This window comes from Salminus brasiliensis, chromosome 19 (genome assembly GCF_030463535.1).
Source record: "Salminus brasiliensis chromosome 19, fSalBra1.hap2, whole genome shotgun sequence".
Taxonomy (NCBI): Eukaryota; Metazoa; Chordata; class Actinopteri; order Characiformes; family Bryconidae; genus Salminus; species Salminus brasiliensis.
Genome location: NC_132896.1, coordinates 24,811,978 through 24,956,156, shown reverse-complemented (window position 1 = coordinate 24,956,156; position 144,179 = coordinate 24,811,978). Strand labels below are relative to the sequence as shown.

Below are 144,179 nucleotides of genomic sequence, written 5' to 3'. Positions count from 1 at the left end.
CATGGTGCCCATCTGGCACTAACACTCATGCCATGCCCAAAATCAGTATTGAGTCATTGGGATTGTTCCCCTTTCTAATGGCTGGAACATTACCTAAGCTGCTCATCCACATCTGTATAATTTTATGCACTACACTACTGTCATATGATTGGCTGATTAGATAATTGCATGAATGATGTAGATGTAGTCTAATAAGACTATATGGGGCATACTTTCTACACACCACCACACAAAATAGTATTTAAATGTTGTGCATCAGCATTAGCAGTGCATTCATTAGCATACAAGTGTGTAGTACAGAATGCAGCCTATGTTTTAGACATGTCCTTCAACATTGAACAAACCCTGTTACATGAACACATACACCTCTATGACATATTGGGAACAATACCCAATATCCCATAAGTCACAAGTTCAGTTGTATGGAGTTGTAATATGCATTGACAAGGTCACTTTGAAAGTGCCCTGTTATGTGTTATAGACTGCATGTAAATTCTTCATTTAAAAATGTTAACTGTAAGTAGGTCATTATTATGTGCTTGAAGTCTTAGTGCCATTAGTATGGATGGTATATAGAAAACTGGAATCTTATTTTTGAAGTGGTATTTATCTAAAGTAGAGTTTAGATCAGGCCCAAAAAATCCAGCCTGACCCTACCTGACGTTCTGTCCGAGTCATTATGAGACATTAAATTGAGCCTGATTTAAGACCTTTTTTTATTATTACTATTAAAACTGACATTTTTAACTACAAATACGAGTTGATTGAATGACCAAAATCTGTACAGGAAGATGTTAATGAACAATGCCACATGGAAGAAGCAGAGGCCTATTACATAAGAAAACTGTTTATTAAGAATAGAACTCCAAATGATTAAACTCAAACAATGCGAACAATGATCCACAGGCTTCCTCTACTCTAATATAATTAAACAATGTATAAGAATATAAAATACTTTCTGAACAAACAAACATTTTTATTATAAGGCTAATATAGCTTGCAATGTGCAAAAATGCAAAAAAAGACAGCAAGGCTATGCATTGCATCATTAAACTGCAATAGGCCAACAACAATAACATAATTTACATGTAAAATAAACCTATATAACATCTGATATTCTTTAAATAATAAAGGCCTATAATAGCATACCATATCTATAGCTATAAAACATTAATTTTGCATTTAGGTTACAACATAAGACAAAAAAATTAATTATGAATGAGGCAACGTTTAGCAGGCTACACACAGAGCTGCATGTGGAGTGGAGGAGCTGCTGTAATTACAGTGTAATTTATTACTTTGGTATATTGTTATTATCACTCCATAGCTTTTTATATAAAAAATGCATTAAAAAGTGTAGGCCTACATCACAGACCCTGCAGGGCCTGAGGAAAGTTGTGGGAAATCTCGGCCCGACCCGGCCCGAGTTTGGGTTGGGCATCTGGTCGGGCTCAGGCAAAATATCTAAACTCTAATCTGAAGAATCTTTTTTCCAGGGAGGAGCTATAGCACCATTTTGCACCCAGGTACCACTACAACTGAGACTAATTTTGCTCTCTTGGACTTGTAGCCTTAGATAGATGTGCCTTTGCTGGAGATGGAACTCACAACCTCCCAAACACAGGGCCATAATTGTTATTGTTGTACCACTTTGAAAGAATAAGTGTGTAAAGGTACAATTAACAACTCCTCCGAGAATATGTGGATTATATGAATGGTTTTTTTTCCGGTTCTTCTCACTCACACATCTCCTTTACAGAAATGGCACCAACAATAGTGGTTCTTTTCCTCACATAAAGAACAATTTTTAACATCTTAATTTTTTGAGTGTACATGAGTGAAATGCTGGCTTTTATCATGTCATTGGTTCCCTCTGTTGGCAGGCACAATTAAAGTAAGCCAAGCCCAATTTTTGTCTTCCTCAGGGAAAAAAGAAATAAAGGAAAGACAAAACAGAAGAACATGGGAAAACAGTGTTGAATCAGTCCATAAAACATTAGAGAACAAGCAAGTTTCTCGCTTCTTTCCAAGGCAGCTCTGAACACAAGCTACACCGTCCCGACTGCTAACTACTGAGCATTTGCTGGCCCTGTATTTACCTTATTTTCCATTAAACAATGGGGAGGGGCATCCTTGTTTATTTTGGGTAGCAGACCTGTTGATACACATTACAACCACAGAGATAATAATAAACATACGACACTGTGTCACAATAATTGGAAGAAGAGGAGAATTTCGCTTGAATTACCACCTTCCGAAGAAGAGGCCCTGCGTCTGTGCTTAAAGACTCTGAATTTAAAGCACTCACTCAAATGTCCACACATCTGCTCTTACCGTTTTTTTTTCTTCCCAGAGGATTGGCTCAGTTATGAAGCTCCGGTAAAGCAGTGTGTCAGGTGCGTTTGAGGCTCATAGGTTAGCTTTTAGGTTTATGTGTTACTTGACAGCTGCGCATTTCACAGAGACACCTTATCTTTGGATAAGTTGGGTGTCCCACAACATTCCAATCTTTATGTGTTGTGCTGGAAAGCCAGTTAGCTCTGCTCCAAATAGCTCTTAATAGGGTTCAATACGCTAAAATTGCTTGAAAACAAAAACAAGTTAGTAATACATTGATATCTTGTGAAATGTCTTATAATGTCAAAATTTTCAATGTAAAAAAAAATTTGATATATGATATTTACCCTGGACATTTAGTTGGCTAAGTCTGTGGTATGGTTGATATTTTGAATCATCCTGCTCAGGAACAGCAGATTGGCTAAATCACTAATTTAGATCATGGTATATCAAAGTAAAGGCTAAAATCTGATCTTATGCGCTGAATTGTTCCCTAATGAGTCAGAATCGAATATTTAAATCGATATTTAAACCCCTACTTAACATCCTATTCAGGCGTAAAATCAGGCCTAAGCTGAGTCGCTGCCCCCTGCTTTGCGCTCCAGCCTGGAGCCTCGTTATTATGTTGTACAGGAAGGGAGGGGGGATTATTTATAGGCGTCTGGGCACTGTGCCAGATGTGCACCTTATTGCGTGGCTCTACGGCAAGGCTACACCTCAGTCACTTAATCCCTGCTCGGGATCTCCACTCATGCTGTTTGGAGGCAGTCAGAGGGCACAATGCTCTTAGCTTTGAGAGGAAAGTAGAGGGGAGGGGGAGACACTGAAGAGGGACCTTTTTCTAATTAAAGGTGAGCTGAAGGGGAAGGGGGATGAAAGTGATATGCTCCGAGATGGGACAATCGAGGTGACCTGAGATTTGTCAGTCGCTTCTCTACGTCTTCTCACTCAGTCTGCTATCAAAGCACTCAGCTTCACGTTCTCATTCTCTCCATCCTTTATCTGCCTCTTATTACCAGGCATGGCTGCAGAGGTCGATGCAGATGAAGTGACGTGTCTGTTTAACCAAGCATCAAACGAATGTCCCTCTCTCTCTTCTTTCCATTTTACTAACCCTCGTCACCCCCACTCTCCCTTTATTGCCCCATCTCTCTGTTATGTCTCTGTCTCTCCAGACCCCCTTTTCAGACCATTTTCCCACTTCTTTATCCTTAAGTTTCTCTTTCCTGTCTCTCCATTCCCCATCTCCCTCTTCCCCTTTCTTTCCTGTCTCACCATCCCTCTCTCTCTCGTCCCCGCTCTCTCCTTATCTCTTGTTATGCCTCTGTTTCCTTCTCTATTCCTCTATTCCTTGTATTCTGTCCATCTCCCTCTTTTACTCTCCTTATGTCTCTTTTTATATCCACCCCCTTTGTTGCCCTCTCTCTCTATTGCACTGCCTCCCCTTCTCCCTCCCCTTCTGTCTCTCCCTTGCTCTTTTTATCACTTCCCCTCCTCCTCTCTGTCTCACTGCCTTCTCTCTTGCTCTTCCTCTATCTTTCCCCCATGTCTCTTTTTCTCTCTATACCCCCACTCTGTCCCTCTCCCCCTTTTTCTCTGTATATCTCTTGATCTTCTCTCTCCACTCCACCTCCCCACCGCCCCCCTCCCCACCATTCTCAAAGAAGCAGACTCATCGCACAGCGTCTAGCCAAGAAGCTGAGCTTAATACAATTTTGTCTCCTAAAACCGCTGAGCTGTAATTACACTACAACCATTAGCAGTGTGATTAAAACCATCCCTGACAATGCAGAGGCAGGAAAGAAACAGGGTGTGCCAAAAGAAGTGGGCCTGCAGAGTTGATGGAGAATACAGTCTGGGGATCTTTTCTACTTTGCGCTACTGCAGCAGAGCAGGAAGTCACCTTCGCCATCTGCCCATTCCGGGGTCTAATCCTTACTCTAATTATCAATAAGCTCTGGAGGGCTCTGTCCTTAGTGGCCCAACCCAAGCAGATTTACAAAGCTGAGCAGCTGCCTGCTGGTCAGCTGCTCCAGCAGGGCTAATGGTCCAGAGTTGTAACCACCTACTTGAGATCATGGGGTCAAGAAAGCTGCATTTTGTATGTTTAGCTTTATTCAGTATTTTAAGTCATTCTTTTATGTAAATATTAAGTATGGGACTATGTAAATATAAGATAAGATAAGATAGTCCTTTATTAGTCCCGCAGTGGGGAAATTCACAGTGTAGCAGCAGAAAGGGATATTAAGTTGGGACTGGAAATGCTAGACCCTAGTTCTGGTTTTAGAGTGTAACTTATAGTGAAACTTATAGTGAACTCAGAGCGAAACACACTAATTTTCCTTTTATGTTAAAAAAAAGAGCTCTGCTATTATTGGCTGGTTTATGTGACTATGACACCTCACAGGAGCCATGTAGCAAAGCATCACTTGAATTATTGTAATTGTAATTTTTTGTATTGTAATTACCTGCAAGGCTCACTGGTTGTATCATTGTCCTCTCAGTGCCCCTAGATGCAGTTTACACCTTTAGCTTGTTGAAGAAATTGTAAACTAATAAAAAGTATAAGATCTTTGAGGAAGGTGCTTCAGTTTGAAACCCATGTTGGCTTTTAGCCTAGCACCCCTCACTTAACCAAGTTTGGCTTTTTTGAGCTTACAGGGGAAAAAACAATGAAGAGACTGTAGCCAGGTTGGCTTTCTGAAGCTTACTGAAAAATGAATCAGCCAGCTTTTCCTTCTGACTTGTGTTTAGCTCCAGTTGGGTAGTCAGCTGAAGTATTCCAGTTGGTTTTCGAGGGAGCGTATGATAGAAAGAAGAGTTGGTAAAAGCTGGTCAGCTGACATTAGCTTTTAGTCTATCTTGCTTTCCTGGCTTTGGCTTTGTTTCATGCCAAGATTGAGCTCTCTGACTATAGACACTGGCACAGGAAAAGCCGTGATTATGAGGCCTTGTGCGCATACCGACCCAATATTCTCATAACTAGCAGAGTCTGGTGAGAATGTGCTGCTCTCCAGTATCAACAATATCATATTCTCCTGAAGTGGTTGTTGTGTTATCACAGCGTCACTTTTACTAAGTCACTTATAACAAGTCAAGGCCAACTAAGCCAAGGCAAAAGCAGTTTTCTATTCTTGGGTCCTTTTAAAACCCTCCCCCTCTGCGTTTTGTACATTATTTGGACATTTGTCTATATATCTGTCCTACACCATATATTAAGAATGTCATTTCTTTCTACTGTGAAGTTAACGCTTCAGTGATACTAAGCAATACTATTCAGGAGAACACAGTTGTTTATTTATGAAGCTTATCACAGCTTGGTTTCACTCTCCTTCTCCTTCTCTGGCACTGTTGCTTTCTTTCTCTCTTACCCACACACACACACACATATGCATACTCACACACACACACCGGACACAAGATGAAGAGTGGCATGTGTGTAATTCCTTGGGAATCGGTCACGCTACGGGCAGCTGCCACAACACTGCACAGCACCTTAAATAAGGGACCTGGGGAGAAAACACAAAGTGAATCAAAGAAGTATTGGCACAGTGGGTCTAATTACCAACTCCATGGTTTGTGAATACAGAGGGGAGAACACAGACAGGCTCCATCCAGATGGAGCCAAAAATATATAAATAAATAAATAAAGAATTAAAAATACTACAAAGTTACTGTATCCCCCATCTGCTCTCTCTCTCTCTCTCTCTCTCTCTCTCGCTCTCTCTCGCTCTCTCTCTCTCTTTATTTAAGAAGTAGTAAACACAGCCTCTGTAGCTAATCAAATGTGAAAATTTCTAGCAAATCCTAAAGCACAGTTATTGTATATATTACAAATTAGCATACATTGAAAGTCATCACTGAGGAATCTGCAACATTTGGGCACTTTCAGTCAGAATTTTGGCAGAGATCATAGCTTGCAAACATTTTTTTATGTAGCTAAAAGTCTTTTGGTTCCTTTTGTTGATTTTTTCCATATTCATATTCATAGTTTTTCCATATTCTTGGGTTATTTTGTATGCAGAGGTCCAAAATGTTCTACAGTATTTAGGTCAGGAGGCCGTGAGGTTTATTGATGGTTTGACATTTCCATCTAGGATTTGCTGTTTTGTTGTGGAATTAATTTTTCCCACACAACATCATTTGCTAATGCAGAGCTAAGACCCTAGGAGCCTTTGCATCACTTGGAGCACCCAAAAGGCCACATAGATGATTTAGAATTTTTTATAAGATAATGAAGACAACAAAGGCTATTCCATCAGGGTGGAACTGTCAGAAGTACTTCTTGAGCACAAGTCTCAGACATTTTTGATGATGGTTACGGGAGGAATAGTTCACAGCACAGCTGGTTGTCTGGCAGTATTTCCCTGCCTTTTGCACCATCCATTCGTCATTATGCCCAGTCCCAGCTGGGGAAAACATCCTAATAATATGATGCTGGTATCCTTCTCACATAGTGTTTTGAATTTTGTCCAGAAAGCTCAATTTCGACCATTCCATGCAGGCCAGTTCAAGACATATTTCTAGATATTGCACTTTCACCGCAGTCTTTGTCACTGAACTCCTGAGCTCCCTCAAAGTGATTGTTGGCTTCTTCGTGGCTTTTCCCACAGTTTTGAGAGACATTTAAGCGGTTCTTTCACAGTTACAAACTAAAGAACCTCAAAAGTTCCTCAAGGATCCTATCATTTTAACAGTGTGGGTAAAATGATGAAGCACCTCCTTCCTCAATTGATTCGATTGAGATATCCAAACATTTGGACATTATGTTGTAGCCTTATCTTCTATTTTGCATGTTAGCAACTTTGTATTGAATTAGATTTTTGGTCCAAAATGTATTTGTTTTTAAATATAACAGATAGACAGATAGATAACAGATAGATATTTAAAAGATAGACTTAATAGCTAAACAATAGTCTCTATCTAACTCATTTACTTTTTGTCTGCAAAAAAAAAGACAGATTACCCCTTAAATACATGTGTGCACCGCAGTACAAAATTATTATGAAGTACAGTATTAGTATGTATATATATATTCAAAGCAATCTCAAGTCATTTGGAGAAAATGTGAAGGGACATAAAAAAAGAACTGCAAGTCTTCATAATGGTAAAGCGTAACCATAGAGACAATAGGCATAGTTTTTACTTTGAAAAGCTTCCCACATCCCACTCAAGGTTACCTCACAAGGCTCTTAGCCAGCAAGAGCCGAACTGAAGATCTTCTCACATGGCTCTCCAGGCATTCATTTACGCAACTGAGCACGCAGGGGTGTCTGCACTTCCAGACAGGTCCTTGAACGATTGCTGTGGCTAAGAATGAGGCGGTTGTCTTTATTTATTCCTAAGTGGATGCAAGAACAATGCAAAAAAAAAAAAGTGTATGGCCACATGAAATAAAAGCAAGCAGTCAACATTACAGCTAGTTTAAATTCCATGATTCACATGTATGCAGAGATTAGCTTTTGTATTATTTCACAGTAGTGTAACTACAGAGGGAGAAATTACACTGGTGCTCATAACAATCTGGGCTCCTAAAAAGTGCATCCCATAAATAAACAGAACTGGATAACATATGGAGGAAAGCAGGCCTGGTCATGGCTGAATACTGAGTACTGTCCTAAATGTGCTTAGTTTTACAGTGAGTCCAAGAAGTATTTGATCCCTTGCTGATTTTCTTCGTTGGCCCACTAATAAAGACATGATCATTCTATACTTTTAATGGTAGATGTATTCTTACATGGAGAGACAGAATATTAAAAAGAAAATCCAGAAAATAAATCTAAGGAATATATATTAATTGATTTGTATTTCATGGAGTGAAATAAGTATTTGATCCCTTAGTATTCATTAGCAGTTCTGGCTTTTACAGACCAGTTAGACACTCCCAATCAACTTGTTACCTGACCTGAAGCCACCTGTTCTCACTAATCACTTGTGTGAAAAACACCTGTCCACAGAATCAGACAGATCACACAGATTTCAAGTCTCCAACATGGGTAAAACCAAAGAGCTGTCACAGGACCTCAGAGTCAGAATTGTTGACCTTCACAAAGCTGGAATGGGCTACAAAAAGATTAGTAAGGTGTTGGATGTGAAAGTAACAACTATTGGTGCAATTATCAGAAAGTTTAAAGAGTATAACATGACAATCAACAGACCTCGGCCCGGTGCTCCAAAGAAGATTTCGCCTCGTGGGGTGGCAATGATGCTGAGAACAGTCAGAAATCGTCCTGCAACCACTCGGCAGGAGTTAGCAAATGACCTGAAGGCAGCTGGGACCACAGTTTGCAAGGAAACAATTGGCAACACTTTGCGCAACAATGGATTCACATCCTGCAGTGCCCGAAAGGTACCCCTGCTGAAGAGAGCACATGTGGAGGCGCGCCTCAAGTATGCCAATGATCATTTGAAAGATGAACCAAGTTATTGGGAGAAGGTTTTGTGGTCAGACGAGACCAAAATTGAACTTTTTGGCCTCAACTCCACCCGCCATGTGTGGAGGAAGAAAAATGCTGCCTATGACCCCAAGAACACTGTGCCCACCGTCAAGCATGGAGGTGGAAGCATAATGTTTTGGGGGTGTTTCTCTGCCAAGGGTACAGGGCTACTTCACCGCATCACTGGGAAGATGGATGGAGCCATGTACCGCACAATCCTGAGGGACAACCTCCTCCCCTCTGCCAGGGATCTGAAAATGGGCCGTGGTTGGGTCTTCCAACATGATAACGACCCTAAACATACAGCAAAGGCAACAAAGGATTGGCTCAAGAAAAATCACATTAAGGTCATGGAGTGGCCCAGCCAGTCGCCAGACCTCAATCCGATCGAAAATCTATGGAGGGAGCTGAAGGTCAGAGTTGCCAAGCGACAGCCCACCAACCTTCATGATTTAGAGAGGATCTGCAAAGAAGAGTGGGCCAAAATTCCCCCTGGTGTGTGTGCTAAACTTGTGGTTAACTACAACAAACGTCTCACCGCTGTGCTTGCAAACAAAGGCTTTGCCACTAAGTATTGAGTGTGTTTGGCAAGAGGGATCAAATACTTATTTTCCTCATTGAAATACAAATTAATTAAAATATATTCTTTAAAATTATATTCTGGATTTTTGTCTTGATATTCTGTCTCTCCATGTTAGAATATATCTACCATTAAAAGTGCAGAAGGATAGTGTCTTTATTAGTGGGCAAACAAAGAAAATCAGCAAGGGATCAAATACTTCTTGGACTCACTGTATATTGAAATACATAAAAATGAAAACCTGCTATTTCATGAAAGAAGCATAGGTGTTACACTTTTTGTTGATTGCACAAGTACATGTCCACTATTGTCTATGCATGCTTTAGCAGAGTTTAATAACACTAAGATTAATAGCTGATCAGCACAGTGATTTATCAGTCTACTCATGCTTTAGCAGAGCTCAGTAACACTGAGATAAATAACTGATCAGCACAGTGATTTATCAGTCTACTCAGGCTTTAGCAGAGCTCAGTAACACTGAGATAAATAACCGATCAGCAAAGTGATTTATCAGTCTACTCATGCTTTAGTAGAGCTCTGTAACACTGAGATAAATAACTGATCAGCACAGTGATTTATCAGTCTACTCATGCTTTAGCAGAGCTCAGTAACACTGAGATAAATAACTGATCAGCACAGTGATTTATCAGTCTACTCAGGCTTTAGTAGAGTTCAGTAACACAGATAAATAACTGATCAGCACAGTGATTTATCAGTCTACTCAGGCTTTAGCAGAGCTCAGTAACACTGAGATAAATAACTAATCAACACAGTGATTTATCATTCTACTCGTGCCTAGGTAGAGCTCAGTAACACAGATTAATAATTGATCAGCTCAGTGATTTATCAGTCTACTCATGCCAAGGTAGAGCTCAGTAACACTGAGATAAATAACTGATCAGCACAGTGATTTATCAGTCTACTCAGGCTTTAGTAGAGTTCAGTAACACAGATAAATAACTGATCAGCACAGTGATTTATCAGTCTACTCATGCTTTAGTAGAGCTCTGTAACACTGAGATAAATAACTGATCAGCACAGTGATTTATCAGTCTACTCAGGCTTTAGTAGAGCTCTGTAACACTGAGATAAATAACTGATCAGCACAGTGATTTATCAGTCTACTCATGCTTTAGCAGAGCTCAACAACAGCAACCAATCAACCAACCTGCTAAACAAACTTGCCTAGGTTTAGTTAAGAATCACCAGTTAAAGTCTTATCTTGCGTTTAATGCGGCCTCATAGCAGTAAACACAAACCTGAGCACATCTGCACTCATTTTTCAGTGCAGAACTTTTCAGTGTTATAAGCCATGCTGATTTTGCACGCCAACTTTTAAATGGGCTACAGTAATGATAATGCAAAAAGTTTGCCAACAGAAAGATCTGAATGGCACATTTAGTTTAATTGTATTGAGAATTTAAAACTAAGGGAAATGCAGCGGAAAGCAGCTGCTCACTCACTCAGCTAGTAATGGGCATTCCAGGCTCTTTTCAGTGAATCAACTCAGCTCACCAACAAAATACTCTTCATTATTCAAGCTTCTAATTAAGACACACAAAATGCGTGCTATTTAAAAACTGCTGTCCTCTAGAACAGTCTGTTTTAACATTCTGGCATTAACATCCAGGAATCCCCATATTTATTCATTTAAGTATTTCTCCTAGTAACGATACTTTTTCTTGCTGTTAGTATCTGACCATTTTCTAAGTTCAGCATTTTCTATGATGTCATAACAAATATAACATTTTTAGTAAACTAACCTTTGCTGAAATGTGAACACACTGAAGAGCCTCTCTAGCTAGGTGCTAGTAAAGGTGCTCTGACAATGCAGAGGAGTTAATATATTCTGAGTCAAATATTTTAGGAATGCTCAGAACTGAGCGAAATATAGCGTTTGTAAAAAGTGCATATAACTGTGACAAGGCTGACACTGTCTTATTTAAATTTCCTGTTTTACCATTAATGTTGTATTATATGTATTTTTATTTCTGTAAGGCAGCCAGAATGTACCTGCTGCACCATTACAGGTGGGATAGAAATTTAAATACTAAGCTGGAGAATAAGAAAGCCAACTTCAGCTTTTTAGCTGAAGTAAGGGCTTCCAGTATTTGCACTACACTATCACAAACTGTACAAACTGTATGTTTGTGTAAAAATAGACTGCGGTTGAGGTACCTTTTCATCCAATGCCCTTCTCCTTTGCCTCTCGATTTATGTGATCCTGCTATCGCCAACGCAAAAAAAATACAATGATGAGAAAAAAATTATGATTTGTGCTTATGTTTCATTCACATTACACATTCGAGAAAACTTCCACAGTTAAACCAGACAATCCCCCATTATATAAATTGTTTTGTTGACCTATTAAGGATAGCCAGGGAAACTAGATCAACGGTCCGCAAACAGAGAAATTTTGGGAGGAGAGCCTCTCCAGGATTTAATGTGGCTCCATAAACCCTAGATAAAGTCTTTATCTAGTTTAAGGTTCTTCATAGACTTCTTTATTCAAAAATCAGACTAAGCAAAATCTACAGCTCTGGCTCCCCATTTGTGAAAAAAGCTTTAAGAGCTGATGGCTTATTAGGGCACATAATTTTTGGTATTATTCTTTGCCGCAAAACTTCTGGTCAGGTGTATTTGAATGGTTTTCTTAACTGTTAAAATTCAGATTACAAATTCATTTGCCACCCTCTCATATGCTCACACAACGAGCCTTAATGGCTGGCATGTCCTTACATAATAGAAGTATACTTTAAGTTATTTTTAGTATTGAGTAAACAAGTAAAGATCAAATGTACATAAAGTATACTTTATGTAGTAAATTAACTAAATAAAATCCATGCATCCAATCCATCCATGCTATTACTATATTTATGTTGTAAGTGTTCTATGTCACTGTATGTAACTGCAGAACCCTGTCTAATTGTAGAGCATTGTATTTACAATTACCAAGCACACATCAGAAAGAAACACCAGTCACCAGTCCACTTCTTTCATTCTATCAGTCAAACCTGGGAATCATAATATATGCAGTCAGGCAGACAGCTGGAGATCATAGCTCTGTAACAGCACTCATGTTGAATGCTAAGCTAGAACTCACACTAGGTTATGAAAAAATGCTCTATGCTTTTTATGAGTTCTAGAAACATTTTGCCATGCTGGTAATGTTAACATTACATTTGGGGAATTCTACCAAAATATAATTTGATGCAAACTGACACTAGATCTTGGACAATTAGATGGCAGTAAGAAATTTGTGATTTGGGATATTTGTTTAATGTGTAAAAAATTCAGTGGGTCTAGTGATTTGTTTAGAGGTAATTAATGTACATATTTTTTTTAAGGCAAGTAGTCACTTAGGCCTCAGGCTATGCATTTCTAGTGTCCAAAATGTGAGATGTAGTGGCCAGGGGCACCAGTCAATAGAGAAATTTTACCCTATTATGAGAGATGAAGAATATTACATTATGCGTAAAAGGCTCTTTAATTGCACTATGGCTCACATGATCATAGTTATGCCAAAGGTGTCAATTAGGCAACATGTCCTCAGTGGTATCCTGATCCTTCTGTGAAATTTCAATCATTCATTGCTGAATGATCAGTTGGATCATTTATGTTGAAAGTGTAGCCACTAAAAGTTCTTTGATGAATCTGACGGCCATACACTCAGACAGATTTGTAAATAATGGCGGGGTTCTGGTGTCACATTAGTATTGGTAATAGCAGTAATCATTGTGCTGAAAAAAAAAATGCAACAGATGGGCTGCCTGGGTTAAAAAAATGCAAAAGATGCTTGAGGACGCTTTCATATTTTAGCAGAATGACAGGAAAATTGAAGAGTATTTTTCTTTTTACTCCATAAGCCTCAACAGAGCAATGTGCCCCCCCCCCACCTTCTCCTTTCAGTAGATAATTCCACTGGCACTCAAACTCCCCCCCTCCACACACCCACGTCTAAAGCCTGTGAAAACCCACACACTGCCATTATAAGGTTTGGAGAAAACGAGGGCTTGATAACTCGGCCTCACATTCAGTAGAAAAAGGATGCAGGCCTATATTTACAATGCAATTCAGTGGCTTTGGAGACTGAATTGCACATAAACACAACCAGCACACTCATGTTTTTGTCTAACTCACTTTCTTCAAAAGCTTATTTATATATATATATATATATATATATATATATATATGTGTGTGTGTGTGTGTGTGTGTGTGTGTATAAATATATATACTCTATGTACATTTCAAATATACTCCTGAAAAGAATGTGTGCACAGTGTGATCCCCGCACCTACACTCTCACTTACATACACAAACCTATACTCATTTATGCATGGATGAAGGCCAGCCCTGGAATATTGTATTCTACTCTTGCGTGAGACAAGCCATTTTTTTCCTGCACTGGTGTCATTCTCTGAGCAGGTTCCAGAAGAGATGAGTATCCAGTCAAGTAGGCTAGGAGAGCTGTTAGCATGCATGTGTTTGTGTGTGTGTGTGTGTGCTTGTGCATCGTGGAGCCAGATGAACACTTGCCATTGCTTGAATAGAAACAAATCCTAAGTGCTTCTTTTAAGCTGGGGGCTATATTCCTCCACTGTACAGTAAAATGGAGTGAACAAGGGACATATGCTTGACTTAAAGCGCATGAAAGATTTGGATGGATGAAAAATACCTAAAGTGTTACTGTACTGATTTTTTTAATCAAGTAAATAAAGCATAGAAACTGTCTCCTCATTCTATGCTCAACATCATCCATATTAGGACTTCTGTATGACAGAAATGAAAGGGACTGAGATGTGCCGCAATCACCCCCCTCTGGTAAACAAAAATGTTGTAATGCCAACACAATTTGTTTGTACCTCAAGAAAGCCACTGGATGCTCTGAATTACAGGATTTGGTAAAAAGTCGGAATACAAAATGTGCTACATGCAATCTAACACCAAACTGACATCACAAGACTGGCAACCTCAACAACAACAAAAAAACACTAACCAGCAAGCTTTGCTAGATGTGGTACTTAAAGCAGCATTATGTAAAAACTGACATTTTTTACTTCCAAGCTCAGTTAGGAAGTGTAATTCACTTCTACATCACTGCCAAAAATGCAAATTGCATTCTGAACGCCCTCTAATGAACAGTAATAAATGTGCATTTACTGACCATGTCAACCAACTAGGTACAGTAATATTACAAGATTTTACACAAATTAAACTTAGATTACGCACCATTAAGCAGTTCAGTCTTGTGCTCTACCAAAGTTGCATAGTGCAGAAGGAATGTTCTGGGCCTGTTGTGGCAATGACAGGGAGGAAGGCTATTCTCCCTATTACAAATTTACCCAATTTTACTCCCCAATTATTCAACCCACTCAATACTGTTCTCCCCATCACATGTAATGTTCCCGACACTAGGAGAGTGAGGACATATTTAACAGCAGATTCAACAGCATTGAACAACCAATGCACTCAGAGGAATGTGCTGAGTACCCAGCTTTAATGCATCAGCTAGCAGAGGGAGAGAGCCATCTACCCACCCGAGGAGAGCAAGGTCAATTGTGCTCTCTCTGGCTTCAGCTGCTGATGGCAGGCACCATGATCCAGGATTTGAATCAGCAATCCTCCAGTCGCGATGGCAGCACCTTAGTTTGCTTGACCACTCAGAGCCTTGAAGCTATTATTTTTTGGTAATTGTGATACCGTACCTAGTGTGTAATAGTGGAAATTTAGTAGTTGACTCATGTTTGTGTGCCGTCATTTCAAAGAATAGAAGTGTTAGCATTAGCATGGATGAAGCATAATTTGTATTTTGACTCCTGAACGACCTTGTAAATCAGAGCATCCAGTGGCATTCAAAAGGGAAATGTACAAAACACATTGGGTTTGGAACATTTTGCTCACCACAAAGTAATATGGCCGCAATTCTCAATCCAATTCATTTCTGTCACACATAAATTCCACTCTTGGAGTTTCTAATATGGTCAAGTCACAAACTACAACTACAACCTACTTTTGTGGTTGTAAAATATAACCCAGCAGAATATACACATCTTCATTACAATTAAAACACACACATTATAGGACATAGGATTATTAAGTCTATCCCCAGTAGAGTAGAGTATAGTTCAAAGTGGATGCTTTGGGGTAGCTGGACTATCTACATTACAGGGCGATGCATAGACAACATGCAATAAAAACACTGTGCAAGATAAACAATGGAGATCTGGCCCATCCTATAAAGCCTAGCCTATCCTGTGACCTCTGAGAAGGAGGCTCAGTTAACATAGCATAATATGACCAGGGCACAGTTTCTCCTCAATGGCAGTCTCACAAACTCTTCCCTACCAATTCTTGATTACCATACAACTCCAAACATCTCCCTCTCCACTGGTCTTTCTTCCTTTGTTTTTTTGTGAGGTAGACTGCCAATCCTCTTATCCCAGCCCAACTATGCTCACCTCAGTCCCAGTGGCAAGCTCACTCCGAGAAGCCAGGCTGATCCCAAAGCTGCTCTTGAAGCTCATTCTTTCTTTCCCTGCCAGCAGTAGCAATGACAACACTTTGATAAATAGAACAAAAAAGAGGAGAATGCGATCAGATATTCTGTGTGAAGTCTCCCTGACCACCTAGAATCCTTGTTCAAACGAAACTGTGGCCCGCCGGGAACAACTCCAGCCTTTGCGGTGCTGCGTGCCTTTTTCCTCCACGTATTTCTCACTTTTGTTGTTTTGGTTTCTCACACAGTCATTCCTTTATTTGTCCAGTTTACAAGTGTAAGAAAAGACTACATCGTTTACATGATGCAATCAATGACCAATTCAGTGTTGAGACTCATTCAGCTGCCTGTTTAGATAGAGGTAGTAGCTACATTGGTACTCAATTATTGGTAAAGAGTACATTTGTGTGGTACTGTACCACAAAAACATTGGGAAGTATGTGCACATAATATACACCTATCAACCATAACATTAGCACTGACAGGTCACACGAAAAACATTATCTTCAGATTATCTTTATCTACTGTGGCAAGAGCCAAACTGTGATGGCTTGACGACTGGGTCAGAGCATCTCCAAAACATCAGACAGGTCTTGTGGGGTTTTTCTGGTATGCAGTGGTCAGTTCCTACCAAAATTGGTTCAAGAAAGGACAATCAGTGACCCAGCGACAGGGTCATGGGCATCCAAGGCTCATGGAGGTCCTACCTCACAACCTACAGGACTTGAAGGATCTGCTGCTAACATCTTTGTGACACCTTCAGAGGCCTTGAGAAGTTCATGTGTAGAATAGTCAGAGCTGTTGTGACGGTACAGAGGGTATTAGTGTTATGGTTAATTGGTGTATATACATAATAAATATATTTTCTTTGACTGTCAAGCAAGTATATTAACCTGCGTGAATTGAATTTATAGCAGTGTGTTGTTAACTGTGATTAATCACATTTTTGGAATGTATTTAAGACTTTACATAACTAACATGATTTCCATAGGATAAATAGTTTAAATCACCCATTTCCAATAAGAGCAATGGTGGATGCATATTTCCACCAATGCCTGTATATCTCATATATATCATATATACAGTCAAGAGTTCCAATAAAGGGGAACTGGAGCATTCTACTTTGTATTGGTCTTGTTAGTTTCCTTCTTTGTCCATAGGTCTCTTACAAACACTTTTCGCAAAAGGTGCTGTGTTACTTTCAAAGCCATTTCAAAGCCATTTGAAAGCAGGTGCGGAAATGCCAGGGCCTTCTGTAATTTTTGCTAATTTGTATTCAGCAGAATGGTGACTGTACTTAAACTGGTCCAATCATTTTTGTTTGCTAGTTTGGACCATGCCTTTAGCTTCAGATGATTTGGAAGTTTTGGGATTGAGTTCGGGTGGCTTCTGCTTGTGGAAGGAAGCAAGTCCCCCTCTCTAATATGTGGAACCATAGATAGATGGCAGGGTCAAAAGGGAAGAGATGGTGTGGTGACAAAACTGGCGAGACGGATTCCAAGGTGACAAATATGTCTTCTGGAAGGCTTTTTAAAGACCTTCTGGAAGTTCCACCTAGGCCAATTACCAATGCGAGTCATAATATAATATTGACTAATGATTCTGTCATATTTTGTAAAACAGTGACAGCATTTCTGTGCCAGGACACTGTATGTACACATTATTCATCAAAAGTTATGGAATGTATTCTAATCATTTTAAAAACATTTGATCCAAAGGTTGTGGGGACCATATTATATGTTTTCGAAACAGAGGACACTGGGGACACATGGGTATGGGTAACCACAACCACAGATTCTATCACAGCATTATACAAAGCATTGGCAACAGGAATTCCATCTGCTCTTCTGGGGATGGTTTTAAAAAGATAAATAGAAAACATGCATTAACAAAGTTATTTTAAAAAAGATTATTAACACCAGTATTTACACATACACATAGTTTAAGAAGTCAAACTGAAATGGCTACATTCAATGATGTGTGGGAGGTGAGTTATTGCTTGAGAGAGAGAAAATCTGATTTTGCATTTGTTCTGAGAAGCTGAGGCAAGGTGGCATGCTGGGAGAAGATACTCTGGAGTCTGATAGCAGAAAGTATGTTGACAGAATTAACCTTTGGCTAAAGGTGCTCCTAATTATTCATGAAAGGGGTGGATTGACACTTTCAAAATATTTAGCTTACTTTGGTATTGGTTTTTAATGGTTTGCTACCATTAAGTAGTAAATAACAGTCAATTTAATTTGTGCATCTTTTCTTTGTCTGTTCACAGGAGGCAAAGCCACATCCCCCTCAAACATATGCGATGAACCTGAAGTTGTAGATGAGCCAGATGAACAGCCTGTTCAGGACCAATGCAAGGACAGCATCGATGCTGACCCAGACTTGCAAGACGTGCCTCCGCTGGATCCTGTACCCCCTCTTTCACCTCAGGACAGCCCTGACCTGCCCCTCCCTCCACCTCCGCCTCCAGTTTACGAACTGTGCACGCCGCCTCCCAACCCTCGTCCCTTCCTCCCTATCAACCCCCCTCTGAGTCCCCCTCCAGTACCTACTACCATCAGCCCTGCAAGGCCCACTACCCTGGCCTTGAAAACCCTGCCTCGTCCCATTGCCAACAAGGAGAACGGTGGGCCACTGGGTCGAGACCCCGAGGAAGAAGAGAGGAAAATGTTGGAGGAGGAGTTGAAGAAATGCATAGAGGACTTCCGTAAGATCCGTATCCCTAAGCTCTTCCCTGACCGCAAGAGGCACTGGCAGAATGACCTCCTAAAGAAGTACAATGCCTGACTTTCATGCCTTAGAGGCAACCAGACTAGGCAACCAGGCAGTAATACCGCAGAGACATCTTGCAGTGCAGAACATTCTCAAATGCTGTAGGACATTGACTTAGCAAAGGCAGAAACCAATCTCTTGTCATCACAGACAGAGCTTGTATATTTGGGCTGGAGAAGCTTAACATCATATTCTTCATATTCTTTTCTGGTGATGCCTTATACCGGTTATAAAAACTATGAAACTGGGATCAGAATCACTTGGAAAACACCAAAACTAGTGGACACAATCAAGAGAGCTGGTTGTTTTAGTTGGTTGTCTGCTGTGTCTGGTTTGTGAGGCAGGCTTCGTTGATACCTTGCATTTTCAAATCCTTGATGGTCCTGATTTCTTTTTTAAATCATGATGGTAGTTAACGACCTTCATTTCTTTCTTTCACAAGGGGGTTTGGGTATTGGGGTGGGAGGGGTTGGGAGGGATGACTGACATTGTGCTGATTGTGCTCTTTTCTGTCTGGCATTTGCTGATTGCAAATCATAGCCGACAGCTGAGTAGATGGTAGTATTGCTGCAGTGAAGCTAAATAAAGCAAATATATTTAAAGTGCTATTAAATGTCTTCATGTATATAGAACTGATTAAATTTGCAACATGAACATTATGCAGATTGTAGTCATTATGCGTCACTGTTCCACACCTAAACGTCGTTTATTAAAAATCCATGATCCGCTGATTACAAGATGGTGCTGTCAAAGAAGAATGAACTGAAAATAACACAGCATTTACAGAAGTGCTTAAAAGTGTGTGAACCCTTTAGAATATTCTATGTTTCTGCATAAAGTTGATCTAAAACTTCATCAGCTTGTCACATAAGTCCTGAAAGCAGACAATGTGAACCAAATTTAAACAAATAAGACAAAACAAATATGAGACTTGGTAATTTATTTATTGAGGGAAATGATCCAATATTACATTCTGTGAGTGGCTCCTTCAGGATTAGCAGATTATTGAAATTAGAGTCTGTTATTTTTTAATCAGTGGGGTAAAAATCAGGTGTGGGTGCCCTGTTTATTCAGGAACAGGACCTGTTCTAAGTCTGATCTTCACAGCACATGAGATTTCAGAGGACCACAGAAGAATAATTGTTGATACTCATGAGGCTGGAAAGAGATCTCCAAAGAGTTTAGAACCCACCAATTTACAGTCAGACAGATTTTGAGCAAATGGAGAAACTGGATCATCTATGAAACATGGTGGTAGTATCATGATTTGTGCCTGTTTTGCTGCGCTTGGGCCAGGCTTGCTGCCATTGATGGAACAATGAATTCTGAGTTATACCAGCAAAAAAAGTGAAAATGTCAGGACATCTGTCTGTGAGCTGAAGGGTTTACAAACTTTCTATCACCACTGTACATGACGTTAGAACAACATTTCAGAATGCAGTGGACTGTCAGTTCTCTTGCAGCATGAACGCCTGCAGGGGTTGGTTCAATCAACATTGATTTTTGTATCATTATCCACAACAGAGTAATTGATGCAAACTCATTTCCCAGAGACAGGTGGAGGAGTCTGTAATTGGCCAGGCCGTGTTTGTCCCTTCTTTACTGTACTTTTTAAAATAGTGCTAAGCTTTTTTTTTCTCTACTGTCTTTATATTCTTTAGCACTCACGATTTCAATTAGGAAAAAATCCCTGCCCTTGCAACCCGTTTTCCATTTTAATTATGGAAGCGCCATATGCTGTTTGAACTGCAAACCCTGCAGGCACAAGCTCCCCCTTTAAAATGCTTGTAGTTCCGTGTGATTTACACAGAAATCTACTTTTCTTTTGCAAACTCAGGAAAGACGGGAGTCTATAAGAAAGGTGCAAAGTTGCAACACCATGTATTGAGAAACAACAGACTCTTCCTCACTGTTGGAGAAGCAAACTTGAGGTTAAGAGCCACCGGCAAACTTCAAGCTCAGTGCAGGAGGACCACTCCCAGGAGAAGGCTGTTCAGTACTAAAAAGATCTCCTTTTGAGGCTGACAGAGAGGCACTTTCTGATTCCCTTCCAAGCGCCTCGGAGAATGAACATTCTTATGGTCAAACCATTGCAAGATTCACTTCCCTGCTACAATACTGCAACTCATCAGTAACTATTGCCTCATCAGCTCGTTTCTTCCATGATGGGCATCAAGCCCTGATTTGTATTAGTATGCTGGCGGGTCTCCCAGTGCAAAGTCGGGTCGTTAGAGAAAAGTACCATCAATCAGCGGCCCGCTGCAAAAGGCGAGAACCGCAATGGGCAAGTTTCACACTCTTAATCAATAATGCAAAGACAAATACTGTGTGGACTGACCGTATGTTTGTGCACTCACACATACACCCCCTAGGTCTCCTTCCGTACGACCAGTGTGCACAAGCAATGATAATCATCTCATTGATTTTATCTAGTTGTTTCTGAATGTTTCATTAGCAGGCTACTCAGAATGGTATTGCTTTCTTAAACTGTAGCATGGAACACAGATTGCTAGCACAGTCCTCATCGATGCCTGGTCGCTCCACATGTTTATTTAACTCACTTCAACAACTCAACAGACACTGTCCCAAAGCAGCTTTAGAGAAATTCCAGCCCAGACCCTTAATGAGCAAGCTGAGGGAGACAGTGTCAGGAGAAATTCCCTAAGGGCATGTGGAAGAAGCTATGATAGGAACCAGGATTTTGAAAAGGAGGAGCTGTCCTCCTCTAGACAACATCAGATTGTGGAATAAGGATGCATTTCACGTACCTTTCACCTGGTCCAGGCTGACAGAAAGCTGGAGTAGAAGAAAAATGTGGACTGGCAAGGGATCACTGTTAGGTCCATTTCCCTGGCTCGATTCTTCAAACGCCAATGTTAACAAAGTCATCTGACGGACAGTGACTGCTGAGTCAGACTCTTTTGAACTGACTATATAGAATTCACTTTGTTTTTTGCTGACACTGGGCATCAAAACCCCTTCAGTGTTCCCTTCAGAGGTCTGCAAACTATTTACATCTAATTGTTCTGCAGCATGTCATCCTGCAATTCACCAGCAAAGTCAGTTCCTGGATTGTGTCTTAGATCTTAGAGAATTCATTTGTACCTCAGAAGCTGCCCAGTTTGCAAGAACTTTTCCAGATTTCAAAAGTTCTGTAGCCCCCGTACTGGCATATTCCCTGTCATTAAGAATCAAACGAGACCCCTCTGGGTCTTAACCTTGCTTCATGTCACTCTGAGACCAATTATAATTTTCACTGCTCATAATGTGAGATGACTGCAATCATGATTTGTTACAAATGGATACAAGTTAAGGCTGAGCTTTTGAGCATTGAGAATGATGTCTCTCTGTCAGACGATGATGTAATGGTAATCCTTACTTTCAAATCATCACAATTATTCAGTTGTTCTGGGATAGTAATTCCTAGATATGATGAGAACACCCAATCTAGTTGAGAGGACTGGTAAGGGCAGAATTAATGTCTTTGTAAGTGAAGAGTGAAAACCTACTGTTTACATTATTCTTTGGTAAAGGGAATTCTGCATGGACTGGTGGCTGTACAAAAAAGCATGGGTTCCTACAACTGGCCACTTGTGATACATAAGGAAATAGAGAGAGAGAGAGAGAAAGAGAGGAGGAAAGAGAAAGAGCGTTGTGATTCAGTATGAGGTAGAAGACTCTCGCTTTCACAGCATTACCAGTTCCATTTGCATCATTAAAACCTGCTCTCTAATCCAGTGCTGCTAGTTTAATCTCCTATTTTTGCTCTCTCGCTTTTTCCCTCTCTCTCTCACTCTCTCTCTCTCTCTCTTTCCTCATCAATCAGTCCCTTCCAACGGGACCAAACATTCTCTCACACACACATACACAATCTCCACTGAATAAGCCATTATTTAGCAATCTCATAAAAGAAATATGAAGCACATTTTATATCTGCAGCACCGCTACAAAGACACAGCATCGATTCTGGTTTTGTAGTAGATGGTAAATCTTTTAAAGCAGGGAAGCAGGTCATTTATTCAGCATGAAGGGACACTCTGGCCAAAATCATACACATTTAACATCACTTCATTTAAACATACTGAATCACATTTAATAGCAGTACCACAATAGTCTCTTTACTGAGATTGTATAGTAAAAAAAAAAATCAAATCTGATGATGTATCAGGAACATCTGAAAATCTACAACTGCTTTTGGTGGTGAATTTTTGGGGATAGGCTGTTTGAAATGTGAGGAGGGGACAACAGGTTAACAAGTTAGCATGGTAGCAACCTAGGCCCTGTACACAACTGGTATTAACATGCATTTCAGGTCATCCAATAACAAATGATTGCTAAAACTCATAGCCGTTCACACCTGCCATTTGAAATGTGCCTCCTGTGACTCTGCTTGCGTTGGATTTCACATGTTATTTTAGCTGGAGGAGGGGGAAGCCGCACATTAACGGTATCGCTCTCCCTCTGCACTCTCTTGCACACCAGCAACGGGATCCATGCTTTATCTGTTCACATTACAGGCATAATGTAGTCATATGCGCGTGACCAGCTTTGTGTCCTCAAAATGCATTGTATCCCGTTCACCCCTGTACTTTGTACCGACCACTTATGATCGGATGTTAATGCCAGATGTAAACGGGGCCCTAGATATCTAGATTCCTTATGCCGGTTCCCCTCCTTTTCTCTGGCAGGAATGTCTCTGGTGTCCAAACATGAATCTCCTTTGGATTTGTCAGTGATACTGCTAGGAGTCGTCTGGTTGAATGTTCTGCACATTTCAGTATAAACATGAATCCTGTAAAACCACCGAAGCTGATAGACACAGTACAGTGCTAGATAATAATGCTGGATAACATTAACTATGTTACAAAAATAGCATATTAAGAGCTTGTTTTAGCCCAGAATGCAACTTTAAATTTATATATAACAGAGGTGTCATTTGACTGTTGTACTCCTAATGTAATTTTTAGGAGTAATGTAAAAAATGTAATGTAAAATATTATAGCGTTATTTTAGCATCAGTCTGCAGCCTCACAGAATGAACATTTGCTTGAAAGCACTAAAGAAAAGTGTCTTGCGGTAATCCTTCCGTGTTTCATTCTGTGAATCTTTTTTTTTTTTTTTTGCTTCATGAATAGCAATGAGTCCCCTACTGACTTACAGTCTTCAGCAGGCAATGCCATCTGCTGCCAGTGCTACAGCCTGGGTTGTAGAGCATGACTTTAATGGGCTTTAATCTTCAGAACAGCAGCCAACACCAAATGGCTTTAGCCCTGGCATCGGACACTCGAGTGAGACTGCACACTGGGAGGGCATGAAGGTCATTGAGGCCTGACGGAAAGTCAACATTTCATCTTTGCAGGGAGATGTACAAATGTGGCCGTGCATTTACATTTTAAACAAAATTTCTTGTCTGTACCAGCCATGCCAGGCTCAGAGATATTAATGGGAAATTCATCCGGGGTTGTTTTTTAAAATCACCCATGTTGGATGCTGTAGAAAGAAAAACTGATTTGTGTGAATTTCCAAAACTTTATTTTATTGACTGATTGTCAATAAAAGTATGAAAATGTAAGTGGGACGTGTTAGATGTTTAGCCAAGGTTCAACCAGGTCTGGGAGAGTTACCATGGTAACAGCCCCCAGTGATGGCAAAAACTCATTTGCTGCTGGTTTAGAAACCATTAGAACCATTTAATGCAAGCCATAGTATAAGGCTCAAGCACAGTTGTTGAGCTGCACTGGTTGAATATGCTTGGTGCTGCAGGCAGATACTGGCCAAACTTTTATCTTTTAACCTGCCAAACTTTTATCGATTAGCGGTGCATGGTGAACTTCCAAATGGTAATGCTTCCACTGGTGGCCATGATGGCATATGAAGTAGAAAATCCACTGACTATCTCCTTTCTACCCTGACGATTTCTCACTTAGCCCCGCCATATATATATGTTATTTGTGACTGTGTGCAAGAAGAAGGAATTACATGACTTAAAGCAGCAGTATATGCAAATTGATATTTCTTGCTCCTGGGCTCCCCTTACAGTCGTGAAGTGTAATCCATGCTATAAGCCACCACTAAAGGGCACTAATTTCTGGACAAGCTGAGATGTGTAATAAGCATTGCAGGGGAAAATGTCATAAGGCCTTCATTTAAGCACTAAGAACAGTTAATGGTGTGTTTGGTGCAATAGGCTTTATTATATGGAATAGATGGTATAGATTATCAACAGATGCTGACCCTGATGTTGTTGCTGCTCAGTTTCTCCTGGATCATCAGTAAGAGTGCCCATCACCCTTTATAAGCCAAGCCTTCTCTTTAAGCGTTCACCATTCATTCTCATTTCATTTGATCATATGTGGGTGTCTTCCGGTGTGAGAGACAGAGAGCGAGGGAGTCTTATGTAAATTACGCTGAAAGTATCATAAAAAAATACCCTGATAATCCCACCAAATTAGTCGAAAACATTTACTTTGAGACTAGCTGAGAAGAAAGCCTCCGCAGGCAACATCAAGAAACCTTTTAGACAGAAATTGGCCATTAATCTTACTGCCACAGGGATCCCTAGTTAATGACTACTTTAAACAGAGCCAAATCTCACTCCTTCGTCCCTTGTTACCTGCTGCCTCCATCAATAACACAACAAAGAAGTGCCCACACACACCCACGCACACACCCTTCCTGTGCTGGTGTGTAAACTTCTCCCTTTCATGCGAAAACAGAAGGATTCAGTGCCTGCACATAAATAAAGTGGATTGCACGCTTCTCAGTTGGGTATGTGTTGGGGTTATACATCACCTCCTACAAGTGGTAACACAAAAAGACCAGGCCATGAGGAGCAGCCTGCTGCACTCAGCCATGCAAGACGTGCTTTATGTTAAGATTAAGAGGTGGATAAAAAAAAGAATACATCAAGGGCAAGTAAACAGGAAAACCAACACTGCAACAAGAAACAGCAGGAATGCAAAAGGTATACATGTATTCACACAGACAGCCTAATAAGGCCACGTTCACAAGACACTTATGAACTGTATTTATACGCACGTTGCTGGTGTGTTGTGGGTGTTCTTGTGGGCGAAGATTGATGTGAGTGGGAAGTTCATTCAAACATGAAAGCTTGGGAGTGAAACAGCTGGTTGAACAGCCAGTTAAGAACTGATTGTAAAACAGCGGGTTGCAGCTCTTTTCAGTGACAAACCAGTCGGGGTCCTTCCATACCATAGCTCTGGATGTGAGTTTAGAGCAGCAACTAGTCCATTTTGTATAACCTCTTCCCGCAGTCCTCCTTGTGGCGGCTGCCGTAATGGATATTGACTGGTTGAATACATTTTTATTATTGGTTTAAAACTGTCCCCATAGGAGTTATGGCGCGTGCATGTCTACACTGTGCATAGTAAAGCAGATCATCAAGTACAATCAGTGCTTTCTGTGTGCTATTCTTTCTTTATTGCCGTATTAAAAATGCATGAGGCTTTTATTCTTGTTGGATACACTATGTTTTGTTCCCGCGGGACCATGCAAGCTCAATTAGAGTAGAGTTTGAATCGATAAGTGCTTTTTATTGTTTGTTTTCTTTTCAATATAAGAAATAATGAAATGTGAGTGATATGTGACTTATATGTATTGTCTTGCTCTAAGTAAAAGATTATGACACTGAAATATATGACAATGACAAAAATAAATCTATGGATATGGATATAATCTCTAAATATTAAGATGAGAGTCTATGACCCTATTTCAGGGCTGTTTTTAACATGCCTTTGCAAACCTCGACTTATCACTCCCCCTGCTAAGCATGATAATTGTAAATCAGTTAGCCTTGCAAACTTTACAATGCAAAGCGTTATTCTATGAGAACATAATGTTCTGATGACATGAATATGTGCCTCATCTGGCCTTAAGCTTTGGTTTACATATATAGTGTAATGCTTTATGTTGTTGTAGCCTTTAGCTTGCTAAATAATGTAAAAAAAAAAGGCTTACGGCTTGTGGGCTGGCTGTATGGACATTTTGGGGGTGTAAACAGAATAAGTCAAGACTGTTCCGTACCAGTTTTTACGTAATGGTTATATTCACAGTATGTCACAAAATGTAATCTCATGTAGGCAGTTAAATTGCAAATCTGTATCAGTGTTTGCTTGTGCCATGGTTTCTCCTGCCATATCAAAGCAGAACACAGGAGCAACATGTTAAGACAAACTGGATACTTGGCTGAAATGCAAAGATTCACAGTGTCCTTACCTTCATGCTCGCTCTCTCATGCGCACATACACAAACGCACACACACACACACACACGCATATACGCACACTCCTTGTCCCTGACAGTGTTGCATCCTTTATGATATATGAGTTGGTGCAGCATCTGCTGGCATCCAGCATTGCTTGAGAGTCAGCAATGGGTTTGCAGCCAAATTCCAGAGTCATTTATAACCTCCTGCAGATCAGCCTCCTGGATCTTGTAAGTCATATCAGGTGATAACTATCGCTAAGAATGACATTAAGTTGTACATTTAAACCTATGACAGTATAGCCAAGTAAGATGTCCTTTTATGTGGTCTCTACTTACTTACTTACTAACTCCAAATTCACTGAGAAGCAAAACACACATTACAATATCTAGCAGCAGCTGGCATCCCGAACACAGCAGCAGTGAAGGACCTCAGAAGAAGCTTTACTGGATGGTATTCCGGATTGAGCGAGGACACTCATTTAGAAAGTATGCTCAATGTGACAATGTGCAGTGATAATGTGCATCCCAGTTCCTTGCCTCTAAGGAAGTAAAATTATCTGGACACCCTAAAGTCAATATTTAAGCAACATGATGCAACATTGTAAACCTAAAATAACAGCTTTAGAGTCGTTGTGATGCTTCACCACCTCTCTTTCAACGCTACTCCAAACTTGACACACTGCTAACTGCAGTGAACAATGTAAGAACTGCATAACGCTGCTTAATCAAAAATATATTTGTTTGAAAGCCTGTCATTGTGCACATGTGCACAATGTGCTCAGTGCACATTCTTTCACTTTTAATGGCTGTCTCAGTATCTTTCAGCTTGTCCAAAAATGCTTGTACACAGTGTGTCATTTAGAGGTGGCTTAAAATGTGAATTAGAGACTGTAGTGGGAGTCCAGGAGCCAGAATACCAATAGCAATCTTCACATAATGCTGCTTTAATGTTACTGGCAATAAAACTGGCATGATCCTATGAATATCCAGTGATTACTGAATTGTCCCTAGGAATAGTTTTGATCAGAAAGAAAAATACAATGATCCGTTAATACATTTGGTTGACAAACAGGTAACAGATCTTTTTCTCTACTACCAGGCCTGTCTCCAAACTGACATAGCTAACATGATAGGCTTTGCTGTTTTTTGCTACTGTGTGCAAGGTTGTGATTGTAAAGAGCATCAAAGATCTACCAATAAGATGTGCATGAAGGCTGAATGAGAGACACCATCCAACAGCTGTGTGCATAAAAATGCATCTCATTCTGATTTAGTACAGTGCATTTAGATTTTAAAATAAGGAACAATTCTATTGGCTATTATCTGAAACTGGTGGCAACCCTCAACATTTGTGTGTGTATGTTTGGCAATAAGCCTAATTTGGTGATATTCTTAAGGTGGCAGCTAAAAAAGAAAGGTGGACATTAGCGGCTACTTTACAATAAATCAAAGTGTAAGTCAAAGAATTTTTTTTTTGCTAATATGTAGAGTCAGTTAACAATAATAGTAATAATAATACTCAACAAAAATAGAAAATCTCACTATTCATATGGCTGCATCAATGTGTTATGTTGTCAGGTGACAGAAACAACCCGACCGTGTAGAAGCTCAGATAGAAGAGAGGCAGGTGGAGGTTATAGGTGAAGTCAAATAATGACTACATTTTCTATAGACTAAAAGCGTCAGAAATGTCTAAATGTCAATCCTTGAATAGCGTTGTTCTATCATGAAGTGCAAAAAGCTAACTGTGATGCTGTTGTTTAACATAATTAAGATTGTATAATTATTGTCTCAGGAACATACTAACAAAAACTCGCTTAATTAGAGTATTGGCTACCAAATCTATTAATAAAGGCTTTGGATGACATGCAACTGCAGTCTATCTATCATATCTATCATAAATGCAGAAAGCTTTAGTTTCCAGGGGACCGCCTGTAGACTACTTTTATGTCCTCATATCAAACCTACAGCCTTGGCACAGGGGTCCGATTGTGCATACACAGCTTGTATAATCTCCATAAAAAAATAATTGCTCATCCCCCAAGTGGTGCTCTGTGGAAGCATTGGCCCTATTTGGGAGACTGTAATTTCAATCCCCAGTGATGCCAACACGTCTGTGGCTTGTCTACAGATGCCAAAGCGTCCAAGAAAGTATAATTGGCCTTTCTGAATGGGTAGGTTGTCCCTCCGTCTCTTTGTTCTAGCCAGACATCTGTTAGCTAATGCAACACTTGTAATTAGCAGTTAAGATTCTCCTCCCAGTGTGTTGAGCTGTCCAGGAAGAGTATGAAAAGATGCAGTGGCCGGCTTGACATTTCTCCAAGGAAGCATGTGCTAGCCTTTACCTCTCCCAGCTTGGTAGTGTCAGTTGATAGGGGAAGACCTAGCTAATAGGTCGAATTTGAGTAAATTGGGTAATAAAAATTACATTGCCAATTAAATGAAAATAATAGACAGCACATGAGCCTAATGTCACCATACACAAATCCACACAATTTCACACAATTGTGTGTAAAGCCCCCATCACTGGGTTGTGGGGCAGAGTAATTGCATTTTATGATGTGATGGAGCACCAGTGAATAACTTGACCTCACTAATGCTCTTGTAGCAAAGTATAATAAAAATCCTCACAGCAGTGTTTCAACATGTTCATGTTAAGCTTTCCCAGAAGAATAGTCGCTGGTACTGTAGGGAATACACTCTCTATTAATACCACTGATTTTGAAAGAAACACAGGATAAGCAGGCATCTACAAACCGTTGGACATAATTCACACCTATCATAATTAAGCACCCTTTACCACCATTGCACAGCAGTACAATAAAATTTCACCATTCATGGCAGTGAACACACACTCACAATAGTGATATGGGCAGTGAAAACATTAACCTTCCAGTCCCAAGTCTGCTACCCTAAATTTTGGGCCACAGTTGTTCAATATGATGACTAATCAAGCAGTTTCACTCCTTAGAGAACAGTAGCTTTCATGTGCAACAACAATTAGGTACATAGTAAAGTCAATAGAAAATGTATTGATGGTGCATGGTACTACACAGGAGATCAGAAAGAATTTACCAGCATGCTGGGTGGCACACAAGTAGCACTTTCAGCACCAAGGACAGTGGTGAAATGCATATTTCTGCCCTACCAGAGGACATGGTAATAAAAGGCAACTGAAGCGTGAAATACACTCACAAGTACTTTATTAGGAACAACCCAGTATGCTAATCCTGTGTATGGCTTCCCTTTGCTCTCAAAACAGCCTCAATTCTGTTTGGCATAGATTCCACAAGATGTTAAAAATATTCCTTTGAGATTCTGGTCAATGTTGCCATCATTGAGTAATGATTTCCTGCAGATTGTCTGAATTTCTTGTTCTACCACACCTCAAAGATCTACTGTGTTCTACTGTATTCAGATCTGGTGACTGGGAAGTGCAGTGAAGAACACTAAACCCATTGTCAAGTTCATTTTTGACATGGTGCATTATCATTCTAACAAAATTAACCATTAGAAGGTTAAATAGTGGTTAAGAAGGATTGCACATTGTCGAAGCTGATAGTGATCTGACAGTATGCCAAGACAACATTCTTCACTCTATTGCACCATTTTTACCAGATTGACTGGATTGGATTGGACTTGGATTGACTCAAGGCAGGATGGGTCCATGGATTCATGCTGTTGGTGCTAAATATTTCAGTTCTTACTCATACTATGTGTGTATCGGGGAATATAGGGATTTAGCAGACCAGGCTATGTTTTCAGTCTTAAACTGTCCATTTGTGCTGAGTCTATGTCCACTGAAGACACAGCTTTCTGTTCTTGGCTGACAGAAGTGGAACCCAACGTGGCCTTCTGCTGTTGTTGCCCATCAACCTCAAGGTTTGCAGTGTTGTAAATTCTGAGAGGCTTTTCTGCTCACCACAGTTGTGAAGAGTGGTTATCTGAGTTACTTAAACCTTTCTCTCGGCTCCAACCTGTCTACCCATTCTCTGTTGACCTCTGTCATTCTGCCCACAGAACTGCCACTCACTGAATGTCTTTTCTTTATTACACAATCCTGAATAACAGAGAATGTTCTGTTGTGCTGAAAATCGCAGGAAATCAGAAGTTCTAGAAATACTCAAATCAACTCTTCTATCTAGCACTAACAATCATGCCACACTCAACCTCTCATTTCTCCCATTCTGATGGATGATGTGAAGACTCCCTGAAGCTGCTGAATCAGCAGGATTGACTGAGCACAAATGGCTGATAAGATAATGGCCTAATCTAAATATAAATCATGATTGAAAAATCACGTTATTAAAAGCAGATTAAAATGCAGAAATGGCTGTGTTTGGCATCAGCATTAAGGTTTAAATGACTTTAGATGTTTATATACTTTTTTCTTTGCCATTTACCTTCTTTTGTTTAATGCAGATGGCGGAACTACTGGAAAGACCTGTTCCTCCTTCTTCTTGAAGGATGTTTTGTACTGATTTTTACCTGCCTGCCCATGCATCTTCCAAACTCATAAATAAATTCATACCCCCGGCTCTTGACTTCCATTGCTTTGTCAGCATGTTTGTTTTGCCCTAAATGGCAGAATTCTTCACAGGCTATTACTTTCTTGTGGTGCTGGAAGAGCTGCACTTTAGTGATTTAGTGAGTTAGTGATTATATAGTGTTAAGTGAAGAAAAATGCCACTGAGCCCAAGAAACTGAACAGCTTGGGCCTGCAAAACTCATTTTTACAATTGAACAAGCTTAATATGTAAAGTCAATATCTTCAGTAGCCTTCTGGTGGAGGCATTCTCTCATTACATACAAGGAAAGTAAGAACTATAGAAAAAGAGAATTTAGTGCTTACCATAGTATAAAGTATGGCTAGTCTCATATATAATATCATCTGGCTATGTATCTTTGCCTGGGGCAACATCTGACATGACAGACCACACTATCCTACTAAACAGACTAGAAAATATTATAAGGCTCAAAAGAGTAGCCCTCTTTTGGTCTACATCCTAGTTAACTGAGTTTGAAGTGTAAGTACATAACAAAGTAAAACCTGGTGTCCCACTAGGTTCCATTCTAGACTGTCTACTATTCACATTACATACTTACTTGCGTACGTTCATTAAGCCCTAAAACTAAAAACAGTTATATTATAGTTTATTTACAGTTTATTAAAGTAATATAATAAACATTACTGTAATGAGATTTTATTCTAAGAAAATGATGAATGAATTACAGTGTAGTTCTAATTGTGAGCTGGAAGAAGAGTTCAACAGAACAGTTGTCTTATGGCTGTCTAATTGCAATAAGTTTCCAATTGGTGGGGTACAATATATAGTAGGTCACAGCCTGACTGTTGAAGAGCTCTCCATCCTAGAATGAGTTGTTAAAAGCCTTGTCAGTGGTACTTTCAAATACTGGCGTTATCTATATGGATACAAGAGCTGCAGGCAGATTGTGAATAGAGTGCGAGTTCTGCAGTGTCAGGCTGAGTCACTGTGAAGTGTTGGCTCGGCGCAGTGTGCTGAGGGGGCTCCAGGAACTCGGTTGGCTCATACATCATATTTGCTTCTATACATCACCTCGCCAGCCCCCGTGCGCCTTCAGGGACACTCCTGAATTACAGATCCACTGCAGCAAGCGTTCGTACTCTCATCTGCCACTCCATAACAACTACTGTCACAATTGGATCCGGCAGAAAATCTTAGTGTGAAAAGTGCAAAGTGCTTGGAATGCTGAACTTCAGTGAAAGCTCAGTCATGCTATATCAGAGCAATGTTACGGGCTGAGGGCAGAACAGTTCATTCATTGTGAGCAAAATGCAACAAATCACTAAACAATTAGGAGCTTCACTAAGACGAATGCACATGGAAAATAGCAGTATTGAACCATTACTATTAGAACTAGGCCATCAGTTCAGCCTGTAAAGAGGAAAAGACTCTACAATAATGCTAATTTCTCAATTAGATTTATAATTGAATATTGTCATATCATTAAGCTATATCTGGTAGCCTAGATCCTAGATTAAACATGGCATTTAATCTAAATGTGGTACAAAATACAGTATATACAGAATACATTTACTCTGTCTGTTGCTGTTGTAATTTTACCATGACACAGAGCTGTTTGTGCCACTGTTTATCATTTCCATAACTTTTAAATAAAGTTTTCAATTATGTTAGTTTTAACAAGTTTCCTACTAGGAAGTACCACATAACGTTTACAAGTTGAGTACACTTAAATGTTTAATGTAGCACAAATTAACCAAATTATGATGTCAGCAGCATATATATGTTATTGATGGCTGAGGAAGTAAAATCAATATAAGCATACACAATTAATCCACATTTTAATCCACATTAAATTCAACCATTGAATTTTCCATGTATTGTTTACCCCCACATTAACCACATAAACATGCATGTCAGAATGAGTTCCTTTTAGAAGAAAACAACTGCCTGACTGCCGCTTAAACTTTTTAATTTTAAATATCTAAAAATTATTTATATACTAAACATATGTCACAGAACAGCCATTTACCAATGTCCTATTTAATATACACATGTGGACAAAATTGTTGGTTCCCCTTCAGTTTTTGAAAGAAAAACCCACAATGGTCACAGAAATAACTTGAATCTGACAAAAGTAATAATAAATAAAAATGCTATGGGAATTAACCAATGAAAGTGATTGCTTTTCAACCATGCTTCAACAGAATTATTTAAAAAAATAAACTCATAAAACAGGCCTGGACAGAAATGATGGTACCCCTAACTTAATATTTTGTTGCACAACCTTTTGAGGCAATCACTGCAATCAAACGATTCCTGTAACTGTCAATGAGACTTCTGCCCCTCTCAGCAGGTATTTTGGCCCACTCCTCATGAGCAAACTGCTCCAGTTGTCTCAGGTTTGTAGGGTGCCCATGACCTGCGGCTAAGACCAAGCTTTCTGACACTGGGCAGCACTTTTCTCTCTAGAATCCCTTGATAGTCTTGAGATTTCATTGTACCCTGCACAGATTCAAGACATCCTGTACCAGATGCAGCAAAGCAGCCCCAGAACATAACAGAGCCTCCTCCATGTTTCACAGTAGGGACAGTGTTCTTTTCTTGTTATGCTTCATTTTTCTGTCTGTGAACATAGAGCTGATGTGCCTTGGCAAAAAGCTCAGTTTTTGTCTCATCTGTCCATAGGGCATTCTCCCAGAAGCTTTGGGGCTTGTCAACATGTCGTTTGGCAAATTCCCATCTCACTTTTTTATGATTTGTTTTCAACAATGGTGTCCTCCTTGGTCGTCTCCCATGGACCCGTCCACTTTGGCTCAAACAACAATGGATGGTGCGATCTGACACTGATGTTCCTTGAGCTTGAAGTTCACCTTTAATCTCTTTAGAAGTTTTTCTGGGCTCTTTTGTTACCATTCGTATTATCCGTCTCTTTTATTTGTCATCAATATCAAATATTAATTCAGTTTAATTGTACTTAAATGCTCTAAAAACAGCGAGCTGCAGCCCGCTCAGAACTGCAAGGACATGTCAGATCGCAGAATGATTGACAGAGACTTGGAAAATGGAAATGTAAACAACCTCCCTGGCAGTAATGGTGCTGGTGTTGTAAAGGACAAATAAAGCATGTCTAAAATTCTAGCTAACTATGCAGACAAGATCAGATCATGAAGCTGGGGGTATTTTTGTATATTATAGTATATATTTTTTAATTTGAATCTGATATAAAAAGCATTAAAATATAATATAATATAGTTTGCCATGAAGCTGAATTGACACCTTTTGACAGCACTGCAGTTACATTCTTCCTCCTGCCACCACCCCACCTTCCTCCTGGAATGGAAAATTGCAGTAAGAAGCTGTAGAATAAAGCTGCAGTAAAGGTGCAGCCATGTGTTTGTTTACATAAATTACTACCTTCTGAATTTAAAGGCAGAAATGTTGTAATGAGATTTAATGAGACAGTTACATTAGCGAATAACAAGGGAAAGACATCACAGGAGGATGTTAAATATGGAGCTCATTTAAACTAGCACACAGAGTTTAAACAAGCAAGTGTTTGGCTTGTGTTTTATGGACACCCTGTGTGCTGGGGAAGCAGGTTACATACACTCGTGAAATTATCTAGTTGGATCAAGGAACATAAACATATTGCTAACTCTGATTGGTTCCTGGGGCAATCTGATATCAATGGGCCAAATTTAGTTCAGCCACAACTTGAACATTTAAGCTATGGAGCACTATCATGTGTGACAACAAAAGACTCCTAAACTGTCTTTGGTACACACACACACACACACACACACACATTTAAAAACAATTATATCTGCCAAGCATTATTTCTGAAGGGTTATAATTACATCATTATACCACAATTATCACAACACTTCACGACATCTCGAACAAACGTCTCTCAAACAGCAGCAGATTGAATCTAGTGGCTGGAAAATAACACATGCTTGATAGCATTTGTCAAACTAATGAAATGTCATTAAGCTATTTCACATGCTGACTACAATCCAAGGTTATTAGTTCCCACAATATTTGAAGGGATGAGTAAAGACCAAATTGCAGATGCTGACTGAAATTCACCCTGAGGTGAACAGATAAAGCTAGCCTGAAAGAAGAGATGTTAGAGGTCTGGCTGGGTCTTCCCAGTGCACGGATATTAGCTCCTTGTCAAAGTAGAGTCCAAGATTGTTTCCTAATGAGCTGATTATTCACCATTAGGTCTCTGGCAAACAAACGATTGAGCCGAGTGTGGAATTTGCATTAGATAATACTGTCTTCTTAATGGTAATGTATTTGAACGGCCCCTCACCTCAGCCCTGCGTCTTATTTAACATGCACAGTGGCCTCTCTCTGATATCCAAATACAGCAGAAAATAAATCCCAAGCTGTCTTGCTATCAAAGAGAAGGGAATGTGAAGAGCAAGGTTCTGGCTTAAGTATGGTCCTGTGCTGTCCTGATTTAGAACATTTGGTCTATTTTGATTGATCTGGCTTTGGAGAAGTTCAGAACAGGCTTGTTAGACACTTACATACTAATGAGTCAGTGGTTTTTGGAAATGCTTGCACAGACGTGCCTGAGAAGCCAATGAACAGAAAATATAAGTTTTACCTGTGACCTTCTGAGTTGCTGAATCACAGATTGTCTAAAAACATGAACTGGCAAAGTTAATTTAATTATGCAACACATTTTCATTCAATCAAAAAGACTGGAGTCAGCATATACGGACTTTCCACCTTGTACATTCCAATTTATTTAATGCCAACATAGTGGTTGAGTTGTTGAGAGTAATAGATTCTCGGTACAGGGTAATTGTGGATGTTGCAGCAGCTGATTTGTAGTAGGAAAGTGACCTTTCGGCACCATTTTGCAATTCAGTTATGATCCAGAAATGGTGCTTATGAAAAGCTTTAACAGCTCGCCTGCAGTTGAAACCTGCAAAATTATAATATGATCTAACACGTTTCTCCCTAAACTTTCAAGACACAACTTAGTAGACATTTCTGTTAAGCAGACTGAGGCCCCATTCGTAACAGGCCAGTCCACAGTAGGCTAACTGCAGTAGAGCAAGTGTAGTCTGCACTGCTGCTGAGGTGTGAATTACAATGATTTATAACCCAGCTGCCTGTGATCGGAAAGTAAACAGAAACATTCAGACCTCAGCAGAATCAATCAGCACACCAGGAGCCCGCTCTTCCATCACCTCACTGAGAGGCTGCCTCAGCGCTAAATGCTAAACACCTAGTCTACTGCTGAGGGGAAATTGATTCTCAAATTGAGCTGTAAGGAAATGTCATTATTTTAATATTCCCCACTAAGTCACAGCTCTGACCATGCAGCCTGTGTGGACATTCATCATTTAAACACCAAGTATACAATAATGAAATGCTATATTAAATTTATACAACACCTCTTTACTGTAAAACCGCTCAGAAGGCTAACCCTATTCATATACCATACTTTTCTGTCCATAGGTCAATCAATCATCCATTTCATTTTCATCACTTCCGTTTCAAAGTTCTGTCAGGACTGTAATTACCATGACCGTAAATCCTGTGAACTCTTGATCTGGTCTTGGAGGTCAAATATCCTGCCTTATGTGCTATAGTAGGATATTGGCCTTGACACTCAATGATTTGCTTAAGGTCTCAATGAAGATTAAATCCCTGATATTTTTTAAATAAATCACAATATGTTATTGCATTTTCATTTTGATTATTTCTTCTAAAGTTACAGATTTATATAAATAAACAAAACCATTACCTAGATAGTAATTCACCCTTAAAGCAGTTTTGCTGTATTCATCTTATGTTTGGGTAGTCTGCGAATGGTCAGACTATAATTGGTTAGCCTACAACTGGTTAATAGTGATTGGATAGCCTACATTTGGATATGCCAGGTGCACATTACATGACTTTCAGAGTTGTCAGAGTCGCTGTACATTTCACACTACACAACTTGTTGCCTTGTAATCAGGAATCTGTTTGTGGTTGTGATTTGCACACTTCACGACTGATCAACCTTAGAAGATCTTTCACCAAGAATAACTTTTGATGAGTGCGCCTGCTGTCTAAAAACACGTTTTGTCATGAATGGTTTAATTTTAGTTTCGGTTTAGGTGTAGTTTTAGGTAATATGATTTGACTGGAGGCTTTGTAACATTCTCTGGCTTCTACTGTAATCACTGGCTTTTAACAGTAATCAATGGCTTATGTCATGAATCTTTCCTCTGTATGATTTGAGTGCCTCTGTTCGATCTCATCTGTAAACTTGTAGTAGGCCCACTTGTAATGTACCTCCACTGTCTGTGGCTTATAGCCAATGCTTAGGGTCTCCTATGCAGAAAGTAATAATATTGCATGTACTATAGTGACCATGTTTGCAAAGTGTTGCTACTGTGTCAGAGATGTACATGCTAGGAGGGAGCGCCAATAACCCCAGCAAGTGATTGCACATATTTGTTGACTGTGGATTTACTGCAGGTTTTAATTGGAATGCGCACACATTCTGACACAGAATCACATGCAAATGAAATGTGATTGAATGCAATCAGTCAGCGGTGAATAGAGTTAGACGGAGCTTCATTTTCGTAAGTGCTTTATCTCCCTCCCTCATTTTGTCAAACAATGCAGCAAAGTGAGTTTGCCGAAGGCTGCGGCGGGAAAGAGAATGGAGGGGGGAGGTTGGGTGCAGGAAAAGGGAGAGATAGATGAGCTGGGAAAGAAGGTCTTCTGCTCCACTGAACTGTACTGGTACACATCTGTCCCTGCCATTGGGACCACCTCATGCAACATATTGGTTCATAGAAATTTAAGAGAACAACCAGGCTGGGGGAAAAACACCATTATTCTCACTTCAGCTCTCAATAGTTGTACAGAACTGAACTTGAAAGGTTCGCTTCACGGTCAGGGTTTCCAAAGTTCACAAAACTTGAAATGAACAATGACTGTCAGACTGAAATCTAAGACCACTTTTGGAACCTGTGTGTGGTTAACTGTTTGGTCTGCCTTCCAAACTGTTTGGTCTGGCTTTAAAAATTACGCAGCTGTACACACTTAGTAAACATGAAGAACGTTTAGGCTTTATCTACAGCCTCCTGCTGCCAAGGTCTTGCAGAAAATAAACCCTTGTGCTTCTGAGGAAAGTATAAAGTGAGGTCAATTTTGTTCTGAGAGAGGTTATCTGCTCTCAGGGCACTGCGTTTAAGAAACAGACAAGGGTCAGGATTAGACCATTACTTTAAAAAAGCAAGCTCTTCGGTATTCCCTAAAACCCCTGTGAACTTTCTCCCTCCTGACACAAAAACACAGCATTTTCTTTAGTGGTCAGAAAAGCAAAGCCATACATCAGATTATGTGACACACTTGACTGATTACATAATTTAGACATGGATCAAACCACTGTATGTGCAATTACAGTGACGGTATGAAAATGGACATTGAGCAAAGCTCTTTCTCCAATGGAGAATGCATGCAACAATCAGCTATAACAGTAAAACCACCTGCCTAATATTGAGTAGATCCCCCTCACGACTCCAGATCATCTCCATCTCATCAAGGTATGGACTCCACAAGACCTCCGAGGGTGCCCTGTGGTATTTGCCACCAAGACGTTAGCGGCAGATTCTTTCAATCCTGTAAGTTGAAAGGTTGGTTCACTGGTGGGTGTTCCTTGGACATTCTTTGGTAGGTACTAACTACTGCATACTAGGAATACCTTAAAAGGCATGCCAACTTCAAGAGCTGACTGTTCACTTATTCCCTCATATGTATCTCCCATCCTTTGACAGATGCTATTGTAACAGGATAATCAGTGGTATTCACTTCAGCTGTAAATGGCTTTAATCTTATGGCTGAAACCCGATTAAATTAAATGACCTCATATTTAAATAATATGAAATAATTAATTGAATGAATTTGATTTCTTGATTTATAGTTTCAAGTCATTTTGGTAAATCTATGTAAAACACTTGCAATACAAACATTTTACCACATGCATCAACTAAATCCTGCATTAAAACTGTGATGAAATTCAACATTAAAAAAAGGACATTACTATTTTAATTATATTTTCTATACATATTTGTATACAAAGTTTAAAACAACTTTTTAGAAAGAATAAAGGTATAGAAACATAAGGGGTGTCCAGGAACTCTCTATGAAAGAGCACTGTTATTTCTGTGTACTTGTAATTGTACTAATTGTAAAAATACAATGTGCAATACCCCCCCCCCCCCATGTGTGCAATTTGCAATTATCTGTAAATAATGTGTAAATAATATTGTTATTGCTTTTTTTTTTTACTTCTATTATTTATATTGTGTATATAGTGGTCATTTATCTACATTTTTGAGTGTCTTGCTATTCCTTTTCTGCTGTGATACTGAGAATTTCCTCACTGTGGGACTAATAAAGGATTTTTTTCTTAATCTTACATCTTATCTTAATGCCAGTTTAAGAAATGTTTTTTTTCTGCTCCTGGGCTCCCCCTAGGGTTGAGAAGTGTACTTTGTGTTTTGAGCCTCGCCTAAAAGCCCCGCTTTACACATGTATTTATGGACAAGCTGAGAGATATGAAAAGTGACTGAAAGAAAGTGAAAGAATCATGTGGACTGACTACAGGGTTTTTTTACTCCAGGGTTTTGCACAAATGTGACTTGGGTTATGCAGTGTTATGAGCGTTATTCTGACCACTTTACAAGTTACAAAGTACACTTAGCAGTGTGCCAAGCCTGTAGCAGGAAGAAGAGAGACGCTATTTTCCCTATTACAGGTCAGTGGAGTATCACAATGATTCTGAAGCTGTACTTTAAAGTAAAAAGGTTACATAATATTGCCTTAACCAGGCAAAGAACCATGCTTTGTGCATGCTTTGGGTTTTCATGCTTCTATATGGCATTACCCTTTTAGAAGTGCTTCCACTATCACAAATTGTGTATCAATAGATGGCCTACAGTCTGTAACTGTACACCAGCAAGGTGAACCTACACAGTAGGTGCTTTTAGGAAAAATGTGTATACAAGAAACAAATGTGTCACCTGCATGCATATTAGATTGCCTGAGCTTTGAAAAGAAAGGTCTGACATGATGTAAATGAATAATAAATGCAAATAATAGCAGTACTTTTGTAAATTGTAACCTCCCAGCCACTTCTCCGTCATGACATGAATAACACAAACAAGGGAGCCATAAATGTGATTGAGCTGGCGCTTAGGTGATGTGCCTGTCTGCCTAAAAGCTCCTGTTCTAGCCAGGGATTATAGCTCCATTCTCTGCAAGCAGAGTGACATTTACTGCTGCAAAGCTGTGGGAGGAAGCCAAGCTTTTTACTTGAGCAAATGCAGTATTAACTAGCATTCAGGTCATTGGAAAAGCCTGCATCTGCACCAGTTTCATTGGTTGTTCAGATGTCACCATAGATGAATGATTCATTAGTATTCCTTCTTAATTAAAGACACGCTTTATTACCACCGTGGCTTGTACTAAAAAACTAGGTAGTGTGATATTTCACACGCAATCCAAATATGGCATTTTTATTGGATTTAAAGGATAAGATCAGATTAAGACATCTCCGTGAATGAAAACTGACATAACCATGCATGCAGCTGATGTGCGACTACCTAATACAAGGCAAAACACACAACATCTACCCCAGGCCTGCAACAGTATCCATGACATTCTCATGGATGTAAACAAGTCTACTCAATGCTGTCCATGATATCCTCTTATATGAACACAAATCTTGGATCGGACAGTGCCCATTTATCAGGTCAATGCTTTTTTCTTTTGCTGTGATAGTTTCATTCAAATTTTTAGCACTATTGGCTGAATGCGGAAAATTACGGATTACACCCATTCTTTTGCAGGGGATATAAATGTATGTCCAAGTGAAAATCCCTGAGGGCCAAGCTCTACTAACTCCCCATCAGAGACGCTGGATTATCTCTGCAATCTGCTCGAGAGAGTAGATTTCCTCTCTCCTTACACAAACACGTGTGTGTGTGTGTGTGTGTGTGTGTATATATATATATATATATATATATATATATATATATATATATATATATATATATATATTCACACACATTCTATTTCTAAACACATAGCACACAGAGTAGTGATTTGTTCCTCCAAGAGATGGCTGCCTAGAGTGTAATTAAGAGATAACCAGAAAGTAAATGCACCTGGGCAATATCCATTAATGTGGGCGACCTCATTTTATCTTCTTGAAACAGTACCAATACCTACCCTCTTTTTAAAAAATCTAATATAAGCAGCTTTCACATTATAATGCATTAGTAACATTAATGTTTCTGAAGAACAGAGAACTAAATGATCTATTTGATGGAAGATGTTAAACACTAAAATGACAATTTTGGTCCTGTCAATCTTTTTTTTTAAATTAAGGTGCTTTAAAGGTTTTGCTTCCATAAAGACCCATGTTTGTAATAGAGATGTGTGAGTGTGGAACATGTTATGATCTAAAGAACCTTCACTTAATTTAAAAGTTATTTACCAATTTACACTACATGTGAGTCTTGTTATGCATATTACTATAACTTATAGAACACATTACAGTATAGTCGTTCAAAACAATATACACTGATCATCCATGAGGAGGTGGTATTAATGTTATGGCTGATTGGTATATGATATAGAATATTAGTTAAGGCTGCAGCTACTAAACAATATGCTATCTTCTACAGGAAGACCACATATATTTCATAAGTAACAATTACATGTGACATGCTTCCTCCCATGTGATCACACAAAGAAGTCTTAGTAGCAGCTTAATTTTTTAGCGTGTGCAGTATTTTTTAGAGGATGGCTTTGAGTGCATTATTATTGTTATTAACAGTGGCTGAAAAAAAGAATCTAATTTCTATTTAATAACAACAATTTGAAAAGACAATTCTTCTTCCAAGCAATGTAGTTCGTTAACAGTGAGCTACTGTTGCCAAGCAACGTGGTGATCAAAGATCATCCCATGAACACAGTGGCACAATGGTTTTTAATAACTTGCCGCATTAATGCAGAGTTCAATTAAGGTGTGCGGTCATCTGTGTATATGTTTACCACAGTTCTGAGCACTGCTCAGCCAATCAGCTTTCAGAACCGGAACTGTCCTTTTAATTAAAATGAATTTGGCTCATAGTAACGCTATGATCAAAGAAAACCCTGTGCCACGAATCCATTCAGGAGCATTATTCTGCAGGGCTATAGTGAATGGAACCTATAACAGAGTGGGCGGCAGATTGTATTTTTTTGCGACTAAGAGCAGAATTCTAAAAACAGGAGGAATCCACTCTTAGACTCCTCGATCGGGACACCCACACTGAATCCAAATGCTGACCTCCCACTCTGTGATGCATTATGGGTAGGCTTACCCAATTGATCATTTAGGCTTACCCAATTGATCAATTAATTATAATTAATTATGATTATGATAACTGTTGGGGCCATCACAACATTCAAACTATGTGAAAGATCTCATTTTCTTCTCATGAAGATTCTTAATATAACAGGACATGAAGCTCTGACTCCATCTCAGTCGCCGCGATGTAGCGCCGTGGTGCAAAGGTTCAATTACACATCACCACAGGCTTTGGCTTAATTTTCTGTGTCATTATATGGGCCTGTGTTAGTCTCCACAGCCGACAACTCCATTACAGCCTGCACAGAGCAGTGAGCATCATCACCCTCCCACATAGAGCTCATTACTGAGTGGGTACAAAGTTCAACCCCGTCGGTAACTGAATTTAAGTCATCAGAGATTCATCCACATACTTCTGTGATGAGCCTAATTGCGGAAATTTGAGTTTCAACCAGATACGCGCCTGCAGGCCTGAGCACAGAAGACACGAAAAAAATGTTGTTTCCTCTGATTTCCTCTGTTCATGTTTGCAGGATCACCCCATGTTGAACCTGTTGCATGTAGTACCCCCTCCCTCCCTGCACATCACATTGCGTCATTTCTGATGACCTCAGACCAAGCGGCCATCCGATGCACAGGATGTGGTGGTCCACTGAGAGTTTCATAAAAAGGCACCTAATTTTATCTGTGCAAAAGAGCACAGATCTTGCAAAAACTTTTAGCAGACGTCTCGTATTATTCATAAATACAAAAGATGTGAATTCACATCACTTAAAATCAGAACTTTGGAAGCACTGGAATTTTAATCCGTATTCTAAGGCTCTACCCCCAGTTTCATGTATTTGAATAAATAAATGCAGGCCTACAAGAAACACAAGTATACTTCCAACAGGGATGAATCATGGTCTTGCGTGGTCATGGTCCCTGAACACAGGTGTTTTGGGAGGTTCCACCCTTCCACACTGCTAATAATAGGCCGTCCTCTCAGAGAGGGAAGCTTCTTGCATAATCTAGCATTAGTAGCATTAAATCACTTCTAGTCCCAACAACTAGAGCAAAGCCAGTCTGTTGTTGTAGCACACCGCAGTATTCAAAACTAGTGTTGTAGTTAAGAACAGAGACAGGAAGAAGACCTGGACACATCAAGGTTGAGTCAAGACCAAGACTTGGTAGTAGTCAAGTAGTCTGAGTCAATACCAAAGCAAGATCAGTAGTGTGTGAGACCAAGAACTATATCCTTATCCTAAAAGCAAGAAAAGACAGAATCAAGATAACAAGAATCAAGAAAAGGATGAGACATTTGAGAGTCAGCAGTGAATGCTAGTTGAGGTCTGTCTTTGACACAGTGATAAATTGCTGTGATCCACCTAATCAGGATAAACGGTGGAAGGCTGTTGTTAGCTGAGAAAACTTAACAGCTTTATAGTTCTGCAATTACAGAATGTAGTTCATCTTCGTTTCTCTGCATACTATGTTCGGGACCCCACAGGGCCACCACAGAGCGGGATATGTCCGCTGTGCTGGTTTGAGTGGATCAAGCACAGAAGTGCTGCTGGAGTTTTTAAACACTGTGTCCACTCACTGCCCACTCTATTAGGACCTCCTACCTAGTCAGTTCACCTTGTAGATGTAAGAGCTCGTCTATTGCTGCACATTTTATGTTGGTCTTCTAGTCCTTCATCAGTGGTCACAGGATGCTGCTCCCAGGACGCAGATGGCTGGATATTTCTGGTAGGTGGACTATTCTCAGTCTAGAAGTGATGCTGAGGTGTTTAACGACTCCAGCAGAACTGCTGTGTCTGATCCACTTGTACCAGCACAACACACACTAATACATCACCACCAAGTCAGTGTCACTGCAGTGCTGAGAATGACCCACCACCCAAATAATACCTGCCCAGTGGTGGTCCTGTGGGGGTCTCAGCTATTGAAGAACTGTGGGAAATATATATAGGCCATAACATTAATACCACCCACCTAATATTGTTTAGGTCCCCCTCATGCCACCAAAACAGCTCGGACTTGTCAAGGCATGGACTCCACAAGACCTCTGAATGTGTCCTGTGCTATTTGGCACCAAGATGTCAGCAGCAGATCCTATAAGTCCTGTAATTTGTAAGTCACCAGTTGAATTACTTAGTAGAAGCATCCAAGGACAGCACTGTCAGCTGAGGAGAGATAACATTACTTACTGATGTTGTATGTATTCAAGGATTCTCCATTCATCTAATGTTTATATCTGAGGTGGATATTCCCAAGTAGTTTGAGCAATCCTGAGCGTTGTGGTCTGAAACCTTGGCATTCAGATGCTGCTGGGTACGAGTGAAATAAAGTGTCAATTCCAAAAATCTTTTAACTGCAGTTTCATTGGTATGCCATAACATATTACACACAGCGCTGGCCTTTTGGCAAGAGATTTCACAGTCAGCCAGTGACGTCTATGGACCTAATTTGCCTTAATTCGACACGATTCAGTGGAATCCAAGTTAACCTCCTGATAATATTTAAGAGGCTCAAGATTCTACGCCATCTGTCAAATGACACACTGTTGCATAAGTGTTAGCGAAGTGCCAAACCGCCTCAGTCAAGGGGATGTCATTTTGAGCCTTGGGTGAGAAATCACTGTATGGGAGAAAAATGAAGCAACACTCCATCTGTGTTCACATGTCAAACGAGCGGGTCGTCGCGCTACGTGTAAAATAGTGCAGAGAAAAACAATACAGTGTAGCGAATAACTGTTGCAGCAGAGTTGTCATTATGTGATGATGGGCTTTTTTTTTTTTAATGGGAAATGTCATATGTTAAACAATGAATATTCAATGCAACTGTTAAAAACAATGAACACCAGAGTGTGCCCTTATAGTGCTCATATAATTGACAATTGAATTTTCGTCTTCAAGTTTTATAAATAAAATTATTTTATGTACAGTTTAAAAAATGTAAAAAACATAATTCATAGTTTTTCAAAAAAAAAAAGTCAAAAAAACAAACCATAACATATATCAGCCTTCAGCAGCCAACAGCTTCAAAATGCTTTGAATGAGGTACAATACAGCACAACCAAGGGAAGGTAATTTACAAGTTAATGTGTTAAAGGCACATTAATTAAAATAGCCTGTGTAATTGTAAGGGATACACAGAAAGTGGAAATGAATATGTAAGTGATGTATATATATATATATATATATATATATATATATATATATATATATATATGCACACACTGTATATACCCATCAGCCATAATAGGACCCCTTGTGCTGCCAAAACAGCTCTGACCCATCGAGTCATGGACTTCATAAGGCATCTGAAGGTGTCCTGTGGTATCTGGCATGAAGACGTTATCTGCAGATCCTTTAAGTTCTGTAAATTGTGAGGTGGAGCCTCCATGGATCACATCAACAAGCATTTCCTCAGGTTCAATGTAACAGATACACTCATAACAATTTTACTCTCTCAAGCCAATGCAAATCACATTTCTCTTTCTGTGACATCAACAGCTTCCAAATCGACAATCACTCCATTCTGATGGAAAACAGAATGAATCACCAGGGCAAAATAGAACTAGATTAGTCTAAATTATGAATCCATTAACATTAACAGTTGATGAGTACTGACCTCATTAAGGATGATGAAACTGTGTCATCCAAATCAGAACAAATCAGTCAAAGGCCTGCGTTTTAATACCTTAGAAAACAGATTTATTGTAGTGTATGAGTGAATCATCTAAGAATTGGTAAACATATGTGGTGTCAGTATATTGTAAAAAGTATGTAGAATATGGTACTATTACTCTATTAGCTCTTTAACTAATCATTAACTAATCAGATATTTATCATTAATTAATACAATAACATAAGTTTATAAAACATATATAAGCTATCACATCATTATGAGGTAATATGCTCCTACTTCATCATTAAACGTTTCACATGTATGGTACCACTGGTGGGTTTGACTGGTCCCTGGTTAGTATGCAACTAAACACAGGTGTAAAGACAGGGCAGCTCTCATGAGAAGATATGAGAGGAAACAAAGTGATGTTAATATGTGTAAATATATTGGATAATTATTAGTAACTCTCAATACCCAATTAGTTCATCATCAGTTAAATATGAAGAGACAGCAAATTTATGTTGTTTAATCACTTAAAAGTGATTAAACCAAAAGTGTTATTACACACCAAAGAATTTGAGAGTTTGCACAGAAGCCCTTGTAGGGAATTACTAATACACCTTAGTGTTTAATAGGCCTTGTTGTGTTAAGAGGTTAAATATTGTTATTCCAAAGTGTTATTAATATAAGATCATATGGTAAAAGGAGTCAAAGGAAAGTATACAGTTTTCAAAACTGAAATTTAAAAAATAGACAATGTGACAGAAGAAAATTAAACTCCATCTGTGAGAAGACAACTCAACACTATCTAAAAAGTCTAAAAAGATGTGGAGCTGATCAAGAAGCTCTTACTGAGAAAAGAAAACAGAAAAAGCATTTGCAACCCAAACAAAGACGCTGCTGCTCTTCTCAGAGCAATGGACTGACCTCCCCATAGTCCAGACCTCAACACATATGTAAATATATTGGATAATTAATATTAACTATTAACTAAATTATTATAATTATTAACACCTTATTAGCTCATGAATAGTTAAATATGCAGTGACAGCTAATTTATGTCTTTTAAACATTGTTATTCTGAATTGTTGAAGATATAAGATCATATTAAAGAGACAAGGTTGTGGAGCTGATCAAAAAGCTCTTATTGAGAAAAGGAAACAGAAAGACTATTGCACACTGCTGCTAATCTCTGAACAATAGACTGACCCTAATTCACCCCCCAGATGACATGGTAATATGGTAAGAAGCACAAAATGCTCCAACTAAGACTAAACTGTAAAGTTATGGAAAATAACACTATGATTACAATGACTTCTAAAAGTCATATTGTGAGCAATAATGGATGACAAGAATACTTTACACCAATTCAGTTTAATTAGTGTATTAACTGCATACTGAGAACACACTACTACAGTCCTAGTTTCAGCTTTAATCAGTATTGCCAGCAACGACTAATGAATTAGTTTCCTCAGAGGTTGAACGTTGCATTCCAATTCTTTTCTTACATTTGTATTTGAATGCAGGCTCACTTTCCAAGCAATTGCCTAAACCCGCACCAGTGCTCCTCCTTAACCATTTCAAATGTGTCATTAATTTTTAATGAAGGAAGTGGCCCAAAATCGACAGTAAGGAATTGGGGCATTATTCTCTCGCAAGCATGTGCCTGGCATTAGCACAACCTCAACCAATCAGATTTGTGAAGTGAAGCTGTTTTTGTATCCAGCATCAACTGTGGTGAAAAGTGGTTCACAGGCATGATGGATGTTTACTATTGTCCCATATGCAATGCATTAAATGGAGCATGATTATGCCACATATTCTGAGAATCAGTGGACCAACTGTCCTTGTGAACAGAAAGAAGGGTTTTATTACTGCCAGATTTCCTTACCATTGCCTCATCCCCCATATACATGGCACCCATTCCCTAAAGATCTTCGATGGCACACTGACAGTCTTGCTGCATATTGCTTCATTACAATCCCACACCAAGATTCAAATCCACATGATTTATTTTGCTGTAATTGTATTTATTAGCTTTCTACAGACCCAGCAGGTAACAACTTTTGCTTCACCTTCTTGGACAAGTGATTGGGAATGGACCACAGTCATCAGTCTCACTAGCGCAAAGCCTGTGGTACTCTAGCAGTGCTGCTTTCCAAGGAGACAGCCTATTTGTCCTGTTTAGAGGATCTGTCTACTCCAATGAATTTCACCCAATTTGGCCAAATATTAAGCGAATGAGCCCAGAACGGGTAATAGCAAGAACCGGACCAACAGCAGCAATAGGATCACTAGAAAGGTTACTAAAGGATTTGGGGTGAACTGTGACTATTGAATGTAGGCCTTTCAGTTCAGGTCAAATATGTCATGGTTAAAAACCCATTAAAATGAAGAGTTAGAAAAATTTGAGCTAAGGCAACAGTAGTGCACTTTGTCATTTGTAAATATAGCCCAAATAATAGCCCCACCAGTTTATACAGACATCCCTGTAGTTACTGAATAATAAACCTAAGTGTGTAATAGGCCTTTCTGCGTAAAGGGGTTAAGACTGTTCTACATTAAACATAAACATAAAAAATACTTACAGAATTCTGGTTAGACTGTGGCTCCTATCCACAGCCAGTTGATGTTTATAAGATTATTTAGAACAGGAATTTTGAACATGACTGGTTAATCAATCTGTCAGTTTCTAATTGTGTTGGTGGTCAATCTGAGTTCTATGTACTGCCATCCAAAACATATTAATGGAATAAAAATAGCATGACTAGTAAAGCTAATGAAGCATGTTGTAGAATTACTTACATAAGTATCAATGTAATTAAGCTTGTAACTGTGCCCTTTACATTTATTTAATACAGCAAAATAACAGTATCATGTCTTAGGGTTAAATATAGCAACGCTTTAGAGTTAGAAATGGATTTCTAACTCTGACAGTACAACTCCCGACACCCCCCACCCCACCCCATCCCAAAACCTCTTGCACCAACAGCATTCAACATTGCACCACTCCTCCTCACCTGTCCATAGCTACCTTCTCACCCTGAAGCTTCCTCCTACTAGTTTAAAGTCTGAATAGCAAGGTGGGAGCACATCTGTTTTAAACCTGCCAGGTGCTCGTTACTCATTCCTATCCATCTTCTCCAGTGGGTGTGCAACACAGCGAAGATTTATCACCTGCGGAACACTGTGTCTGTCCGCCTACTGGTTTTACTGCCGTCATCTGCCAAACAGACACAAATTGGCCAACAAAAGAAGGCTAAACTCCAAGAGGACAGGCTTGTCTTACTGCAGATCACATGAATCTCCTTTGACAGACTTGTGCACATTTTAAACGTTAGGTGCCAAAAAGGTTTTCTGGAGCAATGCCATGAAACAACGGTCTCCCGAAGATCCAACCATAAGTCACTTCACCTGATACAACTGTTTATGGCATCAGAAGTCATCGACTGATTGACTAAATGGGGAGTTGTAGATTTGGGTTGGAGTTGAAACCGCAGGAAGATATCTCACCAGGAGGAGGGCTTGAGGCAACTGCCAAAGAAGAACCTTTATTAAACTTCCTCTAAAGTATCTTTGAGAACCTAGTGCTACCTATGTACGTTGATGTGTCTGAGTGATATAGCTGGAAAATGGATCACAACATAGGCCCGGATGATAAACCAATAGCTATATGTATTGAGATAGATATGTCATCAATAGCAATATTTGTAATATAAAGCAGAAGAAAAAGACAACAACAATCTCATTTTGAATTATAATGTGGTATTTAAAAATGTTGACCCAATAATCCTCCCAGCTCAGCAGATAGTCAAAGGCAGCTGCACTGAGCTGTCTGATACTCTTTGGATCTGTATCTGAGCTAACTCGACAAAGGCTAGCTTAGCAAGTGGGCTACAGATCCCAAACAACAGGATATGTCCTCCAACACCACTTACTCGATCTGAGTCATTATTGCCTGAGCGTTTGTAAGTGGGCTTTCAGTCAGCCAGAATCGCAAGTGTTCTGTGGTAAGCAGACTGTTAACTAAGTAAACTAAGTTAACTAGAACCATCAGAACTACTTGCACAGCTTATGCTACTTCCGCCCAACACCTGTTAAATTATTGACCACTTGCATGTCACTCATAGCACACCTTATTATCAAGGGATAATACGTTTAGGATGTTTATGAGCTAGGGCAGGTGCACACTTGGGGTGATTTCATAAAATCAAACTTGGCATATCTGTGGTTTCTATAAGTGAAACTGTTAAAAAAATCTATCTAAAATGCTATTTCTGTGTAATTATGTGACTATCGTGATACATATCACTATTGTTTTATTACCCAGGCCTACCTTGCTACCTTGAGTGTTTTCAAAAAGGTCAGTTTGCGAATGCGGACCACGCTAGCTGAGGCAAGGAGGAGAACTCAAGAAATTTGGGCTGGATATTGGGGGGCTTCGAGCTGATGGGACCTGAAGCCAGACCCCCCTTGCCAGGTAGAGGTGGAGTATGATTGGATAATAAGGAGGAGCAGGGGCGGTGGTAGGGTGCAAGTTTTCGTCACGAGAACGAGAAGGGAGAGGAACAATTTTATAGTGTGTAGTAATGGAGGAGAGAACTTTGGGCATGGTCCCTTTCCCAAACTTTCAGTTATTACATAACTCCATTTTTTAGTGACCAAAAACAGTTTTCGTGTGAACAGGATTTAAAAAAAAATCCGGATACATGAGGGCAAGGGCTGGGCAATATGAAAATATTCCTCCTTATTGCGATAAATTATGTTACAAAATGTCACAACATGCTTTTCTGAACAGCCTATATCATAGATACCATCTGAACAATTAAATGTTCTATTAAAAAGAGAGATTAATTAATCATGGTTAAGTAAATTAGTGCATTGCTATGTGGGAAACATGGAATAATAATTATTAAATACTAGTTTTTATATTTTTTCTGCCAATATTGATTTCCTCATCCATTTTAAGTTGAAGGTCTGAACCTTATTACATTTGAAATGGATGAACTTGAAATGGATGAGGATAAGGAAGCTTTCAGAGGCATTCAACTTTTCAGTCGTCTGGTTCCTGTCACCACCCTTATGCACTATTCTGACTCCATTCTGACCTGTACGTTGCTTACTATATGTCTATGACCAAAACCAATTTAGGAACCTTTATTGTTAGGAGTATGTAACCTTGCAATGGGGGCCGTGCTTTTGTTGGCTCTTTCTGCAGAGTTCTTGACAGCCTGTAGCTTGTCTCCAGGCTCCATATCCAATCAAACTACGTTCTCCAGAAGTCCACCCTCCTCTGGACGGCTTACACCTCAGGTCCTATCAATAATTCAGGCCTTCGGCTCAGGCAGGGGCGGCACGCAGGTTGCCCTGGCGCTTTGAACAGAAGGGCAGGCCACACTCTGCTCTAGAGCTTGGCATTAATTAAATCCTTCCTCAAGACCCCTTTGGAAATGCTTCCCTCCCACCGCGACGGTATTCATTAGCCTTCTCGGCCCAGCAGTGTCCTCCCCTCGGCATCATCTGCAGCACTTCATTACCAATCACACATCCACGGTAAACAACAACGGAATGGACCCCGCTGTAGCTGGGTATACAGTTACAGAAGCAGAGCTGGTGCCAGCAAAATATCCTTCATATCCCTCCATGCATTTCTAAACTGTGCAAATGATCAAAAGCCGCTGATGACTAACCAAATTGTTTCCTTGTGAGCTGCTCCAGTTCGAGGATACGAGGAATCAGTAAGGCGCATACACATATTTTTATTTTTGGCATCCCCTGGCTCACAAATATTTCAGTGCAGGGAGACAGATGAGCGAGTCAGGAATGCATCTTTGTAATCTCCCCTCTCCCCGGCATGTGCAAATAACCCGAGCAGCTAACAAAAGCCTCTCCTGTCTCCTGCTCAATGACTAATGGGGACCACCAAGCATCTCACTCCAGATTTAAGGCGAAACATACTCTCACCTCAAGTTTACTCTCTCTCTCCCACTGCTACATATATTGATTATGCCCTGCTTCATGGGCAGCAGGTTATTCGTTTGAACACTAACCAGAGGCACATGAAAGAAAGCTATGGTGATGTGAAAAAGCACCCAGTGCAGTGTACCTCAATGTCTTACAGAAGCCTATTCCTGCTGATTCCCTTTTTCATCGACTTTCAAAATGTCGACTGATTATTATTGAGATATTTTTTCATTGTTTTTAGAGACTCTCATTAGCTTCAGAAACCCTGAAACGTCTCAAAAATAACCACTTTGTAGCTCAAAATAACAACTTATCTCATAATGACTCATTGTGGTTGGTGTAGCACAGTGGGTGACAACATTGCACTCCCTTTGGCAGACTGGGGTTCTATTACCAAGGCTGGCAAGCACACCATGCAACAGCAGTAAGAGTCCTGGGCCAAGACTCCTAATGCCCACCTGTGTTAAATAATTCTCAAACATGTAACACAGTATATTGTCTACAATGACCTAAAATGTCAAAATATTGACCTAGTGTCTCTGCATGACGCATCTCATAGCAATTTCATAGTATCTGATAATTATACAGTATCCCAAAAATGACTTAATACATATAATAATGATTTAATGCCTGTAATAATAAATTAGTATCTGATAATAATCATACAATATCTCGAAATAATGATTTAGCATCACAACAAGTACTTAATACATATAATAATGGTTTAATGCCTGTAATAATTACTTACTAAGAATTTACACTAAACAATGACTTAGTAGCTTAATATAATGTGCAGTGTACCTCAGTGTCCTATGGAAGCCTATTCCTGCCTGGTTATTTTTTCTCCTACTGTTTCTGGCAGCAGTATGTCAATATTTACACTTAGTATCTTAAAATAATGACTCATTATATTACATTATGTAATATATTTATTATAGTGTATTATGCAATATATTAGAAATATTGTCTTGTCCCCCAAAATATTGACATACTGTGTTTACACAAATCAAAGATGTGGTAGATATTCTCTGCATTTTGAAAAACTCTCATTATCAAGAAACCTTGAACATTTTAATCACTTCTACAATATTAAGAACCAGTCCTTGCAGTTACTGAACAATACGGCTTAGTGTGTAATAAGCCTTGTAGTGTTGATGGGTTAATATCTCAAATATAATGACTAAACATCTCAAAATAATTAATCTCAAAATACTTACATAGTATCTCATAATGGCTTAGCATATCATATTATTAACTAAGTACCTTATAATAATGACCTAAAAAAAAAAAATTCAAAAGTAAAAATTAACACACTGCACCTAAAATATTAACATCTCATGATAATTAATATCTCTAAAATAATTACACAGTATCACAAAATAACGACTCAAATGGCAGCATAAGAATAAAAAAATGCTGCTTTTTAGGTGGTGGGAATGGGTGTTCTGCATTCCCCACAAGTTAAAAACAATGAATTAGATTTAAACTACAATTTATTCCCTGAAAACAAATAACTTTAGGTCCCAGAACTGGTCTTTTAAACACAACCTGGAGGTGACACAAGCCAGCAGGTATTTGATATTAATTGCTTTCAGTATGGCTGCATTGCTCAGAAGCCTCCATTGTGGAAGATGCGTAGGCTGACAAATTACAGAATCTATTTTGGTGTCGGAGAATGAGGAGCAAAGCCTACCGTATGATTACTGTCATCTCTGCTGATGACGGCGACTCCTGCCGAGAGATGGATTGCAGGATTCATGCACTGCAGATACGTAGGGAGTGAAGAAGGGTGGGGGAGAGGAAAAGACAAAGAGAAGAAAAGAGAGAGAATGCCCAGAAACATAAGAACTGATGAGAATGATGTGGGTTATCGGGTGATCTCATGCATCACTGCACCATACTGAAGGAGTTGACTGGAGTGTACAAGCTGTAGCGTGCAGGCTTGCTCAGTTGTGTGAAAATTGCATGGTGTCTCAAGGAACACGGTCCTTGAATTTTCATGGGAGCTTAAGAATGTGAAGTATTATCATGAACTTAAACAAAACCAATATATTTAGTTCTTCCTTGACAAAAGTCCCATATACATCATCAGACGCTGGGTATTGTCTGCTCTGCCAGGCCTGCAATGCAGCAATTTACAGGTCAGAGTTTACTTATCTGCAGTCAGGGCCAGAGTGAGACTGGGAGTTACGGGATACAGGCTAGCCTTTCCCCAAAAGTGATTAAATTATTATATTCTCTCCTGTAGTTAATGTAATATAAATGAACTCTAGAGAAACAAAGTTGAAGTAAGTAAAGTCAGTATTCCTCACTGCTCACCTGCTCGTATATGTCTGATCCTAAAGTAGATTTTCAATTTTTTTCTTTCTTGGTGACACCACTTTTTTGCCACTGCTGTCTATTTTTAAATGATTTACATATAAAAACAGCAATGTAAAGAAATGTTCTGCACTCTGCAGAATACTGCCTATTGTGTTAACCCCTGTCAGAATCGTAGTCTATAAAACTCCAAGCATAAATGTTGCACTTTGACAGCTGTATTGTAGATCTATCAGCATATGTTCATGCATAAGCCCTCCTGGTTATTAGCAAGAAACTGTACAAGGTACATTTCCATGTCAACTTCACCAGAATTCTGGCTTGTAGGCACATCCTGCTGTTGTAATTACCAGTAAAATATTCGAGGAAGAGGCTACAAGGCCTTACAGCAAAGTAAATTACTTCATGAAGCACTGCCAGTATCAGCCTTCATCAATCTAAAAATTGCAATCCAATCATGGTGAGCTCAGAGGTCATGCCCGGGTCAGTTCAACAGCTCAGGGGTGTTGCTTTGTAGCTTGACTTTGTTAGCATTTAGTGCTTAATCTCACAGGGAGTGGGCTTCAATTACTATACTCAGTGTGCTACTGGCCAGCAAAAACTGTTTTCAGAATCAGTTTAAATTAAAACATCTGGCCATAATTTAGCTATTATTAGACAAAAACGCTGTGGAAGAGCGCTGGTTCCTTTAGCATGGCACTGTGATTGAAGGACATGACTGTGCAGAGACAAGGTCAGTTGAGGGTGAGGAGTGTGTGGCACACTGAATACTAAAGCAGATACACAGCGTGTTCTAATGATACACTGTGTATGCACTCAGCATTAGGCTCTTTATCTGCAATTCATGCCAAAGCACTATGGTGACATCTAGATAAAGGCTAATATTTGTCTACTTGACTGCATGTTTGCATGTGTGATAGGGGAGGGTAAAGGAGAGAGAGACAGGGACTGAGTGAGAGTGAGAGAGAAAGCTGCATCCACTCAGTGCTGTTTCCATGGTCACAGCAAGAAAGCTATCAGTCCTGGCCTAACTGTCGGTTGCACCTTCCCCCCACACAGTCACCATGCTTACTCTTTACTCATCCTCAGCAGTAGAACATGTTGATCTCACCTTTACACACCAAGAGAATCTTGTCAATACACTCACACATACACACTGTACGGACATAAAATGGCGCCTGCTCATTCATTGTTACTTCTGAAATCAAGGCTATTAAAAAAAGAGTTTATGCTGCTTTTGTCAGGGTCTCTACTACCCAGGAAAGGCTTTCGACTAGACTTTGGAGGATCAATGACAAGAGCAATTGTAAGGATGTTGGATGATCACCACCCATCCCCAACTTCCCATCATTCAAGAGAACACTGCTGGGGTGTTTTATACCGCTCTAGCCTATGTGTGGTATTAGGCATGGTGCCAATAGGTTCATGTTTATTTTCTCCAAAGAGTCGTATTTAACTTTGCAACTATGCAACTTTTAGTAGCTGAATGCATTGATTTGAAGGGGTGTCCACAAACAGTTGGACATATAGTGTATACACATATTCATTATTTGCCCCCCAAATATTGGAGACACCTGCTTATCCATAATTTCTTATGTATTTAAAATTTGAGAAGGCTTTTCATTAGTAAGTTGTAAAATTGCTGTGAGGGTTTGACTGCTTTCAGCAACAATACCATGTAAGGTCAAGTACTGATGTTGGATGATTAGCTCTGGATCGCAGAAATGCATTTGTGTAAAGCGTGTTCTTTAGTGGTAGCTCAAAGCGCAAATGACACTTCCTGTAGGGGGAGCCCATGAGTAAAAAATGTCCATTCTCGCATAATGCTGCTTCAACATAGCAAGAACTCAAAATTTCAATTAACTAATTTTTATGAAAGGAATTAGCAGATTTAAGTTCAACCTATCAGCAAGGGGGTTTCTTTTTTCAATTAACTAATTCAAAGAAGTGTCTAAATATTTTTGGATATATATGGTGTAACTCAAGCAGCCAAAGCAGCAATTTTGTGAGCAATTTTGGCCCAAAGTGGTGATAGTGCAAAGCCTAACTATTCCTTGTGGCTTCAGAAACAGATCAGTTTGCATGCTCCTTACCATGTCCTGAAAGCATGAATTATTTAAAAGATGCCTCTGTTTACTCGGCGAGAGTATTGCTCCCAAGATGTAGAGTTGATAGCGCCTGTCACATCACATCAGGGTCAAAGGTTCACATTCTCATGCGTGCAGGATTTAACTGCTGTCCCCATGTGACCTAATTGGCTTTTTAACCCAAAGAGTCTAGAATTAGGTTTTTATTGCTGGGTTTTTTATTTTTAGTTGCTTTGTAATAATGTCAAGAAATTACAAAAACATAAATATAAAATGGCTAATTTTCTGGCCCATGTACAAACAACAAACAGTGTCATTGATATAAAGTTTATAAATGTAGCCTATTAGTAAATGACTGATTCTGATGGTTTTCCAATGGGATCTAAATGTCTCCTACAGGAAACTATTAGTCTCTAATGGTAATTATTAAGTCAGGTCCTATTAGGAAGCAAAAACCATCAGGTTTTAACCCTAATGGTTCTAATGGGCCTTTTCTACAGGAAATTGTTTTGATTCCCTGCAGGCCATGCATACAAATTGTGTGGTTCCAAGCTGAAGAAAGAAATCAATGGCAGTTTTGAAAATCACAAGCTAAAATTCTTTCCCTGCCTTTTATATATATATATATATATATATATATGTATATATATATATATATATATATATATATATATATATATATATATACCCCTTTTATTTAAAAAAAGAAGCTAACTGTATGAATGTCTCTAGATCGTCAGAATTATGAGGTTACGTTAGGTGAATTACAGAATTACAGATATAGCTACATACAAGCAAGCTAGTGCTCCTACATATTGAAATAAATTAGTATAAAAATAAGACTTCTACTACAACTCCTTCAAAGTTATCATATGAGTTATGACAACACCTGCTACTCAAACTGTAGCCTACTGCGTCCAAAAACACTTAAAGGAGAATTAATTGATTTTTTCATTCTACATACTTCAGTGGTTCGAGATGTAAACATTGTAATTCCGAGTGGCTGAGTCTGAAATGGTTCTTTATAGAGAAACTTCTCAGATCAAATCAGATTTCTTTCCAGTGTTCGTGATGGGAACCAGAGGTTGCAACATCTACAAAGCAAATATGTCCAATTCATTTACTAGCCAAAAACAAGGGAATATTTGATATGATAAAAGTAGTACACTACATGTCCAAATGTTTGTAGACACTTCTACACTAATGAATGCATTCAGCTACTTTATGTTGCACCCACTGCTGACACAGATGTGCAAATGCACACACACAGGAGCAGAATAACATTAATGCACCAGGCTTAATGCCAGGTTTGGGCTGGAAGGATATAAGGCCCCCCAGCATTGAGCTGTGGAGCAGTGGAGCTGTGTTCTCTGGAATGACCGTACTCCAACAATTTTAGGGTGACCTGGGGAGTTGGGGATGATAATGGGGTGGGGTGATAATCATCCAACATCCTGACCTCACAAATGATCTTTACTATTTGATTAGGCAGAAATGTTGATAAAGTCATGAAATTCAGCTGTAACTACTGCACTTAATAAAGCTTGATGGTTTGCTTGTGGTATTTTAGTGAGATTCACAGTTTTTTTGTCAGTTTTATTGTATCAATTCATTGTGCAAGACTGCTAGCATGTATGCAATATCCATATTTCAACAATGACCCAATGACAGTCGTCCCATAGAGAAAATGTCTTAGTTCCTTATGTGGGCATAGCGCTCACTGCAAAAAGATGACGCGCTGTCAGAGTCTATGAGCTAGGAGTGGAAAAACGATTAGCATAACATAAAATTAGCTACGACATGCTTTTGTCAACGCTGGCAAGTCACTTTCCTTATCTTATGAGCTATTCCCTTTATAACAGATCTCCCACATCCATCTGTGTATTATAAACTCCAGCTAGAGAGGAAAGATAAACTGCGGCCTGCTTTTTTCCGCAACCCCGCTGTGCTGATTCTGGGTGCCATGTTTGTTATTGCTTCTGCTCCCATGCCGCTTGTGCGCACACAGGGGGCAGGCAAGCCGTGAAGCTGGGGCTAATTGCTCCCTCTCATGCCCCCTCTGAGCCTCAGCTGAGGCAAAGAGCACGACAGCGCGGCGCTCATTGCCATAATAAGGAACAGCTGCTCTCGCTGAGTGACGAAAAAGAGAAGGCAGGGGGAAAAAACGCAGAAGTGTTTATCTTCCGCAGCCCCGCCGCGTCCTGATTCTAAGCGCTCGACAGATTCTTTCCTGTTTTTTCCTCTTCTTCTTCCCTGCGTAAAGTACATAAGAAACATTCTCCACATTCTCCTCTCTCTCGCACTCACTCTCCTTCTTTTTCCAGCTCCCTTTCCTCCCTCGGCATTGAATTTCCATTTCCCCCGGAGTTCACACAAAGCCAAAAAGCGCCGGGCCCTGTTTTTAACACAGCTTTTGTCCTCACATTCAAAAGGATGGAGATGAATCAAATTTCCATAAAAGACTGTAGTTCTGAAAGGCAAATCAGGCACTGTTTGCTTTTCTCCCTTCTCCAAGCTTTCCTGTGAAAAGGGAGAGAAAATATTGAGGAGGGGGGGGTGGGCGGACAAGAAACAGCGATACAGTTTGTGGACCCCAGGCCAACAACAACAGCACTCATAGCCCTGCTGACGTCCATGGGCCCTTGATCCACAAGAGGATCAGTGTCCGGTGCCTTGCGGTAATCCATAAACATCTCCAACAGAAACACACAGCAGTGCAGCTCAGCCAATCCGCTCAGCACATGGTCCCCTTCAAAAATTGGATTATCTCTCTGGCTTCGGGGCCACTTTCCTGAAGTTACCTGGGGAAATAATAACTTTATTGCATTATGAGAATCGCAGCTTGGCTTAGGGCATAAATTCCATTCAGTTGCACACAGCTGTGGAGCGCTCAAGTATACGAGTGTTTCCGCAGCTACAGGCTTCGCACAAATAGGCAGAAATGCAGTTTTGGGTAGGCTTGTCAAAAAGTGGATAGGCCGTCTAAGTTAACAGCAGAGCAAGAATCAATCTTACACCAATCTTCACCATATGGTTACACAAAACAATAAGAAAATGTGCAAATTTCAGCAGGAATGGAGGACTTACATAACCTTAACCAACACTGTTACACGCTTATCTATAAAGCGTGTCTTTACTTGCAACAATGAAGATGAAGATGACAGGAGATAGATTTTAACAGTGTTAGATTTTAACAGCGTTTTCATAGATGTACAACATCATGATTACATGTACAAGCGTTTTCAACATGGTGACCTAAGCGGTCAAGCATCCAGTACAGCACACTGCCATGGTGGACATGACAGATGTTTCTGAACAATTTATCTCTCATTATTTATGACTTGATGCAGTGTAGTAGATGCCTGCATTGACATTTAGCAACAGATTTTTGCATATCTTCTTAATTTTGCCTTTAAAGGCACTTGCATTACATATACCCACATGTTTTAATGAGACCCCATGTAATCTAGAGCACTGTGTAAAGAGCTACTCTGATTCCAAACTTGAAAAATGTAAGTCTGTTTATAGAAATTCTTCACATTACTTGTAAAAGCATACCTTTAGACGAATTGCTTGGATGCTTGAAATGTGTTTACCAGAGTCTTAGCTTCACAAAAGTGGAAAGTATTAATAAACGGCAAAAGGCAGAAGACATGGTTCTGAGTGTCCACCGGTCAGTTTTACACACAACTATAACAGATGTCAAAATCTACCAGTTAGACACAGTGAGAGGCAGAGACAAGTATCTTACCCAGTCTTCACAGCCTTGTAACTCCCCATGTGACTCCCCCCATGCGATCTGGCAATAAGATGGAACCGAAAGGACAGGCTCTACAGATTAAACATCGGGAAAACATCAACTTTGGCATGCTGGCGTGTTTGTAGACTCCAGAAGGTTAAAGGTCATTCATACTCACAAATCTCTTTGACAAATACGCTTCATTTCAGAACCAAGTATAGAAGTGGTTCTTCTATAGCGGGGTTGGGCAATCCCGGTCGTGGAAGGCCAGATTCCTGCACAGGGTTTTGCTTTTCTTGCTCCAGCACACCTGATTCAACGTAACTGCCAAGCTTAGTAGGTCTGTTCAAATTGGGAAATCAGTAAACTGTGATGGACACTGGCCCAAATTGCCCACCCCTTTCTCATAGAACCTTTGTAGCATCTTTATATTTAAGAGTGTACTAAGATATTTAAGAGTGTACTAAGATATTTAAGAGTGAAAAAGACATTTTCATGGCTCTTTCTAAACATTTAGACACTCAAAACTGCCAGCAGAAAATCTCATTCATATCTAAACCAGCATTTCTGTCGACAATGGCAGTTTAAATGTATTTAATCTAAACAACACACGCTTATTAATATCTTCTTTGTGGTCTATTTAATAGTTTTCCAGTTGCTTCTTATATTTTAGCTGAGGATAACCAGAGCGGGTTCTCAGATGCTCAAAACTAAGAAAACAGATCACGTACAGTGAGCCATAAGCAAAGGGTTTTCAAGCACTTTTTTTTTAAGATGGACCCTATTTTTCAAGGCTTTCAAAAGACAGAAAAACCCTCAGGTATGTCTCTTTGGTGAAAATAAAATATGTTATGAAGGGTTACAGAAACAAATACTCGTTTCAGAGAATCACAGACTCAGCCGCTTTCAGCACCAGTTCCCACACGGCTTATCTCTCAAAGCACTGAACTTGTCCTCAGCTTCGTCAGGTGTGTGACGTTTTTGAAGACCGGCAATAGTTTTCACACCACCAACCCGTTTTTTGTTCGGCTGTGGGCTGGAAACAAACCCAAGTGCTGCACGTGCAGACATGTGGGGAGTCCATAATTGACAGGAAGGAAGGTGTTTACAGATCATGGTGCTGAAAGTAGTATGTGGACTACATGATGTAGGTAGTGATGGCACACTAAATGATGTGATGACAAAAGAAATTAACTCTTCAAAACTCAGAAATCGCTGCATTTCTTTTGCTTTGTAGTACACCTGTAGTACACTGTTTGGTGCAGGCCAAACAAGCTTTTCTTTTTTCGGCCACATTGGAGGGTTTTTAAGGTAATGTCACAGCATCTCAATCGGATTCAGGTCAGGACTTTGACTAGGCCACTCCAAAGTCTTCATTTTGTTTTTCTCATGCCATTCAGAGGTGGATTTGCTGGTGTGTTTTGGGTCATTGTCCTGCTGCAGAACCCAAATGTGCTTCAGCTTAAGGTCTCAAACAGATGGCTGGACATTCAGGATTTTTTGGTAAACAGCAGAATTCATGGTTCAATTCACCACAGCAAGCCTTCCAGCACCCGAAGCAGCAAAACAGCCACTACCACCACCATATTTTACTGTTAGCATGATTCTCCTTTTTGGAAATGCTGTGTTACTTTTACACCAGTTGTAATGGGACATATACCTTACAAAAAGCAAAAACTTTTGTCTAGTCAGTCCACAAGTTTGGGGGATCATCAAGATTCTGGCAAAATGGAGACGAGCCTTTATGTTTATGTTCTTTCTATTTTAACTATTAAAGTATTATAAAATACAAAAATAGTTTACCCACCCAAAGAGTGTGTTACAAATTTTGTCACTGGATTCTGGGATAAGCTGGATGTGGCATCATGGGAGATCAAAATGGCCAACATTCAGACGGTTGTGCCATTTGGAGCCATATATTTGTTCTTGTCACAGAACATATTTTTGATTGGTTGATCAACCTGTTCGATATGTGAAATTTTAAATTAAACCAGTCATGAAGTAGAGATGCAACATATTAGGCAAAACACACCTTTTTTATCCAGAATGCACTGTATGTGTGGTATAGGTGTGGATTTATTCTCTGATTTAACAGGGAAAGTAAAGTAAAAACAAACACAACCGGGTGCTTAGATCCCCACCAAATTCCTGACTAATCAAGGAACAGTGAACACCCACATGTATAATTTGGTCCGCTTTAGTATGTGCGGTGTGAAACCAGCCAAACCAAAGATATGTCACAAAAAATAAAACTCTAGTGCAGACCCATACACAGCTCCCCCTAGCACTAGCAATGCTCTCGACACTAGGAGTGTATGGACTTGCCATATGCCTTCTCCGATACATGCAAAGCCAGCCACCAGCTCTTTTCGAACTAACTGCCGCCAAGGCATAATTGCTGGGCAGTCAACGCACTTGGAGGGAGGTCCGCCACATGGGATAACATCGCTTAAGAGTGTTAAGAGGAGTCTCAGACACTGATTCAAACTCACGACTTCCGGTTCATAATGGTAGCGCATTACACCGCTGAGCAATTCTGAGCCCATGTGTTCTGTTATTTTTCAGGAAAAACAATCAGAATCAGAGAGAATAGCAGCCCCTCAGTAGCACTGCGTCCTGTATGGCTGTGTCTATGATCCACCCACAAAATTGTTCTTTGGCTGCAAAACTGTTTTGGCAGCATTGGACCATTACAACATTCGCTATGTCTAATATCTAATGCCGAGTTTACAATTTTTAAAATGCTATGCATAACTAATACACCAAATCCGACTAATTCACTCGACTATTCAAAAGTAGGCAGGTTATCTTATCTTAATAGTTATCTTAGCAATTTGTAGTTATTTATTTTAAAATTTGTGCACAATTAAAATGAACTCTATCTGTCCTTAGATTGAAATAATGTACACAATAGTTAAAAAGGCATTTGTGGGTGGATTAATGGGCTGAGTGTTAACTTGCATGTGGCACTGGCACCACTCAAAGTATGTGCACTCTGAAAAATTCATCCTTGAAAGGTCTGACGCAGCATCACTTGGAAGGCTGTAAAGGTTCTTTATCAATTTAAGGGTTCTTAACATTCACAGATCTCTTTTATAAGCATGGTTTTTAATGGAACCAAAAGGTGTTCTTCTGTGGTATCACTGAAAGAACCTATTGAAGCCTCTTTATTTTTAAGAGCGTATTTAGGTCATTGCATGGACATCACCATTTTAACGCCACTTGTATGCTTGCAATGACTGACGCCACATTTAGACCATAAGAAATTGCATTTCAGTGACTGTCCATTAATCCTCCGCGACCTACCTGAGGGATTGAAAAGGAGTGTTATAAGCATTAATCAAAAGCTTGTCACCCTCAAATGGCAAAGCCAGGGGATAAGCTGTTTGTTGGCTGGCTCATGCTCAAAATGTATTTTCCACCTGGTTTAACGTTTTTCTTTAAAGGCGAAAGCCAATCTCAACTGTTAATTGCACTCTCGGCTCAAAAGCTGTCACTATTTCCTGAAAAAAGGATTAATGTCGGAATGAGAAAATAATACAAGGGTTTAAAAGATTACTTCCAACTTGGAGTGCTTTTTTCATTCATGTAGAAATCTGCCAACTGGCCACACATTGTCTGTGCACTCAACTTATAGGAGGCTTCAAGGAGCATTTAGGCCAGAGCACTTATTCTTTTTTCTTTCTTCCTTTTTTTTTTGGGCATAAGGCCAGACGGCTACCAGTCATGCCAAATTGCCTCGTAACCTTTTCCTTACTGCGAGAGCTGACAGTTCTTGCAAGAAGGGCCTGGTGCTTCGCTTAGCGGCCTCTACAAATCATCAGCCGACACAGAGGAACTGAAGGAACACGGAGAGGCGAGGGAGGCGTTTGGCTCGCCGCTGTTTGGTTTCCAAGCACCCTTCGTCACTGGCGTGACAGCTTGGACTGGAGGGCATCACAACAGGAAGGTTAGCTGTTAATTGGACTGAGACACTGAGGAAGAGAAGAAGAACGGCATGGGCCCTTTACGAGGAAGCGCTGGTTACACAGAGTGAATTCTGCAAGCTGCATGTCTGAGATCAGCTTTGATGTGCGTGAGGGGTGTAATAATGCCCTGATGCAGTAATATTGACCTGACAGGCATCAATTATAGGGCTTCCAAAATCACTCTAAATTGATTATGCAATATTTAACCGAGTATGTGCTCATGTTTTTGCCCCAAAATAATCTGATATGCGTAATTTCAAAGGTAAAATTAACAATCAGATTTCGGAGTGGCATTGCAGTGCTGTAGGTAGTGTGTGTGGGTTCGATTCCTGCTCCAGTCAGTGTTTGTAATGGGGAGTTTGGTGTCTTCTTCTTGTGACCTGAGTTTCCTCCCACCTCCCAAAAACACACATGGTAGGTGAATTGGCCATGCTAAATTTGCATCTGAGTGAACGGGTGTCATAGTAAAATACTCCCAAGCTGTTAAAGCCATTAAATGGTTCTTTGTGGAACCATCCATGATCCGATCCAAGTCTCTTAATGCAGACTAATGGCCAGTACTGATCCGTTCTTTATGTTTCCAGATGGGCCACAGACCCACCGTGACCCTGACCCAGAAGAAGCAAAAATGAATACAGATGGATAGACTTCAGTGCTGTTTACAGTGTAATTACAATGTAAGCAAACTTTTTGTACAGAGACTGGGTTTTTGAAATGGACCTTTTTAGCATTAGGGAGATCTACTTCTTCAGTCCTCACCTGCCTTAGACACCAGACTATAGGTGGGTAACGCTAAACTATGTGTATGGGTGCTGTTCAAGCTTACCATATATCAGATCTGATTGGCTAAGCCATGTTCAACATAATGGTAAAATACTCCCAAACTGTTAAAGCCATTAAACAGTTCTTCGTAGAACAATCCATGATTATCTTTTATTATTATTATTATTATTATTATTATTATTATTATTATGATGATGATTTAAATATGTATTGTTTGTTAATGAGTTATATTTAGGTCATGTATTAATTATGGATAGGCAGCTTTAATTCTGCAATGGGTTGTGTCTAGCGTATCCTTTTAACTATGATAAAATAATAGTAACATGCAGCCGCTTGTGGTTTATTGCTTCTCCTGTGGCTCTTTGTGAAATCACACAAACCTACAGGCAGTCTGAGAAGTTTGTTTTTACCCATTTTGTATTAGGGAAGACCATGGCTGTGTGTTTGCATAGTACGCCTCAAGGTTCCCTAACCATAAAGCAAATAACAAAGTGGACTTTCAGAATGCAAAAATGAATCAAACCACAAAACAAACCACAAAGGAACTGTACTGAGACCACCATGGTCTGAGCTTTGAGTCATTTGTGGGTCTGGTTAGAGGGGTGTGAGTTTGTGTGGTGTGTTTAGTTAGTACATAAACAATGGTCTAAATGTGTAAAGCCATTAGATTAACTAAGAACTTAAGGTCAAGATCTTTTGTTCATAGGTCAGGTTTTTGTACCATCTGATCCGATCCAAGTCTCTTAATGCAGACTAATATCCAATACTGGTCCGTTCTTTGTGTTTCTGTAAATAATACAGCCCCACAGCTTTGGTAAACTGTTCATCATGTTTACAGCGAGCCTCTAAACTAGCTAGCTAACTCGTAAGTTTTCCTCCTCCCCGAGCTTTATGACGTATTGCTGGTAACGTCGCTGCACTTATTGGTTAAAATAAAGCTCTGTTTTGTTTTGCTCATCAAAATAATTCCACAGATGAACCCTGTCTAGCTTTTTTAAAGCTATTAATGGCACCTGGAGGGCGCCAGATAGCACTCTGCTACAGCAAATCTAAAGATTGGAAGTGGATCTGAAACCTAAAAGCCGATACCCAATCCATTAAAAATGCATGGATCGACCTCTAGTCCCGAGTCACTGGATCAGATCGGGACATCCTAGTTTTTAGTATTTATTCTGAGACAGTACTGGCAAGGGTAAAGGAGATGCAGTAGACTGGAATAGAGAAGTGTGTGTAGTGAACCAGATCTGTCCTTTGAGCTTTGTTAATCCCAATGGTTAAGTCTTTACCTGAGTAGCAAGATGATGCCATGGAGAAAGACACATCCAAACTCTCAAGAGAGTAAGGAGTATAGGAGATCTTCATAACTACACTCATCTGCCACTTTATTAGAAGCCCCTGCTTTGAAGCTCCACCTTGCAGGTGTACAGTTGGCGACAGTAGTCCATCTGTGGATGCTCTGATAATTTGTGTAAGAGATCATCTAGCCCTAGACTCATTAATGGTCAGTGTTTTACCACAGAAACACTTTTAGCTGGATATGTGTGTGATTCACTAGTAGTAAGAGAGACTACAATGTTGATACTATGTCAGTGTCAGTTATGCATAGAAAATAGTCCACCACCCAAATAATATCTGGTCATCAGCTGTAGTGTGGGCAGAAATGCACTAATGAATGGAAAAGAGGGTGGCTGACAAATTGTGATAACAGATGGGCTACAATCTGTATTTGCTTATATATTGGACCTATAAGGGAGGGTGACAGCATAAAGTGGCCGGTAAGTCTAAGTACAACACAGATGTTTCTAATAAGCAACATGGTCAAAAATGAGTGGACGTTACAGTTGGCATTAATAGGGATTTGGACCTCCGCCTTCACTCTGAAAAAAATTGCGTTGAAGATTTGCTTCCATCCACAAGAGCATTAGTGAATTTTGATACTAAATGATAATGATAATGATAATGATAACTAAGTGATAATGCCTGGCTTGAGTCAACTTTCTAATTATCAAAGATGTTAGACGGGATTGTGCTCAGGGATCTGTGTAAGCCAGTCACGTTTTTCTACAGCAAACTATTTCTTTATGGATCCTTGAGCTTGTGCACGAGGGGGCTGTTTATCACGCTGAAACAGGAAAAGCTTCTTCCTCAAATTATTAACACAGGGTTTGAAGTCTTTGTATGCTGTAACATTAAGATATCATTTCACTGGAAAATGTGGTTCCTATGCTCTATGGTCCAATAACAGTATGCTTAACGCCATTCCAATTGACACTCCATTGGGCACTGGAATTGTAGTCTTGGGTGCAGCTGATTGACCATTGAAATCCAATTCATGAAGGACCTACATGTTACCAATTCTGGGGCATTTCTAACAGGGAAGAAATTGGACAAACTGACAGGCTGGAAAAGTAGCATCCTATGACAGTGATACATTGAAAGTCACTGAGATCTTTAGTACTGCAATTGCTTGGCAGTGGAGATTGCATGGCTTATTTCTGTCTCAAGGGCTGGACAGGGCCCTAGGGCCAAACCATTCTAGCAGGGCCCATCTGACATGATGCCATTCTAGATTTAACTATAATAATGAAATAATTCATACAAATATTTATATCTAATGCTTTGAGCACAGTACACATTTAAACCCACTATGTCCTTTTCCTCTTGAATACAGCTTTTTTGGAAGCATAAAAGCTGCTATGAGCATTAGCCATTCTTTCCTAGCAAGGAAAGATTATTTGGATAGAGGAGTGCAACTGTTAAGCCACTCACTGCTACTATACATTTTTCTTCAGTGTGCTACAGCAAACACAGAAAACCCAGGAGTAGTCTAGCAGGTCCCAGGCAACAGCATGGTTACTTGTTTTACACAGATGAGTGCACAAATATGTCAGAAACAGCAACTACAATGACAGACAGATTTCACACATCCTTTGCCTCCTTTGCCTTTGATTCTGAACCCCAAGATAAGCCTGTCTGTGCGCTGTCATGTAGTGTGTGCATCCATTTAATACCTTTCCTCTTTTGCTGCAAGGCCCTGTAAAGTTTGGGACCTAGAGCAGTTGCACTAGGTTGGGGCTCTGTAACGACAGCCCTGTATGTATGTAGCAATGGGTGCAGTTACAGTAGCTACACCTACTGATTTATCATGTGTAGATAGTGAATGCATTATACCATTGTAGTTAAATACAGTACAGCGTAAGACAATACACTTTTTTTGCCTTCAATGTCTACATTTCCAGCTCCTCTTCCCTCGCTTCAGAAATAACACCCATGCACAAAAGGTACACACTCTCGCACCACTGAATTGGAAGGAGCTGAAAACATTCAATTCATAAAGGACCCCTTTTTTTTGCAGCATCATTTCAGCTGACAGCTCCCTTGCTGCCGCTCCATGCACCGGCACAATTAACAGCTGAATGATTCTAAAGCAACGGGCTCCAGTGTTCCACCTGCACGCTATGACAGGGGCCCGCAGGGGCTCCAGCTGGCTCGCTCTGCTTTCACCACTGATTAGAATATGAAAAGAAAAATAACGGGCCTACGAACGGAGTAGATGCAGTTCTGCCTTACAAGTTACAAGCACAAAAATGGGGTCAATTCAGCTGTGATCTTCAGTGCATCCCCCCAGAGGACAGTGATTTTTAATGTGCACATTAGTCCCTTGTTGAATTACCTGAGTTGGGTGCAGAGCCTTTTGAGATCATTGGGATGTTCTCCAGAATGTGAAACTCGAACTGCAGGAAAGAGAAGGATCAGGCAAGTGGTTAAGAATGTCAAGTTCAGGTTAGTAACAATTGTTCACAATGACAATTGTACAGGGATAGATAGGGTGTTTTTCACACCTGCACTTTTAGTCCAGTTGAATCAGACTCTGGTTCGTTTTCACTCTTAGTGTGATTAGTTTGGACAGGTATAAATACAATAATCACACTCGGACATGGACCAAAACAATCACACCAAGAGCCTTGAGAGGAGGTGGTCTTTGTCCGGTCGCAAGCGAACTCTCAAGTTGCATGTACTCCACAAGTTTGAGCTAAACCTGGTATGTTGCCAAGAAAAATACTACAACATTGAATATATGGCATCTCTGTAACATCTTATTTCTCCGACTTAGATCAACAACATCTTTGTGATGTTGAAGGATTTTGATGTGATTGTTTTGGTCCACATCCGAGTGTGATTATTGGATTTCATGTCAGACACAAGAACAGTTTTTACCCTCAGGCCATCACCTTCATCAACATCTGATCACCATCATCATCTACAGGTAGATACTACTGATAAACTATTATCACTCAGTGATACTCAGTGAATTATCCTACAGTTACTGCATTACTGCACCATTACTCATTTCACACACGTTTACACTGCTGTGGTTGCACAATATTTAATCTGTATAGTGTGAATAACACTGTAAAGCACACTGTATAGAAATGTCCTTGTAAAGTCTGTGTATACTGTGTATACTGTTGTTCTCTGTATATTGTGTATTATCTGTAAATTATATGTAGAGTAGCTGTATATTGTTAACACTAGAGAGTCACTAACTACCAGAACAAATTCCTTGTGTGTGAACATACTTGACCAATAAATCTGATTCTGATTCTGATGTAGCAGCATCTTAACATTCAGTAGAGCTGCAAAGCATTTTGAATGCCCTAGTTGACTGTTTTGGATGTGTTTGGGAGGATCTTGATATGACAACGAGACAAAGCAAGATGCGATACTTCAGTATCGCTTTACTTGGATGGTCCATTATAGATGCCTTGTAGATGCAACATTTAATTGAATATCTATTAAATGCAACTGAACTCTAAGTTGAATGTAAATGATTCTGCCCCTATCCCTAACCCTAACCTTACCCTTGATTCAACCCCAAATCCTAACCATAATCTCAACCTAAACCTTAAATCTAACCCTAAGCCTAACCCTAAAAGGTTGAGGTTAAGGTTAGGATTAGGGTTAGGTGTACGGTTGAATGTTAGTTGAATGTCAGATGAGCATCTATCTGCGAGGCATCTACAACAGACCATCCAAGTAAAGTGATACCGACACTTCTCGTTAAGTGATAGAGTGGGCTGTGGAGTGAGGAAATTCAGGTGATGTCATGGAAGAGACAACCACTAAATTTAAACAGCATTGAGAGCTTGTGGGATGGTGTTGGTCAATGTGTGGAGAAGAAAAACCCAAGTACCACAGGAGGTCTGTGGACAGCAGTGAAGAATGTGTGGGAAGCAATTCGTTTAGAGCGTTTTAATGAAATGTTATTAAAATATGACTAAGTGGCCTGAGGCAGACGTTATAGGAGGAGGACCAGTATACTGATAGTCACACACATTTGAGCTATTCTTTTTGATTGCCAGTGTATTTCATTTACTGACAGCCACATCAGCAGCTAATGACACCTGACAAATACAAAATCTTTAATGAAAATAAAATACAATTCCTTAAATATAATATTAGTCTTAAAGGTTGCTTTTGCCAATTTTGATATCAGTTATGACAACTGACACTTGTTGGAATGAGTATTTATAAATGTTCACATATATTTATATTGATCAGCGAAATCATTTAAACCACTGACAGGGAAGTAAATAACACTGATTATCTCATTACAGTGGCATCTGTCAAGAGATGTGTGCAAAAGGACAGGTCTTGTGAGGCATTCCTGGTTGGTTAGTGCTTACCAAAAGTGGGCCATCGACAACCGGTGAACTGGCAAAAGGTCATTGCTGACCAATGCTTGGTCCATCTGGTCCAGTCCCACAAACGATCTATTGTAGCACAAGCTGCAGATAAAGTGAAAGTTATGCAGGTGTTGTTGTTAAGGCTGATCAATGTTTGTCAGTTGGCCTGAATGGCTAATGCTTGAGTAAAGTGTTACTGTATTTCTTCTGAGTTTTCTTCCAGGCTGTTTTATTACAACCAAATACTAGCTAAAAGGCCCGGACCATCCTACTGGTAATGCATGAATAGTGTTGCTGCATTAAAGGCAGCAGCTATTTTTCACAGTTTTAATGCATCTTTTAACATTGTTTTGACTGCAAAGAAAATGTCATGGCCTTGAGTAAATGGCCAGGCCCATCAATTTTTAAATGGAAGGAGAAGAGAGCAGTACTGCAGTGAGGTGCTAAAACACAGTGCTGGAAAACCAATTTTACATTAATCAAAAATACCCAAACAACAACTGCCACTCTGATGGCCTAATATGGAAAACTCTTGGGATGCCTTGTCTTACCAGTGAGATAGATGTGGGGCATGCTCGAGTTTTCGCAGCCCTTTTGTGTATGCTAACACTCCAGTTGCTAAAGTCTGCCAATACATGAATATCTGAAACTGAGAAGCACAGCAATTCATTACAAAAGGCTCTGCCCTGCTCTTGGTGGATTTTACATATTTTGTGCAGCTGCATGAAGTGGATGGAGATATTATTGCGCTTGACAGAAATGACGCCAGAGTCTCAGTGTCTCCAGCCAACAAGTGTCAAAAAAAAGGCTCCTCTCTAACACACCACCAGGCTCCCCTCCCACTCTTTTTTCCCCTGACGGCTTGTTTCAGTACTGAAGGTAATAAATGATGAATTCTTTCCCCTCAGACAACTGAAAAGAAGCATAATGATAATGACGTATGACTGCGTCAGGAACACTGTGAGAGAAGACAGAGAGGAGCTTCCCCAGACTTGCTTTAATCCACAGCAATCAGCCAACCTCAACAAACCAGGACTCGACTGAAAGTGGGGAGGGGGGACAAAACACTGACGTTGAAAGTAACAATTGAAACAATCCTATCAGAAAATGTGCTGTCACTTCACAAACACTTTCATATTAAAATAAGCTTCTAATAAATCCTTTAAATCGACCAGTAATACTATAGAAGTGTCTAAGATGCCATTGTTGAATTATTTAGATGCTCTCAAGTTCATGTTCTGAACTTACAAAACACAGCACAATCTAGCCTACTGTTTTGGTTCTGATACTGTGTATTAAATATAAATGAGACAAAACAAATGAACCCCAGTAGGAGGAATGTCAAGGCAAATCTAGAACGAAGAAAGGCAAAACCCTGCAGGCAGTCCGCCTGTAATGCCTTGTGCTTCATCACAGTTCTGCAGTAGCTTGAGACTCGCCAGCCTCCATGCTGTAAATTCAGGGACACAGAGATCTAGCTGGCATGCGGAAATAAATAAATAAGTCAGTAATTAAACAACCAATTGAATGGCTGTTTACATAGAGTTTATCCCATTATCCACGCTCAGCACATTCTGCTTTACTTACTGAGCCCAACATTACACTACTGCCAGTTTTTATTAGCATTCTATTCACTGGTCACCTCAAAAGGTCAACCTTTGCTTCATAAGTTCACTAAATGGACTGTGTTTACATTTACATTCACAGCTTTTCACAGACACTTTTATCCAGAGCAACTTACAAAAGTGCTTCACTATTTACTCAGAAAAATACCCTTAGCTAGTTTGTGTAGACTAGGATCCAAAAGATACCTCTACATACAAGCTTAGATACTGCTTAATACAAAAGTCAGTATGGAGACCACAACACTCAACACTAGTACTCTTGGAAGAGTAGTGGGTCTTCAGTCTGCGTTTGAAGACAGTGAGCGACTCCACCGCTTCAATGCCAGGACAAAAAAATGTCTGGACGCTTGTTTTTATGGATCTTAAAGGATGGTGGATCAAGCCGAGCCGTACTTGAAGCTCGAAGGGCTCTTGGTACAGATCGGCTTTGACCATTGTCATCAAGTATGGAGATGCAGATTAATTCCTGGCTTTGAACCCAACTTTCTTTTCTTGAGCTTACAAAGAACACATTAAACTTCAGGGATGCATCAATTAAAAGCAATAACAAATGTAATGTAATGTTTTCTAATGTAAAAAGGCAATATCATAAACAAATAAATAAATACAATAAACTGCTAATGAGGATCAGATATGTGGGCATGTTGCAAAAATGAGTATTACGTTTAATCAAGGCAAAAATGTAAAGACGTTGTGCTTTTTGTTCTACTTTAAACAACCACTAATCTTCTGAATCATGTCAACAACAGTTCATTAGCATGATGATCGTGACACTCAAATATTTATGGACATGGTTTGCGGCTGTTTCATGAGATCGACCCATTTGCCGAAGGTATAAGACTACAGACTGTTGCCCATCTGTTGTCATGCGCAATATGCTGTGCACACTCTATCCCATTTACCATTAATCAGGTTCTGACCACAGGGCCACTGTCAATCAGATATATTATTTGGGTGTTGGACTGTTCACAGCTTAGCAGTGGTGTTAACTTGGTTGAAGCATGAGAGTATGAGGGGATGTGTAGTGCCTGAGGCGCAGTGCTGTTGCTGAGAATTTAGTGTCAGTGTCGCTGGGTGGAAAATGGTCATATGCATGACACCATTTGAGCTACATTCTTTTACCAAACACCAGCAGGGTGGTCCTACAAGATACTATCTCATTAAAAACCCATTCAGAGCTGTCCAGACAAGCAGGTTGAAAGCCACTGCAGTTGCAGTGGAGCACAAAGAGACTAGTTGTAAATTGTACAGAAGCCAACTGAATGCCTCTAAAAGGCATATAAAGGGCTGGTTTTCCAGCAAGGACGGGTTTTCCAACTAGGTAAAGTCCAGGACTGCATAGCATTTTCAATGTTTTTTCTATTAAATAAATAAATAAATAAAAATAAAGGAAAAAAAAAAAATATATATATATACATCCTTTAGAAATGAGTAGGTAAGTGTCTACATTGCACTGAATTGAAACCACTTTGAGAAGCCTTGTTTATATATGTGTTTATTTAATTATGCTTACCAATCCATACCTTTAAAGGGATGGAAAATAATATTACCAGAATGTTGGAATAGGACTTGAAGGAGGACTGCATATAAAACAATGTGGTAATAAGACATTATTGCTTTACCTCTAGGGAAATGCTCTTGCTTCTGCAACTCTTATCTACAGCACTTGCATTGTGCTGGTTCAGACTATCTGATCTACACTGTTCCCGTGGTGAACATTTCCACCCTGCCCAAGGGTAATCTTTCATTACAGAAAAATTAAACCTCAAACTTAACGCTAGTAATAGCCACAGCATCTCATTTCAAAACAGAGTAATTAAAGTGGGCCTGGATCGTCCTGCAGTACGGGCCGGACGCCTCCAATCCTCACTCATTCGCCAGCCTCATAAAAATATTCCACTAGAGAAGAAGCTCTTGTAAAGTAATTGTGCTCATACTTCTTGAGGGTGTCAGAGAATACTTCTAGCCATCTGTTTTACTGCACTGCAGTGGGCTTAAAGGTCACACATATTTTTCAGTAGCTGGAACAACACTTGGAACGCTTTGGATCGACAGGGCTCAAGAAGAAAGAAGTGCAGCACAAACATTGACTCCTGTCTCGAGAGAAGTGCAGCTGCTGCAAGGAAGGGTCAGGCTGACGTTTTGCCCATTCATGATTTGTCAGGCAGCGTGTAGTTGGTTGTATCAACAAGGCAGTATCTCTAAATGATGTGAAGAAAACACTCTGGCATGTTTTTTCCCGAGCGTTCAATGGCCGCAAAGCAAAGCTGTATTGCCATCTAGTGGAGTGGTGAGATTACAGAAATAATTCAAATAATTACAGTAGAGAGAAAACTCTGCAAAACAGACACCAACTCCATGTTTAACAGCACTCTTTTTGTAAATGGAGGTCACTGCAGAGCAACATACAACTGTTCCTTTTCTTCTTGTACCCTGGATTCACCTTGGGGGTGATGGCTATAACCACCCATGTCTATGAACTGTATTTCAGTTGAAGCTGTCGTGTGGTTAGAGCATAAGAGCAGTATGCAGACGGCTATGCAACTGCCAGTGCTGCTGGTTGCAAGTCGTGTAACATCACTCATCTTAACTACGAGCAAACCAAAGCTTAGTTTTAACCACAAAAGAAAAGAAAAAAAGAAAGTACAACTTGGATGCCTTTAACAAACAAGGGTGCAGTTAAGGTGAGAACTCATGAGCTCCAGTGAGGCTGTGCAGCCTGCTGTGCTGCAAGAAGCGATGCATATCAGCTCCTTTTGTTGTGGCTTGTGCACAGGAGCAACGGAAACCTGCTTAAGTAAGGGCATGAGCTCAATCAGCACTCTGGCATGTCAGCAGCGAAACGCTGTCCCGCTTACTGATCAGTTTCCTCTTTCCATCTAAGCGGTCACTCGTTTCCATTCTGACTCTCAGCCCACGGCAGCGCGTTTTTCCCCGAGCTTTAGTCGCACGTACCGGGCCGGCCCAGAGACTGGAAGGGTGAAGGAACCAGCGGGGCATGAATCGTAAATTATAATTTTATTTAGCATAATTTAAAAATCATTACACTGTTAGTTCATTTATACAAATGTTTTTGTTATAAAAAAAAAGACAATTTTGACAAAATCAAGTTCCCAGTGTATACATGTAGTACCATACACCATAGCGGGCAGGCGAGAGGCAGCGCGAGGCCTCGTCTGCTCTATTTTGACAGCATTACAGTGAAGAAAGAAAAACAAAACCAAAAAAACTCAAATAAAATAAACAAGCGATGGTACAGACAACCATTCGTTCTCACATTCGTCCTTTCACACAGTAATTAGTGACGCTATGGTTTCCGTGGTTCTGAGGGCTTTTCCCTTACATACATTATTCCTGTGACGAGAACAGAACAATCAGTGGTTCAATGAATTTGGCTTTGTGGCATTCAACTTAGTAAAGGCACTAAATAAAAATAAAAAAAAAGGAATGGCTTATAGTCATTTCTTCTAAAAATAAACTTAACAAAAACAAAATCACTTACAAAGCGCAGGTCCATTTACTCAGAGATCAAATTTGACATCTTTGCGTCCAAAGGCACTCTTTGGCTAAGGTCTGTAGACAAATACCCAAGTAAAAATGCGATATAAAATTAAGAGATGAGACGAACAGTTGCAGCAAAACTGCAAACAGACCTCGTGGCATATAAAAATGTGCAACGACTCTCAGCATGATTCTGACAAGGAAACTCTGCACACCTTCAGCATTCAAACCACGCTAGCGTTCAGTCAGTTTTGCATTTATATCTGCCCCAGATGCTACGCAACATGTGCAGGCCTCACATTTCCAACTGATTCAAACCGAGAGGTGACAACCTAAATCAAAACCACATTACATTTGACACCTGCCGTTAACATCTAAAAACATAACAAAAAGAAAATCTCACCCGTGCACAAGACAATGTATGCAATGTAGTTTGTCTGGACTGAGACAAACAGATTAAAGGGGTTGTGGTAAAAATAAGCTCAACCAGATACTGTACATGATATTTACTGGGCTGAGCACAGTAGGTAAGCCACCAGAGTTCACCTTTTTCTTTTTAAGGCAATTACAGTGAACTCCTTTTCTATGGCCCACGTCAAGTATTTCAGAGTGTAAAAACAGGGTAAAAACTATTTTCCTGCCTCATACAGAAAGCTGATCCTACAGGTTTATTCAGAGCAACCTGGTGTGAGCCCATGTTCAAATATAGCCTCTGATGCAGTGAGGAACATGCCACCAAGATTAGCAAATTTGCAGTGTTTTGCATAGAAACTGCAAAGTCATTTACTAATATTTTAATAGACACTTAAACTAGTCAGTTATAAACTTTTTATTAAAGACGTTTTGGACACCAAGAGGTCAGTATGCTTGGCACACCACATAAAATGTCAGTTACGATCATTATCTTTCCAACACCAGCCTACAAAGCCTGCGTGCATCACTTAGATATCTTTTTTAATTATTATTTTTGCTCTAGCTGTGTGCAATGACGCAATGCCACAAACGGATTCCACCATATGTTGCTAATGCCTGCGACAAAAGTAAATGTGTGCGGTCATCAGTATCAAAAAGGGATAAGTGCTAAGCACATACGACTCACTACTAATCGTTCCTGTAACATATCTACGACGTTCACCCTATCTTCCAGTGAGGTGTCACGGGGGTGGCACTGCGCTAGACACCAAGGGTTACAATCACAGCAGCCACGGCTGCCTGGCGCCTCAACCTTCAGGCACAGGGGACAAATGCTCCATTTACTTTCACGGCTTTGTTCATTTGTCTCAGCACTGCGGGCTGCTGCTGAAACGTGTGCTTCCTCTTACGCAGATAGGCACTGTGAGGAGGCTGGGTAGCCTTAAGGCTTCAGGAATGTACAAAATGACAAGCAAGGACACTGTTGGTCAGTATTATAGACATATACTTTGGAATAATAAAAAGTTTCAGGCAAATGTAGATGCATCAGCAAGGCATTCTATAAATCCAGCAGGGTTAATTTTAGGCATAAATGGCAAAGTCAACAAGGAAGTCTGGGCCATGATTTCCCGCTGATCTAAAAGCAATACAGTCATTTTGACAAGAATAGGCTTATCTCCATCATGTACTGTCTTGCAATACATGCCTTTCCTAAAGCCTGAACCTTGTGTGACCTTCTGGATAAGGCACATACTTTAAATCAGGGGAACACCTCATTTGTCTCATTTGAACAAAGACAAGACTAATAAGACTACATTTGTGGTGTTTTGGTGCACTGGCAACTACAAAATACAATGCAGAACAAAATGACAGTTTGAAAAGAAGCATCGCATTCTCAGGTATTAAGGTATGTAAAGACGTTAAAAAAATTAAAAACATGGCTGACTGCCAGTTAAACGTAGATCCATCTCTTCGCACTGGCACATTCCTTTTGTACTGTGAGAGAATCTGAGCTGGATCTTTTAGCATAAAAAAACAACATATGAGTGTAGAATAACGTCAGACATAAGAAAAGACCTCCATTTTTCTTCTTAGAGGCTGCTTGAGAAAATCATAGCTGTTTTGGGAAAAAAGCTGTTTTTTGCCATTCTCCACTACTGTGACCAAAACATGTCAGAATCTCAACCAACCTTGTGTGTATTGCTTTATCTTTTACTAGAAGAATGTTTCCACTTATCTTGCATTTCGTATTAAAACAGTCACTGAGGTAAAGGCAAGCGATCTTGACAACCACATAATTCCAAGATGAGTAAGCAGGCCAGAAGAGCAGGTGGTTTAAAAATCAACAGGAGCAAATGCTTCAGTTACAGCGAAGAGTGCATACTTTGGTGACTGCAGAACACAAATCTGGGAGCGAAAAACAATACATATAGTGGTTTAAAAAAAAAAAGAAAAAAAAAAAAAAAAGAAGCAGAGATGGCTATCAACACCAGGAACCAGGATCATCCCATGCACTGCTGTCCACTGACTGCTGTGTGTCCATTTCCACGGGCAGACTATTGGGTCAGCAAAGCAGACTACAAAAGCACGCACTTCTTGGTATTCTTTTTGGTGACGGGGTAAAGCACAGCACGCACAGCCTCTGCAAACACTTCTCTGACACCTTCCTGGAGAAGCGCAGAGCACTCCATATACTTAACTGCGTTAATTTGTTTAGCCAGAGCGCTGCCCTGTTGTTGGGTGGTGGGAGCAAGGCTCTGCTCCTTTAGCTTCTTCACGGTTTCACTGTCAGAGCGCAGATCCTTCTTGGTGCCCACAAGGAGAATGGGAACACTGGGGCAGTGGTGCAAGACCTCAGGGTGCCACTTGTGCCGAACATTAGCATATGAGGAAGGGCTGCCGATGGAGAAGCAGATGATGAACACGTTGGTCTGTGGGTAAGAGAGCGTACGCAGGCGGTCATATTCCTCCTGCCCGGCTGTGTCCCAGAGGTTGAGGCTAACCGTGCGGCCATCCACGCTCATCTGGGCGCTGTAGTTGTCGAACACAGTGGGGATGTACTCCTCGGGGAAAGCATTGGTGGTGTAGGAGATGAGAAGACAGGTTTTCCCCACGGCCCCATCGCCAACCACAACGCACTTTATCGTCTGCATCCTTCTTCAGTCCGCACCAGCAGGGACACCTGTAGTGTATGAGAAGACCTGAATCAGTCAAGTTCCCTTTAGAACATCAAATGTCAATACTTTCAATCAACACGTAATTCAAAAGACTCAAAGCTAGGTGGGGGCGACATAATACTTATGGGTACTGTGACAATTACATCACATCACATCACAATAAGGTCTTAAGAGCATAGTGCAGATATCATCAGCACTTAAAGAACTATGATCACCGACATGTATCATTATTAAGACAGTATATTTTCAATAAAACAAATCTAGTATTTTTTTTTTTACAGTATTTTAAACATGGCATTGCACTCAATTCTCTTCAAGAATCATCAAACACTGGATGAACTAAATACCCAGTTGTATACAGCATATCATGTAAATGTCTTCAAGTATTGTGATACTTCTGTACACACTTTACTTAATGTGCTAAAGCAAGTGCACGAAACAGCTCTACCAGCTCATACACAAGTTATCTGAAGACCTGTTATTCCATGATACAGATCAGTTCAGGCACTGCTTGGCCACCCTGTTTATCTCTTGATCTCCACAGTGTATATTTAACTATGTCGTGCTAAGTACTTATTAGCTACCTACCTTTCGTATTTCTACTGGTGTTATTGTGTTTTTTAGAATTGCTGCTAGCTGACCTACCTAACCGGGACTGGAGTACCTCATTCTTATGTCCTAACCTCGACTTCTCAAACACAACAAAGCAAGGTGTGAAAGACAGCAAGTGGCGATACTGCGTTTAAAACCAGAAACACTCGTAAATCCTCGATACAACTTAGCGTGACCGCCATCATTACCCCAAGTTCAGCTCGAAAAAATATATAGCAACGAATTCGTATCCCAAAATGTCAAGAATAGGGACGAACACAACTCTACTATCTTCAGTTCAGCCCGTTACCGACAGTAGGAAGTCAACCGACTAACAGCTAGCTATAGCTACTTCAAGTTGAAGCCGAGTTCAGGAAGCGGACTGTTCAGTCCTCCGCCCAGCCGGCTAATGTTCAAGCTAACGCAAACAACACTGACTAAACACTTCATGCTTTAATAAAACGTAGTGACACCAATAAGTGTCCGACGGCACAAACAGAAACGATTGCACACAGCTGGGAGTCTGTAAACATGACAATCACTGCTGACCACGTAGCTACAGTTTACCAACTCACAGCAACATGATTAGACTCCAGCTAGCAAACCGCTAGCTAGTAGCGCTAGCTAACTTTCAATTTTTGCTAGCTAGCTATAGCTAATCCGTTGAGCAAATAGTGCTAGAATACTTGCTAGGTATTAGCATTACATCATACCCAACTGGTCGTTAATAACGTATAATATAATGTAGTTGGGAATTATTGATGTAAAAGCTAGGCTACTCCCACCGAAGCCATTCTTAACGTCAGCTAGCATGTTTTTAGAAAGTTAGCTAGTGCTAGCTGGCTAGCTATAGGCTAACGAGCTAGCTAGCTACCTAGACGTGAGATCCTTTTTTACCCAGTGATTCCAATAAGTTTTCTACATAACGATACCAAGTATCATATGTACAAATCAGTGTCCCGTTAACTCTAGAGTTGGTAGCTAAATTGTGTGTATCAGGAAGGTTAAGCGGAGTGAAGCCGAATATCTCACCGCCTCAGAAATCCTCCCGCGCCCTCTTCTACCAGCGCCCAGAGCCGCTCCTCCGATCCGCGCCGCTGAGACACGACGAGCTCTTCAAAATAACAGTCCAATGTTGACATCAGCGGTTCAAGAGGTTTATTTTTTCGCATTAATCAGAAAGCTTTTTATAAGTTAATTCACTGATTTTTACATTTTTGTTGAGTTTTTATTGAGAACTACGATTGTTTTATGTTTTTTTTAATAAGCTAATTGAACCAGGTCTTAGTTCACATTAACCAGTGACTCAGCTGTCTAAGTGTACAATACAGAATATTAACATGACTTTTATTTTTAATGCCATTTAAAAAAAAATATATATATTATTTATTATCTCTGTTGTATGCAAGAGAATTAAAAAAAAAAAAAAACACAGTTGACACTGAGCCCCAAAGGTCTAAAACTGGGCACATGTACAGTAGTAAGAGCACTACGGCTTCCTATGGTCACCTGAAAGAAAGCTCGGTATTAATCAATATTATTGATTAATAATATATATAATATATTGATAAAATATATATAATGATAGACAGCCTAACACAACACGTCAATCGACATCACCTTTATTATATTAAGTATATTCATGTTTTAAGTGAGGTACCCGAGGGCATAAGGCCCTCATGTCCCAAGTTTATGTATAGTCTAAATGTTCTCAAAATCGTTTATCCACATTTAATACTTTATACAAACATTATGGGTAAACACACAGAGAGACACATTACATTTCTATTTGCACAGCCAATGAGTCAAAACATCATCTACCAAATAAAGAAAGAAAGAAAGCAGAAAAGATGAAAAAGAGCCACTGCAACTATATCTTTATATTAATGAAGCAACACCAGAGACTGTCAGTGAGTAGCAACAGGGACATCTTTCAGTCACAGAGATTTTTCTTATATATCCAGAATGATCCAACAGTCTATTGATTTGCTCACTTTATGTATGTTAAAAAACACAATTACATAAAGATAGGTCTGTGTAGATCTGATATTATTACTAGTAAAAATCCATAGTTTCATTGCACCGGTCTTAAATGTGAGTAACGGCTTGTGTCGCTGCCGGAATGCTTGTTAAATATTTAGTGTTTGTCGCCACCTTGTGGAACCACCGAGCATCAGGTAATTACCGAGCGCCCAGAACAACAGTCATAGGGCAAAAACTCACCAGGTCTCCAAAATAAATTAAAAAGAAAACACACAATATGAATAACCAGACATGCTTTAGTACTCATACATTAAAATATTGCTCGCTTTAATTTTTTTTTTTACCTTTTCTTGTGGGAGGACACAATCTGAGTATTTTTATTTAATGTAAGTCATGTCTTTTAATAAGACGCAGTAAATTAGAAAATCATACGACATTAATACAGTGCTATATACTAAGACTTCAGTAGTCTATAAGTGTTTCACCTCAAAAGTAACGGCAGTACTGTCTTATAACCCCCGTAGTACTTGCACAGTGTCTTGTAGTGAACTAAGCAATAACTAAGCTTCCTCCGATAGGAAATTAGTGTTGATTTTACAAATGCTAAAACGCATAAAACGTATAAAATAAAAATGATATTCAATCATAATTCTGTTGTTTACAAGACTAAATGCTAAAATGACAACGAACCCAGTCAAGCCCCGCTCTCCTGCTTCAGCTGCTGTGAGTTTTCATCCAGTCACATTCAATCACGTTTCCTCAGTGTTTCGGTGAATGGGCTGCTGACCAAAGTCCACTTTTTAATAAGCTCGAGTATTCAGGAAGCATTTCCTCAGCCAGGAAATGTCTCAGCAGGAGACAAAGCACTGACTAAATAGCTGAATATCGCTAAACGCGGTTAAATAACAGGTTACAGCTCGTGTACAGTTGTAAGTTGGACTCCACTGCCTCTTTATCGTTCAGGAGGAAGGAGGACATAAGGAGGAAAAGCGCAGCACTCAGGACAGTCTTTCAGCACAGCGAGCCACAGAAATCTGACCACGTTTCTCTCAGATTGATCTGAAGACGGTTCTCTTCTCATAACCGCGTGGGGGGCAGATATGACCAGCCTGCAGGGGTGCATGCTTGCTGGCTTATGTGTCTGTTTGACTTTCATTCCCACCAAGGAGGACCAGGTCAGTCTGTCGTGTTACCAAATCCACCAATCAAATAGAAGTCCTTCAGCCATTGATTAATCATGGTTAATTAAGTGATAAATATTACGACAACATCTAATAATAATAATAATACATATGCTATGTGTATTATTATTATTATTATTATTATTATTATTATTATTATAGAACAACACATACAACACAAAAAAATAGTATTATTACTACTACTTAATAATAAACAGATAGTTTAGTATTAATAATGTATATGTATGTATTAATGAACAATAAAGTATACATTTTCTATTTATCAGGTTTGTATAACAACAACAACAACAACAATAATAATAATAATAATAATAATAATAACAAGGATGCAAAATTAATCAGTGTTGGCTGATTATTGTTTAAAAAAGGCAATGATCTGCTGCTGTGACACTGTGAATTTCCCCACTGTGGGACTCATAAAGGATTATCTTATCTTATTTTATACACTATAATGTCTGCATTTCATTAATTTTACCACACTCCTAACCTCCACAAATAAAAGTTACTTAAAATTAAATGTTTATGTATAAGCATTGGCATCCACAGATATGTACAACATTCATAAAATTTAATTAATAATTAATGCAACTGTATAATTCATTATTGTTACAGTTACCCTACCTTCTTTCTTCTGTCAGGGTATTTACAGATCAGTCACCGCTCCAACTCAGGCACATTTTGCAGAAACATTTGATGCACACTCTTTGGATAGGTAAGTCCACCCCTTTGTTCGGATCTGTAACCTATATTTCAGAAAGGTTTTAAGGTGTTCGCCATCATTTATTTGTCTAAGTTGAAAAATATGTCTCACTTGTCACCTTTCTTGTGTTGAAGAAAGTGGGTTCTGTCACGGGCACTGAGAGAGGGGGAAACTGACGGTCAGAAATACGACGGTAAGTGCTGTGCTGCTATAATAATAAGTGTTTAAGAAAAATGTTGATGTGAAATAATGCCAAGTGGTAAAATAGTCATGGCTCTATCACTCTGCAGGTTTGTATCTGAAGCAAAAGACATTGTGTTGCTCCTGTGTTTCCCTTTTAGGAGAGTGGGTTATTGAGGAGCCAAAGAATCAAGTGTTAGCAGGGAACAAGGGCCTTGTGCTCAAATCCCCAGGTCACCATCATGCAATTGCTGCGTATCTACGCACAGTCTATCACTTCAGAGACAAACCCCTCTGCCTGCAGTAAGCATTTAAGCCACACCCTAATTACTCACATCCCAAAAATGATTTGTTCATGTTCTTTGATAGTCTGTTTAACTGTGTTTAACTTCTCCATAGGTATGAAGTTCTTTTTCAAAATGGGATTGACTGCGGTGGAGCCTACATAAAGTTGCTTGCATATTCAGATGATCTTCGTTTGGTATGATCAGCATTTAAGCTATTGCTTGGTCAAATGATCTGTATGAACGTATATAGGCAAAGGCTACAAGATATCTACACGTCATGAGTGGGGTCCCTCAGTGCTGCTGCCATTTATGCATTCACCCATTCTTCCCATCTTTGGGAAACGCAGAGTTTAATGCCATAGCCATCCATGGCCAGGAATCCCAGAGAGCAAAAATGGCCTTGTTCTTTTTGAGTGGGTAGACTGGTCTTCCCTCTCCCCCATCACTCGGTGTGAAGCTATTCAACTGATGACAAACGTTCTGTGATGAGTGTTCTCCTCCAAACATGTTCAGCTGTCAAATGAGCTGCTATCTATTTTTCCTTTTAAATCACCTGAATCATATTGACCAAAGTAAGTGCTCAGTCTAGAACTGATGAACCTCCATGTATGAAGGTGATTGTTTGGAATTGTGGTTATAGGATTGAGAAATGTATCTATTTAATTAGAATAGAACAACACATACAACACAAATAATAGCATTATTACTAATTCTAATACTACTGGTTTATTATTAATATATATATAAAACTAGTAGTATTAGAAATATATATATATATATATATATATATATATATATATATATATGTATATTAATGAATAATAAAGCATGCATTATGCTATTTATCAGGTTTATATAATAATAATAATTATAATATTAATATTAATAATAAATAACAAGCACACAAGCAATCAAAATTAATCAAATGAGCTGCTATTTATTTTCAGTAACGTTTAAAATAACGCGACTCATGTTGACCAAAGTAAGTGCTCAGTCTAGAACTAATGAACCTCCATGTATGAAGGTATTTGTTTGGAATTGTGGTTTTGAGAAATCAACAGGAACTAGGAAATGTGAAAGGGGTCTATTGATAACAACTAAAGTAGGTGACAATCTGTTTAAATCTGTTTCAACATGATTTGAGACAAGTAATCCTTCTAATACTAATTATACATTATTTATATAGTATTATGTAAGAATGAGAAATGTATCTATTTAATTAGAATAGAACAACACATACAACACAAATAATAGTATTATTACTACTTCTAATACTACTGGTTTATATATATAATTATATATATAACTAATAGTATTAGAAAAAAATATGTATATTAATGAATAATAAAGCATGCATTATGCTTTTAAACAGGTTTATATAATAATAATAATTGTAATATTAATATTAATAATAAATAACAAGCACACAAGGGTGCAAAATTTATCAAATGAGCTGCTATTTATTTTCAGTAACGTTGTAAATAACCCGACTCATGTTAAGAACCTCCATGTATGGTGGTGATTGTTTGGAATTGTGGTTTTGAGAAATCAACAGGAACTTGTAAATGTGAAAGGGGTCTATTGATAACAACTAAACTAGGTGACAATCTTTTAAAATCTGTTTCAACATGATTTGAGACAAGTGATGATTTACAGGTGTAGTTTGTGTGCTGGGTTATAAACATCCATATTTGTTAAGTACATTAGCCTTCTAGCTCCAGAGCAAAACGAATAAACCAATTATCAGCCACTAAGCATGTTTTGACTGATTGACCACATTTAAGGTAAAGAAGGGTCAGTCTGACTTCTTGCCAAACTACTTCTTTGCATGCCAATAATGATAATTAAAAATGATTTTTATAAGCATGCTTATTTCTAATTCTTGTAGAGTCAGTTGAATGACGCCACCCCATACACCATCATGTTTTGTCCAGACAAGTGTGGCAGTACCTACAAGGTGCATTTCATCTTCCGCCACCGGAACCCTCTGACTGGAACATATGAGGAGAAACATGTTCGACAGCCTGAAGCTGACCTGAGTGACTATTTCACAGACCACAGTCCTCACCTCTACACTCTCAGTGAGTTTCAACAGAAACTTAAAGCTTCAGAATGATTGTAATGCTCCACTGAGGTGTAATAGGAATAACGGCTTCTCTGGCTTATCTGGGCTCGGCATGCTGCTAACTGTGTACATTTGGTGAAGCAGGCAGGACAAGGCTTTTGTTTACAATGCTAAATAATTTTACTGTACTGCATCAGCCTACCTGCTTCTTTCACTTTCAGTGCTGGTTCTGTGTCCTTCAGCTTGTTCACATTATCATACCATATGTTATGAGTTATGATATAATCTATCCCAATATACTGTAATATTGACACACAGTGATATTGGTTTTCAGTTTATGTAATAGTTTGATACGTAAGTGATACGTTTGCATAGATTCGGGATATGGATATAGGCAAGATGGATCAAAATACTTTCTGGACCTGAGTTTTCTGCCTCTGCATATTTGACAGATAGCATTGTGGTTTTAGGTTTTTTATTTAATTTTGAGCATTTTTTTTACTTTTATTCAGGATCTTACAGTTGATTGCATGCATGTTCATTTGCTGTCATTATTTTATTGAGAGGAAAACAGAATAAAAGGTCCAATCAATATAAGCTATGACAGGTTTGTTAGCACCAAAGCAGCTTTATATAATCAGTAATTATTGAAAGAAGCACACTTCAAACACCAAACATGCCTTAGCTCATCCATCATATGTAATAATGAAATTTGCTGCACTGTTTAATGCTAACTTAAATATTATTTGATGCCATGATATATGTGTACCAATGTTAATCTGACTTTGACATGGGTACACAAACACATGATTAAAAAACACCCAAACTGAAGCTACTTCCCACTGACTTCTATAAAAAGTGTTTTAGGCCAAGAGTGAAAATGAGAAAATCACTAGTCTCACTTTCAGTCAAACAGTACAACGTAGGTGCCTCACAGGCTAATGTACATTATATTAAAAATATTATGCTTATGCTGCTCCACTTGTTTTTCAGCTGTATATCCGGACAACACCTTTGAAATTCTCATCGACCAAACGCTGGTCAAGAAGGGTAGTCTGCTAGAGGACATGGATCCACCAGTGGTGCCTCCTCATGAGATAGAGGATCCAGAAGACAGGAAACCCACCGACTGGGATGACAGGAGTCACATTCCTGATCTCACAGTCACAAAACCCCATGACTGGTATGTTAAAAGCATGAACACCAGAGATGTACAGTCAAAATGAAAGCCATGAAAGTCAGAGCTTATAAAGAATAAAGAATAGATTATTAATGTTGGGGCGTTAACTGAATAATAATTCAGCTCTCACTCGCTCTCTCTCATATATATATGATAGTATGTATATATATATATATATATATATATATATATATATATATATATATATATATATATATATATAAATTTTGGAGCACTGCTGTGACGATTTGGTTGCATTCAGAGACAAGAGAATTAGTGAGGTCAGGATGTTGGATGATGACCACTCCACCTCATTCCCAACTCACTCCAAAAGTATTGGATGGACCATCAATAGTTTCACTGCTCCACAGCTTAATGCTGGGGGGCTTTATACCCCTCTAGCCCATGCCTAGCATTAGGCATGGTGCCAATAGGTACATGTTTATCTGTTCCGAAAAGTTCCATTCTATTAGCAGTGCTTTTCTACAAGGAATAGACAAGCTGTGTATGTGTACATTTGGATATATAGTCTGTGTGCTCTGTATAAAGGACACAGAAACAGCACTTACAGCTGATCGGGGCAGATCTAGCTCTGAAGAAACCCACTAAAGCTCTACTGTTTCTACTTTTTATGCTTGTCTATAGAGATTACATGGCCATGTGCTTGATTTTATACCCCTGTAAGCAGTCATAGTGGCTCAAATCAGAGTATTAAGAGTTGGCTAATATGATGCACATCTGTAATAATAACATTGTACACTGTACATTGTAACTGATTCTACACACAAAAGAGAATCAATTATAGACTGCAGTACAAAAGTTTTGATTCACTGTGTAATTATTCATTGTGTCTAGGGATGATGAAGCCCCTCAGCTCATTCCTGACCCCACAGCCCAGAGACCCGCAGGCTGGATAGAAGAGGGAGAGCCTTTTGTCCCAGACCCAGAAGCTCAGCCTCCACATGACTGGTGGGTAAGCCAGCTAGTGCACACATGACTGCTGTCATGAGTCAGGCCTCTCACTCTCTCTCTTTCCTAACCTCCACTGCCCCAATACAGTTTTTTTTCTCTAGGATCGTGCTGATACACTGCAGCATATTGAATTTTTTTTAAAAGAGCGTCTAAGAACATCTGCATGTAGTGGACAGACACAACCAATGATATTTTGAATTAAAATGTTTGATGGTTTTACTTATTTTGTAAATTTAATATATTTAGGTTAATGTGATCCTGATAATTACCTATTTGGGGATTTTCTGTTGCTAGGTTTGTTAATGATTTAAAATGTTCCTGTTTTTAATGCACTTAATGTGCACCCACCAATAAATCTTTTAAGTAGTGATAGAAGGCATTGAGGCAAAGTCTTGAATTCTCACTGAGAACTATCTATTAAAATGTCCTTGGCTTTAAGAACACATCTCAGGAGGGTTTACTTCCTTCTTAAAATCTGATCAACATGTGCATGCCATTGGTTTAAACAGGTCTGAGGATATGGACGGGGAGTGGGAGGCTCCTCTGATTGCTAACCCTGCCTGTGCGGAGGCTGCAGGCTGTGGGCCATGGAAGCCTCCCATGGTGCCTAACCCAGCATACAAAGGGAAGTGGAAAGCACCTATGATTGACAACCCAAATTATCAGGTAGGAAGGGTTTCTAGGGTTGTACCTACTTTAACTTAGGCTTACATGACTTTTTCAGCCTTTACTGCAAATATAGTCAATCAACTGTGACATCCAGTAGGTATGTGTGGGGTCTGAAGTTTGCTTTTTATGTTAGTACTTAAGCTGCGAGGCTGTAATATAGCTAATAAGTAATGGAAGCATACATCTCAAAAACATTAATATTGAGCAGACTGCAAGCCTAAATCATCCCATACTTGCCTTAAACAACATGGAGCTGTAAAGTAATCTCAAACAGACTTCCATTCTATGGATTCTGACACTGTATGACATTTTTGACTTTCAATTAAATGTATACACAAAAGGCCACTTTTAATGATTACTGCAGTTACAGAATTATTAATCCCATTTATAACAAGCATCTTTAGCACTTAGTAGAGCACCCTTTGCTGTTATTACCTGCTACAAAACATGACACCAGTCTGTGGCAGTGTTCCTGAGGAATTTTAGCCTATTCCTCATGGGCAGTGGCCTCCAGTTTACTAATATTCTTGAGTTTGCACACTGCATCTGTCTTCTCCAATCAAAGATTTTCTATGGAGTTTCGGCCACTCCAGAATCTTCCAGGACTTCTTCTGAAACCAAGCCTTGCAAGACTTGCTTGGGACCAATGTCCTGTTGGAAGGTCCAAGCTTCAGCTTCCTTACAGAAGACATGATGTTTTCATCTTACACTCCACACATTGCAGATTTTCAGTGCCAGAGAAAGCAAATCAGCCAGAGCATCACAAAGCCACCACCATGCTTCACTGAAAGCAGGGTGTTTTTTTCAGTGTATGCTTCATTCCTCCTCCTCCAGACATACCACTGATCCATAGGCCTGAAAAGAACTGGAGTTTTCCACAGAACAGAACCCCAAAACATCTGTGCATGATGTTCGAGTATCAGGATCAGGAAATGTACTTGTTGCTCTCATTTGGCTCTAATTCTTCTGCAAACATTACTTGAATTTATCATATTTGAAAAATATAACCTTTATCACATGACAAATCTATGCTTTCCCCCAATATGTTACACATATTCTATCATTATTTATTAAACATATTTTTCAGTAGAGAATTTTAAATTGTAAATTGACAACTGGTGCTCATCATTTTGTATATGACCTTGTCTAATGACTTTAAGCTTCCATTACATTAATAGCTACATAAGGCTCCTACAGACCTGTGCATGATTGCAGTGCCAGACGTGTTCCCCTGCTTAAGCCAGTACATATCCGGGCGCGTCTGAAGTTTGCTAGAGAGCACTTGGATGTTTTTTTTGAAGAGTATTGGGAGAATCTTATGGTCAGATGTAGAACTGTTTGGTACAAACACAACTTGTGTTTCGAGGAGAGTGAATGCTGAGTTGCATCCAAAGAACACCATACCAACTGTGAAGCAGGGGGGTGGCAACATCATGCTTTGGGGCTGTTTCTCTGCAAAGGGACTAGGACGACTGGTCCGTGTACATGAAAGAATGAATGGGGCCATGTATTGTGATTTTGAGTGCAAACCAACCTTCCATCAGCAAGGACATTGAAGATGAAACATGGCTGGGTCTTTCAGCATGGCAATGATCCCAAGCACACTGCCAGGGCTTCGTAAGAAGGATTTCAAGGTCCTGGAGTGGCCTAGCCAGTCTCCAGATCTCAACCCCATAGAAAACCTTTGGAGGGAGTTGAAAGTCTGTGTTGCCCTCTGACAGCCCCAAAACATCACTGCTCTAGAGCAGATCTGCATGGAGGAATGGGCCAGGATACCAGCAACGGTGTGTGCCAACCTTGTGAAGACTTACAGAAAACGTTTGACCTCTGTCATTGCCAACAAAGGATATATAACAAAGTATTGAGATGAACTTTTGTTTTTTTTCTCATTTTGCCTCTCATAGTTGAGGTCTACCTACGATGTCAATTACAGGCCTCTCTCATCTTTTTAAGTGGGAAAACTTGCACAATTGGTGACTGACTTAATCATTTTTTCCCCACTGTATAAGAACACAGGTTTGGTTGCCGACTTCTCTGTAAACTGCAGCCACTGTTCCACATGCAGTTCACCTGATTAATTTTAATGAAGGACTGATTAGATAAACTAGGCTTTGGATGGTAACTGCAAGCTTTGGGCTTCCTTGAGGAGACTTAGTTTTTTGTTTTGCTTTACACAAATAAATGCTTATTATTCAGATACACAACTCTGTATATCAGTATGTCAGCTGCCTAAAGTGTTCAAACTAAAAAGCAAACTTTGGGCACCAAATATGTAAATGTGTCTGGTCTGATCAACTTGGGGTCATTGTAAATTTGTCATTTTTTAACCCAAGGTCTGCTTTAGCCATAACTCACAAGAAACCTTATTTGCTGCTCTCTGTGTTAGGGAAAGTGGCAGCCACGGATGATCCCTAACCCAGCTTACTTTGAGGACCCTCAGCCCTTCAAAATGAGTCCTGTGGGTGCAGTAGGCTTTGAACTGTGGTCCCTTACTGGAGATGTGCTGTTTGACAATATCTTGGTATGTGACAACCTTGAAACTGCCAAACGTTGGACAGTGGACACCTGGGGACAGAGGCAGACAGTAAGCATAATAGTGATACTATACAGCAAGTCAATATCTAGCACATAACAGCTCAGCCACAACTTATTGATTTAATCCACTGTCCCTCCTGAGTGTGACATGCTGTACTAATAAATCTGGTCTTCCCTGTCTTCCAGCCTGGAATTCTGGAGCGATTGTTGTTTGCCACAACAAAGCGTCCCTGGCTGTGGGGTGTATATGTCTTCACTGTGGGCCTTCCCATCATCCTCTTTGTCAGTTTAATGTGGCCTGATAAGGTAAAACTTTGCAGCAGCAGTGCTACATGTGAATGTAAAGTGTGGATTTCAACAGTTATTTCTACAAGACTATGTTTGAATATACGCTTACTGGTCATTTTATTAGACACTAGCCCCCATCAGCATCAGCATCTTTATTGATAGAGCTCAATTCCAAAGAATGCTTAAGAATATAAAACACATTAAAAGACCCATATACTATATGTTTCTTGTGTCTACTTAGGGCCAGATAATAGTCGAAAATGTATCAAAACCAACATTCAGAACCTCTTATCAACGTAACCATGTCGATTATTTCAGGGTTTTTTTTAAATACATTTTTCAGATTTCACAAATGTTAATACCTTTTTTCTTACATTTAAAAAAAAATGTTACTAGAACAGTTGCTAATAAATTTTTACATTTTATTAATGCTTTTCTATTTTGTTAATAATTGTTTTATTCTGTTACATTTGTACATTAACATTTTCCAACATTTCCATTGGTATTAAACAGGCTTTTTTCCCCCTTACTGTGCCTTTAAAACTGCTAAATGTCTGATTGGCCATTCTTTATGTTGTCACATTAAAAAGCTACTCGGGCTGAAACATCCATTTAAGAATCTCAGCATAAGGTAAAGGTTCTAGCTATATCCATTGAGGAAGGTCTCCAAGAACTTCCAATGTCCAAGTCAGGGACCTTTTAGGAACCTTTGTTTTTAAGACTGCAAGACATCGGATCTGTTAGGGATAAACAGGAACCTGGAGAGTCAACAGTCAACATATGACACAGCACTAGATAAACACTGTGCAATAGATGAATCACTACTGTGAACTCACAGTGTATGTTTGCTTAATCTGAGGCTGGGAAACTGACCCCCAGTGTCACAGGCTGCTTATTCATTTTCAAGAAAAGTTAATATGTGACATGTTTGTGTGTTCATCAGCGATTTGGGCCATCAGATCAGGACTACTACTACAAAAAATCTGATGAGCCTCAGCCAGACAGTGCACAGGATCCGGAGGGCCACACCATACTGAACGACAGTGGTGAGAACACTGGTTTCTAAGACACTTCATGGTTTGTAGGAGTCACTATTGTTTTTATGGCCTGAATATTGCTTTATTATCTGCAGTTCAAGAGGCCAAGGTCAGAACTGGCCCAAGAAAAAGGGAAGCCAGGAAAGCTCAGAAAAAGTCAGACTTGGAGTTAAAGGTGATTACTTATTTAACAACGCTTTCCGATTCCGTTTTCTATATTTAAAGCTTTTTTTAATTTTTTTTGTCAGCAGGTCTCAGACTGAGGCAGATGAACCTTCCTATCTCCAGACTTGAATAAAGCCATAAAAGACAAGAGCTGTGACATATCACAATGCCTGAATGTCAGGGAATTGCAAGTCATGCAAGATGCAATAGAATTGATTCGGACATCTTTAAGGAACAGTCCAATAAATGTTCATTAATTATGTGATTCCTAACATTAGCTGACATTCATCTTGTCTGTTTTTAAAAATCAGTATAATTGAATGGGTGATCATGTGAAATGTGGATAAAAATGGCCTTGAAAAACTACAATACAACAAAAATTCACTGCTGCCTTGCTTTGCCCAGTTATTAGGAACTACATTCACAGCACACTTGGATATTACATCAAAGGCTTTACATAGAAACTTCCTTTACTGTATTTCCATCTGGATCATACCATCCTTTAATGGTGTTAAAACATTACTTGATTACTGGATTACTTGATCGTGAAAGAATGTTGACATATGCCTACCTGAAAATATATTTTATAAAATAATATATTTGAGCATTCTTTTTCTAGCAAACCAATGTAAAGTTGACGAGTTTGTATTTAAATCTGACTGTATACTAATACAATAAAATTACACTGATGTGTAGTTGTTCAGAACTGATTTATGTTTTTCTATTCCGCTTCATTTGAACCAAAGAGACACTGGAAAAGACACTAGAAAGTATTTCACAAGACACTTGCTTGTCCAGCATTTCTTCCAAAATCAAGGGTATCAATAGGATGTTCGCCCCCCCTTTGCTGTAGTAACAGCCTCTACTGTTCTGAAAAGGCTTTAAACGAGATGTTGGATAAACTACGGTGAAGATTAGGCCGCATTAAGCCACAAGAACTTTAGTAGAGCCAGATACAGGAACTGGTACATTTGCAACTGAAATTATTTCGCTCCCATTTACAAATGTTCAGTGTTTTTTTTAATAATCCAATCAAACAACTACTAAAACGAGGGCTTTCTCCAAACTCAAAACACAAAATGTCTCTGTTAATGACAGTTTAAGAATTATTCATCCACTTCATAATGAGCTTCTTTAGTACTTGGTAGAGCAGGCTTTTTCTGTTATGACCTGCTGCAAACATAATGCATAATCAGACACCGGCTTCTGGCAGTGCTCCTGAGGAATCTTGGCCCCTGGCTTCGAGTTCACATAGTATTGGGTTTGCATGCTGCGACCACCTTCTTCAAATCCCACCAAAGATTTTTATGGGGTTGAAGTATGGTGAGCACTCCAGAGTCTCCAGGACGTCTTCTGAAACCAAGCCTCGGAAGACGTCAAGTATGCTTGGGATCATTGTCCTGTTGGAAGGTGAAAGCTCCCTGACAGAATGACTTTTTTCTTGGGATTTCCAGATACCTGATTGAATCTGTCTTGCCCTCCACATGATGCAGGTTTCCAGTGCCAGAGGAGGCAAAACAGCCACAGATCATCACCAAGCCATCGCCATGGCTCATGACTTTCACCACTCCATAGAACACATTTTCACTGCTCCACAGGCCAATTCCAGGAAGCTTTTCACTCCTACATTTGATGCATAGAGGCTTTGTGTGTGATTGCATATGGGAGTCTTATCATACACACAGTATTTATAACAGAAATATGACTCCAGCTTATCATATTTCAAACACACTGCAAAAAAAAAAAAAAAAAAAAAAAAAGATCTAAAATGTAAAGGAAAACCTGTTTTTACATAGGGGGGCTCTAATACATGCCTACGACTGTATGAGAGAATGCTTGTACCAATTCACTCACTAATTACCTACTAATTACAGTTGTAGGAGAACTGTACTCTTTTACTACTTATTAAATTTAGACCATTAATGTATCTTAGACCAAAAGCCTTAGTTCAGTTTCATGAGTAGGGCCAGCATTTTCTACAACTTCGTTACATGGATTCAGTCATACTAAACCAATTCTATCAAATTCATCAATATTACCTATGTTAATATGCACAAAAATCTTATGAGTGGTCATTTTCACTGACCACTTTCTCGCAATCATTAGCAGTGTTGAGAAAAATTGTATATGCAAAACTGACTCTTTTGTTGTGCTATAGCCTTATTATCTGACTCTGCCTAGCAATGCAAATAACCAGGCTGTCCGCCTAATGCCATCACCTGTTTTACATACAGAGCACCAGTCTTCAATTCAAGATCTTACTCCTCATTTACGTATATATATATATAATACAAAAGCATTAAGATTCCATCTGTTTTTATTTCCTTAAAATGGAGCAATAATTAAATAATCACATGGATTACTGACAACATTATGGCAGGAAGCAAACTTAATATGTAAAAAGTGCATTGTTGAAGAAAAAAAAACATTTAGATTGATCAAGGTAACAGACATATATGTAAAAATCAACCACAGAGATAGAGCATCTCCTTTCGCTCACTAGTGCATACCAGTCTTTCATGTCTTATATCTCTTCTGCAATACTAACATCGTTACTATACACCTGTATCTGTAGTTGAGCTCAATATGAGTCAAGGCATGTACATAGTGGAACATTGGCAAATATACTGTTATCCAAACTACAAGCTTTATGAAGTGCAGTATAATTACTCTGTGGACTATATGGCAAATCTATTAGGACGAAAAGGCTGTATGCACCAGTCAATAGTTCAAGTTAAGGTTTTGTCAAAAATGATCACAGAAATAAGGTTAAATAAGGTTAATCTTAACCTCTTTTGCAAAGTTCTTCTAGTTCTTTTGGCAAACTCACGCAAGACCATTTATTAAGGTCAATATTCCAATTCAGCCACCATTACTATAGACAATAAATGTCTACAAAGGATATGACACTGTGTAAATCAACAAAGTGCATGGCTTAATACTTCTAATGGTGGCATCTCAGCATTTGAGGACCTCTTGTTAACGTTAGCCAAACTGTATGCATGTATGAAATCCGATGACTCATGGTAAACCACAAGGCTGCTATGCTCAAGGTACTTGTACTGCTCCAATCTTAGGTCATTTTAAAGTTTTTCAATGGGATTTTTGCTCCACAATAAGCAACAAGAAAAAACATAAGGTTATGTTTCTCTGTAACTTTACAATTAAAACCATTTCTGAAGGTGTAATTTCAACAAATGGGGAAAAATATCTGTATAATATGTCTCATATTCAATCTGTGACAAAAAGGGCAATCTGGATACCGTGTGCATCAAGTCACTGACCAGTAATAGTAAAGGTAATCTTACTAGTGCATACGAACTGTTCACTTCACGTCTAAATGTGTAATGTTTGTGCAGCTCCGCCAGCATGAAAATGTGCCTTGCCTACATGGACCTCATATTAGAACTGTTCTCATTCTAGGATCTTCATAGTTCTACTTTAGCAAAGCATTACTGCATCACAGCTTAGGGGTAAAGAAAAACAAACGAAAGCAGAATTGTGTTCAGGTCTACTGTGTCCCAGAAAATGCTATATGGGTCTGAAAACCAGAGCAATCTTCTCAGAACGGAGGACATGTTTGAAAAAGGTTGTCAAGGCAGCCCTGACTCCTCTGTCCATAAGGCTACAGTCACCGTTAAGAGGGAGGAGGATAGACAGAGGACAGGTCAGAAATGCCTGATAAAGGGATGGGTGAGTTCAAGTGGTGTGACGGTCTTGAGAAAGTGGTTTGTTTCCCTTCCAGGCCAGAAACAAAGGGAGGGAGGGGTTGTACCTGGAGCTCAGCTCCATATTCCCCTCCTACTTCTTCCGGCAGCTGGGCCAGGTGAGGCCTCCACAGGCCGCGGAGACTATGATGTAAAGAACAACCTGGGTGGGGAAAAAAAAAAAAAAAAAAGAAATTGAGAAGAGACTGAAGAAGAGATCTGCAGAGGGTCCAAGATTATAGAATTTTCTTGTATTCATATGACCTTAATGTTCATTAATTAAAGCATATCATTTTTACAGGAGTGTTTTCCAACATTATATTGTTACAGACTCTTTTTTAATGTTTTCCAACATTATATTGTTACAGAAACTTTTATATTATATAGTTACTGTTTTACTTATTTATAAAGAACTTAATTTTAAAAGAAATATTACATTGTATATTGTGTTAAATCCAGCAAATAACCATACACTTAATTGTGCATTAAAATCAAACCTGGGTCCTGCAGTACACACTACCCTGCACATTTAGTGTTTCCCCTGCTCACAACACAACTAATTAACCATAAACAAGCTCCTTCTGAGCTCAAGTGGCGTGACCAAGATCGGAACACCACAAAACAGAGAATATGACAGCGCAAGATTGGGAACATGTTCTGAGTAAGGATTTTGAATAAATAAATTAATTAAAAGGTCTTTGTACCTGTTTAGTTGGACAGAGGAATCTGTGGTGGTATGACCATATAATTAAACAGGCTGTTTGGTTATTGCGCCATTAAGCAAGCATTATGTACGACTGGCATGCAGTAATGATATACAGTAAAGTCTTCGGCATCTGAGGAAATGGTATGTAATGGTATTTGTCTGAGCAGTAAGCATTCATGTGTTCACAGTTCACATTCAATACCTAGTTTATCTAATTCTTCATTATATGCAATCAGGGGAGCTACTGGAAGAAGTTAAATACCTAAAAATTGGACAGCACAGAGAAGCACAGAGAACAAACAAACCTGTGCTGTTTTAACCAACATCAGTAACATTACTGCCAAACAACACATTCTGACTATCACTACAGGTTACTTCTATAGGCAAAAATACACTTACTGCTGAGATAAATAGTTATTAGTTAATAGATAAAAAAAATCCATGGTTGACTTAAACTTTGACACACTGCTATACAAAAAATGTCCGCCGTTCAGACTGGCTGCCCTGTCTGCTACATCTTTAAAAAAAAAAAAAAAAAAAAATCAATCCAGGCAGAAAGGTACAAAAACAAACTGTTGAGTGGACAGAAATTTTCAGGTACAAAAGGAAAGGCACAGCATTTATGTGCCGCCCTCTAATCTTCTGCTCAAAATAACTATCTGTAGTAACCACACTCCTTGAAGTGGCAGGCTAAATTGCTGTTAGCTTAATTGCTGTAAGGTTATGCCATCATACTTACAACAAACATTTTAAGCAGCTTAATTTCCATAATGGGGTCTAAAATGTGTACACAGTATACCAATCAACCAATTGAAATAAAAAAGCAAGAAATTATCTACTGTTGCAAAGCCGTACTTACAACTGATACCACTACGATGATGAGTGTTAACTTCAGGTTCTTCATACACATGGCACGGGCGAGGTTGCGGCTTGTTGTTTTGAAAGTGACGGACTGTATATTTATAAAAAAAAAAGAAGGAAAAAAGAAAAACAACATATTTAGATTGCGAGTCTCTTGTATCAAAATTCCAATACACAAGTGCTTAAAGAGACACTTACTGAATCTACTAAGTTCTCAGTCTTGTCAATGAGAAGTTCCAGCTTCTCTCCTCTCTGCGCCACCAGATCTGCAAAGGAATAACACCATTCCCATCATACATAGGAAATGTCTAGAATATGCATCAGTGGGTGCATTTAGTTGGTTTAGTACTGAGTAAGAACTCCTCTTACCTATGTTCCTGACCATAATGCCTTTCAGGTCATCCACCTGCAATTGCGTTTCTGTCAACCGATCTGAGCCTCTTGGGTCTGAGTGGTGTTTCTGTTATGAGATTAAAGTTAAAGTTCATACTTACACTATACACACACAAACATACATTCGTACATATTTAATACATATTTGTATTTACATATCTCCCAATGAATCACACAATACAGAACTACACCTCATAGGCCCATCACAATATACACATCCAAGAAGCTCAACGCAATTTGTAATATATTTAATGGCATTAGGAAGAGGTGGGGTATTTACATTGAATTCACAACCTTGATTTTTTTCAGTCACACTCATGACACTCTTTAAAAGCCTGTGGCCAAAACTGCTGTAAAACTTGTGCCGTAATAAGTAACAACCTCCTCATGCTCACATCATGAGACTGCACCAGCAAGTCACTCTTCCTGGTATAAAGGGGACCTCCTAATCCTAAAGCCTGGCTGACCCACTTCTTATCCAATACCAGTTTTCCTGATCCCTTTCCTAACATGCCAGGCCCCAAAAATGTAAGATATTACCCTATATCACAAAACCGTAACAAGGTAGTGACCCAGTATTTGAGTACTTATCCTTGATATATGGTCAAGCATATATATCCAGTTCTACAGAGCAGGAAAATTCCTAGTTATTCCCAAATTCCACATCCCACTGGTATTTTGTATTGTACACTGAAGACACCACAGAACAGCAGAAATATGGCTAGGTCAAGACTTATGAAATGCTAATTTGGGTCCTTTTATGAAGCCTAGATTCTTTACCAAGTCCCCATAAAACGTGTAGACACACTTAAATACAGTCAGTTGACAGAGCCTTGCAGTCATTTTTGCAGTGGTCATGCAATCCACTATTTCTTTGTTTAAAAGACCACATCCTGATGGAGTATATCCATCTAGGTAACTACATTAGCAGATCTGCTGCCCATTTGAAGGCAGAAACATGGGCTGAGCAAAACACAACCATTAAATGTTCATACCATTAAATGACTACTAAATTAGATACTATGAGCAACATCCCCATTACTATAGTATATAGAACACAGATCCAATTACTCTATACCAAAGTAAACATGTAGAAGACCCACAAATGGGCATGGGGTAGGGGTACCTTTTGGCCAAGAAACATGCACACCTTAAACAATAGTTAAATGTTTGTAAATGTAATTATAATTAGATTATAATTAGAGCTGACTTGTACTGCTGATTCTGTTCTAACTAGAGTATAACTACTACAATAACTTTGGAGAACTGTTATTATGGAGAACTGTCTTTCTTTGTAACTGATGGGCAAGAAGCTTGAGGAGCAAATATATATAAAAATAATGCTGTCAGATGCCACTCACCATTTGTGCAGCGAGAGTGCTGGAGAACTCACTGTTCATGGCGTAGGGTAAAGCTGTCTGAGCCCGGGAGCCATAGGTGGTCTGGAAGCGTTTCTTCACCTCATTGAGAAAGCTAAACGCACGTGACCTCTCAAAATCCTGCAACCAACGGCCAACAAAAAGATCACTCAATGCCATCTATGTCTGAAGTGACAAGATAGTTCACTAAACAGAAGACGTCAATCAGGACACATTTCATACTTACATCATCTGTGATACAAAGATAGATGATGCGGTCATGACAGACGTAGTGGAAGAGATAGCTGAAAGCAAGAACAGCCATGGCAATAAGTAAACAAAGTCGACTTGGAGGAATAAGCAAATAAAACGTGGAATTTTCCTTTTTTAGAGTAACTTACAGAATTGGAATTCTTGCCGTTGTTATAAACCACATTTCTAAAGCATTTATTGCGCCTGAAAACTACCATACAGACAGCTACTACATTAACCGGCTATGCATACGCTGCCTTGTGCCTGATCCACTGTTTTATGATTCAGGAGGTTTTTCATTGGCACCATCCCAACCACTGGTTCTTATCACCACCACCGTAAGGAAATCAGAAACTGTACGTTTCTCAAAGGCAAGTATGACGGATTTCCCCTTTAATAAAGGAATACAACAAGCCGCACAAACAGCAATGCCCAGCACTAGCTGTAGTCAAGGTGTTACAATCTTGATTGTTTGGCTCCTCATATGAAGAGCTCCACTGGATCAAATGAGCTTACCGTGTCTTACTACTACTAGAAACTTCAAAGGCAAAGAAGAAATAAGAATGCCTGAAGGCTTGTTCATCCTACCTGCCATGAGAGTAGGTGAGTTTGTTGTTTTCAGAAGGGATCTTGGCCAAAATCTGCTCAGTCACCTCAAGAAAGTTTCCGCCACACCAGGCATGCTTGGCCAGTATGGTCGTTCCACGAGCCACCACAGCAAAAAGGATTGCCATAGCAGGGACGAGGTCGATGAGGTCCTATTTACTGACTAAAACGACTGCAGCTGCTGTGGACATAAAACGTTAAAGATGAACTGAGAGGATTTATCACAGCCTAGACATCCATACACGACATCTTTAGGAAATGCTGCCTGCCCCGTGTCGTAATTAGGACCCACGACATGCACATGTACTAGCTAGCTAACTAACTAGCAAGTATAATACAACCTATTTTCCTCATTTCAGTGGAACAGTGGATCACTGACTTGCTAACAATAAGACAACAGACCTAGCTACGTGTTGTATGAACTAGCTAGCTACCATTACTGACCTGAATGTGTTTTATATTGCATATAACTGTATTAAGCATTTAAGCGGCAGGTTAGCAAACTCACACATCATTCACATCATTATTATTGGTAAACACCTCCTGATGAGTCATAAGCAATTAAGTTAGCTAGCTAGCAGCGTTAGCGAGTAGGTGCTAACAGTACATTTAGGAGTTAAAATAGTGCACACTCTTCTCTCGGCGTGCTGAAATCGCAAGCACAATCTAAAGGTAACCACATATGCCATAAAAGAGCCAAGAGTCAAACTAAACATTAAGCCAGGCGGTTGTAAAACGTAGCTAGTGAAACCGAAACGGATAGCTGAGCAGAGACGGTAGCGTTAGCTAGCACTAGCTGACCTCGCTAACACAACAACACCCTCTGGAAGCTGCGAGCTTCACCGGGACCATCCGCTCGCGTTAGTAAACCACCCCTGTCTTTTGTCATCTAGCTAACTAACCCAGCCAGCACCCAGATGACCACGACGTAGTGCTAAAGTTCTCCTTCTAGTTATCTAAACAACGCTGGCATAATGATTATCATTCAGACGAAGACTGTGTTGCAATATTGCAGAAACTTTGACGGTCTCTAACGCAGCCCTGCGCTTAGCGCAACCTGAAAACACCGAGCAGGCACCTTTAGACTCTTTAGGGTTTCGTTTCTAAAAAGGACACAGAGAAAAACAGATGAACATATAATACAGCTACCTGTCACTGTTTTAAATCACGCATATGCGCCCATCCACACGGTACAGACATTAAAACAATCCTTCAAAGCTCCTGCTAGCTCTTTCCGCATCGCCCAGCTTCACTGAGGCCCCAAACTTCCGCTGCGCTGCCGGGAAATGTAGTTCAACCGCAGGTTCAGTAAAATGCATGATCGTTTTCTCAGAAATCACAAGTTGGGCCTTTTTATTTTTACACTAATAACATGGATTCCTGTAATATGTTCTAATTAAAGATAAAGCACAAATAGATATTTTTACAACCATAAAATTTCCCCGGGAATACATCTAGTTCCCTTTTATTTCAATAGGCAATAGGCTTAAAATAACATTGTGCAATTAATTAATATCGTGCCCGATAATTGCACATTAAGCAACAACAAAATATAAACATTACGACATAATAAAAAACTATATATATAGTAACTATATAAATATATATATATATGTGTGTGTGTGTATGTATATATATACAATATACAAAATAATATCTTTGATATTTGCTTTTTTATTTAACTGTAGTTTTTTATTATGTCGTAATGTTTATATTTTGTTGTTGCTTAATGTGCAATTATCGGGCACGATATTAATTAATTGCACAATGTTATTTTAAGCCTATTGCCTATTGAAATAAAAGGGAACTAGATGTATTCCCGGGGAAATTTTATGGTTGTAAAAATATCTATTTGTGCTTTATCTTTAATTAGAACATATTACAGGAATCCATGTTATTAGTGTAAAAATAAAAAGGCCCAACTTGTGATTTATTTATATATATACATACATATGTGTATGTGTATATATATGTGTATATATATATATATATATATATATATATATATATATATATATATATATATACACACACACATATAGCAGGATATATACACATATAGCAGTTATATATATATATATATATATATATATATAACTAGAAAAGAAAGTAGCCAAATAACTACTACAAATAAATCGGCTACGCGTTTGATTCTTGGCTCTTGCTTATAGTTTCTACAGTATGACAACAAAACGCGTCACACTGCTAAACGACACGTCATATTGATGCGACATTAGCTCCGCATTGCCGCAAGCATGGCCGGTGCAGACACAGAGAAGAAATCCGTCCTGGAGATGGTAGGATTTCTACATGTTTAAATTATATAGAGATAGTTGTGATTCCCCTTGGTTTTAATTTTTGTTGTAATAAATCTCACCAACATGCCAAAATCACAGTACAAGCTTTAGAAGACAGTTGAACGATATCCCTGGACATTTACGAGACTGGTGACTAACTAGTTCTAACTTAGTTTTTAGTTTCTGCCTTATAATATAGCGACAGAGCCGTCTCTTTTATAATACAACTACAGTATAAGATGCCTGAGGCGGCTGTTAGCTAGGTCTGAAGACAAAACGAGGAAAACCTGCGCCTTCTACAATGAAGTATCCTTGTTTATCCAGGGTGTGGTGACAGTATCACCGGTATCTTGTGACCAGTATGGTCTTTTATTCTGCGTGGCTTCTACTTAATCGCTGTGTTTTTGCACGAGTTTGTAATAAACGTTTGTTTGGAAAGTGAAGGTATTTCACTTATATGCAGTGTAATTTTGCAGCCACCGGAGGGCAACATGTCACAGGTTGGGTTTATAGCGGTGTCTCTCTCTAGAGTCCTGACCATTTCCTTGCCCTTCCTGCTGTGTTGTACTGGAAGGCAGCCCAGTTTTAGTCAGACTGTCAGAAAATGTCAAATCTTTAAATGCAATGAGCTACTGTACATCATTTTTTCTTGTTCTTCTGAATTTTCTTTTGTATACATTTTAGATGTGAGGCATTTGACAGACACTCTTATCTAAAGCTACTTACAGCTGAATCATGTTACACTGGTAGGAGAATTTAGTGTTAAGCAGTCTTAGCAAAGAAAGCTTATTAGTGTAGCAGGGTGTGCTTGTAAAAATACAAAAGTAATTATTTGACTAGTTTGTATACAGTAAAACAAGGAAGAATAGAAAAAAATAGTTCCAATCCACCACTAACAGCAATTTTATTTACTGTCCAGCACTAGCAGTGGTTTATCTATTATTTTTATATATCAATCGAATTATGAACTAACTGTAATTAAGCTTTAATTATTCAGAAATTCAAATCCATTTAATTCCAGCTTCTCTAGACCTTTTGAGCAGGACTGTCGTGCAGTTTATCTCTGAAAATCATGATGAATTTTTTTAGTTTTGACAGGAAGCTGTTTTGGTTTTTCTCTTAGTCTGCCATTTGAGCTCTTCTTTTATTTTAGTCACATGCCGTACGAGAAAAGATTACGATCACAGGCCTCAAGGCACTGCCGTTTAGATTTTTAGCTTGGCTCAGACCGATTTCCCCTCAATTAGAAACTTCAAACAGTCTGCTGCTTCATATGATAAGAGGATTGTTCCCTGAGTCATGACTCAGGTGACTGTTTCTGTTAATGGAGTTTTTAATCAGTCGTTCCCTTCATCCACCTTCTTTATCACTGTACAGTTATTTTACGCTGAATACTCTGTCCTGTGTCAACAGATCTTTCCTGCTCCAATGAAAACAATACAACTCCCCTTTTGATCAAGAGAGTTCTCACCCCTCTCTTTCTCCACCCTTCCTGTTTATAAATAACTGCTGACTGTCTGCAATCCTTACTGACTAACATCCATAATGGAAAAAATTACTTTTGTTCATTTATTAAATGCCTAGTTTATCAGTTGTCTCTGTTGTTCACATTATGCAGATCCATGCAGACTGTGAACGCTACAGGTCTTTCTAAGAGCATTGAAATGCCTCAGGGATTTGGCCACCAATTTCTATTTATTCAGTTTCCCTGTGCAAACTTCATATATGTATTCTAGTGTCAAAACAGCCATTAAGTTATTTTATAAAGAAGCAGAATGCATTTACACTATGAACAAACCTACAGCAGCCTCTGTGACCTCCATAACGGCAAACATAACAGCATCCACTTTTCTGGGAAAGCTTTCCAGAAGATCTGAGAAGTTTTGCCCATTCAATAAGAAGAGCATTTGTAAGGTCAGATACTGATGTTGGGCAAGAGGCCCTCGAAGTCTCAATTCTAGTTCATCCCAAAGGTGTTCTAAGAGGTTGAGGTCAGGGCTCTGTGAGGGTCAGCCAAGTTCTTCTTCCACACCATACTCGCCTAACCATGCCTTTATGGACCTTGCTTTGTGCACTGGGCTACAGTCATGCTGGAACAGAAAAGGGCCTTCCCCAAACTGTTTCCACAAAGCTGGAGGCATCCAAAATGTCTTGGTCTGCTGAAGCATGAAGATTTCCCTTCACTGGAACTATGGGACCTAAAGGCCAACCCCTTAAAAAAAACAAGCCCATAGCATTATCCCTCCTCCACCAAACTTTACAGTTGGTTCACAGTTTTTATGCTGATGTTAATGCAAGAGAAGATTTGGAACTCTGCATTGAGTCAGCAGAGCTCATTTCCTTAGCGCTCTGCGACCCTGTTCTGTAACTTTACGTGGTCAGATACTTCATGGCTGAGTTGCTGTGGTTGTTAAACCTATCCACTTTTCAAAAATGCCACTCGCAGCTGATTATAGAATGTCTAGAAGGGAAGGAATTTTACAAACTAACTTGTAACGGTGGAATTCAGTGTTCAACTCTGTTCAACGACCCATTCTTTCACTAATGTGTGTTAAGGCAGACTGCTTGGCTATGTGCTTGATTTTTATACATCTGTGGCAAAAGGACTGAATGACACAACTGAATTCAACGATTAAGAGGTGTCCCAATACGTATGTATTGTAACATGTAGTGTATTTAACAGAAAATGACACAGACGGCTTCAAAACTAAATATAATATTGTATTGATGTTTGATGTTTAATGCGTCAGCCCACTTTACCTTTATTACAGCTTTCGTTCTTCTCAGGAGACTCTGTTTCACTTTTTCTGCAGACATCAGCAGAGAGATATTTTCCCTTTCTTTATTTTCTGCTTCTCACTATCCCAAACGTCATCCCAAATACCTTCAACTATGTTAAGGTCTGTACTCTAGGGTGGTCAACCCACTGATCTGAGAACCCTGACAGTATCTTAGTTTCATTTGCAAATGTTTTTTTCTCTTAAGAGACAGAAACACCTGTGGTTTTTCGTTCAGATGTGAAGCGAAAGTGGAGCTTGTCTTTTCTTCTCTTTTTTTAAAGATAAAAGTGTTATTTATCTGATGGGAGCAGTTTTGTTGGTCTTGCACAGTCTTTTTCTTCTGTGTATTTTTAATCATTTTTGGATTTTTTTTCCCCTCACTTATTTTTCTTAGATTTATTTCCGTTCTTATGCAGATAACCTTTTATCTTCTAGAAATAGCTGCTGAAAAATGAGTAACCTATACTTATGACAGGGTGTTTTTTGACTGCACAGTACTCACAGTTCATTACACAAGAAATGTAGTGTAAGAAGTCTGCTTATTTAGATTGGTACTGGAGCAACATGGCTAATGAGGCTAGCTAGTAACATGTTAACATCATGCCACCTCCATGCTGAAATTGTCATTCACATCCTTTAGATTGTGAAGTTATTCAATAATCCCTAGACTTGCTTATGTGCTCTCCTACTCTGTATGTCATAATGTTTTCCAGAAAGTGGGCAAAAGTATGTTTAGGGCTGTGTTAGGAGCATCTTGGTATGTACTTTTGCTATAGAGAACCCTGTCAATGACTAAAACTACACCAACAAGTTTTTTTTAAAGGTTATTTAACTAGTTGACATGGTTGTACACTATACTGGGTTGATTAGGCTTATATCCCAGTTCAGGGGTGCCCAATCCTGAACGGGATTCTAAATACAACTTGGCAAGTTCAGCTCACGATTACCATCTCCTGAGCAAGGGTCGTATGGTCATTCTGCAATTGGAACAGCAGGGTACTTGATGCTTTGTACCTGCTAGCTAGACATCTCTCCCATTTCTGAAAATGTCACAGCAAATGTTTTCATGAATACATGAATGCTCTGTCTTAAAAGATCAACCATGTACTCAACAATGCATTCTGTCCTAAGTCCACACAAATCACCTCCTGATGCATCCTTCGATCACAGGGACAAAGCAAGAACACATCTGGGCATCTGTACTTAGCTAGGTGCAGCCTTAAATGGAACAGTACTTGTGGTGTGACTGATGTTCCACAAGAACACAGATTGAAATTTAGTTTATGACTCTGCTCTGGTACCTGTGTTCTACCATCTAGAGGTTAGGTCTTAATTCAGCACCTGATTTAGTTAATAAATGCCTTTGTAGACATCTGATTATTAGAGCTAGGTGTGTTAGATCCGAACTCTCAGCAGCTGTAGAACATAAGGACCAGGAATGAGCATCCCTGGCCTGTAGGACTAAACTACACTATAGTTGCTTAACTATAAGTGATTATATGAATTACTAGTGTGTCCAAAGCCTCATAGTGATCTGTAATACAACAGTGTTTGTGCAGTGTTTGTGCTGGGAAAGCTTACTACTAATCTTCTAAATGTGGTTCTGAATAGGTCCAGGCTGCCGGAGCTGACGAAGGCTGTGTGACGTTTGTCCTGCACGAGGAGGACCACACCCTGGGCAACTCCCTCAGATACATGGTCATTAAGAAGTAAGAGAGAAGTTTCCCATTACATAGTCTGACAAAGATGGTCAGCACACACACTCCAACATCCTGCTTCTGCGTGATTCAGAATGCCTTTTCCTGCTCTTAGTCCGGAGCTCATAGTTGTCGTGTTTTTTTAAACCATCTGTCCAACACTGATAAGTGCCTTGCAATGATATTTGCATCTGTGGATGGTGGTCTTTTGAGGTCAGTGCTTAAAAGGTGATGCAGATTTGTGGCTTTGTAAAAAAATAAAAAAATAAAAGAAGCTATTAGCATCATGCTTCCCAAATGGGTCTGATCTCAAGATACACAGCGAGAGGCATGACAGAACTTCACACTAACAGGGACAAACCGTTCAGCTAGATGGGGACCAGACTGTTTTGCCAGGCCTTGCTTGTGAATGTTATTTCGATTTAAGGATGAACTGCTAATGGCTTTGTTTGTGTTTCCACAGCCCTGACGTGGAGTTCTGTGGATATAGCATCACACACCCATCAGAGAGCAAGATCAATTTCCGCATTCAGACCCGAGGTGAGCCGGGTCTTTTTTATAGGGTTGTCCTGATTACACGATTGGGAAGAACATTTCTATAATTGGCTATGAAATGTGAGTGTTTTATTCACACTGCATTTTTTTTATCTCTCTGCAAATAAATATTACCTAGGTATGTATTGTCTTCAGACAGTTATGACATGACAGTAACATATTTGAACATTTGTGAATTGGAAATAATATTACTAAACAAATACTACTGAAGGAATGTCTTTTAAAAATAATTAGTAAAATATAATTAATAGAAAATCCATTTTCTTGCATGGAAGTTAAATTGTATATAACATATAGAAATGATAATATTCCCACATTTATTACTACTTAAAATGTATATAATTTGAATTAGGTTCATCACATGGTCAGAGAGGATTTTATTTTATCTTATTTAAACCTCAGACATAGAGAGAGCTCTCTGAGCCCTTCAGAAACAAGATTGTGGATGTGTGTGAATCTGTGAAGGGGGTTGAAAGGATCTCAACAATTAGAAGTTCCTATGTTCCACTGTCCATAAAATATTTTACAAGTAAACCAACTGCCAACACGGCCAGGTCAGGCCATCTTAGCAAATTCAGCCCAACAGCAGACCCTAAATTGTCATTACGGGGCCTACAGGTAGCTCTTGCCACAGTTGATGTCAAAGTACAGCATCTACCATCTGAAAGAGACCAACAAGTTTACCAGGGAACACCTAGACAAGGACTAGGACGTCTGGAACAGTGTGTTTTGGACAGATTACTCTTGGGTTGTGCACTTACGCATGCGTGAGTGGTCTGCCACGTGGCCTCTAGTATAAAAAAGCTTCTGTTATCCTAATTCATATTTTACAATCAATTTTGCAATTTTTGTCTTCTTACACCACCTTAATGTTTTTGAAATGAAGCAAATAAAATCAGATTGTGTCCAGTTATCATTTAAAGGGTTTAACAGAAATATTGCATTAATCGTTTAGGAATTATGTTTTTACATGGCCCTTTTTCCACCAGCTCAGACGTATTTGGACAAACTAGCAATTACAAATATAAGGATTCTTATATTTGCCTTTGCAGTGACTGCATTTAGTCATGTCAATAGGTCCCAGACATCAGGCAGAGTATCCTCCCTTTAGATTCCAGGGCTTCACTGCAGCCGACTTCAGTTGCTGCTTGTTTGTGCGTCTTCTTGCCTTTAGTTTTGTCTTCATTAAGTAGAAAGCTGCTTCGTTATGTTGATTATGTTGTCTGGTGCCTGACCTGGCAAATTTAGGAACATTCCATTTCTTTGACCCAAGAAGGGTTGGTTCTGCGCTGTATCTTTGGTCATCATGTAAAGTGCTGTCCTATCAGTCAGATAGCAGAATCCATCCTGCTACTTAGATCAGCAGTTACATAATTAATAAACATCAGTGACCAAGTATTATTGGCAGCAACACATGCCCATGCCATAGCAGTGCCTCCACCGTGTGTGACAGATGATGTGGTATGCTTCAGATCATGACCTTTTCTTTTCTTCTCCATACTCAATAGCAAAGTCTATCTGGCTTTTCTCTTCTGGCATTTTATCAGTGGTCTGGTGCATCTTGCAGTATGCTTGACTTAATTTTTAAATCTACTGCCATTCATGGTCTTCCAGCTTTTTTGTTTGTTTGTTAGTTAATTTTTTTGTGTTGCAGAGCTACAAATGTACCAGATTGTTGATTTGGCTTTTCCTAAAGTTGCTGCTATATCTATAAGTTTGTGTTGTCTGCCTAATGATGGCTTCCTTCACTTGCAGCCCTACAAGATATCAGCTACCACATGCAAATTCAACACATATTAACTCCAGACCTTTTTATCTCCTTATTTTTCTTAAAATAAAAAGGGAATAGTCCACACCTGGCTATGAAACTGTGTATCCGGCAATTGTCAGATTATGATTTGAAAACGATTTGAAAATGATTTAAAACTGGAAGTTTAAATACTTCTGGACACGACTATGTGCAGTAAAGCACAGCCTCAGTAGATCAGACAAAAGTTACCTATGTTAGCATAATTCCTTTTTAATATTTTAATGTAATAGACATTTAGCTGAACAAAACTGAAAGAACAAGTGCTTTCTCCAATTTCAACCCAAAGTGCCACTGTTAAAGACGACTGCAGTTTCACAATTATTCAACCCCCTGAATGGAATCCCTTACGAGCACATTTGCAAATCAAGGACTTCATGAGTTGCATCAGGTGTGCTTGAGATAAAACACACTAAAGAATAACCTGCACTGGCTATGGATTTGTTGACTGTGGTGTTTGATTGCATGTTCTAAATATGATCAAGAGAGTTGTCCAGTTTGACTGCAAGTTCAGAGAAGAGGTTGCTGCCTTGCATGAACAAGGAAAAGCATACAGAAAGTTAGCAAAGGCTCCAAATGTTCCCAGAGATACAGCTGGAGGAAGAGTTCACAAGTTCAAAGATAAAGGAACACTGGGTACACTACCTGAACGTGGCACAAAGAGGAAGCTATCACCAACTGCCATCAGATTCCTGAGGAGGCAGGTGATTGCACCACAACACACAAACCCAGAATATAAGTGAACTGGAGGCCATTTCCCATTATAAATGGGCTAAGATTCGTCAGGAACGCTACCAGAACCTCACTTCTTACATTTCTTCTTTACTGGCCCTCTGTCTAACATTGTTGGCGCAAAATCAGTTCACATTAATTTGATTATTTGAGCTGCCCCTTCCATGGTCTGTGGGCGAGTTGGAGGCTTTTTGGCCAGCCAAGAGGGGACAAAGGGCTCTCTTCAGCATGTAATCTAATTGGTCAGGGAAGAGCAGAGACCCTAGAGGGGGGGCCTTCACACACTGTCTGTTCACATCATGCCTTGTTATGTCTGCTGCTGCGTACTCAAGTGCTGTCAATACACACATACATACGCACGCCCAAGATAAAAAAAAAAAAAAGAGGCACTTGTCCTTTAAACCGCGCTTTTAAATGCCCTGATTGTGGCCTAATTTCATTAGCCACAAATGTAATTCAATGAAATGAAGCGGTAAGGGCCAAGTAATGTGGCATTTCTACTCTCTTGCTTTACAACCTGGAGTGTATGACGCCACAACCTTCACAATTCAAAGAAACCAGGACAAACAGGCTGATTGAAGTCTGGTGGTTTTTGGGGCAGACAGCTGGTGAAGTTTGTCTCTACTGTTCTTCATAAATTCCTCATCCTCTGCGTTTACTGGAAATGATGGTTGAACATGGTGCAAAGTGATTTGTGTTTGCTGGTATTTTTGCATTTTTATGTTTCGCACATTTTTGGCCGCCAGAAAATAAATAAATAGATGGATCAGTTGAGAACACTTGTTCATAACATTTACTTTATTCTAAATGCACGGTTCCAGTGTTTAACTGCCAGTTTTGTGCAAATGCAACATGAGCTCCTAGTGTGGTGTGCACCTGTTCTTCTGAAAGGACTGGTTTGGAGAAAAAGGAGGGAAAAATATATAAAAGAAACGCATTATTGTCACAGACTCCCTGTATGGCAAGCACACGTCATGCAGACATTTGGACAGCTTACATTTGCGATATCTGATGTTTCTAGTTATAAACATATCTTCACTTTTTCAAAATTGTATGAAAATTTTTCAAAATTGTATAAACAGAGAAACAGCTGAATTTGTGAACACACTGTGTCCTAGTAATGTGTTTTGTCCTGTGTACAAGATCTTAATGAATGAGTTGACGTGTGTGAGTGGGTTGAGTGTGTGTTTGTGTGTGTGGGCATGTTTCTACAGAAAACTCCCAACATCCTAGCTCCATTGCTAAACTGAAGAAGTGAAATTTGGATACCACACATGCCTTGGCTGGTCAGGTGCATCTGTTGTGTAATGATGGACATACTTTTAGGTTTAATGCCATTTTTGTTTCTAAGGTGAAGATTTGGGTTAAACTGCTTCATTGTACAATTGACTATTATATATTATACAGTATAGATTGATTTGGCTTCCATATGTACAAGTTCTTAGAAGCAGGGTTCCCTGGAAATGTACATTTTTCAGTCATGGAAAGTAAAAATTGTCTAGATTATCGTGTAAAAGTGTAATGTTGGGCTACAAGTCACTGTATATTGCATGCTTTGGCTGCTGATTTGTTATAATATAATTACATTTACATTTTGCCAGAAGTTGTCAATTAATCAATTATTCAAGTAATCAGTTAATAAAAGATATCTCAGTAGTTTGTAACTGTTTAATTCTGGCTTGAGGTCTTCCAGTTCACCTAAAATACCACAAAAAAAGTGAGTGTCAGTAATGTCATTAGTGTACGTTGGGTGATAGAAGGCATAAAAAGTGTAAGCATGGTGGTAGAGATGCCTCAAAACAACCCGTGTTCAGGTCTAATTGTGATTTATGGGGCTTTGGTGATGTTCCAGCCTGTGTGCTCTCACAGCGAGGAGGCTATACAGACTGAGGGCCATTTAGTCCAGAATAACACCGCCGACATCACACAGCCTGGTGCAGATGATTAACATCAAAGAGCACAACTCGTCAAGCCAGCGCACCACACACTCCTGCCTTGTATAGCCTGATACAAACACATGTTTGTTTTTTAATGCCTTATCAAGATGTGGGATCACACACATGCCCACTACGTATTAAATACAGTCAGGTTTAGTCAGTGGGATAGATAAAAACAGGCTAGCAGGGTGTGTAAAGTATGTAGAACTACATTAAAAATACATGTTCCATTGTTTGTGGCCTGAAGGTGCTATGATAGGAGTCCAGTCGTGAAATTTCCTCACTGCTAAATATTCCACATTTTACTGTAAGTTGTTTTAATGACTGCGCCTCAGCTATGAAGTGGTAGGTCATGTAAAATGACAGAGCAGATCGGTGGATGCTGAGGCACATTGTGTGCAGAGGCCAACAACTTTCTGTAGTCTATCGCTACAGACATCCAAACTTTCAGATCGAGAACACTGTGTAGAGAGCTTCATAGAATGGGTTTTCATGGTCGAGCAGCTGCATCCAAGCCTTACGTGACCAAGCACAATGCAAAGCATCGGATGCAGTACTGTAATGCTCGCCGTTACTGGTCTCTAGAGCAGTGGAGACATTTTCAGTCCGATGGACAAGTCTGGGTTTGACGGATGCCAGGAGAACTGTACTTGTCTGACTGCGTTGTGCCAAGTGTAAAGTTTGGTGGAGGGGGTTTATGGTGTGGGGTTGTTTTTTCAGGAGTTTGGTTTGGCTACTTAGTTCTAGTGAAAACTCTTAATGCTTCAGCAGACCAAGAGATTTTGATCAATTTCATGCTCCCAACTTTGCGGGAACAGTTTGGGGATGATTCCTTCCTGTTCCAACAGGACTGTGCACCAGTGCACAAAGCAAGGTCCATAAAGACATGGATGAGAGAGTTTGGTGTAGAGGAACTTGACAGGCCTCAGACAGAACACCTTTGGGATGAATAAGAGACTGTGAGCCAGGTCTTTTCGTCCAACATCAGTGTCTGACCTCACAAACGCGCTTCTGGAAGAATGGTCAAAATTTCCCATAAACACACTCCTAAACCTTGTGGAAAGACTTCCCAGAAGAGCTGAAGCCGTTATAGCTGTGAAGGGCGGCCCAACATCATATTAAACCCTATGGATTAAGAATGGGATGTCGCTCAAGTTCATATGTGTGTGAAGGCAGGCGAGTGAATACTTTTGGCAGTACAGTGTATCTCTCCTTTCTGGCAAGTTGAACTGTTCCCTGCTTTTACAACTTCTGTACTATTGCCCTGATTGTGCTTGCTGGTAATTCCAACCGCTGACCTATTTTTTAGTAAATCTCCAATCTGTGTGGCTTAACAGCTTGTTTTCACCTCATTTGAGCGGAGAGCTCTTGGGTTTTACCCAAGATGGTTATTGATGGATGACAGCGGAATTTTGCCTGTGTGTTGCCTCATATTTCTGCCTCAGAAACAAGAAAAGGTCCTAGACTCAAAGCGTTTAATTGTAGTATTCTTCATGGGTAGAATTTTTGCCTCATACGTTCAAAAATTACTATTACAGAGAAGAAACACTATTTATTTTTATTGAAGGAATACTTAGCGAATTTTTCATCCAAACATTTTTGGAAAAATAGAATCTTTGGATGCATTACTGATGTTTGATTTAATTCTTGTTTTCTCTTTCTGGTGGTGGAGAATAGTTAATGACTGCAGCCTATCTGTTGCAGTGCAGCTCATCAGTACCCTCTATAGTATCCTCTTCCTGTCTAGGCCCTCCCAGTAAGTGTACATGGTGTTTTAAAGTACGAACAAAGATTAGGAAGCCTGATGATGAGCTAAAAAAAAACTAGCATTTTTAGTACTACCTAATAAAGTCTTTTAAAACTTAACCCTGACCTTCACTTCAGTAACAAGAACATACACTCTTTTGCTTATTAAGTCTTAAAAAGTGAAGCATGCAGCAATACTGAGGTAGTACCTAGGTCTCTGACGTTGTAGGTTAACAACCATGTTTTTGTTTTTTTTCTGCAGTGTCATGACCTGTTTGAATAGTAGGGTAGCTTCAGTAGCTGCTGACACAGCCTAAATGTTGCTGGTTGATGTAAAGCAGTGTCCCGTTTAGTGAGATTGATTGTTCCTGTTTTTCTGCCTGTGCCTTTCTGCCCCCTCCTCCCTTTGGCACCTTCAGGTGGACTCCCAGCCACGGAAGCGCTGCGCAAGGGCCTAAATGACCTTACAGATGCCTCCAAACATGTCCTTCACACTTTCGAGGTAAGCTTCACTACCTGCTTGTGCAGGAAGTAAAGTGTTTTTGTTTGTTTGTTTGTTTGTTTTATTATTATTAAATGTTTGACGGTTGTGATGAACAGTTTATGTGTGGGTCTTGTAGCCTTATAAATGGTTTCTTATAAAAGGCTTTGAGGACTGTAGGGGGTTGCTTGACCCCACAAAATAACAATATATGAAGTAATCAGTAATCACCCCACAACACTAGGAGGATGAAGGTTGGCACGTCTCCTCCGGCACATGTTTAGCCGGCCATTGCCTCTTTTGCCACTGATGCAGCATTGGTAGGTAGCCAGCACGCTCAGAGGAAAGCATGGCTCCGAAGCTCTGATACACCAGCTAACGGACACCTGTGCTGACCAACATCACACTAGTAGTGAAGTGGGCAGGAAGTGACATCAACCCACCCCGAGAGAGCAAGGCCACTTGTGCTCTCTCCTGCTCCGGCTGCTGATGGCCAGCAGCTATCCTCGGATCACAGTATAATTAACTTCCTTTTAAAATAGAAACATATTAGAAACAGTAAGCCTGTCTTCGTTGGTTAAGAGTGGCTCATTTTCCTACTAATACACCTTTAACAACTGAAGTGTTCCCAGCCAATAGAGGACAAGTACATAAACGTGGAAAGTAGAGGACTTTGCTGATGCTGTTTAAATTAAGAGGTTTTTATTGTGAATCAGCTCTGCGAGATGGGCAGCTTGGCCAGTCTTGGCTGTTTCTGTAGCAGCCCTTGCAGCAATTCTCAGATTGTAGCTTGTATTTTATTGTGAGTTGTGACTCATTTCAAAATCCAGTGACGGCAGACACCAGTTTTGCAAAGCTCAAAGCTATGTTAGCATCTATGTAAACATACTTGTCTTTTGTAATTGTTTATGTAGGTTTGTCAGTTATGATACAATACACCCCCTTATCTAAGCCTGTTCATAAACTCAACCGCTATCGACAAACAATTTGATTTCAAGCTTTCATTTAAAAGCAAACATGTAGAAATATTTTGCTGGCCCTGACGTTGTTGGTTTCTTTCTGGTTTACTTACATTTTGCGCTTACAATGCACAAAAACAAACACCCCTGCATCATCCCGGCAGCATCACCAGCGTCACCTCTTCCTTGAAGCTCGGCCACCTGCTGTCCTCAACCTCCAGATAAACTCCTCTGTCTCTCCTCGGATTTCCTGTTAGTGTTTGGCAGGCCACTTGTGCAGATGGTCTCCCAGCTTTTCCCCACTCCCTGTAGGATTGATGAGGTGTGTGCTATTGGGACAGTCCTGAGAGGCTCTTTCTCGACTCAAGGATATCCGCCCTGCGTCGCTGGCCAGAGGATCATCTTCGTTTTTTTTTTTGTTTTTGTTTTTTTACTTCAGCATCCTTAGACCACTGGCTGAAGTTTAGTCTGCACAGCATTCACACAAAAGTCTCTCTCTTAGCATTGCCCAAGTGTTACAATGGAGGAAATGCAGTAAGCATCCCTTGAACACAGCATCATACCAGATGCCTCAGACCTAAGATAGTCATAGTTCTCCTCCTAAATGTTGGTCACCACCTCCCTTTCACAATAGGCTTATGGGGAAGTTATGGGGAACTTTATTGTGTGCCTTCTAGATACTGTTTTTTTATTATTTATTTATTTTATTATTATTCATTAGCTGGCGTATTGGCTGATACTTGATCCCGATCCAGTATATATTTTCTGTAAGAACTTGAATTGAAAAATGAGCTGTCATGATGACGTCACTGTTTGTGTTAACACACACATACACCGTGACGTCATCATGACAGCTAATTTTTCGGAATAGATTTGTTGCAGAATTGAATCAGAGTTGGGTTTTTTTTTCTTTGATACTCAGTCCAGCACTCTGTCAATGTGGGTCTTATACAGGTACCATTAGATATTGCTATTCTAGCTTTTATTTTTATTAGACCTTTCGTGCATTACAGGAAGGGCACCAATAAAAATAATAATGGTGGTAGTTGCAGGTATGGAGCCTGTAGTACAGTGTTAAAAGGTACTTTGAGGAACCTTCAAGAAAATGTTTTTAAAAGAAAAGGGTTAAAAAAAAAAAAGGGTTTCAAACAGAAAAAACCTCCAAAGGTTCCTCAACTTTTAACAATGATAACGAATTAGCATTGTATTGTAAGCGTTGTGAGTGAGCGAAATAACAAACCCAAATACTTCCATTACCAACAACGAAGGTCGGTCCCTGCAGTGGTTTCAACAGGTGGCCAGTCTCTGTGTTGATGGTGCAGCCTCACTGTGGTGAGGTAGACATCTTCCATCAGAACACGGATGAATAAGGAGAAACTAATCTATAAGGTGGCCAACACAAAGCTATATGACACTGACTTAAATACAGCAGTGCTTGCTTTCATATTGGAGATGGTTTTCAATGGGCTTCGTGAATGACAGTCATTTTCTCGTTTTTTGTGTCAGAAAATCTAAAATATTGTACTGTCAGAACAGTGGTGTAATCGCGGTAATACACTTGAGGTTGTACCAAACTGTGGATACTGGCATCTCACAGTACAGCACTACCTGTACCTTGCATAATTATAACACCGTTAGTTCTGACCTCACCATGTTATGGGAGGCATTCAATGAGTGCCAGCATCTCCTGATAAGGTAAAGGTAAAGGTGCACGTATTCGTCACTGTACAGTGTGGACTGTGCAGCGAAATGTGTCCTCCGCATTTAACCCATCTGGTAGTGAATACACACTCACACACACACACGTGTTAGGGGCAGTGAGCACACACCCAGAGCGGTGGGCAGCCAACTCCAGCGCCCGGGGAGCAGAGAGGGTAAAGGGCCTTGCTCAAGGGCCCAACAGTGGCAGCTTGCCGAGCCCGGGAATCGAACCCACAACCCTGTTATCGATATCCCGGCGCTCTAACCGCTGAGCCACCACTGCTCCTGATAACAGCACTCAGAACAAATTTCTGTAAGTATGGGTTTACCTTACACGCCTGTAACCTAGCAGTAACCACCCAGCCATTAAAAAGTAATGTGCCTAAAAGAACTGTAAGAAATAACACCATGTCCTAACAGCAAGCGGCATGAGCGGCAGTGACGACACCAAAACGCTGCTATTAAATGACTGCATGGCATTCTTGTCCCACATAAATAAAACACTGTGGTGAAGAAAGGCGAAGGGGCGTTCCCTCAGCGTTAACCACTTAAACCCCTTGGATCCGTTGGTGGTTCCTGGCTTTTTTTTTTTTTTGCCTCACTGTTACAGCTTAGGATCAACTCAGCCAGTGCCTTGCATTGCATGTCGTTACTGATTAGTCAGGGAGCATAGAGCTGTCTCCGGCAGTACCAGTATTTCACAGAATAGCACTCCCTCTTATGTTTTACAACTGCATAGAACTTTTTCCTGAGTGAATCATGGGTTTAGCTAGGCTTCACTCAAAAAAGTAAATAAGTAAGGACATTAGGTCATTGGTTAACTAATTAAATATTAGTAAGCTGTGAATGCTATGGCTGATTAGTTATCTCTTAAGTAAAAGGTTTACTGCGGATATGGCTGGTTGTTGACCATGTTATTGGATTTAGTCTTGCTAGACTGATTTGTGTAATGGGCCCCTTGTGCTCGACCACCGTCTCTCTCTTGAAGGGAGACTAAAAATGGAAATGTCGTTCCAGAGCCTTGAAAAGAGGTCAGTGTGGAGGGCTTCAAATCCGCTCCGGTTGTGCAAGTCTTGTGACCGAGCCATGAGGTGGAGGAAAGAGGGGCGGGCATTTTCGTAGAAGCAGAACACAAGAGTAGTCTCAAGAGATATAATTGTTAAACAGCAGCCTTTCATTTTGAATGAGAGACACTTGAAATTGGCACAGTATTACATTGCGTAGGTGTATGCCTTGTGGTGTAAGAGCAAAATGAAGAGAACATTTGAAAGACTAATGGGGACACGAGCCCTTGTGAACACATTTTGCATCTTAAACTTCAAGTGTGTGTTTTGATTAAGGATGACACATTTTTATATTTGAGGAACCACAAGAGGTAAATATTCTATATTGATAAAAAAAAAAACTTGATTAGTTACAAAGTTAAAAGCAACATCTGGACAATCCTAATGCATTTTGGAAACATGTCCTGTGGACTGATGACAGTAAAATTGGCTGCAATGTACAAAAGTGTTGGAGGGGAAAAATGGAACAGACATGCTATCTCTAATTAATTTGTTCTTTCTTAACCATTGTTATTTTTTGTTTGTCATGCATCAGGTAATGAGTAACTGCAGTAACCAAGGGAGATTAACTTTTATATGCAAATTATCTGTACTTCAACCTCCTATTCATCTTTTATTAAATTTGTGGTCTGGATAATAATATTTCTCGAAGGGACAGATTTTAATTTATGGAAAGCATGAAATTAATAGAACTGCACACTGGCAGAGATGTTTGTAATGTAAAGCTTTGGCTAACCACAGGATGCTCAATTTGACAGGCACAAGTGAAGGAGTTCAAACTGCAGCAAGGAGAGGCCATGGAATAGCCTTGAAAGAGCGAGAGGATTGTCACATGAGCCACGTTTGTTACTGGACTGATTCTTGGAAATACCCGGAATTCTACAGTGCTGAAGAAAATCCAGTCCTTATTTAAAGCTCGTCTGATCAATGAACTTGTTGTATAATATTTTCTATTTTATGATCATTTTGAAGATTTTTTTTCTTTGCTTTAATTATACTGTATATTTTTACTGTGAGTGAACACTTATGAATATAGTCATTGTTATTTGCTTTTGCAGTTTGCAGGATTGAATGTTCTTGTCATTTCAGTTTTACAGTTCTTTAGACGTCATGTCTCGCTGCTTTGTTTTGCAGCATTTCATTAGATCTTACTCTCTCTTTTGGCCTGACCTTGACATAGTTCAGTACAAGCGCTCTAAAAAAAAAAAAAAAAAAAAAAAAAGAAGGGAGTCCTGGAAAAGCTCCTGTTAGTGAATAATGTGATAATTACAGGCCCAACTCATACAAACTGAAGGCTCATTCAGTGGCCATGTCAAAACATTCCATTGATGTTTAAAAGGCACCACACATCCCACAAAAATGAGTACAGTGAAGATCAGGGGCTGGATTCACAAAAGTGTCTGAAGAAAGAAATTCTTTTTAGATGTGCTTTTTTTTAACTTCTTAATTTCTATTCTTCAAAAATCTTATTTTTGTCTCTTGTTTACTGAAAATGTTTGAACGCTTAGTTTGATTCTGGTTTTCCTACATTTTGCTTCCACTGCATGGATTTAACAAAATATTGCAAATTAAGAGTTATTTTGCATTGTTTATGATGATCTGTGAAGTACAAGTCTATGACAGTTGGCCTAACTTAGAAAATTAGTGTTTTAAGAAGAAAAAAATAATTATGACTTTGTAAAGAAAATATTTGAGAACTTCTTAAGATGGAGAATTGCATTAAAGAACAATATCATGGATTTTTAAGTATTTATCCTAAGATTTTTCCTAAGAGTTTTTTTTTTCTTCCCTTTTCCTTCCTTCCCTTTCCTCAGGATTATAAGTATATGCAATTCTGCTTCTCACAATTTTAAAAATATTTTTATACAGCTGTTTTTTTGTATTCTCACCGTCTAGACCAAGCTGACTTGCGCTTGTCTTCAGACAAATTGAGTTTTGCAGGAACTCTGAGAATTCAGCAACCACAGTGCTGCCCTACAACAGAAACAAAACTACCAAAACAAAGCATACCGATGTAAAGATTCGAAACCACCATGTGATAAAATAGCATTTATTGCAGCTTATTCAACATTAAGTAAGTACAGTATAAAAGCATTGTTAATAGTAAAAATAATGTACACATTTTGAAGAGGAATGAAAATACACAACTGTAGTAAATTGTAAGTAAATGAACTGTCTATATATTTATGAACCTACCTTACCACAGCTGTTACCTACCTTACTGTTAATCTGGACTAATGTGTAAAATACAAAAATAGTTTTATTCCTTAAGAAGCCTGACACCATTACTGGTAAATTTAGCCTGAAAAACATTTTCCCCACAAATTCTGAAATGTAGAGCAGCGATTCTCACTTACAGATGGTCTACATTTCTGCTTTATGCTTATGTGTTGCAAGCTGGAGCGAAAACTTGGACTGTCTGGGGGTCCCTGAGGACCATTTTGAGATTCACTGAGAGAGATCCTTCCAGGTTTTGAAATGGAACAGGCAAAAAGCATTCTCTTATCTTGTACCAGTTCAGTATTATCAGTAAAACCCCGTTTACACCTGCTCACTTCAAGTTAATAGTATCTGGATTGTACCCTTGATAAGATTTTTGGCACATTCTTTTATGCTTGATGGTCAAATGCAGACTGAAATCTGATGAATGCTGTGTGAAACAAAATCTGTAAATGAATTCATTGCACAGCAATTATTACTGGTGTTTCAGATTTTCTCAGAAGGGTTTTGGTTGGTGAGATGGATGTGTTTACGCTGCTATAATGTGTAGCTCAACTGCGTCTCAAAGCACCTCATGAAACAATTAGAGAGATTGTATGTGTATCTGGTTTAAATGAGTCTTGGGTGCGTTTACACTTGTAGTTTTTTGTGGCTTGGCCATATCGAGATATTCTTAAGATGCAGGAAGTGACCAGGAGTAAACAGGGTCTGAAAGACCAATTGAAAATTGTTTTCAAGGTAAAATTACCCTTTATCAGACACAAAACTGATATTTACAATTTTAACATTCTGGGCTTGTGTTGAAATCCCCTGAACTTGTTTTTTATAATGTCATTTTGGAAATGAAATGAAAAATAGTCATAGCTAATAGAAATATTTCTATGTATGGGACATATTTTGTACAGGTCCTGTGTTTTTAAGAAATACATGGAATAAGATGAAGTGACAAGTCTGTGTAGCTGTTTTTGGTGAGTCTGGATGAACTCACTGAGACAACGTTAAGTAGCAGTTATTTGCATGAATCTGATCAAATGTCATTCTGTTTACATTGTTGGTCACCACAATAGACATGTAAGCAGTTCTGACACAGAAAAACATTTCCAGCAGCTCATAACCTGTTGTCCAGCATGCATGTCTCTTTGGGATTGTGTGACATTTGTGAAATTACAGTGAAATCTCAAGAAATTTTGGTGAAACAGAATGATGTTTAGGTGGGAAATATGCAAATTTGTACACTGAACCTACTGCTTTTGAAACAATGCTTTTGAAACAACTCCTCAAAGTGACAAAAACTGTTGCACAGTGGTGCATTCTCACATCTACACTACGAGTAGAGTGTAAACAAGTTGCGTAGTACTTTCCTTTTTTTTTTTTAGCCCAGTGATTCTTTAAGTACACAGGTAAAAGAGACTCAACTTTCAGAAATGTTCCTCCAGCAAGACCCCCTGCTTTATGGTCTGTCCATTGTTTTGTTGAAGGTCAGCAGTGCATGATGAATTATTCCCACTCCGACACAGTCTAAGCATTTTCTTATCCTTGGACTCTGATAACAGAAGACTCCTAAAGCCGAGTTATTCAGCAGCCATTCCACGTTTAGACTTCCAGTATCCAGCCTGTGTCGTTGGCGTGGGGCTGAATTGACTCGGCTAACTCTGCAACGCTCAGCCAGTTTGTGTGACCTCCTCAGAAGATTGACTTGACATGTTCCTGTGACCGGAAAACTCCTCGTATGGCAGTGACGTAGTGACTTCTTTAAGTCCTGGCATCCTAGTAGTTGATTCCTCAGAACTGAGAAGAATCAGTTGGAACTCTAGGTTGATATATATATACCTCACTGTAGTATGAGGGTAAGGTTTTGATATATCACTTGGTCAGTCAGTTTTGCTGATAGGGCAGCTTGCCCCTGGAGTTAATGATAATTTAGGTGCTTTTAAGAGGAGCTATATTTCTGACTGGAGCGCGAGCTGGACCGGTCCAGCCCGTTGCCCTGGCCCGAGCCTTTCCAGCGTATCCCTGAACCGCGCTCATCGATCGGAGTGATATTCCTCTGGCACCAGCAGCACAGGCAAGACTAAAGGATCAGAAATAAAATGAGTTTAGTGATTTGGTTTTTAACTTATTACCGCAGCAACAAAGCTGTTGTTTCTGCACATTAGTCAATTCTTCTCCTTAAAAGAACTTGATAAAAAGCTAATGTTTCTTAGATCCTAATGTATTTACTGTCACTATACCTTAAAGGCTCATAGCATGGAAAACTTAAGCTTTTGTGGCATAAAAGATTTTCAAGTAGTATAAACACATTCAATCGTCGATGTTCCAAATGCTTCTTGCTGAGCCTGATTTGGCTGGAAGGAAAGGAAAGGGTTTTTTTTTTCGGGGCAGAATGAATGCGTAATATACATCTTTAGTAGAAAAAAAGAAAACTTAGAATTTGGTGCACAACTTTACAAGGTCAATGATTCTACCACCACCATGCTTAACAGTTGGTACAGTGTTCTTAGGGTTGTGTGTCTACCTCTGATCATTGTAACTCATCTGACCATAAAAGTTACTCCAGAGCTTTTTTTTTTGTCAGTGTAAACATTAGTCGAGCTTGAAGGTGTCAATTTCGGAGCAGGAGCTTTATGATGAAACTAGAACGTTAAGAGGCTTTGGCATTTACAACATTTAGAACTTTCAGCTTTCTAAGTGGGTGTAGGCTTATATGTATTTATAAGCTTATATGTATCATTTTGACCCTGTGTTGATTTCAGACAAAAAAGAAATCACCATCTAGGAAAATATACAGTATGTTGTACATTCATTCAACTCCAGAAAAAGCACAGTTAAAAAACAATTACTGAATGCCCAGTTTTGCCATGACATTCAAGTCCATGGTGAGTGTTCATAAATCTCTGACCACAACTGTATTTGGTCTGCATCAAAATATCCAATAGCTTCCAATTACACAAGCTGATCCATTTTGTCATTCTTAATGCAGACATTCTCTGGTTCTTACCTTGAAACAATTTTTGAACTTCTGGCTGACAAAGTACAGTGCAACAGGGTTGATGCACGAGTTGAGGGAGGCCATGTTGATGCCAATATAATTCATCACCAGCAGGAAACTAAGGTTAAAAGGGGAAAGGGGAGGGAGAAGTAAACAGGAAGCAAGCTGTACTCAGACTGAACTTCCATGAACTGCACTAGAACCACGCTTCCTAGTCGGAAGATCTGCTGATGCACACTATTTTTCATGATAAATCATCAGCAATGCCATTTTCAACTAAATTTGGACTGAGTGTCAGCTAGCAGATAACCATGGAGTGAAAGAGGCCACTACCTGAGGAGCTCACAGCGGTCGGGGTCATCTGGATTGTAGATAGTTCTTTTCAAAATGCGGCTGAGGTGAAGAGGCAACCAGCAGAGCGCAAAGATAACCACGAGGCAGAAGACAGTTTTAGCTACTTCTCGCCGCTAAATTAGAAACGACACACAGAACAAGAACCTGTAAGTGAGTGGTTTAGGTTCTCTTGTAGATCATGTATCAAAGTATAAGTAAAAGTATAGTGCTCTAATTAAATATACTTGTCAAAAGGTGTCAACACCTGCTTCATATGATCATTGAGAGCAATCCGCATTCCTTTCTTCCGGTTCAGCATTTCACATGACATTAGGGTGTAGAAAACTCCAGTACATGCCAAGGGTAAGCAGAAGTAAAAACCAAACAGCCACCAGTCCTTCACATCCTGATAAAACTGTGAAGACAGACATTCAAGAAGTTTATAGCATGATAGGAACAGCTAGTACCTGAATTTGCATTCTTCAAATTCAGCAAGATAGATGATTCACAAAGTAGATAAGGTCACATGTGCATGACTGTACCTGCATAAACTGTGTGCTCTGCTGAGGATGTAGCAAGCACACCTGCAGCTTCTTTCCTCTGTAAGTAATCTCCAACATGTCATAGGCCAAGGCCTCAGGCACTGCTAGCACTACAGAGACCAGCCAGATGAGCGTCACTTCCAGAACCTTCCATAGTGGAATACCCATCCCCTTCACTCGGCTCCAGGAGGTCACAGCGTGATATCTGGTGATCAGACATCAATATATGATTCATGAGGGACTATGTTATCACACCTAACATCAACATAAATTCTATATGGCTTATAGAAAGCTTTAAAAGAGAAAAATAACTTTCCATGTAATTTACGTTCTTTATCAGTGATATGATCAGTCATAACATTAAAACCACCTGCCTAATATTGTGTAGGACCCCCTCGTGCTATTAAAACAGCTCTGACTCGTTGAGACATTGACTCCACAAGTTCTCTGCCCTATGGTATATGGACCTCAGTGAACCTTGGGTGCCTGTGACCCTGTCGCACGGTCACTGGTTGCATTTCCTTGGACCTTTTGGTAGTTACTCAAAACTGCATACTGGGACCTGCCATTTGGGAGATACCCAGTTGTCTAGCCATCGCAATTTGGCCGTTGTCAAAGTCACTCAGATCTTTACGTTTGCTTATTTTTCCAACTTCCAATACATCAATTCCAAGAGCCGACTGTTCTTGTTGCCTTATTTATATATTTCTTTCCATCTGACAGGTGCTTTTGTTACGTGATAATCAATGTTCTTCACCTGTCAGTGGTTTTATTGGCCAAGTTACAGGAATTTTAATTGCCTGGCACTTCCACAGAGTTTAAGAAGTTAAACAAAATGTTAGCTTGATGAAATAAGCCAATGCTAGCATTAATGAGGTGTACTCAGTTCATTTAGCTAGACTTTATATAGACAGATAAAGTCACCATGGTTGGTACACTCGAAAAGAGTGCCTCAATGCCCAATGCTCAAAGCTTTTACTTTACTTGAACTGTGCTTGCTCTATGTTCATAGATGGAAAAAACGAAGCATATCAAGAAAGGATCACTGTCCCTACTGTGAAACATGGAGAAGGCTCTGTTATGTTCAGGGGCTGCTTTGCTGCATCTGGCACAGGGTGTCTTGAATCTGTGCAGGGTACAATGAAATCTCAAGACTATCAAGGGATTCTAGAGAGAAATGTACTGCCCAGTGTCTGAAAGCTTGGTCTCAGTCGCAGGTCATGGGTCACAGGATAATGATAAAAACAGCTAAAAACACCCAAGAATGGCTAAGAGGAAAACATTGGACTATTCTGAAGTGGCCTTCTATGAGCCCTGATTCAAATCCTATCCTATCCTGAGCATCCTTGGAAGGAACTGAAACATGCCGTCTGGAAAAGGCACCCTTCAAAGCTGAGACAAGTTTGCTCATAAGGAGTGGGTCAAAATACCTGCTGAGAGGTGTAGAAATTTCACTGACAGTTACAGGAATCGTTTGATTGCAGTAATTGCCTCAAAAGGTTGTGCAACAAAATATTAAGTTAAGGGTACCATAATTTCTGTCCAGGCCTGTTTTATGAGTTTATTTTTTAAAATAATTCTGTTGAATCATGGTTGAAAAGCAATGTCTGACTTTCTTTGGTTAATTTTCATAGCATTTTTATTTATTATTACTTTTGTCAGATTCAAGTTATTTCTGTGACCATTTTGGGTTTTTCATTAACCGAGGGGTGCCATCAATTTATATGTTCAATTCATATATAATAATATATGTAACCTTTTGTGAGGCTGTGCAATGGTGAAAAGTGTAAAAATATATAAAGAATCGTTGTTCAATAAAGATTGAGGGCCTTCAGTGCAGTTACGAGTAGGTTGTGTGTGACATTATTTCACTAACCTGTCGATACTGAGGGCACACAAGCTGAGTACTGTAATGCCCACTGAAGCCTTCTGGACGAACGGCATGAGCTTGCAGATGTGCACACCGAATGGCCAGTCTTCTGCCAGTAACTGAAAAGACAACAGATTTTTCCTAATATTTGTGAGATCAATACAGACTTTTAGAGGTTTAAGTATGCTTCCTACTAAACAATGCAGAAATGCACATATTACAAAGTTGCATTGTACAATGTAATCTTTTACTAAAATCAAAATAACGGAAAGCAAAGGTATTATAACAAATTCTCAGAAAACCATTCAGTTGCGAACATTAACTTAAGGTAACTGGGTTTGACAAAACTGATGTCTTGTGAAAGCAAACACTAAACAACCAGGCATGCAACACCAAGAGTAGAAATAATGTCACAGTTGCTAAAAACACAGTGTACATACAAACCATCAGAAATTACCACAAGAAAATCATCGTTCTATGAAGCGGTTGAATGCCATGCATTTAATTCAGCTTCCCACAAAGGCAGAGTTAAAATGTTTGTGACATTTTATTGGACTTTTTAGACTTATTTCTCACTATTACAAGACCATGGTTACTCTAATGCATGTTTTTAGGGAGGTTATGGTCTGTCAGCCACTCGTAAAGCAAACCACTCAACTGGGCCATGAGGTCAGTGCCCTTCCTTGTGTGAAGCTGCTTCCCAGAACTAAGCTTTCCAGCACACAATAGACCAATCTGTCATTCTAGGAATTGTCTCTGGCTTTAGATTTGGATCTGCTTAATTCTGTGTGCCCTGCCCAACCAGAAGTCATGAAGAATTTACTACATGCGCACAATTGCCTTTTAATGTGCTGCATCTTGAATCCAATTCATTCTAAGTATATTAGAGCTTGGGCTGCTGGCCCATTGCAACCTAATTATGATTCATCCTCGCCTCATTTCGTGTGACTCTATTTAAGCTTGACATGGCTAAAAATGCATTATGCTGTTTTAAATAACCTTGCACTCTGTTTTTCTCTCAGTCTTTGCACTGTATGAGATATCCTACCTTGAAAACGTTGATGGGGAGGGCAAAGAGGATGTAGAGCAGGTCACCCAAAGCCAAACTTCCGATTAGCACATTGGGCCCATTCCTCATGCACTTGTTCTTGTAGATAATGCGCAACAAGGTCGAGTTTCCAATGATGCCCACCACAAATATCAAGCAGGATATGACGGTGTTGACATATTTAAAGGTCTCCTTGATTTCAGTGGGCTTGGTGCACATAGGTGGGACGGGTACGCGGGGAGAGTTCCGCAGCACAGGGCGTTCATCGTTGGAGGTGTTCCATGCCACAGCCTCTACCTCTCGATTGGAAGCGTCATTGACGCTCACCTGGGTGGAGTCCCGGCTGAAACGCAAAGCAGCTGAGCAGCCTGCCAGCAGCAGGATCATCAGCCCCACTGCCTTCATCCTCTGCTGAAGGGTTGACAGAAACACTAGGAGTGGTTCGTTCCTTCAGAAATTTGCGGCCAACCTGTGCCAAAAAACACATTGCGTTAGATAATCTGAGTAGCACATGGCCTCACGCATGTAGTGTAGTTTATTTAGGAAGCTAGGACAAAGTCTTTGCTGGGAAAGGCCAAAAAGTGGCCTTCAAGAGTGCTTGTCTTAGATGTAGGCGGATGCTTCTCAGCTTGAACTCTGTTCTTTTAAACAAAAACCTAATCTTGTGAAAACAGACCACCCTCTTTCACATTCATCCCTTCACTTTTGTATCTTGTCTAGAGCAAATTCATTAGTAATTAACTAAATATTTTAATGAATAAATATAATAACTTGAGCTTTTATTTTAAAAAAAGGTCAGACTGAAAATTTTACATGAAAAGAGAAACTAGGAAGCCTTCATTGCCATCAAAACCATTTATCTTCATTTTCTTTCCTATATCATTTAAGCAATGTTTCATGATGAATAGACCAATCGTCCAAATAATCCAAAATGATTTGGAATACAATTATTAAGTATTAAAAACTAAGTTCACATTCCCTTGTAAATGAGACAATTCTCTGCAATACATGGTTTTGTTAGGATAGTAATTAAATACATATACACAGTCTGGTGCAGCACTAGTAAATTGATCATGTACTGTTGATTTTCTATGGGTAAATAACTGCTCATGCTCTACAGAGAACATACTTCTACATAGTTTGATTCACAACTCTTTATTTACATAATTTATCATAATAATAAAACATAAACTTGTGACTGTACAAAGAACATGACCCATTTTCCACTATATTGTTCTTTTACAATATGTTATATTTAGCAAATAAACATGCACCAATAAGCCATTACATTAGAACCATCTGCCTAATTTTGAGTAGGCCTCCTTGTGCCAGAATAGATCTGACCATTCAAAGCATGGACCTCTGGAGGTGTCCTGTGGTATCCTGCACCAGGACATTAGCAGCAGATTCTTTAAGGCCTGCAAGTTATGAGGTGGGAGCTCCATGACCACATCATTAAGCATTAAGGGCACATGACCAGTTCATTAGTTTCTTGGACTACTGACCAATGCGTGCCAGAAACACCCCACAAGATGTTTTGGAGTTGATTTGGCCCAGTTGTCTAGCCATCACAATTTGGCCCTTGTCAAAGTGGCTCAGATCGTTATGCATACTCATTTTTTCTGCTTTTGAATACATCACCTTCAAGAACTGACTATTCACTTGTGCCTAATATATCCCTCCCATTAACAGATTCCACGGTAGATGAAGATAATCAATATTTTTCACTTCACCTGATAATGTTGCTAATATTATGGGAAATCAGTGTAAATGTGTCTAAAGTGTGCAGAAAAATGCCATATTTAAACTGCAAAAGACTTTTTGTTTATTTTCATGTAATTGTAAAACATGTAATTTGAACAGGTGGACCCAATAAGAGGCCACCTCATAATGCTTCTCATAACATATTACTAAAATAACTATTTTAATGGAAAATCTTCTTAGAGGAGAATCTAAAGTTATATTTTAACATGGCTTTTCTTTGTATTTGTATACAATTTGGTGTATGCATTTGGTGGCAGGACCCCCTTTGAGCAGTGAGCAGTCAAGCTGCAGGGAGTCCCTGTTTCTCATAGAGACAGGTAGTGGAATTTAAAAGACAAATCATCATTATGCAAATCATGCCTAGCTAAGCACTGCCAATTTATTGATAAGTTGAATGCTAAATTGATGCCAGCCTAATCTCATCTGTGAGCATTCAATCGAGACCAGCCTAATCTCATCTGTGAGCATTCAGTTAAAATACAAATCCTTACAAAAACAAAACACCATTCTTCACACTTGTTCTTCATTTTATCATTAAGTATAACTCTCAACTTCCAAATAAGATAATGGATGCATGTCACTACAATTCAACTACAACTTCAGAGGAATATCCAGGCCTACAACACTATTTTTGCCTCTGTTGGCTTGGTATTAGTTGGTAAACAATGGCAGGCTTAGTCCTTCTAGAAGGTCTTTGTGTGATTTGTGTGAGTTTTTTATACTCTGTAAACCCGGTCCTCTGGTTCTTCAAAAATCCCACCCCACCCCACCTCCCCTCTGGGCCCCTGAATATTATTATATTACTTCTTGAGGGCTGGGCTGGGACTATAGACAGAGAAAGCCTTTTTTTGTCTTGTCTTAAGGGCATCACAAGTCATGTGTGCCCCCCTCAGTATGAATAGCTTGATTGACTGACCACTAAAACATATGTGGCATGACTTGAAAACTGGCAAGCTAGATAACTAATTGTTGAGCAATGTTGAGAATAAGAGCATTGTGAGAATTTAGTCAACAGTTGTTATTACTACAATATGATACTGTGTGATGATGCTGTATGTTGCACATGGTATTTAGCAAAAAGAAACGTATTATGCTGTATAAACTGATTGGATGAACAGAAAAAAGGGTCACTGCTGTGTGGGCCTTCAAAGCTAATTAAAAGCTACTTGCAGATACTGACACGCTACCAACCACATTTTACATTTATAGTGGTTATCTCTGAAACAAGGGTTCGATAAGGGCAAAATTGTAGTAAACAGTCATTTGGTGGCAGACCCAAACCAGCAAGTGGACAGCATATACAACAAAGAAGTCAATGTACTGGTCACACAATGGCATTGAAAATGAAGATAGGCAACTAAAGAGGAGGCCAGAGGCCATCAGTCCTGACCTTGTGCAGAAATGGGGGGGGTACACACTGACTACCGCTGCACACTCAATGTCAAGATGTTTCATGGGAAGAAACATAATGGACCAGCTGCCTTGCTACCATGTGCCGATTCATCAAGTCATCCCGAAGTAGCCTCAGGGCGATGTTGAGTGTTTTGAATCCTTCTATTGTTTTCCCAAATGGGAACTTTGACAGACAGTGTTTTCACATCGTGGCTGAACAACTCCTAGTGAAAACAATCCGTTTCAATAAGAGAAAAGCCAGCTGCTAAAGACTGCAAATTTGCCATCAATCTTGACTGACGCATGTTCTCTCTTTTCATTTGCTACTTTAACTGAAGTGTCAGTAATGAGATCAACTTTCACTTTTAGATTTCTAAACTTAGTGTTTACATCTCGCAGTAGTTTTGCTGCCTTTATTCAGAACAAAAACGTCAAAAAAGCTATGAATTCTCCGTATTCTTCTAACAAATCTCGCATTCCTGGCAAAAAGGGCTGTGTACTCCTGAAAAGGCAAATTACAACAATGTAGGAACAAAAGTGTAGCCATTTTGATGATATATATTACATACATATACTATTTCATTTATGTAAATAACCATAGCCAGTTAACCCATGTTTTAAGAGCTATATGCAAGATGTTGCCCACTGAATTCTGGTTCTTGTTGAATTGGGGTTGTTTATGATCCTATATAGAACCATTGCCTTTACTAAAAAAAAAAAGCCCCTTTTAAACACCCCCCCCCTCCTCCTCCTCCTCTTTAAGGGTGAAATGTAGTCACTCAGCCAAAGCAGGTCCAGAGTCTGATCTTTAGTTTTGCACTGGAGCTTTGGCTCAGACAGCAAACAAGTAATGGAAGCATGTTCAGTATTTTGCTAAAGAAGCAAACCTCAGATCTCAAACATGCCTTGTCTAAGGCATGACTATTTGGAGGAAATGCAATTTTTTGGAGAATCATTCCTTTAGTTGCGGATGGAGGGAAAAACTGTCCTCTCTGAAACATCAGTAATGATCTGGTTTCTGGGACAACGCTGACAGATATTCTTTGTAGGGAGCCTTAACAGTAAGTTAAACACATGCTCTAGTGGCTTTAACGATTAATCTAAATCCACTGTATTGGCAAAATAACGGTCAGTTCGAGTAAGAAGAATGAGTAAACTAACCGATAAGGCTCTTCTTATTTAGCTAGCTACTCTTCTTTAAAGAGGTTGCCCATCATAGAGAAGAACTACTCAACCTATACAAATAAGCCCCTTTTAAAGAATATCCTTTTTAATGAAGTGAGATGTAGCTAGTCACTCAGCCAAAGCAGATTCTTTAGTTTTGTACTCAGTCAGAACCCAATATATCTTCATATGTTAGCTAGCTAAGTATTTTGCCAGAGAAGCAAACCTTAGATGCCAGACTTTTTGCCTTTTGTCTGATATAGCGCCTCTTATTTGGGTGCTGGACAGAGATATCTGTGATTTTATCACAAAAAAAAAAAAAAAAAATCTAATAAATAAAACATAATAATTTACTTATAGAACTTATTCTTGCACAAAATATTAAATAACAGCATTTAAAATGAAAAATAATACGGGTGTCCCTCAATACACACCGTACAGCTTAACCAGGACATATTATTATTGTATTTCTAGCTTAATAACAGCCAAAGTAAGGAAGGCTACGCAGAAAATAATACGATAAAAAGGTTTTTCTGTACATAATACATTTAAACAGAACTTGTATTGTTTATTTTACCTTCAGGACAAAGAGGAATAAATCCTGTCAGGTCTGAGGTCACCGAACCTGCCGTAAAAGTAAAAGTTTACTAGCTAGCTACCTTCACTTTGCGGACGAGTTCAGCTCTCTCCACACACAATCCCTCTGTTCGCCTCCTAATTCCTCGATTATTCCAGCTATTTTGTTGTCTGCCTTGCTTCAGGGATGCTTGGCCAGACGAAAACGGACGCCGTTTAGCGATTTTGGAAGCCTTGCTGTTGTGTGAATGTCCTGCTGCTCGATAAGAGCTCCTCAAGGTCCCATCCTTCTGTCAGTGATGCTAACTGCCGCTGCTGCCGCTGCTGCCGCCGCTCTGTGGGCACTTTTATAGCTGCTGTGGTCGTTTGGAGGACCAATGAGCTGAGATGTCCTCCCAGCACACACTACAGTTCTCACAGCGCTCCCGAACATGCCCTCACTGCAGCTCTGCCCCTCTACCACACACGACTGCTGCACTGTGGGAGCCGCGTGCCTCTTTATTTTAAACGGGTGCAGCTGCTAAACCGAGGGCGCCACACTACATTGTTCTCATGCAACAATGGTCTCCGCTTCAAACCCAGCACATCAATCTTACAAATTGGATTAGTCCCAAACTGGAAGCATGGAGTAATAGTGTTTGGGCACGTAACACATGCCCTCCACCTCTCACCATCTCTATCATGTAAATCTGTTATACTGGAAGCTGTGGTTGGATAGCATCTCTGTTACACATACTCTTAGAAAGTTGATGATCTGTACAAAGTGGAACATGGGTAGAACATGGGTTGGACTGATGTAAAGATCATAGACTCTTCATGGATATTTTGATAGATTGTTTTATTTAGAGCATTTATTTAAATAAGCCAACTAGTTTAATGCCTTTTGACTACACAAGGTTGTACAGTGTAGTTCAAGTGATAGTCAGGGTTGGCGATATGGTAAAAAAAAAGGAACATCACAATATTTAAAACCAATTTCAGGATACACAATATTTATCACGATGCACGTGATCACAAAAAAAAATGCATCTGTAACAATAGATTTTTAAAACTACTATTTAAGTACTATCCCATACTTTAGTACAGTGATCTTTATTCAGGATGTGCTGCACTTCATCCAATTAAACAAGAGTAGATCAGTAGCGCTGAAGATATGCTTGATATGCTCAGAAAAGTACATTGTCTATTGTTACAATATAACAAACATGACAAAAAGTCATAGTACTTATATTCACTCATAAAGGAGGATTAGTGAGCAAAGGGTTTTACTCATTAACTTTTTAAAAAATATTTATTTTAAGTTTAAGATTAGCCAATTACCCAACCCACTCATTAGTAATCTCCCCCTAATGCTCCACATCACCCATTACATCTAATGCTCCTGACAATGAGAGGGTGAGGACCGACACATGCCTTCTCCGACAAATGCACAACCAGCCACCACCTTTATCAAATGCAATGTCTCCAGGCAACCACCAGACATTCAGAGGATACATCTGCTAGAAGACACCTGTGACTGCCAGCATCTCATTGAAGTGATATGAAGAGAGAGAGAGAGAGAGAGAGAGAGATCCACCCATCCGAAGAGAGCAAGGGCAATTGTGCTCTCTCTGGCTCCGGCTGCTGATGGCAGGCAGCATGACCCGGGATTAGAGCCAGCGATCCATAAGTCACATTTAGTTTGCTTAGTCAAGCTAATTTTCATTCAGTTCTGCGAGTTTAGCGTTTGGACCAGTTTAGCTGCTTCTCTCACCTTTCTCGCTTTAGAGATTTAGTATTTTCTTTTAGTCCTAAAGGACAACGAAAAGGGAAGATCAGCACATTATAATAAAAAGTGTAAGTAAAAATAGTAATTGTAACAGGCAGAGGTAACAGTTGTTAACACAGTCTGGCTAAATGGCACACAGTTACTTAAATATAACAGTATGTTGTCTAAACTAGATGAGATTTTCAGCCTGAAACAGACAAATGTATCTGCATTCAAAATAATACAAGTGAAAAGTTATTTTGGACAGTACATTAGAATTTATACAGATTAATATGGACTGCTCATATTTTTTCTTTGCGGACCCTGCTGTGTGGCGGCTGTATTTTAGCCTAGCTAGACAACCATTTAGAGAGTTAAGTGTGATTTATACACAAAGCTTAATAACATGTATGATGAAAACACTGTTCATGGTACAAAACAGGGTGAATCTTCTGAAACATCTGGCCAACTGCTGTCAGTGAGTATACAAGAGGATGACCAGAAGCATATTCTACTTGAAACAGTTTTATTCAATAAATATATAACAGTTGTATTAACATTAACATGTAACATATAAAAGGATTTTTGACCGTTCAGAATAATAAAAAAGTAAAATGTCTTAAAGAATCCTTGTGAAATTCAAGGGCTATATACTGCACTTTTAAGATCTATTCACAGAATTTTGATGATGTCAAGTCAAGTCAAGTCAGATTTATTTGTATAGCGCTTTTTACAACTGTTGTCGTCACAAAGCAGCTTTACATAATTAGTACTTAATAAAGGACAGAGACAGAGAAGAAAGAAGAAATAACATGAAGGACTCTGTGAGCAAGCCAAACGGCGACAGTGGCAAGGAAAAACTCCCTCAAAGCTGGAGGAAGAAAACTTGGGAGGAACCGAGACTCACAAGGGGGACCCATCCTCCTCTGGTCAGAACTATTTAAACATTAATGATAAAAATGACTAAACCAGATACAACAGAAAGGTAATAGTGGTGATAATAGTGGCAGACAGCCACGAGTCCATCTAGGTTTCAACATGGCCACCAAACAGGCAGCAGCGGCAGGCGGGAGAGCCGCCGGTCCGCCATGGGTGGCGGCGGGTGGGGGTGCCCGCTGGCCGGACTGGTAGGTGGCAGCTGAGGGTGATGTCTAGGTCAGGGGACTGTAAGGGCCATAGCAAATTTTCAGTTGCAAATTATCCTGCTGTAGAAGCCATCTTCTTTTAATCTACACGTTTTATAGGTGTAATGCTTTTTTCCAGAATTTGCTGGAAATGATCTGAATCCATTTTTATTTTTACTACTCATTATTTTCTCACTGTGGCCAAAAACATAGATTTTATTTTAATTAGTCATTAGGCAAAATGCATTAGGCTTGTGTAACATTAGGCTTGTGTCTTTGAAGACATGATGAATAATTTTTGGTGCTTTTTATTACTGGTGCTTTGATTGTACTGGGAGGGGTTTTGATTGTTGAATGCATCTTGGAAAGATGGATATGTTTACACCGCTATGATTTATGACTCAAATGCGTCTCAGATCACCTCCTGAACTGGTTTGAGTAATCAGATTTGTATCTGGTTTAAATGCATCTTGGGTGGATTAACACTTGGAATTTCATGTGGTTTGGCCTTCTCTAGATATAATCCTGATACTCAAGAGGAAAGAAGTGACTAGGTGGAAACAGGAAAAGTTTGAAAAGTTTGTCTGATGACTAATTTGTGTTATATTTGTGTAGGTATTGCTGCAGAGTAGAACAGGCTTTGATATGCCTTTCTAGGCTACTCATAGAAGTGTTCTTGGTCTTCCAGACTTTACCTTGACCTTCAACATTCCAGTCAACTTCCAATTTCTAATTACATAAAAAATTGAGGAAATGACTAGTTGAAAACATGTTGCTATCTTCCTATAGCTTTCTTTATAGCCTTCTCCTGCTTTATGGACATCAGGTATTTTAATATTTAGAGCTATAGGAGCCATGGCTTCTGATTGTTGGGACAATGTTTGAAGAGTCAGAGTATTTATAAAGTCTTGAAATTTGTATCATGTAATCTTTCCTAACGATGACTGCAAATAAGCTATAGCTCTGATAAGCTAAATGGGATCTGAGACTTTGGCGATAATTTGCTCTAAAATTGTAAAAAAACAAAAACAAAACAAAAACAACCTTGCTTGTAATGTTGAAAGAAAATTGCAATCTTTAACTGTATGCCTTTTGGAGATCAGTTCATCATCTATTAACTTAACAGTTTACAGTAACAGAAATTTTGGCCAGGGGTGCCCATGTGTTTGCATACCACTGTATATATATCAGGCAGCGAGTGAACAGTCAGTTTTTGAAGTTGATGTGTGGGAAGTAGGAATAATGGACGAGCACAAAAATCTCAGACACTTTGACAAGGGCCAAATTGTGATGGCTAGACAAATGAGTCCAAGCATCTGCAGGTGTTCCCAGTATGCAGTAAGTAGTACCTACTAAAAGTGGTGCAAGGACAGCTTGTAAATCATTGATGTGATCCACTGAGGCCCCAGCTTACAACGTATAGGACTTAAAGGATCTGTATTTCTGAAGCGTTTTGGTGTTTTTAAGTATGTATGGTTAAAACATTGACTGGATTACTGAGCATGCATTTAACTACTACTGTTTGTACATTCAGTTACATTTTACCCACTGTTAAGTTATGCCTTCTTTTCCTCCTGTCTTCCTACATACCCATTTAATTTTCACTAAATTCATAGGCATTGTTTATTTATCGAAACCACTTTAGTAATCATACAATCTCAAGCCGCATTGCATTTTATAGGGATTCTAATTTTCAGACAATAACCCAGAAGGCAATAACCCAGCAGTATTTAGCCAGAGCAATTTAAACAGTTCACATTTGGTATTCCTTATTCGGCCTTAATATTTTCTTTATGGTAAGATATTACACCTGGAAAAGAAAGTGACACAGCTGGGGTGGGATTATGCTTGAGAGTGACAGCATGGCACGTTTGGATGGGCCAGCTCCATGACCATTTGGGAAAAGAAAACACCACCTGATAGCAGCACATGACTCCTAAATAGCTTTAAAATGAGCATGGGCTGCTTTCAACAAAGGCAGCCTGTCTTGGGGCCCAGAGCGCAGTTGTAAAATTCACAGAAAACGTCTCGAAATAGCCTGACGACTTGCTAAATATAGAGAGATGATGCCTTAGGCAAGACAGGCGTTAGAATTTATCTTCTATTTCACCACGTGGCAAGCTTGACCACGAGATTGGAACGTAGGTTACCTCCACATCCGGTGACACTTTAACCTCAAACGCATCAATACACCACAACAATGCACATTGTTGGGAACATCAGGAGCGTTATGCTATGAATAGAGTGTTCCACATTCATCAACCAAGAACTGTATAAGTACTGTTAAGATTTGTCACTGTATAAAACTCATCCAAGTGCAGCTCAATAAATCAGTGGCCAGCCATTTGTGTAGCTGCTGGTTCAAATGTGGGACCATTAGGAAAATTAAGTCCTCAAACCTTGACAATTCCTGACTACAAGCAATAATAATAAAAATCAGTTGGTTTTACAGCACCATGCATGTTTGTCAGGTTCCTCAGTAGTAGTTAGTGATAACTATATGTAAGAAACTACATGAACATCTTGAATACTTACTCTTTATCCAGTGTTGTTGCTTTCACAGCTGGTGGTTTTAGTCAAGAACTGTGTAAAAACAAAGACAGAATTCAAGGCTAATGTTATCACTACAAGACTGAGTTTGACACTCAGCGTAATTTATGTGACACACCTTATTTACACTGGTTGTAAAGCACTTCTCAATAGCACTGGCCTACGTGTTTTACATGAGGAACGTGCTCTTGCAGCCTGAGAGAGTAAGGAAATATTTAATTTTCATAATCTCTTCCTTTCATACATTAACTGTATATTCTATCATCTTCAGGCACCACCTAGAATATACAGGCTCTAGACCAAATAACTAAGCACACAGAAAACTTTAAAACTTTGGAAATGGACAAAACTTGGAACACTGGTGATTCTTCCCAGAAGGGTCTGGCTTACCATGATGAAAAGAACTGAGACAAACATCTAAAGACCTTCAGGCCTGCCTCGCCTCAGATACAGATCTGCATTCATGATATCAGCATTAAAGAGAATATGGGCAAAAATGGTATTCATGGGAAAGCTGCATTGGGAAAACTACATTTTAATATGAGACAAAGACACCTGGAGTAAGCAAAACATGTATTTTTAACATTTTAACTGATCATTTCATTTATTAAAGGTGAAAAAACCCCATCTGGCACTTTGTGGAAAAAGTAATTGCCCCCTTTAGTTACCCAAGCAAATTTAGGTGATAATTGAGATCAATTAAACTAGACACACCCAGGTTTGATTGCTGCCAGCCCTGTTGAATCCAAAGATCACTTAGAAATAACATTTTAAACAGTATGTGGTGATTAAAACAACTTTCAGAAGAGATGAAAAATGTTGAACTATCAGTCTGAAAAGGGTTACAAAGCTATCTCCAAGGTTCTGGGACATCAACAAGCCACATTCTTACAATCCCAAAGCCATTATTTCCAAATGGACAAAACTTGGAACAGTGGGGAATCTTTTCAGAAGCAGCTGGCTTGCCAAACATCCTGCTTACAAAATCTAGTATCAACCCTGCCTACTCACTCCACCAATGTCATGCCATCCGCATCTGCCTGCCTTATCACAGATGAGTCTCCGTGCAGACCTGCCACATGCTCTGCATGGCTTCCACACATTGTTTTTAAAAAAGTAGCCACCATTACAATTGTCTTTATTAGTGTAGTTGCCTCAGTAAAGATGTGTTGGGATATAGCCACATCCCAACAACATTACAGTAACACTGTAACAAATTTGCATGCCAAATTAGCAATTTAGCATGTCAAATTGCAATAAAAAGTGTATATTAGCAATCCAAAACTGAGGTTTAATACTGACACAGTCTGATTCAGTTATCTGAAGCTAAAGCTCAGTTGGGTTATACAGCAAGACAACTTCATCTTAAGTTAAAACGCTCAAACAAAACTAAGCTTTTCGAGTGGCCTAGTCAAAGTCTGGACTTAAACCTAATTGTGATGGTGTGACATTGAGTTCAAATGGGCATTACATTATCAAAACAGTAGGCCTCCATGCAACAAGAGAAACTGTACCACACACTTTTTAAAATCATGTCTCTTGCTACATTTGGATCCTATTCACAACTGTACTTGGCACTGTTAACATATGTTTATGTTGAATACTGATATCAAGACATTGAATAATAAGCCAGGTTTAAAGACCCAGCGGATAGAGTTTGAGTTTTGTTTTTTTTTACTACTTCTTGTGTGAATCACAAAGGACCGAAGGATATACCTGCCTTATGCAGACCACTACATGCAGCCTTCTGTCATACATATGTTAATGTCGGTTGTGAACACACCTGATGCTTAATATATTGGTTTTTTTCCTAAAGACAAGCTGATATTTAAGACAATGTCAGTTTTAGTCTGTTCAAACAAACAAGAGTAGCCACCCTGAGATTAAAGTATCTTTACTAACTAAATGACTAAACGTAAGTTAAACTAGCACAAAAGCCCATGGAGTAATAACTGAAATAGTGAGTTCACTCTTTTTTAGAAACTTGGTCACTAAGTTTAGAGATTCTGAAGCATTCAAAATATTACTACTTGTCTGTAAATCACTAAATAGACTAGGTCCCATTTACATCACTGAGATGCTGGAAAAACTTTTAAAAATTAACTTGCCTTGCCTTGCTTAAAACTGTGACAGTGACAGTAAAGCTGTACAGTTCCCAAACCAACCGAACAAATTTATATTTATTTTGAAGTATCGGGATTATATCTGTATAACGCCTAACCACATAAAATGTAAGTGTAAATGCACCCACAAGACACATTTAAACCAGATACAAACTACTTGAGGAGGTGGTCTGTGTGAATGCGTGTGGCAACAATCCAGATACTAGTCACATGAAGTGACCAGGTATAAACGGTTCAGGTATAAAAAGTTCTATGAAGCAGAGGGAATATATCCTTCCTTCCTCCTCTTCGATTCAGTATTTAAGGGAAAAGCCCCTAATAAGCACTTAAACTTGTGAGAATCATATACACTAAAAAGTTATTTTTCTGTTACACTGAAAACCTAAGTTTTGTGCCAGTATAATTATTTTACTTTGAGATTTTTATATGAATGTGATCACCATGAAAGCATAACTTTAAAGAAACACTTTTCAGAATTCTGTGGGGCAAATAAAATAAATATATATTATCTGTGTCTAATAAAAACCATGTATTTCCAAAATGGTGACTTAGGAATGGAGAAGAAGAGGAGATACCAAAACAACAAACAAACTTTAAATTATCTTAACTTTGAATGGAAATGAATGTAAAATAGAAGTTTATACCAAGTAATTCTACTCTGGCTGGAAGGACAGCCTTAGTCAATATAGAAAGGCACTCAATAAGGCTCACTCAGCGTATTTGGCCTTGCTGATCAAGGATAACAAAAACAATCCCAGAGTATTTCTAAACTTACTAAAAGCCAGGCAGATACTCAACCCCAGAATCCAGCTTATTTAACCACTAATGCTTTAGGGACTATTTTAATAATAAAATAGAAAACATTAGACAACAAATCCAACCCTCCTTATTAAATCAAACATGGCCATCACCTGGTGTAGCTGTTTTAGAACATAACTTAGTTGTAAAACAAAGGCTGGAAGCCTTCTACCCACTTCCGTAGCCGGAACTAGAAAAAAATATTTCCTCAGCAAATTGTACAACCTGTACACTCAAGCCAGTTCCCTCAAAAATATTAAAAGAAATACTCCCAATTATAATCAGACCTCTTTTAACAATAGTAAATCCACCCCTTAGCTTAGGGCATGTACCCAAAACCCCTAAATTAGCAGTCATAAAACCTTTACTCAAGAAACCAAATCTTGATCTCAGTGTATTGTCTAATTACAGACCCATCTCCAACTTAACATTTATATCCAATATATTAGAAAAAGCTGTGGCCCAACAACTCTTATACCTGAGTAAATATGCATGTAAAAATTTATGAGAATTTCCAATCTGGATTCAGACCCCATCACAGCACGAAGGCAGCCCTAGTGAAGACCATCTCCTTCCTGCCTCTGATCAAGGCTACATATCTTTATTAGGCCTACTAGACCTCAGTGCAGCATTTGATACAATAGATCCCTCTCTTCTACTAAAATGATTAGAGAAAATGGTTGGAATCACAGGAACAGCCCTATTGTAGTTCAAATCATATCTAACTGAACGCTATTAGTTCATAAAGATAAAAGATTTATCTTCAAATTACACAAAAGTAAATATATATAGAGTTCTGCAAGGCTCTATTTTAGGGCTGCTATTATTTACATTATACATGTTACCACTGGGCTCAGGTATAAGCAGACATGACGTTAATTTCCAATGTAATGCAGATGACACACAGCTCTATACATCAGCCAAACCTGACAATACATTTAGATTAAAAAAAAATTGAGAACTGTGAAAAGGATATACAACTCTGGATGTCACATAACTTCCTTCTTCTTAACAGTAACAAAACCGAGGTTCTCCATTTACATTAAAATAAATAATCAGACTTAACGTTAGATTAGGCTGATTTTTTTGTGATTTAGACACAGTCTCAATCTTTAAATCTAGGTTGAAAACTCATCTGTTTAGTTTAACTTTTGGTAATTAATGTTTCCCGTTAGATAAAGGTTGTAGGTCCAGGGGTTTACGGGCACAAGGAATTATAGTATACTTATAGTATGCTGGAGCTGTCGTCTCGCTACTTGCACGTGATCACTCAGGTTTGTGGACGGTGGAGCAGATGAATCCTAGCATTTCAGGGAGCTCCCGTGTCTGTGTTACTTTCTGGTTCTCTCCTTTTAATTAGGCTGTTATACTCAGATCTGCCGGAGTCGTCAGACACACTCTGATACTGCTCAGCATTCTCTGCTCTCCATAAAATCCATTCAGACCTGATTCTGTCTCTTTACCTTCTCTGAGTAAATGGTCACCCAGCCCGACCTGCTGGAAGACTGCCGCTGGGGTACCCTCTACCTGCGTCAGACAAGCTACCACCTACCGAATTATATAATATAATTAAATAAAACTTGCTTGATTAAAGATACAAAAGATAACCTTCATAAAAGGGTGACCTTCATATTAGCACTTTAATTAAATCTGAAAAAGTGCATATGAAAAATATGTTTACTTGATTTAGGGGCTTTAGGGGCTTTACTGAGGGCTTTACTCCCAAATCTGTTTGAGTTGGATATGATAACATAATACTCTTCATGATTTCAAGAAGTTGGTGTGTCTTATATGTTTTATAGGTTTTAAAGTTTATAACATTCCACAATTTCACAATAAAGAAAAAGATTATTGTAACTGATGCTCATGCAGGTACCAAGACACATGGACCAATTTACAGAAATGAAGAGCCAGTTAACTTTACAGTGTGAAAGCCCGACCCACAAGAACCACTGCAGCTGCTTGGAGCGTCTCCATGCAAAGCTTAAGCACAAGCTTTTCTAAGAGCATCTGAAAAACAATTTCTTTCCAGAAAAGGACATATAACGCATTGGACTCACTGCACCCGAAGATCAATCTCTGTATAAAAGGATATGAGGATTTGAAATCTGTATCATAGGGATGATTTACTTATTCACAGACGTTCACACAGAACAGCGGAAACGAGTCCAAATCACAAAACTGGTCTGTAGCCAAGAAAGTTCAGAGCACAGGACAGAGAAAGAATCCAGCAAACAAACAGAGAAACGCACGCACACACAAACACACTCAGCGACTAGCTGCTTAAATGCTATAATAGCAGCTCCATTTCGGTATAGTTCTAAACAGGTGTGACCAATCTGTGCAGATGCTGCCTATCATTATTTGTGATTTGTGGCGAGCTAATGATTATCTGCAAATTCCACAGTTTTTCCTATTTGCACTGTTTCAACCATATACAGTCAAGTGCAAATGTTTGGGCCCAAATTACATGGTTTGTTACTTTTCAAATGCAACAACTTCCTTCTACATACTTTAATGCACAGTTTACATTACTGTGAACTGGCAGCCCTGGCACTCATGGTGAAAACTTTACACTGTGACTAAAAGATGAACTGTTCTCCAGGCATAAAGGCAAAAAGTTAAAGATGAAGCATTCTTTTAAACCCCTTAAACAGCTAAACTGTTATTATAAACATCTATTACCAATTAATAGCCCCACCAGTTTGTACAGAAGTCCCTGTGGCTACTGAATATAAGCAAGATAAAAGCATTGCTTTAGCAGACTCTTAAATGGTGGTGCACTGTTCTACTGTGCAGTGACACCTGCACAAGTACGATCTTCATAGAAGAAACATCATAGAAATCCTCTTTAGCGTCGTCCCCACCGCAAAAGTCAGCATCAGAGAACCAAAGAACATCTAAAGAAGCCTAAAGATAATTCTGGAAACAGGTTCTGAGGACTGAAGAAGGCAAAATCAAGAACAAAATCTTTTGAAGAAATTCTGTAGAATTCCATGAAATGACACATCTCCCCAACTTTGATCCTTAACACATCTCAAAATCTTCAATCACAAACCTCATAAGACATAAGCTGAAAGTTTCGCCATAGATCTCACAGTCCCCTGACCTAAACCTGACTCTAAAGAGCAGTGCATGCAAGACAGCCCAAGAATCATGTAGAACTAGCCTTGTCTAGCCTTCTGCAAGGAAGAATAGCGAAAATCCCCAAATAAGAATTGATGCTTGCTACAAGAAATGCTTACAAGCTATGAAAACTGTAAAAGATGAAACTTAAAAAGTAACCTTGCTGAAAATATGAGAGAAATGTGTCATCTTTACTTTATGCATTTT

The 144,179-nt window shown here is 39.4% G+C and overlaps 5 protein-coding genes across 13 annotated transcripts; 2 read left to right on the top strand and 3 right to left on the bottom strand.

The window, feature by feature from the left end:
• Positions 1-75,526: 75,526 nt before the first annotated feature.
• Positions 75,527-80,792, bottom strand: rhogd (ras homolog gene family, member Gd). Of its 4 annotated transcripts, none has more exons than XM_072663055.1 (2): positions 80,737-80,792; positions 75,527-79,118 (listed from the first exon to the last, which is right to left on the bottom strand). In XM_072663055.1, exon 2 carries the CDS (start codon positions 79,087-79,089, stop codon positions 78,514-78,516), a length of 576 nt encoding a protein of 191 aa, XP_072519156.1. In that variant the 5' UTR covers positions 79,090-79,118; positions 80,737-80,792; the 3' UTR covers positions 75,527-78,513. The 4 variants fall into 4 exon arrangements, with proteins under 4 accessions (XP_072519156.1, XP_072519158.1, XP_072519155.1 ...); XM_072663057.1 differs by lacking the exon at positions 80,737-80,792 and adding an exon at positions 79,914-80,151; XM_072663054.1 differs by lacking the exon at positions 80,737-80,792 and adding an exon at positions 79,702-79,847.
• A 1,709-nt stretch (positions 80,793-82,501) lies between these two features.
• LOC140541264 (calnexin) lies at positions 82,502-93,620 on the top strand. 3 transcript variants are annotated; one of them, XM_072663837.1, is made up of 14 exons: positions 82,502-82,862; positions 83,528-83,601; positions 83,724-83,782; positions 83,931-84,072; positions 84,169-84,250; positions 85,945-86,137; positions 87,115-87,304; positions 88,157-88,270; positions 88,783-88,939; positions 91,329-91,526; positions 91,664-91,783; positions 92,709-92,811; positions 92,898-92,977; positions 93,054-93,620. In XM_072663837.1, exons 1-14 carry the CDS (start codon positions 82,788-82,790, stop codon positions 93,063-93,065), a joined length of 1,599 nt encoding a protein of 532 aa, XP_072519938.1. In that variant the 5' UTR covers positions 82,502-82,787; the 3' UTR covers positions 93,066-93,620. The 3 variants fall into 3 exon arrangements, with proteins under 3 accessions (XP_072519938.1, XP_072519937.1, XP_072519936.1); XM_072663836.1 differs by having other exon boundaries at positions 93,051-93,620; XM_072663835.1 differs by having other exon boundaries at positions 92,898-93,620.
• A 1,646-nt stretch (positions 93,621-95,266) lies between these two features.
• On the bottom strand, positions 95,267-102,108 carry sybl1 (synaptobrevin-like 1). Of its 3 annotated transcripts, none has more exons than XM_072663840.1 (8): positions 102,000-102,108; positions 100,833-101,031; positions 100,240-100,297; positions 99,996-100,133; positions 98,611-98,701; positions 98,440-98,507; positions 98,240-98,332; positions 95,267-96,837 (listed from the first exon to the last, which is right to left on the bottom strand). In XM_072663840.1, the coding sequence occupies exons 2-8, from the start codon at positions 100,976-100,978 to the stop codon at positions 96,769-96,771; spliced, it is 663 nt and encodes a 220-aa protein (XP_072519941.1). In that variant the 5' UTR covers positions 100,979-101,031; positions 102,000-102,108; the 3' UTR covers positions 95,267-96,768. The 3 variants fall into 3 exon arrangements, with proteins under 3 accessions (XP_072519941.1, XP_072519943.1, XP_072519942.1); XM_072663842.1 differs by lacking the exon at positions 102,000-102,108 and adding an exon at positions 101,652-101,838; XM_072663841.1 differs by lacking the exon at positions 102,000-102,108 and adding an exon at positions 101,359-101,642.
• Positions 102,109-103,076: 968 nt separating this feature from the next.
• polr1d (RNA polymerase I and III subunit D) lies at positions 103,077-126,524 on the top strand. Its single transcript, XM_072663843.1, has 5 exons — positions 103,077-103,147; positions 107,539-107,636; positions 108,088-108,164; positions 114,821-114,903; positions 119,365-126,524. The coding sequence occupies exons 1-5, from the start codon at positions 103,106-103,108 to the stop codon at positions 119,410-119,412; spliced, it is 348 nt and encodes a 115-aa protein (XP_072519944.1). The 5' UTR covers positions 103,077-103,105; the 3' UTR covers positions 119,413-126,524.
• On the bottom strand, positions 120,643-132,958 carry LOC140541265 (endothelin receptor type B-like). Of its 2 annotated transcripts, none has more exons than XM_072663838.1 (8): positions 132,588-132,958; positions 127,609-128,077; positions 126,567-126,679; positions 124,691-124,895; positions 124,414-124,563; positions 124,149-124,282; positions 123,825-123,933; positions 120,643-122,897 (listed from the first exon to the last, which is right to left on the bottom strand). In XM_072663838.1, the coding sequence occupies exons 2-8, from the start codon at positions 128,011-128,013 to the stop codon at positions 122,757-122,759; spliced, it is 1,257 nt and encodes a 418-aa protein (XP_072519939.1). In that variant the 5' UTR covers positions 128,014-128,077; positions 132,588-132,958; the 3' UTR covers positions 120,643-122,756. The 2 variants fall into 2 exon arrangements, with proteins under 2 accessions (XP_072519939.1, XP_072519940.1); XM_072663839.1 differs by lacking the exon at positions 132,588-132,958 and adding an exon at positions 132,506-132,587.
• Between the last annotated feature and the right edge of the window lie 11,221 nt (positions 132,959-144,179).

What these genes read in the sequence shown, in the direction of transcription:
- LOC140541264 (XM_072663835.1), top strand. Translation starts at nt 82,788, where the DNA reads ATGACCAGCCTGCAGGGGTGCATGCTTGCTGGCTTATGTGTCTGTTTG. An exon ending in GACAAACCCCTCTGCCTGCA is followed by an intron (nt 84,073 to 84,168) that starts GTAAGCATTTAA and finishes ACTTCTCCATAG; the next exon opens with GTATGAAGTTCTTTTTCAAA. An exon ending in TTGACAACCCAAATTATCAG is followed by an intron (nt 88,940 to 91,328) that starts GTAGGAAGGGTT and finishes TCTCTGTGTTAG; the next exon opens with GGAAAGTGGCAGCCACGGAT.
- sybl1 (XM_072663840.1), bottom strand. Translation starts at nt 100,978, where the DNA reads ATGGCAATCCTTTTTGCTGTGGTGGCTCGTGGAACGACCATACTGGCC. An exon ending in CATTATGGTCAGGAACATAG is followed by an intron (nt 98,508 to 98,610) that starts GTAAGAGGAGTT and finishes ATTCCTTTGCAG; the next exon opens with ATCTGGTGGCGCAGAGAGGA. An exon ending in CTGAGAACTTAGTAGATTCA is followed by an intron (nt 98,333 to 98,439) that starts GTAAGTGTCTCT and finishes ATAAATATACAG; the next exon opens with TCCGTCACTTTCAAAACAAC.
- LOC140541265 (XM_072663838.1), bottom strand. Translation starts at nt 128,013, where the DNA reads ATGAAGGCAGTGGGGCTGATGATCCTGCTGCTGGCAGGCTGCTCAGCT. An exon ending in TCCCCATCAACGTTTTCAAG is followed by an intron (nt 126,680 to 127,608) that starts GTAGGATATCTC and finishes TTGTCTTTTCAG; the next exon opens with TTACTGGCAGAAGACTGGCC. An exon ending in AGAGCACACAGTTTATGCAG is followed by an intron (nt 124,564 to 124,690) that starts GTACAGTCATGC and finishes CTGTCTTCACAG; the next exon opens with TTTTATCAGGATGTGAAGGA.
- polr1d (XM_072663843.1), top strand. Translation starts at nt 103,106, where the DNA reads ATGGCCGGTGCAGACACAGAGAAGAAATCCGTCCTGGAGATG. An exon ending in AGATACATGGTCATTAAGAA is followed by an intron (nt 107,637 to 108,087) that starts GTAAGAGAGAAG and finishes GTGTTTCCACAG; the next exon opens with CCCTGACGTGGAGTTCTGTG. An exon ending in ATGTCCTTCACACTTTCGAG is followed by an intron (nt 114,904 to 119,364) that starts GTAAGCTTCACT and finishes TCAATTTGACAG; the next exon opens with GCACAAGTGAAGGAGTTCAA.
- rhogd (XM_072663055.1), bottom strand. Translation starts at nt 79,089, where the DNA reads ATGCAGACGATAAAGTGCGTTGTGGTTGGCGATGGGGCCGTGGGGAAA.